At 39.7% G+C, this 144179-nt stretch overlaps 3 protein-coding genes across 4 annotated transcripts; 2 read left to right on the plus strand and 1 right to left on the minus strand.

Annotated features, from left to right (window-relative positions):
- Positions 1-11015: 11015 nt before the first annotated feature.
- On the minus strand, positions 11016-29206 carry CENPQ (centromere protein Q). Of its 2 annotated transcripts, XM_081094905.1 has the most exons (10): positions 29131-29206; positions 28455-28868; positions 25809-25952; positions 24773-24827; positions 23403-23523; positions 22839-22907; positions 19622-19751; positions 13635-13754; positions 13421-13498; positions 11016-11897 (listed from the first exon to the last, which is right to left on the minus strand). In XM_081094905.1, exons 3-10 carry the CDS (start codon positions 25908-25910, stop codon positions 11766-11768), a joined length of 807 nt encoding a protein of 268 aa, XP_080951031.1. In that variant the 5' UTR covers positions 25911-25952; positions 28455-28868; positions 29131-29206; the 3' UTR covers positions 11016-11765. The 2 variants fall into 2 exon arrangements, with proteins under 2 accessions (XP_080951031.1, XP_080951032.1); XM_081094906.1 differs by lacking the exon at positions 29131-29206 and having other exon boundaries at positions 28680-28790.
- Positions 29207-29297: 91 nt separating this feature from the next.
- Positions 29298-68374, plus strand: MMUT (methylmalonyl-CoA mutase). The gene is made up of 13 exons (XM_081094684.1): positions 29298-29453; positions 37384-37808; positions 39063-39430; positions 43699-43856; positions 45896-46067; positions 47928-48176; positions 48915-49026; positions 50120-50235; positions 52872-52987; positions 58060-58191; positions 59545-59692; positions 63179-63346; positions 67833-68374. Exons 2-13 carry the CDS (start codon positions 37424-37426, stop codon positions 67959-67961), a joined length of 2253 nt encoding a protein of 750 aa, XP_080950810.1. The 5' UTR covers positions 29298-29453; positions 37384-37423; the 3' UTR covers positions 67962-68374.
- A 17949-nt stretch (positions 68375-86323) lies between these two features.
- Positions 86324-86828, plus strand: LOC308521692 (bublin coiled-coil protein-like). The gene has a single exon (XM_081094770.1). It carries the CDS (start codon positions 86353-86355, stop codon positions 86611-86613), a length of 261 nt encoding a protein of 86 aa, XP_080950896.1. The 5' UTR covers positions 86324-86352; the 3' UTR covers positions 86614-86828.
- The last annotated feature ends 57351 nt before the right edge of the window (positions 86829-144179 follow it).

Below are 144179 nucleotides of genomic sequence, written 5' to 3' on the forward strand. Positions count from 1 at the left end.
TGTAAATTTACATGTATATGTGTTTCTTTTGATTGAAGTCTTTCTCAAGTAGACTGTGAGATACATGAAGGAAGGGACCAGGTGTGCTTTGGGCTGCACCATCTCCCCAGCACCTACCATGGGGCCCGGCACATAGTAAGGGGCATTCCAAGTAGTTGCTGAATGGCTGATGTGAAGCTCAGGGTAAGACTCTTCACAATGGGGTACAAAGACCCCGAGGGGCTCAGCTATCAGGTGGTTATGAGGAACACTTTGGAGAGGAACAGCTAGATTGCAGATGAAGACTCCTGTGTGAGCAAAGGCTCCTTTCAGTCAGATAAAATTAAGGAACAATAACAACCAGAAAAGCCTATAATGTATACAGCTTCACCCGTTCTGATGCAATTATATTTTCTAGATTTGGGGGCTCCAATCTCCTGCTCTTTTGCCCCAAGAAAACTTTTCCCTCAACATTCCAGTCAGGTCTTGACTAGATTAAAGATATAACATATATTTATATTTTATATTCAACTAGAGGCCCAATGCATGAAATTCGTGCAAGGGGCTTGGCCCTCACAGCCCCAGCTTCGCCTGGAAGGTTATCCGGAAGGTCGTCTGGATGGTCGTTACGCTGTTCGGCCCTTGGGTCTAATTAGCATATTACGCTTTTATTATTATAGATGTAGCAGAACTTTTGCACCTCATCTTCACAGCCAGGCACTCGGAAGGCAAAGAAAGCTCAGGACACTTGGGAACCGGGGTCTTCTGGGATTGTGGTGGATTATTCCTTTGTAACACATTTCCCATGGGGCATCTCTGTGTGGCCATAAGATACTCAGAGTGTTCGATGGTGATTTACTTCAATCCACTGTATAAACCCTGTCATGTTGTGTAAGAGACTGAGCTGCGAAGAGGCATGTTTCTGATGCCTGAGCCGGCTCCAGGTCAGTGAGCGGGCGCGTGAGGTGTTTGCATTCTCTGTCGGAGTCCGAAGAGAACGAAGGGTCAAGGCAGCATTAGATAATAGTCTGGGCCATATTAGAAACTTGGAAAAAAAATCAAGTTTCCAGAGTTCAGGTTGAACAAAGAAAGAAGTGTAGCCACTATCTCCTCACCCTTGTATCTGCTCCCTTTTTCACTCCCTTGTGTCACCTCTAAATAAACTTTAACTTCTTCATTAAACACATGATTTTAATTTGAGGCCTTTCGGGAGAAAATGAAATATAATTATTTCACAGGGAAGTTGATCATGTATCTCTTATTAGGTTTGATGTCTAGAGATCTTTTTATATCCCAATATACAGCACAGTAGCTAGTGCAAAGAGGAGGAATCCTACGCCTCCTCTTTGCCTGGTTTGTTCCTCAAAGGATTGAAACTACTTATAAGCATCAGTAAAATATAAAATAAAATTCAGGCGAAGGGGAAAATAGAGGTACCGAAGTAACATGAATGCCAAGCCGATGTTGCTCAGTGTTTGAGCGTCCACCCATGAACCCAGAGGTCACTGGTTCAGTTCCCAGTCAGGACACATGCCTGGGTTGGGGGATAGAGCCCCATGCAGGAGGCAGCCGACCAATGATGTTTCTCTCTCATCAGTGTTTCTCTCTCTCTATCCTTTTCCCTTCCTCTCTCTCTAAAAATCAATGAAAACATATTCAAGCCCTAGCCAGTTTGGCTCAGTGCATAGAGCATCGGCCTGTGGACTGAAGGGTCCCTGGTTTGATTCCTGTCAGGGGTACATGCCTGGGTTGCGGGCTGACCCCAGTGGGGGATGTGCAGGAAGCAGCCGATCAGTGATCCTTTCTCATCATTGATGTTTCTCTCTCTCTCTCTCCCTCTCCCTTCCTCTCTGAAATCAATAAATATATATTTAAAAAAATATTTTATAAAAAAGTAACATGGAGTCAGTCAAGAGCGAGGTCAGCAGGCAAAGCATATGGAGAACGAGCCCTACACGTAGAGTTGATCCTTTTTACATGCGGATTCCGTGTTTGTAAATTCACCGCTTGCTCATGTATGTGTATCCCTCCACATCAGTACGGACAGTGCTTTTGCAGTCGATTGTGCAGAGCAGTAACACGTTTGAGTCACCTAATAACCCATATGTTCAGCTAAAGTTGAAGAAGGTGGCTTTTTGTTCCAGCTCTCATGCTGTAAAAAAAGTCTTTTATGTGTCTATTGAGTGCCAACGTTTTCTTTTCTTTGCATTTTTTTTTTTTGCTTTTTTTGTTGGTAATTTCACTGTTTAAAATGGCCCCTATCCCCTGACCAGTGTGACTCAGTTGGTTGGAACATCATCCCCATGCACTGAAGGGTCGTGGGCTCAATTGCTGGTCAGGACACATGCCCAGGTTGTGGGTTTGATCTCTGGTCAGGATGCTTTATGGGAGGCCACCAATGTATGTTTCTTTCTCACATCCATGTCTCTCTCTCTCTCTCTCTCTCCGCCCCCACCCACCCTTCCTCTCTCTCTAAAATCAATTTTTAAAAGTGAAAAACATAAAATAAAATGGACCCCAAGTATAGTGCTGAAGTGCTGGTTAGTGTGCCTAAGTGCCGAAAGGCTGTAATGCGTCTTATGGAGAAAACACGTGCGTTAGAGAAGCTTCCTTCAGGCATGAGTGACAAAGCTCCTGGCTGTGAGTTCAATGATAATGAATCAACAGTCTGTATTAAATCACATGCCTTTAAACAGAAACATACATAGAACAAGGTTACCTGTTGATCTGCTGATGTGGACGTTGGGACCAGAGGTTTGTAGGAACCTAATAACTGTCTGTATTTTCCCTAGGAAATTGGTTCAAAATTCACTAAGACAGTATTGTTGCCTTTGACTTTATTGAACTCAAGGACTGTGGAGAATGAAAAATAACTACTTTCAGGAGGTGAGAGCCCATTTCTTTACTCTAAACTTTCTGGCAGCCAATACCAAGAGAAAGAAAGATGGGTAGCTACATGATTCACTTTCCCATAGAGTTATCCTTCTGGTCTTTATCACAGCATTTGCTTGACTGTTCACTTGTGCCATCTCTAAATGAGGTCCAGCTCTCTAGCTCCTAAATATTCAAAACCCTCCTTGATCTGACTTTAATCTGCTTTTCTAGAGTAAGCAGCTATTTCAACTCACAAACAAATGATTCAGGATGACATTAAAATCAGGGACATTTCTCCCAGGGGTTCAGACAGAGAAAAGATACTATAATTAATGAACAACATTAGAAAATATCCTTTCAGTAAACAGTGGTGAACTTCATAAGAATATTTCTTTTATTAAATAAAAAGATAGTTTTTTAAAAATTAAAATAATTTTTTTGTTGTTGTTAAACCTTACCCGAGGATATTTTTTCCATTGATTTTTAGAGAGAGTAGAAGGGGCGCGGGGGGCGGGGGAGAAAGAGAGGGATAAAGATCAATGTGAGAGAAACCTCAACCAGTCGCCTCCCACACTCCCCTCGATTGGGGGCCAGGGATCAAACCTGCAACCCAGGCACATGCCCTGGACCAGGAATTGAACCCCAGACCCTTCTGTGCACGGGCTGATACTCCAACCACTGAGCAACACTGGCCAGGGCTAAAAAGATAGCTTTTAAAGGCCACAAGAACATACAGAAATTCTCATAGGTGCAGAAAAATTTTTTATGCATTGTTGGATTATATCCGAAAGTCATAATGACAACTATTACCTCTGAAAGCTACAAGATCAGGATATCATATCCTCACCACTCAATTATGAAGTCTTCATAATTAATATGGGGCCCAGAATTGGAAGGTAAATGTTTGTAAATCCCTTAGCCAAACTCTTATCAACAGTCACTAAGTGAAGTCTGTGTGAGGAAATTATCATGCTCACATAACTTTTAGAAACTGAAGTTTCTTTGCGGCACCTAAAGTATTTTATTCATATTAACTAGACAATAAAAGCACGGTACTCTCCTGGGACACTTTTAATTCTCACAAATAAATAAAACAGAAGGTCCCTGTGTTTATGGAGTAACACACCATTTGTAATAAAATAGTCATTATTTTTTCAGATGATAGGTTTTTCTATTTAAAAGATTCCTGTCAGATAAGTCAGGAAGATTCCTGTCTTATCTGTTCAGGAAGATTCCTGTCTTACGTGTTTGCAAAAACGTCTATATTTCATAGTGCTTATTTCCCCCATATCAAAATTTAAGAGTAAAAAACCCAAAAATACAAACACCCGGAAAACTTCTTTTCCTCCGAATCTAATTAAATTTATTCTCCCTATCCACTTTTGGATTTCATCTCTCCTCGTTCTGTTTCCCCATTTATTCTTGCATTAAAACCAATGATTTGAAACTTAAATGTAATGAATACATTGAATTAAAATGTATTAATTAAAACCTGGGTTTTCATTAATAAATGCTTACCTGCGGTTGAGCGGCTAGCCTGAAACAGGTTTTTCACTGGGCAAGCAGCAGCTCTTTCTCCCCAAATGGTGAGTTTCTTCCTCAAGCCTCGTTCCTTAAGTAGTCCTTAGTGCACAGAGAAGGGAGAGAAAAGGAAATGTCACACCTGTAGAGAGGGAGGAGTTTCTGTGGTCAGGTGAGATTTACCATGAATACAGCACCAGTGTTTCCCGCCACCTCTTCCTTTCGATCAGATTTAGTCTTACAGTGGAAAGAAAAGCCACTGGGTACTAATTTTGATTTAGATCTGAACATTTTCTAGACACAAAACCTATCTATCCAACAGGCTCTAATGGAAGAGAATCAAAAGAAATGGGACACAGGCAAGTGGGGAACAATAAAATAATGTGGCTATTGACCCCTTACTTTTTTTTTTTATCTATTCTAAAAAAAAAATAAATAATAATTTCGCTGCTCTGAGCTTCCAAGGCTGAAAGAGGGTAATGTCTAAAGAGGATGCTTGTAAAATTGAGTGTATGTTTGAAAATGTTAATTCTTTTACCCTATTCTTTTAAATGAAAAATCACTCACACTTTACTAGCTTCCTCAACAGCTGCAATCTCAGGCACTTATAGAAGCATTTACATGGGAATCGCAGCACACAACACAGTCTCTGAGTCTTGGTTAATCAACAGTACAAATGTCCCCAAGGCATATGGAGACTGCTTCAATTTGAATGTGATCACCTGGGAGGATACTGTTTACAAATGAAGGGGTAGGTGAGGGCATTCTTTACTTGAAGATGCTGGTTTTAAGTAATACACTGGCTAATTGGTGGTTGAAAGTGACTGAAAAACTTGTATTCGATGACAATTACTGGACGTCAAAATAAGTGTTTATGATCCTGATACATTGATAACTTTTTTTAAAAGATGTTATGGAGGGCAACATATATACCTGTGCATGTTCCTAAGGATACTATATAAACCTAGTCTTTTCTAAATATTATTTGAGGAAAATTGATTTTAATATGAACAGAAGTTGTTATTGGTAGAACAGAATCTGCATTAGATATAAAGTACAATACCGGAAAAACCTTAAAGTTAGGGGTCAAGTTAATTATGGACTCAGAGAGATCTATAAAAGTCTTCCCAGATTTAGGCTACATCCTGTTTCCTGGTGCATCCAAACAGAAACTTCTATTCTTTTTTCAAAGTTCTACACTCTCTATAAAACACCGGAACTAATTAAAATAGTTGCCTTTTGCCATTAGGAAAAGTAACCAATAAGGCAAAGCATATTACTTTTCCAGGAAAACGACATTGGTTGAAGATAATTATATTTGAAATATGTCCATTACACTAACCTGAACGTTTAACTCTGGGATTTACAAGGAAAAAATGGGAGGAAAAGGAGGTTACTAATACAAGATAAATTTAAAGAGATTTTCTTTGTCGGAACCGGTTTGGCTCAGTGGATAGAGTGTCGGCCTGCGGACTGAAGGGTCCCGGGTTCGATTCTGGTCAAGGGCATGTACCTGGGTTGCGGGCACATCCCCAGTAGGAGGTGTGCAGGAGGCAGCTGATCGATGTTTCTCTCTCATCGATGTTTCTAACTCTCTATCTCTCTCCCTTCCTCTCTGTAAAAAATCAATAAAAAAATATATTAAAAAAAAGAGATTTTCTTCTATAAACCCAAGTGAACAAATCCATAATACATATTATCATAGAAAAATAGATGGACTTGTACATTGTTCTTAACAGGATTTACATATCAACTTCGGTAGCCCCTTCTATTTGTAGTGTATCAGCAAGTTCCTAAGTCAAAATTACAACTTTTTTTGCTTTCTAGTCCTATCACTTGCTATCTGAGGATCTTATGATAGATCTTAGTTTCCCATGCCTCAGGTTCGTCACCTGCAGGATGGGTATAATAGCAACTGTTATGGGATTTAATCCCCATCATGTTATTAGGATTAAACACTGGCATAAATGTATGTGTACATGTAATGGGCTTAGAATAGTGTCTGGCACATAGCACACATCAGTAAATGTCAGCCATCTTTATGGTTGTTATTATTGTTATATGGTGCTGTTGTCTCATATGAAAACCTACACTAACGCACATTTGTTTCTATTAGTTAAAAAATGAGTACTTTCATTCTATTTATTTATTTATTTTTTTAAAATATATTTATTGATTTCAGAGAGGAAGGGAGAGGGAGATAGAAACACCAATGATGAGAGAGAATCATTGATCGGCTGCCTCCTGCACACCCCCTACTGGGGATCGAGCCTGCAACCGAGGCGTGTGCCCTTGGCCGGAATTGAACCTGGGATCCCTCAGTCTGCAGGCTGACGCTTTATCCACTGAGCCAAGCCGGCTAGGGCTGAGTACTTTCATTTTTAAAAAGCAATCTGGAGTCATTTTACTGAATTTGGGGAACAGTCCTCTTTCTTCTTCCTCTTAGTACAATTTTAATAATTATAATCTATCTTAAATGTGGCTGCTACAGCAATTTCATAGCCTTGGTAACAGCAGAGGTCACTTTAATGAGAGCAAACATCTAAGCCAAGAGAAACTATTTCTATGTTGGTTTAGTAGTGAAGAGTCACCTTCAGTGGCAGCAACTTCTAATAAGAAAAGCTAGTTATGACACACAAAGGGCTCAGTCACTTTCGACATGGTAAAGTCCAAATGGGAAATTTGAATTTCTCTCTGCTTTTGCTTTCCTTCTTTCCTTTCTCTTCCGCAAAGCTAAATATTTCTTGACAATGAATGAAACATGAGAGGATTTAGAAGTCTTATGTTTGGAAACTAAGCCAACCTGCATTCAAATACTAATTTTGACAGGTGCACCTGCATTTATTTTTGGTAAACAGAGAATGCCAGGAAATTCAACCCAACCAAATAGAAGAAAGCAAATCCTTTAATTTTAGGTTCCAGCGCAGGTCAAATTTAAACAAAACCTGTTTGTTAAATATATGCTCCTCTGAGATTTGGGGGAAATGAAAGGGCTCGTATAAAGAATGTTTAATGACTGGCCGTACGCTAAGGTTCTGCAACATATGTGTACAAGCTGCCTCTCCCTAACCCTGTTCACACACACAAATTACACCACTTTACCTTCCTTCCTTCAGCAGCATCAGTGGGGACCCACTTTCCTGTATGATCAGCAACTTTCCCTTTTAGCCTTTTTCAGTCTGATAGGTGGAAATGTTTTATTTTGCATTAAAGGGAACATCTTCCAAATACACATTGGCCATTTATGTATCTTTGAGAATTGACCACTTTCCTACTGGTATTTAATCTATTTGTTACTGACATTCTAAGTTTATGTTTAACTTTATTTGGAATCTATCTATCCTGTATAATAAAAGGCTAATATGCAAATTGCCCAAACAGCGGAAGGACTGGTTGCTATGACACACACTGACCACCAGGGGAGCGCTGCTGTGGGAGCGCCGCTCAGCCAGAAGCTGGGCTCATGGCTGGCGAGCACAGCAGCGGTGGCAGGAGCCTCTCCTGCCTCTGCAGCAGCACTAAGGTCCTCTCAGGGGATATCTGTCTGCCTAAGCCCGAGGGGTCCTGGACTGTGAGAGGGCGCAGGCTGAGGTGAGGGACTTCCCCTCTCCAGTGCATGAATATCGTGCACCAGGCCTCTAGTCCTATCTAATAAAAGAGAAACATGGTAATTAGCCGTACATCCGCTACCCTTCCCATTGGCTAATCAGGGTGATATGCAAATTAACTGCCAGCCAAGATGGTGGCCGGCAGCCAGGCAGCTTGAAACTAACATGAGGCTTGCTTGCTTCAGTGACGGAGGACTCCAATGTTCCCCGCCTGCCTTGCTGGCCTCTGAGCTTGCAGTTTGAAACATTGTTACAAATATAGAAGCTAAACAAAACCCCAGAAACCTGCTTTCAGCCAGCCGGGATCTCAGAGCTGGAGTTGATACAGTGTTTTGATTATAGAGCCCAAACAAACCAGATACCTGCTTTCAGCAGCAGAGGCCTCAGAGCTGGAGCCAGAGCTAAAGCTGGCCCAGAATAAAAAAGAAAAAGAAAAAAAGGAGCAGTTGGGAGCTTCAGTCACCCGCCAGCCTGAAAACAGCCATCAGCCCCTCACCCAGACTGGCCAGGCACTCCAGTGGGGACCCCTACCCTGAAGGGTGTGACCAGCTGCAAACAGCCATCATCCCCTCACCCAGGCTGGCCAGGCACCCCAGTGGGGACCCCCACCCTGATCCAGGACACCCTTCAGGGCAAACCAGCCGGCCCCCACCCGTGCACCAGGCCTCTATCCTATATAGTAAAAGGGTAATATGCCTCTCGGCACTGGGATCAGCGTGACGGGGACAGCGCCCAAACCCCCTGATCGCCCTGCGGCTCTGTGTGTGACAGGGGGCGGGGCCACAACCTCCCTATCTGCCCTGCTCTGTTCGGGACAGGGGAAGGTGCCCCAAACCCCTGATCAGCCCTGCTTTGTGCCTGATGGGGGGAGCTCCCCAACCCCCTGATCGCCCTGCAGCTCTGTGACAGGGTGCGGTGCCCCAACACCCCCTCCCCCCTCCCCCACGGGCCCTGCTCTGTGTGTGACAGGGTAGAGCCATAACCTCCCCATCGGCCCTGCCCTGATTGTGACAGTGGCGGCGCCCCAACCCCCTGATCCGCCCTGCTGTGTGTGTGACAAGGTACGGAGCCCCAACCCCCCTGATGGGCCCTGCTCTGTGGGGGACAGGGGGCAGCACCCCAACCCCGATTGGCCCTGCTCTGTGGGTGACAGGGGGTGGCGCTGCAACCTCCCCATTGACCCTGCCTTGAGTGTGACAGGGGGCGGTGCCCCAACCCCCTAATCGGCCCTACCCTGAGCGTGACTGAAGGTGGCATCGCAACCTCCCAATCCACCCTGCTCTGTGCATGACAGGGGGCAGCGCCCCAACTCCCCAATCAGCCCTGCTCTGAGCCCAACCAGGGACTGCACCTAGGGATTGGGCCTGCCCTCTGCCACCTGAGAGCAGGCCTAAGCCAGCAGGTCGTTATCTCCCGAGGGGTCACAGACCGTGAGAGGGCACAGGCTGGGCTGAGGGACCCCCTTTTCCCCCTTGAGTGCACAAATTTTTGTGCACCGGGCCTCTAGTATATATATAAAAGCCTAAGCAGCAGTTACAACTGGACAACCAGCTGGTAACTATGACGCGTACTGACCACTAAGGGGCAGATGCTCAACGCTGGAGTTGCCCCCTGGTGTTCAGTGCTCTCCCACAGCCAACCTCCTATGGTCCCTCCTCCTCTCCCCTGCTGGCCAGCCCTGATCACCAGCCAGGCCGAGACCCCACAGTACACAAATTTGTGCACTGGGCCTCTAGTTTTGGCATAAAGTAGAAATTTTAACCACTGTTTCTCCATCCCCATCTCTGGTGTGGTTAGTGGTTTTCTCAAGACTATTTATTGAATATCTTTCTGCATTTTACTTGAAATGCTATCTTTATCATATGTTATGTATTTACACTATAAATCCTCCACTTATGTTTTAGAATTTAAAGTTTCTGGCATTGGCACTTACCATCTTCTTGCTAGATAGGTGGGTCATAGTTGGCATGGACTGTGCATTTGAGAACTCAGGTAGGTGTGGAAATTACATAGGAACTACAGCCATTTGAATTATTGGTACCAAGTACAGTTGAATTTTATTTGGGTTTATAATTAAGTTATTCATAGAGAGTACACTAACATGCATCCTTAAAGAAAATATTATGTATGTTTTGAATTGCTTGATACCTGCCAGAACTGTAGATCTCTTAAAATTAGGTCACATACTTTTCAAAGCTCCAAGAGTGTATGACCAGTTTATGCATGAAGAACTCTAAGTACAAGCTCCAGTTGATGTTCAATAATCTGTTAAACAGATGTTCTGAGAGAAACAAGACTTTTTAAGAAAATATGTATTCACTGATTTCAGAGACAGGGAGGGAGAGGGAGAGAAACATTAATGATGAGAGAGAACCATTCATCAGCTGCCTTCTGTACATCCTACACTGGGGATCAAGCCTGCAACCTGGGCATGTGCCCTGACTGGGAATCGAACTGTGACCTCCTGGTTCATAGGTCGATGCTCAATCACTGAACCACACCAGCTGGGTGAGAAACAAGACTTTTAATGTACCTCCTTTCCCAAAAGCTATTATAAACATCGTAATTAATGATAAAAATCAGTGAGTTGGGGCTCTATTAGTCACTCTAAAACCCTGAAGCTGTAAGTCTCCAAGTGAAGTTTTTAAGATATTTTGAAAAATCTTTTAGTTGCTTTGCTTGATGTAGCAGACAGTCCAAAATACACAAAAACACTTGCTTTAAATGCTGCAGTACAGGTTTGTGTTATTGAAGACTTTCTTTCCCTCTGAAATCCATTAATGGCCTTTTGGACCATTGCTTCCTAAAAGATATTGCTTTTGACCCTTTTACTGAGCTGCCCAGGGCTTCCTGTGGCGTGTGGCCTCCCTCACGGCAGTGAGCATTACACCGAGTTTGTTCCTGGTGGTCTCCGCATGGAGGATATTAACGGAATTGTGGCACTTTCTACATTAACTGACAAAGTATTCTAGGTGAGACAGAAAGATAATTAAATTTCAGTTATTTTACTTACAAATAGATTAAAGCAACCCAGACAATAAAAATAAATTTTAATGTTTTACTGATCATTTATTTACATGTATATACATACTATAATCACAATGAGGAAAGAAAATTCACTTTTGTTTGTTTTTTGTTTTAAGGGGGTAAATCTGTTTATGTTTCATTTTAATAATTTTATGAAATGAAAGTATGATTTGATGGTAAGGGAAAATAAGTATGCAACATCTATACACTAAACCAACCAAAGAAATGTCCGTGCTACCTCCAAAGTTAAAGACACATGGAGAATCTTAATTATACCGCAAAGTCTAGAGAGTTATGTAAAAAAGTAAAGGCATTTGGAGATTTCTCAAGTTCCAGATGACCAGGCAGAAAATGTAAGTCATCAGCTAAAGAATAATAATGAAAGCAAACATGTTTTTATGAACTAGGTACTTTAAACACTTTACATATATTAAGTCACAGTATCAAATTTCCTCTGCACTAATCAATAAATGAGCTTTATCTAGCCTCTAAATCAGTGGACTGTGACTGTTCTTATCTTACAGTGTCAGGTAAATAACTGGAACAAAAATGTGAGCTCCTGGACGGGGCAACTGCTAACACCAGTCTTCAGGACTACACTAGATGCTACTGGTAGATCTACAGAGGCTCATTGTAAGCTCCATATTAGGAAACAATAAGCCTTAAAGAAGCCTTAGCCTCTGAAATATCATCAGGTTAACAGTTTTACAACTTATAAACATTATAAATTAATGTGGAATAACTTAGAAACATTCTTCAAGAGGCATCCAGTCTCTTATAGGCTTCTTCGATGAAAGTTAGCATGTTCTTTGTCTGAGACGAATTATGGAGAACATCAAAGTCCTTCAGAAGAGCATTCTGGTTTGGAATTTGTGCCAAAATTTCTTCCTGTGGGTACAATGTGTAATTAGTGTAAAAATGTTTATTGAAATATAACTGACATATAACATATTAGTTTTAGGTGTATAACATAATGTTTCAATATTTATATATATTGTGCAATGAATCTAGTTAACATCCATCACCACAGTTACAATTTTTTATGTGATGAGAACTTCTAAGATTTACTCTTAGCAACTTTCAAAACCACAATACAATATTATTGACTAATTACTATACTGTATGTTACATCCTCGTGACTTATTTATTTTACAAATGGAAGTTTGTACCTTTTGACCACCTTCACGCATATAATTGTTTTTAATCTTATTATGAAAAATATAAATGTACATTATTTAGAGAATGTATAATAAATCTCATGTTCCCATCACTCAACTTCAAAACCCATCAACTCATTCTGTTCTTCTCTCAAATCTATATTATTCTGTTTTTCCTCTGCCCATTTTGCTCCTTACACCTAGGTGAATTGTAAATAGGAAAAGTTCAAAATACTTTTTGAGAAAATATAAAGACTCTCTACCACTATAAACATTTACACTATAATATCTACTAGGGTCCTTTGAAGAAAGACAAGTTAGCAGTGTATAGACTACTACACATAAGGCATAATATGATTTATGAAGAGTTATAGGTCATTGTTAGAAGCATAAGCAAAAGCAATTTACTTCCCTAAATCTATTCTACAGTTATATGACCACACAGATGCGTAAAAATATATGTACAAGGGTATACTCAGCATTATCTGTAATGATAAACGCTGGAAGCTAATTCCAGCAGGTCATAAATGCAAAAAGTTCATCAAAAGGTTGATGGAACTTGGGGCTTATTCAGCAGGGCTGAATATCTACATATTACCGGCTGCTGGAATAGCTAAAAGCATTTCCTCAAACCTGAAAAGTCTGCCTGCTGCCAGACAGCTGAGGGCATTTCCCCAAACCTGAAACTCTACATGTTATTGCCTGCTACTGGGACAGTCGAGGGCAGTTCCCCCCAACCTGACAATGCCTACTGTATAACAAACCTTACCTTTTGATATGTATAGCTGCTTTGCTTTAGGGCAATTTGTGATAATAAAGAGCAAGGGGTCCAGAGATGCAGAGACCTTGGTTACTGAAGCTAGGTCTCCTCTGGCTTCCCAAAATGCCTTCCAAATTTATATTTCTAGTCTCTTTATTAATTCACACGCATCCCCTTCTCCAGATTCCTGAATGCTTCTAGATGCTGGATAACATCCTGGCAGATAAAACTTACTTATTGTCATCAGTACCTCACAACTTATATTATGGTACATCCATACAATGGAATATTATACAGTTATTAAAAAGGACGAGAGACATCTACATAGACTGACAAAGAAAGATGTTCAAACTATAGTGTCAAATAAGAAATAATTGTGTGTATATGTATACCATGAATTCCATTTGTTGTTGTTTTTTAAAGAGACAGGATATATAATGCTTTTAAATATCAAATTAATAACTGGTGATACAGTTAATATAGTAAATTGTTACCTGAAGTGTGGGTGCTTTGAGACTCTTCTGAGAAAGTTCTGGAAGGGAGAGTACACCACTGCTATCTATTTGAAACATCTAAAGTAGAAAAAGAAAGCTATAGGTTCTTTAAAAAGACTAATATCTCTGAACTTATTACACAGAAAAGCTGTCTTGGTAAAATGTAAGCATTAAAAATTACACCGAGTCTAGCAATATATTATTAAACAATTACCTCTTTAACTTTCTCCTCTTCTTCTTCCACCTCACTTGTCAGAATTTGAATTTTGTTCTTTAGGCTCTGGATATCCCCAGTCACTGCCTCTGTGGTCTCTACTATTTTATCTATTTCTTCCTGAGTCAAAAAGAGAAAGTTAATGTTTCAAATTAAATATTTTATTAAATAAACCCCCAAAGATATATACATATCTTTTAAAACCCTTATATATTGCAACACTGCTAAAAGAAATTGGTAAATATATTTATGTTTTTCTTTCAAAAACCAGACTTGCTAGGAACTAATTGCCCACTGTAATATTGCATTATAAAGAAGTTAATTTCCTGAAACAAAAAGATATACCTCACATACAAGAATATTTCCTCAAAAACTTACTGAAGCAGCTAGAATTGGATTCTGGAAGCCCTGTGTAAATCCAGCAGAGCCCAAGGGCTGATGGCCTGTTCATCTATACCCTCACCACACACCCTGGCAATCACTGATCCTTTTATTGTCCCCACAGTTTTGTCTAGTCCAGATGTCATATAGTTGCAATCATATAGTACACAGCCTTCTCAGATTGGCTTATTTCACTTAATAATATACATTTAAGTTTCATCCTTGCCTTTGTGGGCTTGATAGCTACTTTCTTTTTAATACTGATTTTAATATCCGATTGTCTACATGTGCCACCGTTTATTTATCCATTCACCTACTGAAGGACATCTTGTTTTTTTCCAAGTTTTGGGAACCATGAATGCCACTACAAAGATCCGTGGGCAGGCTCCCTCTGAAGGCTCTAGGGAAGATTCCTTTCTTGCCTCTTCCAGCTTCTGAGGCTGCCAGCATTCTTTGTAGCTGCATCACTCCAATTTCTGCATGTTTGTACAAGGCCCTTTCCTTTATGCCTATCCCTTATAAGGACATTTCCATCTCTTCAAGGATACTTGTCACTGGATCTAGGGCCCACCCAAGATAATCCAGGATGATTTCACTTTGAGATCCTAACTTAATTACACCGGGGAAGATTCGCTTTCTAAATAAGGTCATATTCCAGAAGTTAAGATTTAAACGTACTTTTCAGGGCCCACCATTCAACTCATATTGAAGGAAATGAATAACAGCACTGATGGAAGAGTTAATAATAATGACTAGCCCTAACTGGTTTGGCTCAGTGGACAGAGCGTCAGCCTGCGGACTCAAGGGTCCCAGGTTCGATTCCGGTCAAGGGCATGTATCTTGGTTGCAGCTGATCGATGTTTCTCTCTCATCGATGTTTCTAACTCTCTATCCCTCTCCCTTCCTCTCTGTAAAAAATCAATAAAAATTAAAAAAAATAATAACGACTAAATTTTTTCATTATAAATTTTTTAAAATTAATTTTGTTCCATTACTTTGGTTATTTTCTTTGGGTATTCCTACCATACCCATTTTGCAACTTTTGTATTTTCCATTTTCCCCCCCAATACCTTTAAAAAATAATCATTCTTTTTGATTCTTAACATTTTCTCCTTATTTCACCTTCTATGTATTGTAAGTATTATCAGTTGTATTTGTTTGCTTTAGTACTCTAACTTAGTTGGCAAATCCAAAAGGCTTTTTCTTTTATTGCCGCAGTCTTTCTGTAGCTAGGGTTCAGGAATCTGGAGAAGGGCTGTGCATAAATGAATAGAGACTACACAAGAAATATAAATTTGGAAAGCATGGGGGAAAGCCAGATGGAAATTTAGCTCTAGTGACTAAGCTCCCTGAATCTCCGGACCCATGGCTTTTTATTAATACATTTTGCCCTTTAGCAAAGCAGATATACATATCAAAGGTAAAGTTTGGTAAACAGTAAAGGATTATCAGGTTAGGGGAATTGCCCTCAGCTGTTTGGCAGCAGGTAATAATATGCAGATCTTCAGCCCTGCTGAAGATGTCCATCAGCCTTCTGAGAACTTCTCGCATTTATTATGCTAACTACTGTTCTTAGCCTCCAGCATTTTATTTCTAATTCTTTCCTGAATTCTGTAACTTCACTTTTTGGTATAGCAGTTCCTCTAATGTTCAACCTCATTTTGTTATAACGAGGGGGAAAAAAAATTCCCTGCTAGGGCCACCACTGTGTGGAGAATGCACATCCTCCCCATGCTTACGTGGTTTTTTCCCCCAGGTTTTGGAAAGTCACCACCAGCAGTAACTCTAGGCTGAAGCAGGAGAAAGCTTTCTAAGTGATGCACAAGAGAAAATGAATGAATACAAATTCTACAAACTCCTAGTTCAAAGACTCTCTTATGCCAATGAAGAACTCTTATGCCCAAAATGTGAATAGTGACTTATCAAGTAACTGACTTATCAAGCAAACCACAGACCACTGTGATAGATGAAATATACATTTATTCAGTCTTCGTCCTCGGTTCCTGGCACAGAGTTTCTAAAACCTTTGTAACTCCTAAGTGATGGGGGGTGGGGAAGGATGGGATAAGAGCATAGTTAGTTATATTTGATTTTTGTCTTGGTTCCTGGCACAGCTACCAAAAACCTTTGTAATTTTCTGAGTGACTGGGGTGAGAGGAGCGTCTTTTGTTATTCTTAAGTCCTTTCAACCTTACCAGAGTTTATGATAATGCACACACAGAGGATGAAGGCTGGTTGCCAGAACAAGCAATCATGTGATCATGGTTGGAACTTCCAGTCCTACTCCCTGATCTGTGAAGGGGAGCTGGGCTGGAGACTTAATTAACAATCAATATGCTTACGTGATGGAGCTTTTATAAAAACTCCCAACAATGGGGTTCAGAGAGCTTCCAGGTTGGTTATCACATGAAGTAACTGGGAGGCTGATGTGCCTGAAGAGGCATGGAAGCTCGCATCCCTTCCCATATACTGTGCCCTTAGGCATCTCTTCCTTTTGGCTGTTCCTAAATTGAGTCCTTTATAATAAACTAGTAGCCTGGTGCACGAATTCATGCTTATCGAAAGGAAATTAATTAGAAGAGATATTTTAATATCGCTGTTCGCCCTTTCACTATAATAGAAGTGTTAACCAAATTCACGATTGACAATGACAGATGGAAACACACGTGTGCGATTGGTGCAAGAGCTTTATATGCATCATGCATGTGCAAGTCAACTTAGCCTTTTATAGAATAAACTTGCTTAATTAGACCTGCTTTCTGATTTAGCTAAACTTTTTCCAGCCCAATGAAGCACTCCAACTTCTCTTTCAGGTAACTGTCAGCAACACAACAGTACATACCAACACAAAGCAGATTATTATTGTAGATCATGCAGGGAGACCAAAGGATGAAATATTTAACTGCCAGAAAACAGAGATTTAGAAAGCTTAAAAACTTAACCCGACTGAAAAGAAGAAATGGTGGACCTTGAAAATGACTTCAGGTTTTCTCACTGCGCAGAATATGGTCAAACACTGCTGCCGGCTCCGATTGCCCTTGAGGGCTTCTCCACCTCCCCCTGCTCCTGAGGGGTGATCGGTGCAACAACCGCTGCTCGCATTTGCTGCTGGCGCTGGCCCCAATTGCTCTGCGCCGTCAGCGGGTGCCAACAGGGCCGGTGCTGTCAGCATGTGGGAGCGGTGGCGGGAGCGGGGCTGCCGACAGACAGGGGACCGGGGGCTGCGGCAAGAGGGGCCGGGCGGTGGCGTGGAGGATAGGCTGAGACCCATCCGTGTGCCCACCGCAGCCTCACAGCCCACAGTTCCTTTCAAGGTGCACTAATTCGTGCACTGGGCCCCTAGTCCTATATAATAAAAGCGTAATATGCTAAGTGTCCAACTGTTTGGTCAACTGCTCAACCAGTCGCTATGACGTGCACTGACCACCAGGGGGCAGATGCTCCAACAAGTAGGTTAGCTTGCTGCTGGTGTCCCGCTGATCAGGACTGGGCAAGAGGGCCAGACATGCCCTGAAGCCCTTCCACAGTCCCTCCCTAGCTGACCAACCTCCTGCGGTCCCTCCCCACTGGCCAGCCCCCATAAGCCCCAATCAGGACTGGATGAGACGGCCCTGATGGGCCCTGATCCCTGGCCAGGCCAAGGGACCCTACTCGTGCACGAATTCGTGCACTGGGCCTCTAGTATTGTATAATTTAAATTTGCTAAAAGAGTAGAATTTAAATGATATTATCTATACCTCTCCCTAAAGGATATATGAGAAATGGATGTGATAATTAACTAGATGGGAATCCTTTCACACACAATGCATACCTATATAAAATCACCAATGATGCATACTTTAAATCTTAGAATTTGTCTATACGTCAATGAATCTGAAAATAAAAAAAAATAACCCATAATATTGTCATCCAACTGTTAGAACTAGAGCCAGTACTGAAAATAATCCATGAAAAACAGTAACATTGGGAGGAAATTAAACGTAATCTCACCCTATAAAGAAAGCCAGGAAATCACTAAAAACACCACCCTATTAATTTATAATATATGTAGATTTGTTGCTCAGAAACTAATCCTTCCAACATTATCTAAATTATATAAAATAGAATAAATTATTTGTGAATTTTGAAATATTAGAAATCCTTGGCATTCCTTGCATGAACTACTACCACCTTGTACTTACTGAATTACTAACAAAGACCTAAGCACCACATCTACAAACAATGTCAAAATGACTAAGGGATATATGGTCCAATCTGCTCTACTTTTTAGAATTATCCAATAAGTCACTTAAAGTTGCTTCTTTCTCTATATCTATATCTATATTTGATTTGCCTGTACTCTTTAAAAACTTTTTAAATTACAATTGACATGCAATATTATTTATATTAGTTTCATGTGTACAGCATAGTGATTAAACAGTTATATAATTTATGAAGTGATCTCCCAATAATGTGCTTTTCTTTTTTTCTTTTCCTTTTAAATCTATTTTATTGATTTTTTACAGAGAGGAAGGGAGAGAGATAGAGAGTTAGAAACATCGATGAAAGAGAAACATCGATCAGCTGCCTCCTGCACATCTCCTACTGGGGATGTGCCCGCAACCCAGGTACATGCCCTTGACCGGAATCGAACCCGGGACCTTTCAGTCCGCAGGCCAACGCTCTATCCACTGAGCCAAACCGATTTCGGCAAGGTGCTTTTCTTAATTGTTCAAGTATCCACTAAGTACAAGGCTGAAGTTAATGATAACAGCTAATGTTATTTCTTAGTAGCTTCTACAGCATAATGATTAAGAATCATGCTCTGACATTGGACTGGCTAGGTCTGCACTACAATTTTAAGCAGTTTGTCTAAGGTTAAGCCAGAAATGTCAGTATGTCTTTTTCACATTTGTAGCATGAGGATAACAGAGCATAGACCTCTCTAAATCCTTGTGAGGATTAAGGAATATAACTATAAGTGCTTAGAAAAGTGCCTAGAACAAAGAAAGCCCTCATTACATGTTAGTTATAATAACAATGATGATGATAACTGTGTTCCTGACAATGAAGTATAGGATGGAAAAATTAATGTTTTCCAATTCTACAGCATTTAGTGATGAGTTCCTAATAAAAAATACTAAAATAGCCTGGCCAGTGTGGCTTAGTGATTGAGTGTTGATTTATGAATCAGGTGGTCACAGTTCGATTCCCCGTCAGTGCACATGCACGGGTTGTGGACTTGATCCCCAGTGAGGGTTGTGCAGGAGGCAGAGATCAATGATTCTCTCTCATTATTGATGTTTCTATCTCTCTCTCTCTCGCTCTCCTTTCCTCTCTGAAATAAATAAAAATAGTTTTAAAAATCACTCAGATAGTTCAGTTATTAAGTCTGGTAAAAAAAACACAAGACAGTTACTTAATCACTAATATATTAGAAATACTTAACTTTAGAGGCCCCAAGTGTAGGTGAAGTTTTTGGTTAGAGTTAAAAAAAAAAAGAATTTAATGAACAAACCTGGTCCAAGACCTAGTATTTATTGCCAGGAGAATATCATAATAATTTAAAAAGCCTTTTGGTCTCTTCCTCGTCCCCCTAGGTATGGACGCCCTGTTCATTCCCATACCTGCAACGACGCCAGGCCTTCTTCATTGGCTCTGTGACGGGCCCTTTCCATTTTCAGTAGACTTGACATGTTAGTTAAATCTTTCAGTTTTGGGGGAGGGACTTTTAGGGTTTCAAACATTTGTAGCAATCTTAGGGATAGAATAAAAACACAATTATTAGTTTATTTTTTCAGTACCATTAATATTACTTTTGTTTTGTTTTGAAATACTGTTATCGTTTTTATTTGCTGTCTTGCTCCCAAGGGCTTCATCTTTATTAAAAGTTACTCACCTTAGAAATAAGTCTCCCCAAAAGAGCCCTGACAAATCATCATTTAACATTTTATTTTATTAAGATTTACTTCAAATCATGGGGCCACTTAAGCTTCTTCATAAAAGGAAAATTTTCTCTTTTATACATTTAACAATTATATGCATTTTAAAATAAAAATTTCCCGATTTTTAAATATGTTTTCTAGACTATTCTAGCACATAAGTGTATTATTTATTGTGAATTATTGAGTAAGAGATGGAGCACTGCTCTATAAATCTTAACAATGAGCCTGGATTCTAAATCTCAGTTGTTTTTAGAGAATGTGATTAATAAAATGACTTTAAAGAAAACTGAGTCCCATAGACTTTAAGACAAATAAAACACTGAGATTAAAGTGCTTTGTTTTAAAGTACCAGCAACATGAATAGTATTAAATATTAAAGTTAAAAAGTCCTCCAAACTGGTTGAGTAGAGCACCAATAAAAACTGACATTACTACCCTCACTTCTAGCACAGAGCAATACAGCTTTCCAATATTTGATTCTTGTTTCCATAGTAGGAAAATCTGAATTTGGTTGCTTTTACCTAATAGGAGCACTTGGGGTGCTAAAACGTTCTACTACTTAATCTGAACAACAGTGGAACCTAAGACTTATCTTCCTGGGGTCTTATTCAAAATATTAATTTTTATAAAGAAAAAAGTAGGCAGTAAAACCCCCACCAATCATAATTTTCATCAAACTTTTAGAATAAACTTCAGTTTTCCAGAAAACCATCATTAGGGCATCATGTTTAAGCATAAATCTTGTCTGTATAATCTTCCCAAGAGGGTAAGTTTTTGACTTCTTAACTAAAATAAAGTTTCCATTTATAATCAGTTTCTTCTAAAACTTCATTAAGTCAATTTTGTGGAAGGGACATCCACTAGTCCAATGTCCTAAATAGTGGTCAGATTTCCAGAATTCTTTTAAAACTAATTAAACTAAAAATATAACATGAATACATCCTACTTATCAATAATACTTAATCACCATTTACAACATTGTTTCTATATGACAACTTTTCCAAAGCATGTTCCTCTAGAAACTATAGGGTATAACCACTTTATCTGACTAGCAACCCTGTTTGTCTGATCATGTGGGTATGTGTATGATACAGTCTATATCAATCATAAGTCTTGCCACAAAATCAGTCCAAAGACAGGAGTATCATTGAAGCTGGGCCAATCACAGTCTATCTCAGGGGTCCTCAAACTACGGCCCACGGGCCACATGCAAATACAAATATTGTATTTGTTCCCGTTTTTTTTTTTTTTTTTTTTTTTTTTTTTTACTTCAAAATAAGATATGTGCATAGGAATTTGTTCATAGTTTTTTTTTAAACTATAGTCCGGCCCTCCAACGGTCTGAGAGACAGTGAACTGGCCCCCTGTTTAAAAAGTTTGAGGACCCTTGGTCTATCTCCTAGAATTTTGTGACTGGAGCTAAGAGGATAAGTGTTTTCTTTCTCCTCTTTCTTCACAAGGCTAATAAGATACATAGGAAGCTGTCTATGTCTACAATTCTAACCTAGTGGGGATAATCTGTCTAAAAGAATACAGCCAAAATGCAGACAGAGCAGAGATGAGACTAATACATGAAATAAAGAGTCCCTGTGATAAATACTAATTTGGGAGGTGCTAGGTTAAGCAAAATAAAATACATTTACTAACTGCAGGACTTTTAATACGCTAATGGACCAAAACATTATTCACGATATATCACTTTTATTCACAGAGCATCTTTAAGAATAAGTGTTCCAAATATACTTTGAGAAATGCTGCTATAGGAAAATGTATTCAGAGGTCCAATTAAAATAAATTTGGTAAGACTGTAAACACTGCTAAATTAGTAAAAGGGAAAGTATCTTGAGTATTATTACTTTGGGGATTAAAGCAAGTGAGCTGCAAGAGCAAACAAAAAAACAGGCAGTCTTTAAAATATACATCTCCATGGCTGCTACATGATGAAGAGACAGCCTATATATTGAACAATTTAATCTTTTCTGATTACCCAGCGTGACTACGGTGAAGAACAGCTATTATGTACTGTCATATTCTCATTTACAAACCAACCATGATTATTTGTCCTATAGTAAGAAGACCATGAGTAAGCTACATCTTCATTATATATTTTTTATCTTATTAAGTAGCTTTTTTAGGGCACTTCTTCAATATTAGGCTGTTATTCCTATAAGCCATTTACAGGCCTGCTTATAGAAGTCTTTCTTTAATCTCTTCAACCTCTCTCCACCAACTCCCACCCCCATCTACCCTATCCCAACCTTTCTATTCTGCTACTTTACACTTAAAGTAAGCAGAATTTGTGTTCAGTCTTCCAAAGAATCAAGTACTAGGTTACAGACATTTCTGGGTACACCAGTAACTAAGATGCAGAACATTCTTCTATGAAAAGACAACGTTGTGCAAATACTAGAAAAAAGTAATCGCTGAAAATCACTCACAGTGGTGTGACTTTTTAAGAACACATGAAAAGAAACCTCCATTTGTGACTTGCCTCAAGAGGAAGAGCAGTAATACTCTGGAAAATTACATGAAAACAGTGACAGAATAAATAAGAGTGGTGAATTGTGAACTTCAAATTGTTCAAAATGCAGTTGAAGGGAGTTAAAGTTGACAAAATACTGTTCAAATCCCAACACAGAAAAGTGAATTATAGGAGGAGGCACTTTTGTCACCTTCAGACTCTTCCTAATAAATTCTCTTAAAGAATGCAGACTTGCATATAGCAGCAATTTAGGATGGAATGTATGTTCCCAAATTGTTCCTCTTTTTAAAACAACAACAAAAATCCCAAATGAAAAACTTTTCTATTCCACAAATGTCTGTTCTGCAGCAAAGACAGATTAAACTTTTCCTAAATATGTTTTAATCGTTTCCTATTGCATAACTGCTAGTATATTACCTTTTCTTCAGGCAGTTGAGATGATATTGAATTTGTTCATTTTCTCTACTTTTGTTACTCAAAATTGCTCTAGAAAAGAAAAAGAAAAAGGATTGAGTAAATATTAGTTTGCCTCTTTCCTAGCCAGGCAGAATCAATCACTTTTTCTTTTGTATACATTTTAAGTGGAGGGATAATCAAAGTTCTACCACATTACGTTGCTGTGTTTAATTTATATGCCTGACTCTTCTGATGGATTTCAGCTCCTTGAGAGCAGAACCCTTATTTTCTTTGTATTGCCTTTAGCGTGGTAACTTCCAGATAGTGTCAATTTGAACTCAACTTCTTCCTAAAATGTCCACATTGCACGGATCAGGCCACATAGACTTCATTTATATTTCCCTGATGGAATTCTAAGTTTCTGAAAATAATCAAAACTTTCGTGCTTAGGCTAATGCTATTAAAAATATCTTCTGAAAGAGAAAAACATTCCATCACCATAAAATAGAAAATAACATTTAAAAGAATACTATCTATAGAAAACGTAAGTAGAAATAAAGTTAAGTGAAAAAATTTCATGCTCACATGATGACTGTTTCCATCAGAGTTTGCAAATGCTTTCTGCTGCTCTCCGAAAGAGGTTGCCAGGTTTTCCTCCTGCTGGATGCTATCTTTACCTGTTTTAGACTAGTTTGCTCTGTCTGTCCTGGTGAAAGAAGAGACTGGTCAGTAGAAGTTTGTATGATTTTACTTAAAAAGTGATTAGAGTATAAATTTATCTAAAATGCTGAAACCAGTTTGGCTCAGTGGATAGAGCGTCGGCCTGCGGACTCAAGGGTCCCAGGTTTGATTCCAGTCAAGGACATGTACCTGGGTTGCGGGCACATCCCCAGTGGGAGATGTGCAGGAGGCAGCTGATTGATGTTTCTCTCTCATCGATGTTTCTGACTCTCTATCTCTCTCCCTTCCTCTCTGTGAAAAATCAATAAAATATATTTTAAAAAAATACATAAAATAGGTAATGGAATCAAGAGAACCAAATATTATAAAGCTATATAAACTGTTTAATTTCCTCTTTATTGCACAGCCATCACATGCCAGGTGTTAAGTATGAACCTGCTACCTATTGTTATGTTAACTAAAATAATATTAACTGACACTGCAGATACAAAGCCAAGACAATTTAAAATGAATAACCAAGCTACAATTATTAGAATTCAACATAAAAGTATGGTTCTCAGAAATGATCTTAGTTAAAGAGTTCGTTAAGACTTGGGCACTTTTTCTACTAAATGTTGGATGGCAACTGGAACAAAAGAGATTAACCAAACCACAGACAGTGTTTAGTAGATTGTTAACTTTTCTACTGAGAAGGGATAAACAAAGGAGATATACTATTGGCTCACATGAAGATTTACTTTGGAGAAAAGAGATGAAATAATTATAAGAACGCCAAGCATTATAAAAGCAGAAGTACTGTGCGCTCTGGAAGTATAAAAACAGACAACATAACCTGGTCTTGGGTGAGGAGAGGCAGGCAATTCTTCAAGGAAAAGGTGATATTTAATTAAACTAATTTACTCCAAATAAAATCAGGTAGTGGCTCCAAACTAATCTGTGCAGTGGTGGCAGAACAGAAGCATATTTGTCTTGAGAAATCACTAAGTGCTTCTATGTATCACAGATGAGTAATAATTCAAACCGTGGGACACTTTTTCTCTAGTTCCTATCAATTTTATAACCCTACACAGTGTTTTGCTAGCGATGGTAAATAAAATTTCAGTTGACCAAAATAACTGACTAACCAGTGCTACTTATTCTTGCAAAAATGAGAATGCTGCAGTTTGTTACTACCCTTTGCTTTTGCAGAACTCATAAACAAGATACTGATAATTTTTTCATGAATAAACATAGCTTGAGAAAGGCCAGTTCAACAAGATATAGGATAGAAATACCTTTAGAAGACAGATGCTTTGGATGATTTTTATTTTTTTTCACTGTGTTTTTAACCTAGAGGGGAAAACATGTGCACATACACAGAAAGAATTAAACATCAGATAAAAAATTTTTGCTTTGGCAATAGATTTGTCACTTATTTGGAAGAGTATTCATATAACTTTTGGCTAGGTAGAAAGAAGTATATTGCCACTTTTGCAGAAAAAGGGCATGTACTTGTCTCAGGCAAAAAATATAACTAAAGCAACTCCTGGACAATGGTGATAATGTATAATAGAATGTCCTAGGGCCGAAACCAGTTTGGCTCAGTGGATAGAGCGTCGGCCTGCAGACTGAAAGGTCCCAGGTTCGATTCCGGTCAAGGGCATGTACCTTGGTTGCGGGCACATCCCCAGTGGGAGATGTGCAGAAGGCGGCTGATCGATGTTTCTAACTATCTCTCTCCCTTCCTCTCTGTAGAAAATCAATAAAATATATATATATATATAAAAAGAATGTCCTAGGATCTCAAACAATGTTTTAAAGAAATAATTTCTCATTTTGCCAGTGAAATAGTGTTACATACTTAATCTGTACAACAAATAGAGGCACTGCCTAATACAGGGTAAAACGGAAGAAAAAATGTGACTATTTAGTTATTTATTCTTTTAAAAGAGATGGTAAAGTCATGGTAAAAAAAAGCTAATTCACACCGAACTATTTTTTCTCTATCTTAATAAAAATCTCCTCCACCAACTGTCATATTCTCTTATCTTTTAACATATGAATGCCATAGAATTTGTATCCTTTATTCCTAGTCTTCCCATTTAAATACTTTAGCAATGCCCTATGACCCACTCCTCCCCCAAGAATTCTCTGATTAATATCTTCAGAATTGAAGTAAACAATTTTTGTCTGAGAACTTTTACAAATCATGCTGTAACAGCTCCCACATAATATGAATTACTATAATTTTTAGTTTTCATATACTCCTTTACAGAGAAAAGATGATATTTCTAATGAGTTCTGGATGATAAACTAGGTTATTTTCATTACCTCTTTCTCTGATAACTCCACTTCCTTATCATCAATTTTTCTTTTTGGATTTCTTTTTAACTGTTGAGACCTTTTCTTGGAAGCATTTGCTTTGCTAGACATCTTGATCTAAATAGAACAATTCTAACAGTGCTCCGAAAAAATCTGTAAAAATGAAAAGGACAGAAAAATGCCTAAGACTTGCATAATATTTTGTTTAAAAGACTACCTGTTTCTATAAATATTCCAAATTGCCCTTTTAAATATTTTAAACATTTAAATATATTTAAAAACAAATAACATTGGTTCTTATTAGAGTGAGAATATCCAATTTCATTTCATTCCTAGAAATTTCTTCCATTTGCATGGCTTTAAAAAACCATTTTAAAATGTTTTTGCATCTATAACTTTATACTCCTCCATACAATAACATTATCTCCATATTTAAATCCAAGAATATGGGAATATAAACTGCTGAATTGTCTTATTCTGGTCACAGATAACTTTGATATCTATTATCTCACAGGTGTCACTCAGGTCTTTTTCTTTTAAACTTAATGGATTTATCATTCAACTTATGCCCAAAATGGAAGAAGGTAATTTTTAGAATTACACCATGAATCTAACTTGTGCAGATTAATGTGGTAAATTCACTCACAAGGATTTAAGCTATGTAACTGTCTGGATTATGTGCATTTTAACAAGAGCACAGAAGTATACTGATTCCTCTGTCCCTCCCACAAATTAAAAAACAGGCGCAGGAGTGGAGTTAAGAACATCAATGACAAAATTTAGAATAACCCCCTTTCTCCATCTAATGATTTTTAATCACCAAACTCATTTCTGCTAAAAGGAACAGAGGAATAGGATATTTATTCTTGCATTAGGTTATCAGGAGTAGATAGGCAGAAATTAGGTACAGTATACACGGAGATATATAATACACATACATCCATACATAAAGTCTTATAGTGCTTTTAAGTATAGAAATTGAGAGTATTGATTTAGAAACTCTTATAACAATTTGACAATTATGTCTATATTGAATCTGATCATAAAATAATTGGCTTTGTTTTTTTCTTTTCAGACTTCATTTTTCTAGTAATTTATTTTTTCCCCTTAAAAATAGACTGTTTTTGAGCATTTTTAAGTTTACAGCAAAATTGAGCAGAAAGGACAGAGTTCCAATATACCCGTATACCTCCTCCCACCGCTACACTTCCTCACCATCAACATCCCACATCAGAGTGGTACATTTGCTACAATTTATGGACCTACATTGATATATGACACCATGCAGAGTCTGTAGCAAACATGTCAAATGTGCGGCCTGCGTGCAACTCACAAGGAAAATTTACGTGGCCTAGCCAATATAACGACGGTATGTAAGAAACGTTTTAATAAACATTTTGTAACTTAATTTTTACAATATCCTGTTATACATAATTATTAATAACGAACTATGTTTGCTAATGACTGATGACTATAATTGTGTTGCATTCATTTCCCTTACGCGCCTTACCCTCGGGTGCACCATTTCTCTCCACTAATACTAGCAGCAAATATTTTAGCAGCCGATTGCCGCGTCATTAGTGTTGGACTGACTTGCTTGGTGTGCACAACAGGAAATATTTTGCTTTCGGAGAACAAGAAAAATAGGTTTATTTGCATTACCCTTATTAATTTGTGCAGTTAGTCAGTGCCTGGTAAGTTAATGTTCAAGAAAAAATATTAATTTTTATTAAAATGTTCTATTGTTTTATGTTAACGGTTACTCATTTATTTCAGCCCTTTGTATTCAGCATGTCTCTATTGAAAGAAACCTACATTTCTATGAAAATTGAAGCTTTTGTTTTTTGCGACCCACATAAACTTAAACCTTGTTTATTTGGCCCGTGTTAGCCTTTGAGTTTGACTAGCAATTCATTTTTAATTGCATTTTACAAGTGTCAGATGTGACTGATTAAAAATTAAAAAACAAAAATTGGTCCTTTATCAGTTTGAGAAACACCGTTTTCACCGAAACCTACGTGAAGCAATAAGCCACAATGCCAATGTATCAACCTTGGCACTACACTGCACTAACAGTGGGAATGGGCTAATTCTCTGTTGTGGGTGCTGTCCTCTGCACCGAAGGAGGTTTAGCAGCATCCCTGGCTTCCACCCACAGAGTAAGTAGCACCTTCCCCAGCTGTGACGGCCGGAATGATCTCCAGACCTTACCAACTGCCCCTGCAGTGAAATCGCCCGGGCTGGGAACCACTGCAAGAGTGAGAACACATTGCCTAGGCTCCACATCCTGGCTCTGCCACGTAACTAGCTGCAGAGCCCTGGCCGAATAAAGGTGCTCACGTTCCCACTGGTAAGATGGGTTAATAAAAGTACCAACACCAAAGGCTTGTGTAAAGCTAAAATTTTGTGCAGAATACATCAACTGCCTGGAACAATATCTGGGATATAGCTCAAAAAAAAAAATAGAAATTTTAGATCCACAGGAAACACAGCTTAGTGGGTACAGATACAAAAAAACCAACAACCCACAATTATGATTGACAGTTATATACAATGTGACAAATGTTATAAGACAAATGAGTGAATGACTACCTCAAGGTGGTGTGTGAGAGAGAATATACAGTATTCAGATAAAAAAATTAATGTTTGAGTTACATTTTGAAATACTGAGCCAGAAGGAGAATGAGGTCTTGGCGAGAAAGGAGCGAACACCCGATGACAGGCAGCGGGAAGAGACGGGTGCGTTCCGCGACCCTTGCACGTGCCCGGGAGGCCTGGACAGAACGGGAACGGTGGCCGGGGGCCGACTTCATTGTGCGGGAAGAACGCACGCTCTCCGGGGTGGGACACAGGGAGGACCGAGGCTGGCCGGTTCCTTACCAGCTTGCTGACACTCGCGGAAACCAAGGCTCTCAGTCCCGACCTCGGCGAGGGCAGAAGACGTGAGCACCGCGAGTGGCAAAACACAAGCCCAATGTTGACCTCTGGACAGTGACGCCGGCGGCCGCCGACCGCAGGAGCCTCAAGGCCAGACACTAAGCTCCGAGGCTGCGCCGGTCCCGCCACGGCCTGCGGGGAGATGACGGCAGGGGGACGAGGGTGAGGATGGTGCGCGGAAAGGAGGGGCGAACCAGCGTGGCTCCACTCCCTCCTCGCGAGTCAAATAATCCAACCCGTGGCCCGGCCGGGCAGACCGGCTCGCACTCCCCCCCTTCGGAAAAGCCACCTCACGCTTCTCAAATGCAAACCGCGGAGTTTGCCACGAACGGGTGGGTCACAAAACTCCCTCTCGCACCGCACCCACGGGCCAGGCAAGGCTTTCACTACTCACCGACCGCTCCCCTCGAACCACTCAGCGAGGCGGGCTTGCCGCGATTCGCGCCCAAACCGTCAAACCGGGGAAACCCGGAAGTGGCCTGGTAGAGACCGGAAACGCCCCGAGCGAGAAGTAGGCGGCTAGCCACGCCCTGACGTCATCCGGAGCGCGCCCCCGAGTGCGCGAGGTGATTGGCTGGGAGGAGGGCGTTGTCGACCTACGCCCCCCGACTGGCTCGCTGGCGGGGGCCCCGCTGCGTGGACCTCTGGCTGGTGGGGTCGGGGGCGCCCCGCTTCCGCCGCGCTCTCCCGGAGCCCAGGTCCGAGACCGACCGGCCGGTGAGTAGGACCGTGCACCGTGGGGCACGTCAGCCTTTACCGTCCCTCCGTTCTTCTGGCTCCTTCCCCCCCAACCCCCGTCCTCTGAGCCTCTGACCTCTCCACCTCCAACTTCTTCCTGCACGTCCTGCTCGGACGGGATCCCGCTCTCCTCTACCGTATCCTGAGGCTTAGGTTCGCCTCCGTCCGCTCACTCTCAGGGAGGCCCTTGGGAGTTGAGAGGTACTGCGGGGCAGGTGTTTTTCTCGGGTCGGGGGCCGTGTCGCCATGTTCCCTGGCCACCCAAGCACCCCGAGGCTCCTAGGCAGAGGTCACTTGGATGGTTGCAGAAGGGTGCGTTGGCGCCGCATGTTACTGTGAGTGTGAGTGTGAGTGTGTGTGTGTGCGCGTGTGTAAGAGGTGGCGGTACTCCTAGTGACTTTCGGTATGCAGGTAACGGAAAGTCAGATCTAAATTGACGTAAAATTGTAAATTACTAACTTGTTCTCCGTTCTATCTAGAAAGAACATTATATCAGAAGGTCGAAAACGTGGATAGTGTATGTGTGGTTTTAGATCACTTGATGGTTCCCCCCCCCATATGTTATGTTTAATGATTTATTTATGCTAATATTTAATATGCATGTTCTAGGTTGTCATCTCCAATCCAAATTTGCTGAACAGTGGAAGTTGGTTGGTTCTTTTTTTTTTTTCTTCTTTTAAGTATTTTTATTGATTTCAGAGAGGAAAGGAGGAGGAGGAGAGAAACATCAATGAGAGAGAATCGTTTGTCAGCTGCCTCCTGCATGCCCCCTACTGGGGATGGAGCCAGCAACCGTGACCCGCTGGTCCATAGGTCCACGCTCAACCACTGAGCCATTGCTGGCAGGGCAGAGGTGACTAATTATTGAAATATTAATGCGGAGCTACATGTAAAAAGCCAAAACTTGAAGGTTATTTGCTTTGCAAGTTGCTTCTTTGAATGCTTGAAGCTTCTCTTTAAAAAATGTTTTTATTGATTTCAGAGAGGAAGGGAGTGGAGAGAGATAGAAACATCAATGATGAAAGAGAATCATTTATCGGCTGTCTCCTGCACGCCCCCTATTGGAGATCCAGCTGGCAACTTGGCATGTGCCCTAACTGGGAATCCAACCGTGACCTGCTGGTTCATGGGTCCTCACTCAACCACTGAGCAACACGTGCTTGATTCGAAGCCTCTCTTGATGGGTCTGAGAAAATTTCGAAGTCCTGTTGCCATCAGCAGTAGTTGTGTGCTTATCTAAAAACTAGAGGCCTGGTGCATGAAATTCGTGCATGGGAGTGGAGGGATCTCTCAGCCTGGCCTGCACCCTCTTGCAATCTGGGACCCCTCTGGGGATGTCCGACTGCTGGTGTTTAAGCTTGATCCCACAGGGATCCCTGCGGGATCAGGCCTAAACTGGAAGTTGGACATCCCTCTCACAATCCAGGACCACTGGCTCCTAACTGCTCACCTGCCTGCCTGATCACCCCTAACCACTCACCTGCCTGCCTGATGCCCCTAACCACTCTGCCTGCCTGATTGCCCCTAACCACTCTGCCTGCCTGATGCCCCTAACCACTCTGCCTGCCTGATTGCCCCTAACCACTCTGCCTGCCTGCCTGATCACCCTTAACGGCCTGCCTGCCTGCCTGATCGCCCCTGACCGCCTCTGCCTTGACCGCCGCCACTGTGGCTTCATCTGGAATGACGTCTGGAAGGTCGTTCGGCTGGCTGGTCTAATTAGCATATTATGATTTTATTATTATAGATGATATTTATTTCCAGCCTGTACCAATTTGCCATGTGATTTTTAGGAAGTAAGTTTTGTAGGGTTTTTTTTTAATCATTTGTTCAGGTTTAAGAAAGCGCATGATTATTTTGTGTGAAGTGTGATATTTCCTGTCTACAGTCTAGTCTCAAGACAGTTTTCAAATTACTTTTTATATCATTACTAGAGGCCCGATGCACAGATTCATGCATTGGTGGGGTCCCTCAGCCTGGCCTGCGGGGATTGGGCTGAAACCGGCAGTCTGACATCCCCCGTAGTAGTGCGTGAAGCAGCAGGCGGCCTGGGAGGAGCCCGAGCATGGCCAGTGCCACTCCCACTCATTCTGGCCCCACTGCACCTGCCGCTGCTCAGTAGCACTGCCACAGAGGCAGGAGAGGCTTGCACCACTGCAGCTGCTCTTGGCAGCCATGAGCTCGGCGTCTGGCACCCATGGGTCAGCTGAGCAGCGCTCCCACTGTGGGAGAGCACTGACCACCAGGGGGCAGCTCCTGTGTTGAGCATCTTCCCCCTGGTGGTCAGTGCATGTCATAGCTACTGTCTGGTCATCTGGTTGCTTAGGCTTATATATATATAGAATATATATAGATTACACTAATGGTTTAGTTATAACTTAATTATTCTTCTCACCCACTTTTGAAGCTAATACATGTAAGTGTGTGGCTTGTTAGATGGATGACAAAGATCCCGTGGATTTCATAAATTAAAAATCATAATAGCTTTTAAAATGGGTCTGGCCAGTGTGACTCAGTGGTTGAATGTTGCATGGGAACCAGGAGGTCACGTTTTGGTACCAGGTAGAGGCACATGTCGGGTTGGGCCTCCATCCCCAATTGGGGGTGTGCACAAGGCAGCCAATCAATGATTATCTCTCAGCATTGATGTTTCTCTCTCTTCCTCTTCCTTCCTCTCTGAAATCAATAAAAATATATTTAAAAATTTAAAAACTGGGAATTGTTTTTGTTGTATTTCCATTAGATTTTATATATTTTTAGCTAGTTGAACATATTGTATTTACAATTTTTTATCCTGATTCTTTCACTTGATACTTTTTGAGCCTATCTCCTTTTTAAAGAGACTATGTATAACATATTTAAAATTTTGACCTATGTATAATATATTTACACTAGAGACCCAGTGCACAACATTTGTGGACTTAGCCCGGCTTGTGCCCTTTTGCAGTCCAGGAACCCTTGGGGTATGTCCTACTGATGGCTGTAGGGAGTGGACCTAAGCTTCAGTTGGGCATCCTTAGCGCTGCCGCGGAGGCGAGCCACTGTGCTCACCAGCCATCCGCCCAGCTTCTGGCTGAGCGGCATTCCCCCTGTGGGAGCGCAGTGGCCACCAGGGGACAGTCCCTGCATTGAGCATCTGCCCCCTGGTGGTCAGTGTGCATCATAGTGACTGGTTGTTCCACTATTCAGTCAATTTGCATATTACCCTTTTATTATATAGGATGTAAGTGCACATGCAGTAATTGTACAGTTTGACAAATTTCCACAAACTGAATACATCTATATAATCAGCATTCAAGTCAAGACCGCCTCAAAAACTCCTCTCTCGCTCTTTCTGTACTAGCCACTATGAGTAACTATTCTCCTCCCTTCTAACATCAAAGATTAGTTTTGGCGATTTTTTAAATACATTTTTATGGCTACATAAAATTCTATCATTTGTATTTTGCTATAATTATTCATTCCTATGTTGTTGATTATCTTTCTAAATCTTCTTTATTACAAGTAAAGCTAGAGGGAACACATATTTTATGTAGTAACTTTCCTAGAAGTGATGTTCCTCAGTGGAATGGCAGTATCATTTCTGAAACTTCTTGTACATATTTCCAGTTTGTTTTCTGAAGTGGTTAAAGCAACTAATATTCCCATAAGTGGTTTATGTGTTTTGTTTCACAACCCTCTAATAAAAGTTGGGTATTTTTATTTTCTTTTAAGCTTTACTATAGTAAGAAATGATATGGAAACTAGAATTTTAAGCTCACATTACTTCTTTTTTTAAAAAAATATACTTTATTAAATTTTTACAGAGAGGAAGGGAGAGGGATAGAGAGTTAGAAACATTGATGAGAGAGAAACATCGATCAGCTGCCTCCTGCAAACCCCCCACTGGGGATATGTCCACAACCAAGGTACATGCCCTTGACTGGAATTGAACCTGGGACCCTTCAGTCCGCAGGCCGACGCTCTATCCACTGAGCCAAACCGGTCAGGGCTCACATTACTTCTTAACTTACCTATTATAAAACAATATGGCATGATGGATATATTATAAAATTTGCATATCAGAATATTTTAAAATACTAGGTTCTAACAAGTAGCAATTCAGATAAATAGTTTACTGCTTTGTGGAATTTTGATCAAGCTATTTTATTTCTTTACTAGAGGCCCGATGCATGAAGATTCGTGCACTGGGGGGGAAGGTGGTGGTGGAGGAGGGGTCCCTCAGCCCGACCTGCACCCTCTCCAATCTGGGAGCCCTCAGGGGAGCCCTCTCCAATCCGGGAGTTTCTGTCTTTGCAATCATATGAGTGAATTGTCTGAGACTCCCAGCCCAGTTTGGTTTGTTGCTCACAGAATAATAGAGGCATTTTTTTTTCTTTGCTTCATTGGTGGAGATTTCCTGGGAGTTTTAGGATACCTTCCCTTTAATTTTTCCTAGACACTCTGATTTTACTTATGTCTCTCGCCTTTGCTTTCCCTCCATCCCCCACCTCAACAGTAGCTTGCTCCAGGCTCACTTTGCTCTAGATCAGTGGTTCTCAACCTGTGGATTGCGACCCCTTTGGGGTCGAATGACCCTTTCACAGGGGTCGCCTAAGACCATTGGAAAACACATATATAATTACATATTGCTTTTGTGATTAATCACTATGCTTTAATTATATTCAATTTGTAACAATGAAATTGGGGATCACCACAACATGAGGAACTGTATTAAAGGGTCGCGGCATTAGGAAGGTTGAGAACCACTGCTCTAGTGTCTAGGACAGGGGTCCTCAAACTTTTTAAACATGGGGCCAGTTCACTGTCCCTCAGACCGTTGGAGGGCCGGACTGTAGTTTAAAAAAAAAATATATGAACAAATTCCTATGCACACTGCACATATCTTATTTTGAAGTAAAAAAACAAAACGGGAACAAATACAATATTTGTATTTGTATGTGGCCCACGGGCTGTAGGTTGAGGACCCCTGATCTAGGAGATCTGTCTGCCACCAGAACTACGATTCCCAGCATTCCTGGTGCTCCCTGCACTCTGGGCTTCTGCATCCGGTCCTGGGGCTGCCATCAGAAGTATGATTCCTGGTGCTCCCCACGCTCTGGGTTTTCCCCAACCGAGGGAGCCACGTCCCCCCAAGCCTCGGCTCTCCTGCTCTGCTCTCCGTCTGGTGACCAAGGGAGCCACGTACCCCCAAGGGAGCCACGTACCCCCAAGCTGCCGGGTCTCCCACTCTGCTCTGTGTATGCAAATTACCCGCCAACTTTGTTGGGTTAATTTGCATACTCACTCATTGGCTTGTGGGCATGGCTTTGGGCATGGCTTGAGCGTAGCGGAGGGACAGTTAATTTGCATGCCTTTTATTATATAGGATTTCTGTGGACCTAAATTTCTACATAGTGAAATGATGAAATTGGACTTAATGGGAATTAGATACCTAATGTAAGACTCTGTGCTAGTTATAAGGAATATGTAGTTCTAATGTCAGACCAGTGTATAGTATAGACTAGCAGAGAAGAAATGTGTGTGTGTGTGTGTGTGTGTGTGTGTGTATTAGAGGCCCAGTGCATGAAATTTGTGCATGGGGGGTCCCCTCAGCCCAGCCTGCACCCTCTCCAATACGGGACCCCTTGGGGGACATCCCTCTTACAGTCCTGGACTGCTGGTTCCTAATTGCTCACCTGCCTGCCTGCCTGGTCGTCCCTAACTGCCCCCCACTGCTGGCCTGATTGCCCTCACTGCCTCTGCATGCCAGACTGGTTGCTCCTAACTGCCCCTCTCCCAAACTGGCCTGGTCTCCCCCAACTGCCCCCCTGCTGGCCTGGTTGCCCCTAATGGTTCCCCCTGCCAGCCTGGTCCCCCTTCATGGCCTCCCCACAGGCCTGGTTACCCCACACAGCCTGCTGTTCAGTTGTTTGGTCGTCCCTCACTAACCCCCCTGCCGGCCTGGTCGCCCTATGCAGCCTGCTTGTTCAGTCGTTTGGTCGTCCGTCACTAACCCTCCTGCTGGGCTGGTCGTAGACAGCCATCTTGTGAGGGTGTGAGGGTCAATTTGCCTATCACCTCTTTATTTTATAGGATATTCATACAACTATAAACCTTCTTTTGCCAACCCCTATATATAGAGAGATGTATATATGATTTTATAGACATGTATTTTATGTAGATAACAAATGTATCTTACATAAATAAATGCATTTTATAGAAGCATAAAAGATAGTATTCTAATATGTTGTCACATGGGAGATGGTCTGTCTATATAAAAGGCTAATATGCTAAGTGTCCTTCCCTCCGTCTGGGTAATGACATCAAGTAGCAACCCCCGGCTTCCTCTCCCTAGCCTCCTTGCAGTTTCTTCAGCCCAGGAAGACTTTAGCCAGGTGGAAACACTTTATACTGTAACCAAATATCTGTGAAGCGTTTTCCTGGGTCTCATCTCATTTGATCCTCACAGAAGTCCTGGAGTAGACAGGAGACTCAGTGGAATCCTATTTTCTTTTCATTAGCCAGAAAATGGAGATTTAGAAAGCTTAGAACCTTGACCCGACTGAAAAGAAGTAAGAAATGGTGAACCTTGAAAATGACTTCAGGTTTTCTCACTGCGCAGAATATAGTCAAACACTACTGCAGTTAAATATTTTACCCATTGTTCTCCCTTCGTGATCTATAATAATAATCTACTTCATGTTGATATTTACTGATGTGTTGCTGACAATTACCTGAAAGAGAAGTTGGGGTACTTCACTGGGCTGGAAAAAGTTTATCTAAATCAGAAAGCAGGTCTAATTAAGCAAGTCTGTTCTATATCTATAAAAGGCTAAGTTGACTCGTGCATGTGCGATACATACTAGTAAAAAGCTCTCGCTGGTGCCAATCGCACGCATGTATTTTGATCTGTCATTGTCAATTGTGAATTTGGTTGACATTTCTATTATAGAGAAAGGGTGAATAGCGACATCAATATATTTCTTCTAATTAATTTCCTTTCAATGTGCACAAATTCGTGCACTGAACCACTAGTAGATGTATAAATAAGAAAACGGAGTTCTATAGATTACTGAAGAGGCCATTTAGCCCAGCTTGTGGATTCAAGCAGAGGCTGTGAGTATATTAGTTCAATTCAAGGCCTTTGAAATGGGACTGCCTAGATTCAAATGCTGGCTCTTTTGTGCCTCAGTTTCCTTGTCTGTAATAATATTAGTACCTATTTCTTAGTGTTGTGAAAATTAAAATTGGTACTTTATGTATAAAGTTCTTAAAGCAGTGCTGGGCCCATAGAAAGCCCTGTATATTAGAGATGATATCTTAGCTGAATTAGCCAAATAAGAACATTCCAGTCAGGTGGGAGAGCAAGAACAAATCAAAGAACTTTGACATATACAGGGAACTGTGGGTAATCCAGTACCTATAGAATACAGATTGAGGAAAAAGGCAGAGATGAGTCTGAGAGGCAAGCAGGTCATGAAGGCCTTAAATGCCTGTTTGTCTTCCTTACCACTTTTTATCCAGCCGCCAACACAATGCCTGTCATTAAATAAGTGTTAAATGAAAACCTTTTGAATGAAAAGAATCAATGAAGATGCTATATACTATATCCTCTCTACAATGCAGAGCCTTTGAAAAATCTTTAAGAGCAGTGTGACTTCATATTTGCTCCGCTGTCAGTGTGTAGAATAAATTAGAGGGGCCAAGACTGGTTAGTAAAATCAGCTACGAGGCTATTGAGGAAGACGACTAGAACAATAATAGTAGTTGTGAGAAGACGGGCCAGTTATAAACTATCAGATACAGGAAACAGAAAAGAAGAAGAGATAAAATCACACTAATATACCTTCTTCCTTCTCTTTTCTCACTAATAGCTCCCATTTTGCCTTTCTCTTGTAAATAAATATACCCTGTGCTCTTTTTCTAGATCAGTTTTTGATTCTGTTGGGTGTTTTCCATGCTCCATCATGTTGAGGGCTAAGACTCGGCTTGTTTTGCTTTCACCTCATCATCTGAAGCAACTAAAAGAGTCATCAGGCTCCAGACTTATATGGCAGCGACTTCTACATCAAAAACAACCCCTTCACCCAGAATGGGCTGCCCTGGCTAAAAAGCAGCTGAAAGGCAAAAATCCAGAAGACCTAATATGGCACACCCCAGAAGGGATCTCCATAAAGCCCTTATATTCCAGCAGGGATACCAAGGACTCACCTGAAGAACTTCCAGGAGTGAAGCCATTCACACGTGGACCATATCCCACCATGTACACCTTTAGGCCCTGGACCATCCGCCAGTATGCTGGCTTCAGCACTGTGGAAGAGAGCAATAAGTTCTATAAGGACAATATTAAGGGTGAGATTTTAATGAGATATAATATTTATGATCAAACATACACTTTCTCATCTTGGTTTCTTTTTGAGGGGAGGTTGGCTAATCTCTGTAAAGATAATAGTTATTTTATAATTTTGTAGTTTAGATTGTATTCTGAAAACAATGAATGGTTTTCAACTTCCATGGTCAGAGGATAGGTGAGCCAGAATAAAATACTCAGTTCTTTTTTTAAAAAAATATATTTTATTGATTTTTTACAGAGAGGAAGGGAGAGGGCTAGAGAGTCAGAAACATCGATGAGAAACATTGATCAGCTGCCTCCTGCACGCCCCCTACTGGGGATGTGCCTGCAACCAAGGTACATGCCCTTGACTGGAATCGAACCTGGGACCCTTGAGCCCGCAGGCCGATGTTCTATCCACTGAGCCAAACTGGTCAGGGCAAAATACTCAGTTCTTGAAAGCAAAAAACACTTCCATGCACATTGTGTAAAAGAAATTAGGTGAAGTGAAATTCTAAGAAGAAAAGAGACATTGGCTTTGTCTTTGAAAAGTTTTAATAAACATTATTTTAGGGTAGGAATTGGAGGCTAAAAGGGATTAAGTGATGTCTAAAGAAAGTAATAAATAATAATGTGGTATAAATATATTCAGTGCAATCTGGCATTCATTCTCTGAAAATCATATTTACTATTTCTTCTTTCTCATCTGTTATAAAGTCATATTGTTTGAATGCTGGACTTGAGAGTCTATAACTTTGTATTGGCCATAGAGGACTGAACTTATATTTAGTGTAGAATATTTCAGCTTTTCACATGATTTTCATAGTTTCCCAGAATATTTGAATAGCCAAGACATCCTGTAATGACCATATTAAATGAAAAAAAATAAGTGAGCATAGAAATACTAAATACTGTTAACTATGTATAAACAGCCAAATCTTGACATGAATCATCAACATATTTCTATCAAAAATGGTTAGGATACAAAAAATCCACAAATGGACGTAACATAAATGAGGTGTTTTGTTTTGTTTCTTTCATTCTGATAGTGAGGTCTGGAACTCAATTTGTGCATTTTAGCACATGGGAAACAACTGACTGCCTTAGGAAATAAAATATCTACTTAAATTTGTTTTGACATTTACAAACATAAAAATGTTTGTTATAAAAGTGTACTATGATGAGATGAATCAACACTTACTAGTGATAGGAAAATCAGTTAATTTATATGCCACACTCTTTAATCTGACATTATGTTTTCTTTATATATTTAGCTGGCCAACAGGGATTATCAGTTGCCTTTGATCTGGCAACACATCGTGGCTATGATTCAGACAACCCTAGAGTCCGTGGCGATGTTGGAATGGCTGGAGTTGCAATTGACAGTGTGGAAGATACAAAAATTCTTTTTGACGGAATTCCTTTAGAAAAAATGTCAGTTTCCATGACCATGAATGGAGCAGTTATTCCAGTTCTTGCAAATTTTATAGTAACTGGAGAAGAGCAAGGTGTACCTAAAGAGAAACTTACTGGTACGATCCAAAATGATATACTAAAGGAGTTTATGGTCAGAAATACTTATATTTTTCCTCCAGAACCATCCATGAAAATTATTGCTGACATCTTCCAATATACAGCACAGGTATCCTTTGTGTTTATTATAGGTTTTTCTGTAGTTCTGTGAATGTAGGGATTTTTATAAAATACCATAACCTAATTTGAATTCAGTAACTGACTAAGTAACACTTATTGTAGTATAAAGTCAGATGTGGGGTTTTTTGTCTTGTTTAGTTTTTGTGTATGTGTGTTGTTAGTTTCTTTTTCTTTTCTTTTTTTTTTTTTTTTGTCTTTCATGTACTAATGTTATGGTCTGTCATTAGCTGTAGAAATCTGGACACTAGACATTTACTGTATTTTCTTTATTACTAAAATTTTTATAATCAGAGAGGGCCCATAATTTATACTTCTTCATTTCTTCACTTTTGAATAGACACGGGTGTCAGACAGATGGGAATCAAAGTATCAGCTTTATTTCTGCTAAAATTGGATTAGAACAGCAGTTTTCAACCACTCTATCCAGGATACACTGGTGTGCTGCAAGAATTTTTAAAACATGCAATACCTGACTATTTAGTTACAGGCATTGATCTCTTTTACCTTAGATTGTCAAATAAGAAAATGACAACAGCCAGTAGAACAATGGCCATCTGGTGTGAATGAATAAAAAAATGTAGCTATTTTTTTTGTTAGATCAGCAAAATATATATTTTTTGGTGTGCTGCAGTATTTTAGTAGTTCATGTGTGCCATGAGATGAAAAAGATTGGAAATTGCTGGATTAAAAGGTATCATTTATATCTGCAACTACAATGAGTCTCCTAATATTTCACCCCTGAATTAGGTTCATCTTTCTCAATCAGAGTGGTGGGAAAATAAGCCCTTGTAATGTTCTATATTAACAGCAGTACCTCCACAGGAAACCTAGTTTCTTAATTTCCCTTTGGATAATTCATATATTTATTTCCCCCCATCATTCTCACTTTGCTTCTTTTTAAAAAATATATAATTTAAGCATTTTAAAAAATGTTTTTATTGATTTTTAGAGAGAGAGGAAGGGAGAGGGATAGAGAGATAGAAACATCGATGAGAGAAACATCATTGATCAACTGCCTCCTGCACACCTTGTACTGGGGATCGAGCCCAAAACCTGGGCATGTGCCCTGACCGGGAATTGAACTGTGACCTCTTGGTTCCTGGGTCGATGAGCAGCACCAGCCAGGCTCACTTTGTTTCTTGATAGCAGTCCTCTCCTTTTCCTCACCAACCTTAAAGTTAGACCACTGTTTCATAGTAAAGGACAAATCTCACTCCCACCATCAAATCTGTATCTCTTTCACCTCTTAGAATTGCTATTATCTCAGAACTCTTACAAGTATTGCATATTCTCCTCTTTTTTTAAAAAAATATATTTTATTGATTTTTTACAGAGAGGAAGGGAGAGGGAGAGGGATAGAAAGTTAGAAACATCAATGAGAGAGAAACATCGATCAGCTGCCTCCTGCACACTCCCTACTGCGGATGTGCCCGCAACCAAGGTACATGTCCATGACCGGAATCGAACCTGGGACCCTTGAGCCCGCAGGCCAATGCTCTATCCACTGAGCCAAACTGGTTAGGGCATGTTCTCTTTTGAGATTTAGCCTTGACACTTTGCAGTTTTACTTATTTTTATAGATTTCATCTGTCTATGAAAATGATACTGTATAGAATTGTACATTTCTATCACCCTTTTCAATGTCAAGAACACATGCCCAGGAGGATAGCATATGACAAACCCAGATATACAAAAAGTAGTGTCTTAAACTAAATAGGAGGCAGTTCTCTTTCATGTAGAAGTAGTGAGGTGGGGTGTCAGAAACCATCACAGTCATAGGGTTCCAGTTTCCTTTCATCTGGCTTCTCCTCTGTTGTTAGTGTGCCAGCTCAGGGGCCAGGTGTGTTTGTATGAAGAGAGGGACCCGGCTTATCTCATAAAAGGTAAACTTCCAGAAGGAACAAACCAAATTTCTACTTGTATGCCTCAATGGACACACACCAGTAGTGAGGGAAGATTGGAAGTGCAGTTCTGGACATTGGCACTCTGAATTTATAGTTCAGGTATTATAGGAGAGTGGAGAATATAGCAGTGGGTGCTGCCATACTTGTACATTTCACCTTGTAAAAGATCCTAATGTCCTCTACAAGCTCAAAATTGCTTTATATATAGTTCTTCCTAAAAATGATAAAAGTGCCAGTTTCAGATATTAATCAAATAATGTTGTATTAAAGTGCTTGTAAACTGTAAACTTTCGTATTATTCCTTAAAAATTTCTAATCGTGGCAGAGTACACATACCATAAAATTTACCATCTTAATAATTTTTAAGTGTATTGTCAGTGGTATTAAGTACGTTCACATTGTTTTGCAGCCATCACCACCATTCATCTACAGAACTCTTAATCTTGCAAAACTGAAACTCTGCATCTAAGTACTAACTTTCCATTATCCCCTCCTTCCTCACAACGACCATTCTACTTTTTAATCTTTATGAATTTGACTAAGCACCACATATAAAGGGAACCATATAGTATTTATCTTTGTACGACTGGCTCATTTCATTTAGCATAATGTCCTCATGGAGCATCCATGTTGTAGCATGTGTTAGACTATCCTCCCTTTTTAAGGCTGAATAATATTTCAATAGTCCAGTATTTTTATTATTATTAAAGAAATCCTGCTACTAAAAACTCCTCTTGGTAGAGAAGCACATGTTTTTTTCCTTGCTTCTTATTTGTAAATTCCCAGTATACTCAAGTAGTATCTTCCATGGAATTCAAGTCCCTTATTGCTTTTGTGATGGAAAATTTTAAAGAGCTTTTAGTTAGTTATAAATAAAATATTTGCAAAGTAAAATACAGATAATCCACATGATATGCTAGAACAACTAATTTTTTGTTGTTGTTAATTCTTACCCGAGGGTATTTTTTCCATTGATTTTAGAGAGAGTGGAAGGGAGGTGGAGAGACAGAGAGAGAGACACATCGATTGGTTGCCTATCGCACATGACCGAGACCCTTTAGTCCACAGGCTGACGTTCTAACCACTGAGCACCGGCTAGGCCAACTAATTTTTTGTGTGCTTACTGTGCACTGACATAATACTAAGTGGTTTAGATGAATCATTTCATTTAATCCTACAACAACTTCATGAGGAAGGCACAATCATTATCTGTAGTTTATACTTTAGGAAATGCAGGAATAACAAGGTCAAGAAACTTGCCTGCAGTCAGTCTCATGGCTCGTTAAGTGACAGCTAGGATTTGAGCACTCTGATTCCAGAGCCCATGTTCTTAACCACTGTGACTTCCAGTTAGTTATCTTCCTGGTCACTTCGTTTTTATTATTTTTTGTTTGATTAATTTTTGGGAAGGATAATAATTTTTTGGCTCTTGAGAATATGTGTGATATGCATCTTATCTAACATGAAATTTTAGGATAGTGGAAATGCTGTTTTCTTAGTGATTATGGTAGAAAGAATCTGTCTGAGATATGCATAGCATTAAATATCTCAGTAAATTAAACTGAAATCTTTGATTTTTGCCATTGATTTTATCCTGTTTTGTTTCAATATGTAGTACTTGGGGTTGAATAATTTTCCTGTTTGTTTCTATATTGTGTACTTACTCATGTTCAATGACTTCATTCAAGTAAGATAATTAGTAACAAGTAAATAACAATTAAATTTATACATCTTCAGCAGATTAGCCCAAAGTTATGAGGTCTTAGGACCTCTTATGAGGTTAAAGTCATTGGTTTTGAATTAAAGATGTCTTTATTCAGTTCTCAGGGCAAAGGTTACATTCCTGACCTCAGCCAGCTAATTTTGAAGTTTAAATTTTTGGTGTTAAAGGTGATGGTGTTGCCCTAGCCGGTTTGGCTCAGTGGATAGAGCGTCGGCCTGCGGACTCAAGAGTCCCAGGTTTGATTCCGGTCATGGACATGTACCTTGGTTGCGGGCACATCCCCAGTAGGGAGTGTGCAGGAGGCAGCTGATCGATGTTTTTCTCTCATCGATGTTTCTAACTCTCTATCCCTCTCCCTCTCCCTTCCTCTCTGTAAAAAATCAATAAAATATATTAAAAAAAAAATAAAGGTGATGGTGTTAAAGGTTCATTGGATCAGTCATTTAAATTGGCAAGTGAATTAAATGTAACAAAGTTATCATTAAATATTTTCAGTTAATATTATAAGCTAAGTTACTTAGTATATCTGAGTTGAACATCATTTAAAAATAATATTGTCTTATAAAATAGATTTAATAGAACCTTTTAATATTTTTATTCAGTGTTGTGTTTTGATTTTATTTTATGTAGCACATGCCAAAATTTAATTCAATTTCAATCAGTGGATACCATATGCAGGAAGCAGGAGCAGATGCCATCTTGGAACTGGCCTATACTATAGCAGATGGGTTGGAGTACTGTAGAACTGGAATCCAAGCTGGCCTGACAATTGATGAATTTGCACCAAGGTGAGTAAATTAAACTCGGATATTGCCTCAACATTAAGAAAATGCATAGGACTATTTTATGAGTACACACAGCAAAATATATTGGTAAAATGAATTTGTATATGTGTTATACTATATTCTATTGTTTTATCAGAGTATTAATGAGAGAATAAGTCAATACTGTTCATAATTAAAAACAGAATAAAGTTTGACTATACTTCTTGGTAAATAAGAATCTTGTCTCCTGTGATATTCAGAGAATACAATTAAGTGGCACGTTTTGACAAATAATATTAAAATGTGAATATCATGCTTAAGATAGATTTGTTTTTATTTTTTCAATGAAAGTTTAAAGTACAGGAGTCACCTATTACATTTTAGTTTTTCATCTGGTGCACTTATAAATTTGGAATGCCAGTGCTATTGAAAATTTTCTTTCAAACACCTTGTTAATAAAATTGTATGACAACATGAACAGACTTAAAAGAAGTTTATGAAGCATTTAAATATGGAGATCAAAATCAGTCTGATGAGCAATAACATGCTAAGGTTTGCTCTGGGCCAAGCACTAGGAATGTAGCATGTGAAAAATATGGCTTCTGCCCTGAAAGAGTTTACAGACTAGTGAATGCTCATATGAGGGATTGTTGCATACTTATTACGACAGCAGTTCTCAAAGTGTGGTCCAAGGACTCCTGGGAGTCATTAAAACACTTTCCTGGGTTTTAGAGGTCAAAAGGGATTTCATGATTATATTAAGAATTTGCTATTTTCACTTTGATTCTCTCAAGAGTATGCAGTAGTTTTCAAAGACTACCTGATATGTGATGTAACAGGTTAAATGAGAAGCAGATATGTGACTCCAGCTATTTTCCTGGAGCCACACATTAAAGAGATTTGCAAAAATGTAGATCAGTGACTCTTACAATGTTTTGTTTTAGAAAAGTATTATTTTTTAATAAAAATGTTACTTATGTTAATATGTTGGATTTGTTATTTCTAAATGAATTAATATGTAAAATATTGATAGATATTATCCAAATAAACAAATTTTCTTTAGTAATTTTTAAGAGTTAAAGGGAGCCTGAGACCAAAATATTTGAGAACTGCTGTTAAGAACTTCCAGCTAGGTGAAATAAAAAACAAAAACAAACAAACAGACAACTCATAGACAAAGACAACAGTATGGTGATTACCAGAAGAAAAGCGCAGTGGGGAGAGGTAGAAGAGGATATAGGAGGGGTAAATGGTGAGGGCAGTAGACTTGGCTTGGGGTGGTGAACACACAATATAATATATAGATGACGTATTATAGAAATGCACACCTGAACCCCATATAATTTTATTAACCAGTATCACCCCAATACATTCAATAAAAATAAAACAAAAAATAAAAACTAAAACTTCCAAGTGTATATCAAGAATTTTTATTGTGTCTTAGTTTCTTTACTTCAGGTTCACCTTGTTTTATATAGGGGTTCACAACCTTTGTGCTCTTAGACTCAGGCAAGTAACTGAAATGTGTACAGCTCACAATGTAGAAGGGAGTAGTAGGTTGGGAATAATTGGAAAAATATATGCCTAAACCAAGAATATGCCTAGATAGTCATTCTTTTAAAAAAACTTAAATTCCTATTCAAACAATCAAGCTTGTAGTTTTAGTCCCTTTGTAAGTGACCCCTGCCTTTGGATATTCTTAAAAAATATCTGTGTGTGTGTGTGTGTGTGTGTAGGTGTGTGTGTGTGTAGGTGTGTGTGTAGTGAATAATTCTGTAAGGACACAAGAGAACTTTTTTTTCCTAAAAAATCAACAGCACAGTTGTAAAGTGAATTAATTTTTACCTGAAGCAAATAATCACAGCCATTTCTTCTGCATTCATAAAACTGTACTTCTATATGTTAGGTTTAAAGTTACTAAAGTACATATGCTTGATTTTAATATAAATTAAGTTGTGAAATTAAAATCTGACATTGTTTTTAGTGTGTGATACAACTCATATTATTTTCCATTTTATATTGTTAACTATAATCAAATTCTGGACTTAATATTACTATTTTAGGCTGTCTTTCTTCTGGGGAATTGGGATGAACTTCTACATGGAAATAGCAAAAATGAGAGCTGGGAGAAGACTCTGGGCTCACTTAATTGAGAAAATCTTTCAGCCTAAGAACTCTAAATCCCTTCTTCTAAGAGCACATTGTCAGACATCAGGATGGTCACTTACTGAGCAGGTATGCACATAATTTAAAGTGTAGAATTTTAACAAAGCCATATGTTTTCTTGTAAGAAACACGACACAATCAGGAAATAGATTTAAGAACCTATCTGCTAATATTTGAAAATAATTATTAATCTGAAGCATAATTCATACTTAACACATTCATACTTGTTTATTTTTACACATATTAAAATAAATAAAATTGTCTCCCTCTAGTGGTTAACAATATAAAATTATTTAAATCAGCTTACATGTTTTACTTTTATTTATTTATTTTTATTTAAAAAATATTTTTTATTGATTTCAGAGAGAAAGGGAGAGGGAGAGAGAGATAGAAACATCAATTATGAGAATCATTGATCGGTTGCCTCCTGCACACCCACTACTGGGGATCAAGCCCATAACCCGGGCATGTGCCCTTGACTGGAATCAAACCCAGGACCCTTCAGGCTGCAAGCTGACGCCCCATCCACTGAGCCAAACCAGCCAGGGCATATGTTTTACTTTTAAAAGGGAAAAAATGTGGTGAGGAAGAAGTATAAATCATAATTTAATGCTATTGTTTTAAATAATTTTAAGGGTGAAAATTCATAACATAAAACTGTCTAATTAAATTGATTATATATGCCCAAACCGGTTTGGCTCAGTGGATAGATCATCGGCCTGCAGACTGAGGGATCCCAGGTTCGATTCTGGTCAAGGGCATGTACCTTGGTTGCGGGCATATCTCCAGTAGGGAGTGTGCAGGAGGCAGCTGAATTGATGTTTCTCATCAATGTTTCTAACTCTCTATCCCTCTCCCTTCCTCTCTGTAAAAAATCAATAAAATATATTTAAAAAAAATAAATTGATTATATATATTTATTTATTATAGTTGTATGTTTAAGTAAGCGTGCATGCAGATAGAGCATTTAAAAATTATCATCACTTGGGTAATTTAATTTCATTCTATTAAAATTTTTATGGTAGTCTTTTTTATATGCGTTTTTCTTTATAAAGTTTTTTTGATAAATTTTAAAATAATTTATAGCTTTGGAGTTAGATTGTTTTTATATATTTAAAAGTGAATAAAATGAATTTGCTCCATATTAAATATAACTTCATGTCATTATAAATGGAGAAATATAGACTTCAGGATTGGAAGGAACTTTAATAATTGTATTTGTCTTAAACTCATTTTTACAGCTAAGGAAATTAAAGTCCAGAAAGGTTCAGTGACTTGCCCAAATCACAACTAGGAGCACAATAACTCCTTTATTGAGGGCCTGTTTTAGGTACATCTTGTGGCAGATACTCAAGGTATACAAAATAATTAGGAGATAGTGAATTATGAAATGAAGGATGTTATAATCTAAGTAGACAGGTGTACAGTTATGATACACTTACAGAAGAGTAAGGAATACAAAAGTAAAAACAACAAATATTTAATATTTCAGGGATTATAAGAGGCAATATTTTTAGTGTTTACACACTAGACCAGGGGAGGGCAAACTTTTTGACTCAAGGGCCACAGTGGGTTCTTAAACTGGACCGGAAGGCCGGAACAAAAGCATGGATGGAGTGTTTGTGTGAACTAATATAAATTCAAAGTAAACATCATTACATAAAAGGGTACGGTCTTTCTTTTTTTTTAGTTTTATTCATTTCAAATGGGCCGGATCCGGCCCGCGGGCCATAGTTTGCTCACGGCTGGACTAGACACTTTGACTCTTAATTCTAAGTCTGGCTCATTTACTAATCTGTCTAAATTTATTTGATATTCAGAAGCCTAATGTAGATATATCTCTATATCTATATCTATATCTATATATCTATATCTATCTATATCTATATATCTCAACTGTTGCCATTTTTTTCTCATTAACTATTTTAGGATCCTTACAATAACATTATTCGTACCACAGTGGAAGCAATGGCAGCGGTCTTTGGAGGGACTCAATCTTTGCACACAAATTCTTTTGATGAAGCCTTGGGTTTGCCCACTGTGAAAAGTGCTCGAATTGCCAGGAACACACAAATAATCATTCAAGAAGAATCTGGGATTCCCAAAGTAGCTGATCCGTGGGGCGGTTCATATATGATGGAATCTCTCACAAATGATGTGTATGATGCTGCTTTGAAGGTCAGTTTAGTCTCTTTAAACTTTGTTTTCAAGATTTACAGGTTTATACAGATTTATAGATGTTTTGATTTATAAATCAAATCATTTATAGATTTATCTGAAGATTAAAAATGTTTGATGGAAAAGAATTTTAGATTTGACTTTCTAGTATTCGAAACTGAAATGTAATTTAAAAAATATGTGTGTATTTGCCCTAGCCAGTTTGGCTCAGTGGATAGTGTCTGTCTGTGGACTGAAGGGTCCCAGGTTCAGTTCTGGTCAAGAGCACATGCCCAGGTTGCCGGCTTGATTCCCTGTAGGGGGCATGCAGGAGGCAGCCAATCAATGATTCTCATCACTGATGTTTCTATCTCTCCTTCTCCCTTTCTCTCTGAAATTAAAAAAAATATATTAAAGAAAAAGAAAGTGCAATTGACCTTCTTCCTTTCTGCTGTCAGGTACTATTCCACCACCCCTTTTCCACCATTTCATTTATACCTGAGGCTGTGATTGAAGGTTTACGTGGTTCCTGGCAGTGTCAATAAAGATGGAGTTATACCATTACTCTGCTGCTCAAATAAAAAGTAGAATTGGCCCTGGCTGGTTTGGTTCTAATTAATGACTGTGATGTTAATTCTTATAAATCATTAAATTTACCACTGAAATAATTCAATATTAGTAATTATGTAACCTAAATCTGAATATTTTATGAAAATAGTTTTGTATTCTCTTCTCATTTTATTAAACTGTTTTTCTTAGCTCATTAATGAAATTGAAGAAATGGGTGGAATGGCCAAAGCCGTAGCAGAGGGAATACCAAAACTTCGAATTGAAGAATGTGCTGCCCGAAGACAAGCTAGAATTGATTCTGGTAAGATAAGTAGGAGTGTTCGTATGTGAAATCCAGTATTTAACATGAAATATTAATTTCTGTTTGAAGATAACATATGTAGTCAGCAAAACAAAAGTAACAGAAAAATGGAAATGCGGATAAAATGTTTCTCATCTAAATCTATCCATCTATCTGTCTGTCTGTCTTTCTCTGTTTGTATTTTAGTATGTATGGATGCACATGGACAAAGCATATGTATAAAGTATGCAAGTATGAATGGAGGCATGCCCATTGTGTCCATGTACATGTGTGTGGGTGGGTATCTTCAGCATTTGAAAGGTGACATGATTATTCGTCATTGGGCTCTACATTGGAGTTCCATTTATTTATTCAGTCAGTCAACACTTTTTTAGTCTTAAGTCTTTGAGACGCTGTGCTGTGTCTGAGCGTACAACTGTAAATAGGGCAGACATAGTCTGTGCACCCACAGAGTTAACATTTTAGTAAGAGAGAGAAAATTAACAAGTAAACAAGTAAATAAAAAAAGCAATTCTAGATTGTGGTAAATTCTATGAAGGAATTAAGAAGGGATATAACCTGGTGTTGGGGTAGCAGGTTGTCTTTTGCTAGACTAATAATCTGGTAGTTTGAGGCAAAATATATTCTTTATCATGCTAAGGAAGTGTCTTTGTTATTCTAGTTTATCATTTATAGTTTTAAAAATATTTTTTGTTTTCATGCGATTGGCCATAAGAGAATTTAAGAAAATATTAGAAAACCTGTTGGGTGTTAATTCTCTACCTTATAAATCTTAGATGGTTGCTGCTATGACTGTTTCGATTTTGTAAAAGTGTTAGAAGATGGTTTGTCAGAAACTCTGGGAAAGCATATTATTTGGGAGAATAATAAAAAATGGTCCTTTACAGAGTTTCTGATACATACTTGTTTTTTCCCCTCCCACCTTCATCCCATATTGGGTTTTGCTGATTTATATTAAAGTTTTTCATTAAATGTTAAGAAGACTGCTTAATAATATTAAACTTACAAGAGATTTCATGATGATCAGACTATTATTATTAGGCATTTATTTGTGAGTAGACTCTACATATTATTTTCCTCTGGGAAATAACAGGTTCTGAAGTAATTGTTGGAGTAAATAAGTACCAGCTGGAGAAAGAAGAACCTGTGGATGTTATGGCGATTGATAATACTTCAGTGCGTAACAAGCAGATTGAAAAACTTAAGAAGGTAATAATAGCTGTCATGTTTTGAGTGCTTTCTTTGTTCTGGGCACTGGCTAAGCCCTTACATTATCCTGCTAATTCCTTACAACAACCTCATGAGGTGAATATTATTTCCCAATATTTTAAAGATAAGGAAAACTAAAGATAAGGGAGATTGAGAAACTTGGATAACTAATTGAACAGCCAAGACTCAGAAATCCAAGTATTTTGACACCAAAAACTCAGTGCTTTAAATCATGATATCTGCCTCTGAGCTATTAAAAACCACACCATAATAATATTTCCTATCACTTACAGATTATCATTTGCAGATTAGAATAAGGCATAGGTGATTATGTAATTCACAATAAAGTTCAGAATCATATTGGAACCCAGGGCTTCTCACTGTAATTTATTTCTATTAGACCATGGTTCCTGATACTATTATGAATCATTTACCTTCTGTTTTTGTATTTTTAAGTAAAATATATTTGGTAGTGCTTTAGTAAGCTACACTTTATAATGAACTGCATTTATTTTGATTGAAACGAAAGTACTGTCTTTTCTTCTTATTTCTTCTTTCTCACTGAGATATGATCTAAAGTATATGAAATACTAAACTAGATAAAACATATTAATTTTCACTGTTGTAACCAATATATTTCTATTGTGTGAAGCTACCTTGGTCTCTTAATCTCTGACTGTTGTATTTATGTCGAAGGCAGGAAACTTGAAATTCCTTAATGGCTTTTCTCTGTTTACTTTCTCTGTGATTGTTTAAGACAAGAGTGGGGAATGACTGGCCCTCAGGCCGTATAAGACCCCAGAAATCATTTGGTCTGGGCCTGCCAAGGCGTTAGGAGTGAGTTAATTAAATGTTTGACCAAACATAGCAGACTAAATTTTAAGTTGATAATTTTGTATGGCCTGCGGATGATGTTATAAATATCCAAATGGTCCTTGGCAAAAAAAGCGTTCCCCACCCCTGGTTTAAGATATAACTCTTCCCCCCTCTTGGTTCAAATGATCTGTAACAATCTACTTTGTCCAGGTAGATTGACTGCATAATGATAGAGTTAATGATAGATGTTTAATGGTATTTCCTCTTATTTAATCAAGAGATAGTGACTCCTCTCTTACATTTTGTCATTTTAAAAGGCCCTTTTAGGGTGTAGCATTTTATTTCCAGTGATCACAGAAGTCTCAATATATATTATATTTGGGAAACCCCTTTTCTCTCCTAGTATACTTTAGGCATTTATTAATTCTATACCCTCAAGCTCGAAGGATTCCATTTATAATAAATGATGATAGACCTTATTTCGGGCAAGAGAGAGAAATTTAATAATGGAGTTGGTTTTTTCCTTGCCCGTAATATATATTTTCTGGCCCACCTCTGCTAATAGATACCATAGAATTTTAGTGACATAGTGAGCAGTATAGTATTTTAGACTCGTATTTTACAAGTGATGAAAACCTGTAAAATATTGGATTTTAAGTAACTTCGTTTAGACAGGCTGTTGACAGAGCACAGTAGATCTAGGAATAGTTTTTGACCATGCCTTCCATTGCCTTTGTTTATCTCAGTATTTCTCATGGTCTCTGTCTCTCTTTGTCTCCTTGGAATTTTTTAAGATACATTTTTTATTGTTGACATTATTACAAACGTCTCCCATTTCCCCCTCTTTGCCTACCCTCCATCCAGAGCCCACTGTCCCCTCCCTCTGGCCCTCACCACACTGCTATCTGTGCCCATGGGCTAATGGGCCATACCAATATGTTCTTTGGCTATACTCTTCACCTTCTTTCATCCTGTCCACCCCACCCACCTCCCCTCTGACAGCTGTCAGTCTGTTCTATGTATCCAGTGTGTCTGTTTCTCTTTATTGTCAGTTTATTTTGTTCATTAGATTCCACATATAAGTGAGATCATATGGTGTTTGTCTTTCTCTGACTGGCTTATTACTCTTAAATACAAAAGGAAAAACAATATACATACATATTGATATATTGTTAATTAGTTAAGGAAACAAAATGCAAGTAAAATATTATCTAAGTTGTAATCTGCTCATTTTTTTCTTCCTTGTCACTATTCATCTTTAGTGCCTTTGAAATTCCTCATATAAAAGAGCCACTGTTTTCAGTGTCTTGTAGATCTTATCATCCAGTCAGGGGATACAGACAAATACTAAGTAAAAAAAATACTAAGATAATCATGTGATAATACTACAAAGACACTAGAGTAGGCCAAATGCAATGGGATGGCTGGGAGAGCAGTTTTAAAGATATTGAAGATATGAAGACTTATGAACTAGGACATAAATAATAAGAAATAGAAGAGAAGGGGAAAAGCCTAGAAGCATGTCCTACTTGGGATGGTCAGCACTGTTATTACTTCCCTGCTTGTTTCTAACTTATCAGGGTTATACAGAATTTAGCATGATTTAGGAGGTTCTTAAATGTTTATTGAATGAGTAAATGAATAAATTAAAGGAATGTCAGACTTAGCATACATATTATTCTCTTTTTTTACCCCTTTTATTCTTGAGGTTAGGACTATGGAGCAGTTTTCTGTGTGATGTATAACAGGGTCTAATCTCCCAATCTCTGCTTTATTCTCTATTCACTTAACTCCTCCCATTCTTTGACCTTTCCCATAAGGTCAAATCTAGCAGGGATCCTGCTTTGGCGGACCGGTGTCTTGATGCGCTGACTGCGTGTGCTGCCAGCGGAGATGGGAATATTCTGGCTCTTGCAGTGGATGCTGCTCGCGCAAGGTGAGGATATTACCTTTGGAGATTTCCAAACAGTAAAAATCGGCCAGTTAGCTTTTCAGAGTGTACTAAAATAAAAGGTTGATTCCATAAACCATGTGAGCCTAAAAGAAAATATTGGAGAACAAAATAAAGTTAATTCTTTTTTTTCTTAAACGTCTGTACATTTAAAACATTTATATATTTTGAATGCAGAATATTAATACTTGTGTATTTCCCTGGGACTCAGGACATTTGACATTGTAATGAATCCATTTGCAAGTTGAAGTTCGATGTACTTTCACATATAGGGAGACGTTAATACATTGGACAATAAGAAGACTTGCCCTCTGTCCAGAGGTAGACTATATGTCTGACTTCCAGGGCTATTCACTATGTAGATATCTTTGAAAAGACAGTCCAGAATAAGGGCAATCAGTGCCTTGCCTGCTAGGGCATGGAAAAAAGCGAGTGACTCACAGAAACTTTTCTCCCAATGTGTGATAATGTCACTAAATAAATTATTTTTGCTTATATTATTTACTAGAGGCCTGATGCACAAAAGTCACACAAGGGGCTCGGCCCTCGCAGCTACCACAGCTTGCCTTGGCCCTCGCAGCCCCAGCTTTGTCTGGAAGGACGTCTGGAAGGTCATTTGGCTGTCCAGTCTAATTAGCATATTACGCTTTTATTATTATAGATTGCTGAAGATAATGAACTTTTTAAAAACATGTTGTTTTAAGTGCTTAAGGGGTAATAGTGTGTGGGTTGTTTTTTATTTTATTTATTTCCGTTTTAATTTCTTAAAATCCCTTCAATGGGCTTCTAGTACTTTTAAATTAAAACCTAATCTTACCAAGCCCTGCAAGGCCTCACTGAATATGACTCTTGCCTACCTCTCTGACTTTATCCTGCTTCCTTCACAACACTGTGTCCTCAATGTCCCCCTTTCTATTTTTAGAAGACAAAAAAGTTTTTCTACTTCTCAGAGCCTTTGTATGTAGTGTTTCCTTTTTTAAATACTCTTCCCCTTATCTTCTATTTCTTAATACTTATATCCTAGTTCAAAAGTCTTCATATCTTCAATATCTTTAGAATTGTCCCCCATTCCATTTGGCCTACTTTAGTGTCTTTGTAGTACTTATTACCACATTATTATCTTGGTATTTGTTTACTGTGTATTGTCTATATCCCCTGACTGGATGATAAGCTCTATAAGAACAGGTACGTGTTTTTGTTTTTTTTTTTGTCTTACATATCAATGAATTTCTAGCACTTACCAGTGCTTGGCCCAAATTAGGTACTTAGTACATGTTGAATGAATTAATAAACAAATGGATGGGATAAACTAAAAGATTGTCTTCTTGTGAAAATACATTGCTCTCTGCACATTTATGTTGTGGTGAATTATTCAGTAACCATTAGAGGCTTATCTATATATAGTTTTTAGGTCAGTCATTTTTTTGGTTGAAAATGTTGAAAAGAGTTTACTATATATAAAGGCATCTAAAATCACTTTTTCTATTCATCTTTATTGTTGAAAGTATTACAGATGTTCTCCCCTATACGGGTATTTTCCTCATTGATCCCCTTCACCCAGCACCTGCCCCTCCCAGGCCTTCACCACACTATTGTCTGTGTCTATGGACCCAGGGGCTATGCATATCCTATCTAATAAAAGAGAAACATGGTAATTGGCGTATGACCGCTCCCTTCCCATTGGCTAATCAGGGCGATATGCAAATTAACTGCCAGCCAAGATGGCGGCCGGCAGCCAGGCAGCTTGAAACTAACATGAGGCTTGCTTGCTTCAGTGACGGAGGACACCAACGTTCCCTGCCTGCCTTGCCGGCCTCTGAGCTTGCAGTTTAAAAAACATTGTAACAAATATAGAAGCTAAACAAAACCCCAGAAACCAGCTTTCAGAGAGCTGGGATCTCAGAGCTGGAGTTGATACAGAGTTTCGATTACAGAACCGAAACAAACCAGATACCTGTTTGCAGCAGCTGAGGCCTCAGAGCTGGAGCCAAGCCTCAGAGCTAAAGCTGACCCAGAATAAAAAAAGAAAAAAAGGAGCAGTTGGGAGCTTCAGTCCCAGCCTCAGCCCCTCACCCAGACTGGCCAGTGGGGACCCCCACCCTGAAGGGTGTGTGACCAGCTGCAAACAGCCATCATCCCCTCATCTAGGCTGGCCAGGCACCCCAGTGGGGACCCCCACCCTGATCCAGGACACCCTTCAGGGCAAACCAGCCGGCCCCCCGCACGTGCACCAGGCCTCTACCCTATATAGTAAAAGGGTAATATGCCTCCCAGCACCGGGATCAGCGGAGCCGAGAGGCCTCCCGGCACCGGGATCAGCGTGACAGGGGGCAGTGCCCAAACCCCCTGATCGCCCTGTGGCTCTGTGTGTGACAGGGGGCGGGGCCACAACCTCCCTATCCGCCCTGCTCTGTTCCTGACAGGGGAAGGCGCCCCAACCTCCTGATCAGCCCTGCTCTGTGCCTGATACGGGGGAGCTCCCCAACCCCCTGATGGGCCCTGCTCTGTGTGTGACAGGGTGTGGCGCCCCAAACCCCCCACCCCCCACGGGCCCTGCTCTGTGTGTGACAGGGTAGAGCCATAACCTCCCCATCGGCCCTGCCCTGAGTGTGACAGTGGCGGCGCCCCAACCCCCTGATCGGCCCTGCTCTGTGGGTGATAGAGGGCGGCGCCCCAGCCCCCTGATCCGCCCTGCTCTGTGTGTGACAGTGGGCGGTGCCCCAACTCCCCTATCGGCCCTACTCTGTGAGTGACAGGGGGGAGCTCCCCAACCCCCTGATTGGCCCTGCTCTGTGTGTGACGGGGCGGGGCCACAACCTCCCTATCCGCCCTGCTCTGTGCGTGACAGGGTACGGAGCCCCAACCCCCCTGATGGGCCCTGCTCTGTGTGTGACGGGGCAGCGCCCCAACCCCCTGATTGGCCCTGCTCTGTGTGTGACAGGGGTTGGCACCACAACCTCCCCATCGACCCTGCCTTGAGTGTGACAGGGGGCGGTGCCCCAACCCCCAATCGGCCCTACCCTGAGCGTGACCGAGGGTGGCATCGCAACCTCCCAATCCGCCCTGCTCTGTGCATGACAGGGGGCGGCGCCCCAACTCCCCAATTGGCCCTGCTCTGAGCCCGACCAGGGGCTGCACCTAGGGATTGGGCCTGCCCTCTGCCACCCAGGAGCAGGCCTAAGCCAGCAGGTTGTTATCTCCCGAGGGGTCCCAGACTGCGAGAGGGCACAGGCCGGGTTGAGGGACCCCCCTTCCTCCCCGAGTGCACAAATTTTTGTGCACTGGGCCTCTAGTCCTATATAATAAAAGGGTAATATGCAAATAGACTGAACAGCAGAACAGACAAACAACAAATCAAAGTGTAATATGCTAATGAAATGCTAAGGCTCCTCAACCACTCGCTGTAATGTGCACTGACCACCAGGGGGCAGACAGTCAACTGGTCGACCAGTTGCTATGACGTTCACTGACCACCCGGGGACAGATGCTCCGACCGGTAGGTTCGCTTGCTGCTGGGGTCCAGCAAATCAGGGACTGAGCACAATGGTCCGGACATGGCCTGGAGCCCTCCTGCAGTCCCTCCCTAACTTGATTGTGGACTGGTTGTGTCCCTCAACCTGGTCGGTGCCCTCTTGCAATCTGGGGCCCCTCGGGGAATGTCGGAGATCCGGTTTCAGCCCAATTCCTCAGGCCACTCCCTTTGGGAGGGTGCTAGACACAGAGGTCATGGCTGGAGAGTGCTGCTGTGGCAGCGCGAGCCTCTCCCAATGTGGACTGATTGGGTGCAAGCCCATGGCAGGCACAGTGGGGCCAGGATGAGTGGGAGCAGCAGGTAGGAGCTGCAGTCAGCGTTGGACTGCGAGTTTCGGCATATCCCTGCAGGCCACTTAGAGGGACCCCACCCGTGCACGAATTTGTGCACCAGGCCTCTAGTCCTATATAATAAAAGGGTAATATGCAAATCGACTGCACAGTGGAACTACTGGTCGCTATGATGTGCACTGACACCAGGGGGCAGATGCTCAATGCAGAAGCTGCCCCCTGGTGGTCAGAGTGCTCCCACAGTGGGAGCCGCCTCAGTCAGAAGCCCTCAGCCAGGCTCACGGCTGGCAAGTGCAGCAGTGGTTGCGGGAGCCTCTCCCCACTCTGCGGCAGCGCTAAGGTTGTCTGACTGCCAGCTTAGGCCCGATTGCCATGGAGAGAGGCCTAAGCCATTAGTCAGCCATCCCCTAAGGCAGCGTTTCTCAACCTGTGGGTCATGATCCCTTTGGTGGTCAAATGACTCTTTCACAGGGGTTGCCTCAGACCATCCTGCATATCAGATATTTACATTACGATTCATAATAGTAGCAACATTACAGTTATGAAGTAGCAACGAAAATAATTTTATGGTTGAGTCATAACATGAGAAACTGTATTTAAAGGGCCAGAAGGTTGAGAACCACTGCCCTAAGGGCTCCCTGGACTGCGAGAGGGGCAGGCCAGGCTGAGGGGACCCCCTCCCCCCTTGAGTGCACAAATTTCATGCACCAGGCCTCTAGTATGCATATAAATTCCCTGGTTAATCTCTCCGCATCCATCCCCCACCCCAGCCTTCCCTCTGAGATTCGTCAGTCTATTACATGCTTCTATGTCTCTCAAATCACTTTTCATAAGTATTCTGAGGAAGATACTTTCATAATGCAATAAAAAATTCTTATTTACATTTTTGACAGCCTATTTTTTAATTAGGTAATAAAATATGTCTAATATTGATATTAAGATAACTAAATATTTTAAAAATATATGTTTTATTGATTTTTAGAGAGAGGAAAGGAAAGGGATAGAGAGATAGAAACATTGATGAAAGAGAAACATCAATCTGCTGCCTCCTGCATGCCCCCCTAGTGGGGCACGAGCCTGCAACCCGGGCATGTGCCTTGACCTGACTGGGAATCGAACCATGACCTCCTGGTTCATGGGCCAATGCTCAACAACTTAACCACATTGGCCAATCAGTAACTAAATATTTTAATCTCAAAAAATGATGTTAACAGAACTTCCCTGTAATATTTTAGATGTACAGTTGGAGAAATCACAGATGCCATGAAAAAGGTATTTGGTGAACACAAAGCTAATGATCGGATGGTGAGTGGAGCCTATCGTCAAGAATTTGGAGAAAGTAAAGAGATAACATATGCTATCACGAGGTAATGTGTGAGATTTCTTATAGCAGCATGTCATCTTTTCAGTTAACACAGTCCCCATGAGTCTACTGCAGGCTTAATTTTTTCCCATACCCCTTGGAAAATGTGTAAATTGGCTTTCCTGTTAGTCTGTAGTTTTACTAAAACAATATTCTGAACTTTCACCATAGTCCCTGTTAGTAGTTTCTCATTTTAAACAGATGTTTATTTAACTAATGTGATATTGCTTCATATCCTCCAGGTACTTCAATTTCATTCTCCTTACTAAAGTACTAAAATGCTTTCATATTTTCTCAAGTCTATTTACATTAATTGCTCAAAATAATTATAAAATCTTACTTTTCCTATTTGAAAGTACATATTTGGTTGCCATCTCTATGCATTAATTAAAATCAGTCTTCACTGAACTGACAGTAATAACTATCAAACATGACTTGGAAATATAAATTAATATAAAAGGATCATGCTTCTCAAGTATACAAAGTAGCTTCCTGGTGATTGGTTTTTCTCAAACTTTGTAATAAAAGTTCCCACTAAAATTTTTATGTGACTACCTATATACGAGATAAATACCAAAACAGCCAAGGTGAAAGTAATCAAAATGGAATCTTTTTTTCTTTTGTCAGAAATAAATGTAGTGCTTTTTCATATGGGGTTATACATTTATTGATTTAATTAAGCAAGCATTTTTTTAAAATATATTTTATTGATTTTTTACAGAGAGGAAGGGAGAGGAATAGAGAGTTAGAAACATCGATCAGCTGCCTCCTGCACACCCGCCACTGGGGATGTGCCTGCAACCAAGGTACATGCCCTTGACCAGAATCGAACCTGGGACCCTTGAGTCCGCAGGCCGACGCTCAGCCAAACCGGTTAGGGCTAATCAAGTATTTTGATTACATGTCATTGTAAGACATGCTGCAGTCAGCTTGGGGGAGTTCACACTTGTGAAGGGAGGTATGTGGATAGTTCACTACAGCTAGTGAGTGGCATATGTATGTAAATAACTCTGAAAGGCACTTTTTAGTTTACATTTAAATATCTCTAATATATAATATTCAATACTCTGGAGGTGCTTAAGAAGGTGAAAAGTAGCCATTTTCTCATTTTGGTTCACTGTGATGCTGTCAGGAATATGGGCTTACAGGCTATTCCATCTTTTAAACTTTCCTCTAAGGGGGAGATGGTAAACATTCAGGCTTTAATAGAGTTCAGTGTAAAACAGAGATGTTAAAAATATTTGAATAAATAGATTTTTAAGTAAACTTTAAAGATTTACTGCAAATAAATTATAGGTTTTATATCCTACATTTGGAAAACTAATATGTAATTATTGTATTTTAAAATGTTGCTTAGGGTTCATAAATTCATGGAACGTGAAGGTCGCAGACCTCGTCTTCTTGTGGCAAAAATGGGACAAGATGGACATGACAGAGGAGCAAAAGTTATAGCTACAGGATTTGCTGACCTGGGTTTTGATGTGGACATTGGTCCTCTTTTTCAGGTACTGAAAATTGTTGGGGAGAATTTCAAAAAGTATATCATAAATCGCATGTAGAAAAAAGTCATAAAAACATAATGGACCATGATGATATTTTAAAGTTTTAAAAGAACTTGAATTCAACAAATTTCCTAATTTATTTTTGAATGCATGTAATCTAATTAATTAGGACAGAAGCAGGAATGAAATATAACTCATGCTAATGTACTTGTTAATCAGACTTTGTAAAAGTCATTGTCAGTTCTGAACTATAACTTTTATTAGGCTTCTGAAGCTGCGAAGATTACTTTCAAGTATCTTATTGTGCTGCTTATTAAGATGTGACTAATATTTTGTGGGAAGGATAGCCCACATTGGATTGGTGGAAAGTGTTTTTAAAAGGAGATCAAGCATCAGAGTAAGCTCAATTTAAAATTAGATTTTCTCTTTTTTACTCTCCAGTAGTATTTTATTTGATCACCGAATATTAGAACTAGCAGAAAAATAATTTGTTGCAAGTAACTGAAGCTGAAATTTTCTGTAGAATGATGAAGCATTAATCATTCACTCCCCCCAAATCTTTGGTTGAGGAGTAAATTGTAATAACTTTTATATTAAAAGTTTTATGCATTACATATTTACCGATCATCTACCAGGTGTTAGCTTCTGAGTTCTATAAGATACAATTTTTTTTTTTTGTCTTCAGGGATGTTACAAGCTTTTAACAGAGACTTACTTACTACCAATCACAGTACAATAATATCCATGTAATAAACTAGGGATGAGGAACTTGTCCAAGAATCCTAGGAAGTTGCATTTGAGCTATGCTTTTCAAAAGCCTGAGAACAAAGCAGGGAAGAGCATGCTAAGAAGAAGGGTTGGCTTGAGCAGAGGTGCAGAGCTACGGAGCGTGATGCCTCCAGGAGGTTCAGGAAAATTAGAATACAATGCTTGGGATGGTGTGCAGATTATGATGAATGGCCTTGTATGCCATTCTAAGGAGTTTGAACTTTATCCCAAATGTGTTTGGGTAGAGTGACACAATCAAATTTATACTTTAGGAAGGTCACTTTGTACTAAAGTCCCTTACTGAATTGGATTGAGAGGAGCTGTGACTAGATAGGTGCCAGAAGTCCAGCTAAAATGTTTGGTAATCTGAGGGAGGAACAACAAAGGCCTTAACCAAGACAGGATCAGGGTCTTCGCAGAAACGAAGAATCAGCTAGGATTTTGAAGAAAATTTAATAAAGGGGCTATTTACAGATAGGTTGGCAGGCTTAAGAGAACCAGCTGTGGGATATTCAAATGAAGATGACCACATAAGTTGGATATACATGTCTGAAATATAGCAGAGAGGCCTCAATTATAGACTGGACTTTGTGACTCGTCACTATATAAATATTACTTAAAACCATGACATGGATGTAATTTTCCATAAAGAGTTTATATTGCAAGACAAGGAAACTTGAACATTAAAAGGAAATAGAAGAGAAGGAAACAGCAAAGGAATGAAAGGAAATGGGATAAGTAGGGGGATGAAAACTAAGAGAAGAGTTTCAAGGAGAGGGAAGTACTGTTACTACAAATGCAGATACGTCAACTAAACTAAGAGACTAAAAGAGTACTCATTGCATTGTTACCAGTGAAGAAGTAAACCTTCCTTTAGAGGTTTAGCCTTTGTAGAATCTCCCGTAAGAGTTTTCCGTTTTTGAATTTTTGAATATTACTCAAGAGAGTCTAGGAGAAATTGTTATTGTAAAGAGCCCAAATTTCTGGAGATATATCCTTGAACTGTGTTAGTAGGTGAATTTATAAATGGTTTAGAGTCTTATGCATTTAAGGTAGGTTTTATTAAGGATCTCAAATATATTTAATTTTATTATTATTTTTTGAGAATTTTTAAAAGTGTTTATTTGAACCAAACTGATGACATATACTGGGAAGCAAGAGTTCAAATGCTCCTCAAATATATTTTATAAATAAATATATATATTTAGGTTGTTTTCATTCTTTAAGTTGAATACTTTTCTATTTTTAAAATTATCTTCTGCCATTTTACTTTAGTTTTTTGTTTGTTTTAAAGTGATCAAATATTAGAAATATTTCTAATATTTAGTAATTAGTTTTTGGGAAATATTTCTTTCATAAAGTAAAAGTAATTTAAAAAAATTCTCTTTAGCCTTTGGCACCTAAAAGAATTTTCTGAAGAACTGTAAGTTTATTCCCTCTTAAATACCATCTATAAAAATATAATTGGCTTTTTAGTACCATCAACTTTGTTAACAGAATACTGTGTCATTTAAATAAAAACTTATCTGTGGCTAAAGGTAGTTCTTTGATGACTGATTTAGTCAAAATTAGATGTGAGGTTTCAAAATTTTCAGGCTTTGATAATGTAAAATATAGTTTATATAAACATAAAGTATGGAACTGAACTGTTTAGATGAAATTTTATCTTATAAATTTTGGTAGCATGGATGAAATGGATGACAAATCATGCTTAAATTAATTAAATTTCTCACCTTTAAGAAATCAATGGCAAAAGTATGCATCATTTTTAAAGGTTTTAATTTTATGTATTAATATATTTAATTTTATGTGTTAATATATTTCATATTTAAAATTTGATCTATATGCTGCATGACTTACCTAGAGATCTTCTTGAATGTGGCTCCATTACTGAGAGTATAGAATCTCTTGTTACCACACTAAAATTATGAGCCTTAAAATCTTGCCAAACTTAGAAAATTCATAGATTTTGATAATTTTTTTGTACTTATAATTGTGCAGTGGTTTCTGAGGTGGCCTTATCCTTCTCAAATTTCTCAATTTACATTATATCTTAATGAGAAACTCCTAGGCACATTTATATGAATGACTTAAATACATGAAAATTATCAAATCATCAATGTCACAGACTCATTACAGAAAGTGGATATGATCTTGGGTAACTCAGTTAATAATGGAATATGGGAAATATCCTTTATAACTTTTATATTCCAAACTGGTTAAAACTAGAGTTCTTACAACGCTATTTTGGTCCACATATTGTTGTTAATTCAGTGTCTCTGTGGGAGAACCATGTCCTGGAGTTTCCTCGCCTGCTATCTTGCTAACCTCACTCTTTACCATTCTGTTTTAAAATCTAAGATTCACTTTTAACATTGCATTTTGTATTTGGTCTTTTACTTCACATATACTATAACAGGTTGCCTTGTACTGCACTACTTAATAAATGTTGATAAAGAAGACAACAGATACATTCTTAAAAAATGATAATGAAGAGGAAATATGTTTTGGTATAGCTTAAATCTGATAAATTCTAGTGCTAGAAGCAAATACAGCACTGGTGTTATTGCATCCATTGGATGAGTTGGTATTTATGATTTGAGAATGATGAAATAGGAAGTTACATTCACTTCAACATTTTTAATGAGTAAAATCTTAGAATGTTAAGTAGATAACACTTTTGGGAATAAATGAGATTTGTCCCTTTACTTTCTAATTTAGACTCCCCTTGAGGTGGCCCAGCAGGCTGTGGATGCGGATGTGCATGCTGTGGGTGTGAGCACACTTGCTGCTGGTCACAAAACCCTCGTTCCTGAGCTCATCAAACAGCTCAACTCCCTTGGACGGCCAGATATTCTTGTCATGTGTGGAGGGGTGATACCGCCACAGGTATTTTTCATCGCCTATATTTTTCTAGTGCTATGATGGGAATTCTGAGTAAATGATATGTAGCTCTTTAATTTACTGTACACCTTTCCTGAAGATCAATGTGTGGTAGATTTTGAGCCAAATGATTTTCTGGTGATTTTACTAAGTTCTACAAAGTCCAAAAGTGGACAGTGTTGTTTTCTCTTTAAGTTTATATTTAATTCATATGAATAATTTAACAATTTACAAAGCTTCTTTGAGAGAATTATCCTCTTGCAAACTAGTAACCGAAATAGAGATCTACTTTCTTTATATTCAATAAACAGTGATGAGAAGGAACAGGATAAGGTAATAAAAATCTCACAGCTGGAATAGAGAAGAATGATAAACACTGTGCATATAGCAACCAGAGATACAGTGAGCACTCCTCCCCTGGTAGTAAAGTGAGTCCTTAGCCAGTTGGCCGTGTTTGCTTATGTTGTTTTAAAGTAGCTACCTTGTCCATTTCCCCCATGCTCCCATCCCTAAATGCTGCCCTAACTCAGAGCTGTATCAGTTACATGGTCCAATAAAACCCCTTTTTTATTAAAGCTAATTTGATTGGGTATAGTTTTCCTTGAGCCAAAAATATCATATTTCAGATGTAAATGGAATCAGCCTGTCCTGAAAATTATTGGCCAAATGGGGTAGAGGTGGATTCTTGAACAAAAATGTAGATCATCTTAGGAAAGGAGAAATGGACACTAGGTAACAATCAATGATGTCAATTAATTTATTAATGGAGTGGGGGACTCATTCCACATATTACCTTTACCTACCAGTTAAAATAATTAGTAAGGATATAAATTGGGCCCTAATTGGTTTGTCTGAGTGGATAGAGTGTCAGCCCATGGACTGAAGGGTCCCAGGTTCGATTCTGGGCAAGGACATGTATCTGGGTTGCAGGCTTGATCCCCGGCCCTGGTCGAGGCACATGTGGGAGGTAACCAATCAATGTGTCTCTCTCACATTGATGTTTCTCTCTCTTTGTCTCTCCCTCTCCCTTCCACTCTTTAAAAATCAATGGAAAACTACCTTCAGGTGAGGATTAACAACAACAAAAACATAAATTGGGTCTATTTCCAATCCAATTTTTAATTATATCAAGTTCTCTTTTTTTTTTTTTATACTGAGAATGGGAAAAAAATCAAGATAGAAGAACTGTATATGAGATTGCTCTAAGGAAATGATTTGTAGATGCTACAAAGCCCCCACCACTATAGCAGGAATATATCATTGAAATGGGAGCTTGTGTCCCAGGCTATAATTTTTTTTCTCCATTACAACTCAGAATATAAAATAGTGGCTTTAGAGACTACTTACGAAATGAGAGAATACATATGTATGAGGTTATGAGATTGGTAATAACATGGTACTAGCAAACAAACTATATATTTGTATTTTATTCTGACTACCAACACAATACTTAAAGGTAATATAGTCAACACAAAATTGCTTTTGTTAACATACTTGCCTATTTTTTCATAGCTATAGCTTACTATTTGGGAATATAAAGGGCTTTTATTCTTTATTGCTATCTATCACTGGAATACTTCTATCTATAATGCAGTTTTAGAGACTCTAATATCTAAGCTCTTGGGCATGATATTAAAATTTAAGAACCAAAATAATTAGGCAGCATAAAATAATGGAATTGAAATACAAGCTGAAAAATAAAACAAAACCCACAGGCTTGTTAAATGAGTAAGCAGACATTTTCAAGGAATATATTTCACAAGTTGTATTAACTCTGGATATTTGAATCACTTGGAATATCTGTAGGTGTTTCTTGTACTTTTTCCCTCTGAGTTTAAAGACTAAGTATCATTTTCTGTAATGACACACTTGAGTGTTAATATGGGTATCTGTTATAATTACAGCAGTCAGTACCCATGCATTTTTATTATTATTTGTTTGTAGTAAATATATAAAGTGTTGTTATTACCTGATTGAAAGATGCATAGATTTTAAATTAGATATTACTAATATATGGTGGTTAATTAAACAGATTTAGCAACTGCCATTGTGGAGCTTATAGTTTCTGGGGCCTGATTAAATAAATGTGGTTTGTGTAACTACCTTCAGGATCTTCTAACCCCTTTAACAACAGTGGCTTCCAAGTACTCCAGGCAAAATTAGCAGCCTCATGCTGCCCACTTCCATCATGAAGCAGAGAATGTGATATGCCTGGCCCAGCTCAGTGGAAGACACTTTATGATAACTTTTTATTTAGAAATAATTTCAAACTAATAGATAGGGTACAAAATGAAAATAGTACAAAGCACACTGGTGTGCCCTTTACTCAGATTCACTTGTTTCTAACATTTTATCCTCTCATTAAAATACATTTGCAAGGCTTACATTAGGCTTAGATAAGACAAGGACCCTTTCTCCCGTGGCAACATTTCACAGTCCTCTCCTAAGTTGAGTTCTCCATTCCAAATCCATTACTTGGATGTCAGATCAGATGGTACATAGCATTGTTAGAAAAGATAGAAGATGACCTAGCAATTTAACCATCCCCAATGTGGAGATAGTTATTACATGTTCTATCAAGTTTTCTTATGAACTTTTAAATCTATAGCATCTGCCCAAGAGCGATGGCATATTTTCAGCACCTTTATGTGCCATGAACTGAGGATATAAAGATGCTTAGATGTGATCTCTGTCCTTAGAAGTCATAGACTAGGAGTAAACTTCAATGAGATGGGTTAAGTGCTATTGCAGGATTATAGTATTACAAAACTATTTTAAGGAAGTAATAGAGACAGAAAAGAAATAGTTGGGGGATAATTAGCATGACCATATAATTTATCATCCAAATATGATCACTTGATAATAAAAATGGGTGCTGCCATGACCAAAGAGTGATTTAAAAATGGCTCTAGTATCTGACTAGACATGCTTCCAAAGAAAACATACAGATGGCCAACAGGTATGTGAAAGGTGCTCAACATCACTAATCATCAATGAAATGCAAATCAAAACCACAATGAGGTATTACCTCACACCTGTTGAAATGGCTGTTACCAAAAAAACAAAAATAACAAGTGTTGGCATGGATGTAGAGAAAAGGGAACTGTTGAACCCTGTTGGTGGGAATGTATATTGGTGCAGGCACTATAGAAAATACTATGGAGGTTTTTAAAAAAATTAAAAAGAGAACTACCATATGTACTAGTAATTCTACTTCTGGGCATTTATCTGAAGCAAAGGAAAACATGAACCTCCATGAAAATGTGGTCTGTATACACAATGGAATATTCAGCCATACAAAGAATGAAATCTTGCTATTTGTCACAATACTAGAGGGTGTTATGCTCAGTGAAATAAGTCAGACAGAGAAAAACCATACCATATGATCTCACTTACATGTGGAAGAACTGATGATTGCCAGAGACAGAGGGTGGGTGAAAATGGGTGAAGGGAGTCACAAAGTACAAACTTCCATGGAGATGTAATGTATGGCATAGTGACAATAGTTAATACTGCATTGCATATTTGAAGGTTACTAAGAATAAATCTTTTAAAAAAATTCTTACCTGAGGATATGTTTTTCATTGATTCTAGAGAGACAGAAAAGAAGAGGGGGAGAGGTAATGGGAGAGAGAAAGAGAAAGAAAGAAACATCAGTTGGTTGCCTCCCATAAGTGTGCAACTTAACTGGGGATCCAACTCAAAACCTCAGTATTTTCCCCGACTGGGAATCCAACCCGAGACCCTTCGGTGCACAGGATGCTGCTGTAATTAACGAAGCCATACCGGCCATGGCAAGAGAATAAATCTTAAAAGTTCTCAACACACACACACACACACACACACACACACACACACACACACAACTTTGTAACTGTGGTGATGGATGTTAGTTGGACATATTGTGGTGATAATTTTGCAGTATATACAAATATCAAATCATGTTATGTACCTGAAACTAATATAATGTTATATGTCAGTTATACTTCAATCAAAAAAAAAGACTCACAAGAAAAGAAAAAGGTAAGGTTTGTGCTGCAATAGCACAAACCAGAATGCCCTCAAATATATAATTGCCCTAGTGATTGAGGGTCAGGGCTTTAAAGCATATCCTATACTTGATATTATTATAGCAATAAATATTCCAATATTGAAACAGCCTAAAGCCTGGAGGAGTATTTGTGTCATGTGAATATTTTCACTCAAACTTTGACTTTGTTTAAAATAAACTAATGAACAACAGCAGGGTGTTTGGGAAATGGGCAGAATGTGTTTTGTTCTTTTAATGACCTGGAATATAAGGGTGTGCTAGTGGTTTTTAGCAGTCCCAATCAAGGAAGAGTTTTCACCCCCAAATGCCACTAGTGTAATAGTGGAGAAAGTTTGGGGCACTGGGGACAAAGAAAAAAAAAGCAAGTATTGTTCTTTTGTTTCATTTGCTTGAAATTAAAAATATTAATGTTTCTATTAATTAAACAAATTCTTTCAACAGGATTATGAATTCCTGTTTGAAGTTGGTGTTTCCAATGTATTTGGTCCTGGGACACGAATTCCAAAGGCTGCTGTTCAAGTGCTTGATGATATTGAGAAGTGTTTGGAAAAGAAGCAGCAATCTATGTAACATCCTCTTTCTGTTTTAGCTTTTTTCTAAAATATTCTCTCAATGATGATTAAAGAAGAAATTATTCAACACCGTATATATGCTTTCCTGAAAGCTTTACATTAAAATACCTGACTTATAAGAATGTTGCCATAACTATAAGTATGTATGTACAATTTCACTTAAAAAATTATCCTAAAAAACTCTCAATAACGTATGCTCACTGCTTTACCAGAAACTCTAGACAAAGGTGTTCTTTTAAAAAAAATCATGTTTTTTTTAAAAAAAATATTACTTGTAAATCTATTTACTTTCTATTTTAAGAATTAAATTGTACCTTAAAAAATATGACTAGTCCCATTTTCAATTTAACATTATATTGACTTGAACACCAGAAAAGAAAATCCATATGTGAGTAAAAAAATATTATATCTATCTTGTAAAATATAGTGGGTGAGTATTTATGTAGGGAAATTGATTGTGGTTATGGTTCTCAGCCAGATTCTATTGGGATTACCTCAGTAAGAGGATTAAATCAGAAGGTTGTAATGGGAGGGAAACGGCAGAATATTTTTGGTCTGACTACTTTCTTCCTGGGCACGAACATGTGGCCTTGTTATTGCTGGAGTTGGCTCGAGATCTGGGAGAGTGGATAGATATTTATGAATATTCCTAACATGGAAGTGCTTTGGTTGTGAGTATGGCTTCCTCAGAATGACAATGTGGGCTGAGAGTGTAGAAGGGCCATAGTTTATACATCTAGAAAAGTCAGTGATATAATTCAGCCCACGTCTGAATGCCTGAGAATGAAAGGAGCCCATGATGTAAATCCCAGTTAGGCGGGAAAGAGGGGAGAATCCCTCCGTCGTCTTCTTTTGTTTTATCCAGGCCCTTAGCAGATTGGACGACACCTGTCCACAGTGGGACTTGACTAAGTCCACTAATTCAATGTTAAGCTCATCCAGGAACAGCCTAATACACACAACCAGAAAGAATATTTAATCTGGGCACCCCATGGCGTCTAGTTGACATGTAAAATTATCTGTCACAGAGCCCCTGGACAGTAATGCTGCTACTATGGGAATGATATACTTTTTAAAAAAACAATTACCAAATGGCTCAGCAATTCCACTTCTGGGTATATATCCAAAAGAATTGAAAGCAGGGACTCAAACAGATATTTGTACACCTATATTTATAGCAGCATTATTCACAATAGCCCAAGGATTAAAGCAACCCAAGATCCATTGACAGATGAATGGATAAATAAAATGTAGTACATACATACTTACATAAGAATACTATTCAGCCTTAAAAAGCAAGGAAATTCTGATACATACAACAGCACCCTAGATCAGTGGTTCTCAACCTTCTGGCCCTTTATTTATTTTTATTTTATTTTATTTTTTAAAATATATTTTATTGATTTTTTACAGAGAGGAAGGGAGAGAGATAGAGAGGTAGAAACATCGATGAGAGAGAAACATCGATCAGCTGCCTCCTGCACATCTACTGGGGATGTGCCCGCAACCAAGGTACATGCCCTTGACTGGAATCGAACCTGGGACCTTTCAGTCCGCAGACTGATGCTCTATCCACTGAGCGAAACCAATTTCGGCATGGCCCTTTAAATATAGTTCCTCATGTTGTGACCCAACCATAAAATTATTGTCGTTGCTACTTCATAACTGTAATGTTGCTACTGTTATGAATCGTAATGTAAATATCTGATATGCAGGATGGTCTTAGGCGATCCCTGTGAAAGGGTCGTTCAACCACCAAAGGGGTTGTGACCCACAGGTTGAGAACCGCTGCCCTAGATGAACCTTGATGATATTCAAGTGAAATAAGCCAATCACAAAAGGACAAATATATGATTTCAATTATGAGGTACCTAGGACAGTCAAATTTGCAGAGACAGAAAGAATGGTGATTGCCAGGACCTGGGGAGAAGAGGGAATGAGGCATTAGTGTTTAATGGGTATAGAGTTTCAGTTGGGGTAGATGAAACAGTTTCAGAGACGGATGGTGATGATGGTTGCACAAAAATGTGACTGTACGTAAAGCCACAGAACCGTACACTGAAAAATGTTTAATGTCAGTTTTATATTATGTGTATTTTACTACAATAGAAAGTATTTAGGACAGTCTTGACATGGTACATGTTTTATAAATGTTAATTATTGTTGTTATTTAAAAAGAATGAATGGTAAGGCATAACACTAAGAAGGTCACATATAGAGGCTTGTACTGTTAAGGGATTTGGACATTATCCTGTAGATAAAGACAGAATCATATAAGGGTTTTAACCACAGACGTAACCTGATAAGACTTGTGTTTTTAGCACAGTAGCTGTGTGGCAAATGCCTTTTAAAGGGGCAAGATGGAGATAAGAGTTATGAGACTGTTACAATAATGGAAGAGAGAAATTCTACATAATGCACTTGTCTGCTTAGGTACTGCTCAGAGATGGCAAAGGTGGAGAGGCTGTGATCTTATTTTGGAAGATTGCTGTGTGGAATCTGCTGTTTCCTCACCTATTTTGGTTGTTCCTTTGTGGACTTTTGTTCGTTTTTGTTTTCACATTTTTATTGTGGGCCACAGTGGGGGGGACCTCCTCCCTGTCAGTGGAGGTGTTCAGAGTTTTTTCAGCCACTCCAAGCTTGGGCCCTGGGGGTGTAGGGACTGAGTGGGCAGAATTATAGTGAGGCCTTAATGGTGAAAGACACAACATTCTCGAGGAAAGTAGTGAGTCTCCCCATCATGGTCTTGATGGTGGCAGCAGCAGTGGCGACCTATGGACCTTTTTGGATGTGCGGTTATTTGATGACTGGATATACACAGGAATAATGTCAAAAGCAGGAAACATAAAAATTTTGAGATTTGTTTTCAACGATCTTTTTGTCAGAACAGCATGGGAAGCTGTTCGGGCTTTAGAAGTACAGGAATGATATCTTTAGGGGTCTCAGAAGACATCAAAATCCTTTCCCTGAAACTTATTGGAAATTTAAGTGTTATACAGATATTATAATAGCAATATAGGAAGTGGAGGAGAGGTTTAGGAGGCATCCTTTCTGAGTGAAAGCTGCCCGGAAATAAGGGAAAGAGAGTAACCAAGCAAAAGAAAGCAGGATGAATTCTCCTTGCTCTGGTTTCCATCTCAGGGAGGGAGATGCAAGTAAAGGAGAGGAGAGATGGGAGTTGTTAAAGATCTCCAGATCTAGCCACAGACAAAATTATGCCAGATGTTACCACCACCCTCCACAAGTGCCTTTAAGTTCCTATCCACCTCATAGTACTAAAAAAACCTTTTTAAAAAAATAAATAAGGGATTTAATAAAACCATTTGTTAAGGCATAAATGTCTGCTAATGTAGACTATGTTCATTTTCCCAGTAATATTTTATTTTAAATGAAGAAAAATACTTATTGAATTAATGAATATCTAAATATACTTGTGCTATTTGGTAGTAAAAAATGACGACGATGATGATTATGATAAAAGCTAATGTTATTTCTAATAGGTAAATTCTGCCTTGTTTTAAAAGAATTATGGACCATTCTGTAGGCCATTAGACAAAACTTGATTTTTTTAAGTAGCCTACACGTGAGAGAGAAGATTTAAAAATCTATATATAGTTGTTATTAAGGTATTTTCTCATTTGTACTGATCATTATGAAAAATGCTCTGAGCATTTACAAATACTTTTGAAGAAAAATCACTTTGCTTTTCCTGCTTAAACATAATGCTATGGTTTTCTGGTTCTTTCTCATTTTAATTTTTTCTGTTGTACCTGTAGGTGTCTCCCTAAGTCCAGGATTATTCCATATCATTGAAACACTGTTTGAAATGATGTCCATACTAGAGCCTCATAGGTGCTATAAACACTCTCAGAAAAAGCACATCTCTTTAAATAATCTGCTTAGATGCACCTGCTATCATCCTTTGTGATTGTGATCTGTGGTCAGTAACACTCGCTGTTGATCACTGCTCATGAACTGTGCTGCATTTGTGTTAAAATTGTTAGTTGATTAGCAATGAAGCTAGAATATGACCTTGGACATGAGATGATTATTGAATTTTATTCAGTAAATCCATCCATAATTCACACTGACTCATTTTAAGTTACTAATTCTTCATGGCCTATTTCCTCCCTCTGCATTCAAGCCTCTTATTGTTATAGTGACCTTCTCTTCCATTTACCATGAATTCGGGCACCATAAAAGTAATTTACACCCAACAGGATACACATATTCCCCCAAAGTCCTTTAAAAAAGAGAAATGCAGAATTTAATACCTTCTTTCAGGATTATTCCAATAATTTGATTCTGAGATCACGGACAAAATATTAATTTAGATAAATGCCATGAGATCATGGGATATATATTTTTATTGGTTGAATATCATTTGTTAAATTCTAATATGCTACACTTTTTGAAAAATAAAAACATACAAGATTTTATTGTTTTAGAGGGCTTCACATGGGCAATAAGCATTACATATGCCTTATAGCAAAGGGACATTTTCCTGTTCAATTCTTTCTGTGAATGGAAAGCCTAGACCAGAGCTTTCTTAGGGGTAGAGAGTAGAGTAACAGTGATGACATTTGATGTTTTTCTAGACCGTCTTTACTAGACTTCAGTCTGTCTTAATGTCTCCTTAAATGGTGTCCTTCTCATTAGACCACATGATCATCAGACCAAAGTTAATGACAATTTTCTGTCAGTATAAATGCTTGTCTAGACATTACATTTTAAAGGACACCAGGCAGATGGTCCTTCTGTCCCCTAACACATTCTTTGGTTTAAGGCATCAATACCTGTAACAATATTCTTTAACATTGCAAATATATCTGCTAAAAGCCTAGTGTTAAATCAGACATTTCAATTTATTCTAAGAGCATCAACTGAGAGGGCCGTTGCTAATCGTGCACAGGCTGTGCACTGCCCAGCTCCCGGAGTGCCATCTCCTCTGTGGTCACGCACCATCCTAGCTCTGCTTGCTCTGTGTTGCAATTTCCCATCTTAGGAGAGTGTAATGATAGAACCCACATAAAACGTTAATTTTAAGGATTAAATGAAATCATGTATGTGACCTGCTTTGAACTATGCAACATGCAGTGGAAGGCCAATAAATGTTTTCTATAGTATTTATTATTATTATGGTAGATGCTAGCCTCACTACTAGCCCTTGGAAATAAAAATAATATTTGCATGTGACATGATTCTTCTCAAGGAGCTGGTAGCCAGTTTGCATGAACTAAGATTAACTCATGGAAGACTGACTGCATGTGTAGACACCTCCACATAGTGCTGTGAGACACAAGGAGTTGCTAATTTCTCCCCTGGGAGAAATGAAAGCTACAAGGAGGCGACAACATCTGGAGTCTAAAACAATGGGAGAGTTTAAGTGGGCAGAGGTATGAGTATACATAACAGAGGTCTGAGGAAACAGAGAATCCGGGAAATGGGAGCAGTTGCTGAAGTTGAAGCATGAAATTCATGATAAGGTTAAGATGCAGGATGCACATTTTATCATTTATTAGCATCTTATTGTGAATTCTTTCTAAAAAATCTATTTCCTCTAGGTAGCTTGCTGATTTCAAGTAGAAGATACTTGTATATTATTGAAGTAGAAAAATAATTCTGTATTATCTCCTTTTTAAAATTTTGAGTTATAAGACTTTATTTCTTCTCACATGCTTCCTGTAACTAAGGCCTTTGTGATAGATAATAGTTTTCTCAAATATTTCTCAAGTAATGGCTGATGGCCCTCTAGCTGTGCAACCCTTTATGACTGCTTATCAAAAATGCAGATTAGCTCAGAATACACCTCTTTCAATCCATTTTGTGAACCCCACACTCAAACCTAGGGCCATTGTACTAACTATGTTTGGTCACATAGGAATCTCTTAACTGGATCACTGGCAAATCATTCCATTGTTGGGGGAAAAACAAAATTTTTAGATATATGCCTTACATATACAGTAAGACCTCACTTAACATTGTCAAAAAGTTCTTGGAAACTGACATTAAGCCAAACGATGCATGATGAAACCAATTTTAGCACAGGTTAATTGATATAAACAAGAGTTAAGTTCCTACGGCATATTTCTGGTCATTAAACCATCACCAAACTTCTAAATGAAGACCCCAAATGCTTCTAATATTAAACATTAAAATAAATTTGAGGTATACATACATTTAAGAAAGTTTAATAAAAACAAGATTATTTTCCAACCTGCTATTTCAGTGCAGGGTCGTTGGTGGCAGAGCCCATCCTGGCAGCTCAGGGTGCAAGACTGGACATAGGAGGTCCTTTCATTGCAGGGTAAGTCACATACTCACTGAGACTGGGGCAATTAGTCTCACACGCACATCTTTGGAAGGTGGGAGGAAGTCAGACTACCTGGAGAAAAGACATGTGCAAGCTCTACATGGACAGTGGCTATAGTTGGGAATCAATTTCCTCCCCTTCATCAGCATTACAATGAAACAACATTGAATGGAAGGATGTTATTTGAGGATCTACTGCCCTTGAATTGGCAGCATCATTCATATAAAATGGTTCAGAGATGGTGTCTGCAATAAGCCAAAAAATTAAGCCCAGCTCTGTTCACTGCCTTTTCAGGTGAGAAAGTTCAATCACTTGTTATTTTGGCTTACCCAAACCAAGAGACATTTCTCCCCCAAAATGAGGCTTTTTGATTAGAGGATTAGATGATTTAGTATGATCATCAAGCAAAGAGCCTAGAGTGAAAGGGAATTTTTGTTTGTTTCAAGATTCAAAGTTACCTTTCTGTTCTCCAAAATGCCAGTCCTTTTTATAAGAAGACATTTGAGATAATTCTAGACTTACATTTCCTAAGAATCCAGCTAAGGGTTCTGTAAACATCTAATTGTTATCCAACCCGTGGATATGAATCCCTCTTCAGTGGAGCAAAAATGGTTCTGTGAAATATCTTTCCTCCACCGTTTTTTTTAAAAATTTTGTTTTATTGCTTAAAATATTACAAAGAGTATTATATATGTCTCCTTTCTTTTCCCTCCCCTTGACCTTCCACTGGCCTCCTGTACCGCCCCCCCCCCCCAGTGTCTTGTGTCCATTGGTTATGCTTATATTTTCCTTCATTGTTTTTATGAGGATGTAACTAATCAGAATATCATGATTTATGTGATAAAAAATAGCATTTTATTCAGTCAAATTTTCTGACTCATCAAAGTCTCTATTCAGTTGGACAATTAATTGGTAGACCAAAAGGAGAAATCCATTAGTATGATTTCAAAGATGTTTCAAAATATACTTTCCTGAATGCTTAGCTGTGCTGGCAATTCCTTTAACAGTAGATAGCATATTTAATTCCAGGGAGAACTGAGAGTAAAATGTAAATAACTGGCAATCCTTACTCGTCCTTTTTACACACTCAAACATTTTGATCTGGGAGAGATTATAAAGGAGCGAAGGGTGTGAATAATAGAATTAGAGGAGGATCAGAGAAAAAGGGAAGATTAAGGCACAGAAAAACGTGGTGTATTGTTTTCCCCTGAGCAATGTGAAATTGGCAGCAAAGTTTTTAAAAGTCACTTGTGTACAGCTTATGCTTCCACTCGCCCAAGCTGGCTCAACAACAAGGAGAGCCCAACCTCTGCATCATGGGACACTTGCTGAAGAGGACGTCCACAGGAACGCTGCTCTCCATGGGAAACCACGAGTGGGAGGAAGTAGTGTGCTAAGGACTGCTGCACATACACCTCCTCTGTATAGACATATTTCCACTGTCAAATTCTTCATTTCCCTTAAATAATTAGTATTTTAACGTGTGCATGTGTGTGTGTCTGCACATGTACATGCAGAGCTAAAAGAAAACGGTTTTTACTTTATATCTTTGCTGAAGTAAATGGTAGTGATGATAGGCAAGTGATGTGGAAGTAACCTAATTATGGGTACTGATGGATGTAAAGCTTTCTGTTTCCATGATTCTGATTCCAATTTGGAAACACATTTTCTTTCCTGCTTTCTGTCCACTTGATCAAGCTCCGCTCTAGGGTTTTATGTTGCATCCAGGACATAGCATCTCATCTCAGTTCCTGTGAACCATACTGAGCCGTGCAAAGAGCAGGGACGTGCACATGAGACTGATCCAAGTTCCAGTTCCAAGTTCTAGTTCTGTCTTGGCCTCTTACCAGATGTTGGATTCCGGGCAAGTTACCTATTTGTCCTGCTGAGCCTCAGATTTATTTCTTCTTTTAAAAAAATATTTTTTTTATTGATTTCAGAGAGGAAGGGAGAGGGAGAAATAGAAACATTAATGATGAGAGTAAATCATTGATTGACTGCCTCCTACACGTTCCCCACTGGGGATTAAGCTCGCAACCCGGGTGTGTGCCCAGATGGGAACTGACCTCCTGGTTCATAGGTCAATGCTCAACCACTGAGCTACACTGGCTGGGCCTCAGATTTCTTAATACTTTAATATTCTCCTTGAATATATTTTATTAGAATGTGTGTGTCAGAGGAAACACTGAAGAATATTAGTTTTACTTCCCTGAGGGAGAGAGAAAAAAATAGTGTGGTTATCCAGTGAGACAGTGAATACAATTTTTCACTCAGTTAAGATAAAAAAAAAAGATTGTTAACTACTAAGATATCAGAGGACACTATACATAAGGTGTGATATTTATTTAGCTTTTTCCGAGGTGTGGACTTGTGATATATAGAAATCCACAGCAGCCTATCCAAAGTAAGTTTTGCAAATGGATTTGATTTGAGTCACCTTGTCAGTTTAAAAACAATATCATAAATATAAATGACAAAGTCCCAAGGAAAGGCAACAGACATCCCCTTTGCTGGCTTTCACAAAACCTAATTTCCCATGCAATCTCCAGTGCATTAAAAAAATGAAATGTAACATCAGCATTGAAGGGTGTCCCCAGCTGGCCTTTTATTAGCTACTGAGGAGGCTGCTTCTATTCTCCATCAACTGCACACATTGCAACAACAGTTTCCACCTTTATATGCAACAGGCTCTCAGCTGCATGGGATACTAAAGGACACCTGGAGGACTGTTCCTTGAAATATCTGCTGAAATGCCGTGTGCATGGTGTACTTCGCGTGACCATAAATCTGGGTTTGCGCGTTTACCTGAAGGTCAGACAATGTTGGTTTGAAACCTACCTCGGGAATTTCGCAGGTGAAATCTGGAATTGCCTCGGGAGCTTCGCAGGTGAAATCCGGAATTGGCCCCGTGCATAGAGGGCAGGGAGAGATGGAAGAAGTGGGCCAGTTCAGGTTGGTAGGTGGCAGTTGTAATAAGCAAGGAAACTTGCTTTTCTTGGGCAGCCAACAGGACAGTTACATCTTCACACCTGCCCACTAGGATCTTAAGCTTTTATATAGTGTAACTGGGCTCAGTCACTATACCGTTCAGTGGTCTCAACAACGTCTTACTCCCTGAAGGCTGAGCCCTTAAAACAGCTCCAGCTGCGGAACATTAGGCAGAACATATATTCCAAGGACAGGAGAGGTGAAGGAGAACCTCCCAATGCCTGCGTCCGGTTCCAGGGTCAACTGGTGGTCATGTCCTCTCGATGACCTCCTGCAACAGAGGGATAGTCCCGAAGATACCAGGAATTGACTGGAACACAGTGAAGGAGGCCCAGGACTAACCTCAAAATACAGGAAAATCTAGTTGCTTATTCAGGGAGCTGTGGACTGGATGCTACAGCGACAGATGGAGCCGAGGAGCTGAAATGGACGAGCACAGCTCCCTCACGTCCAGCTTTACTGGACACAAGGTAGGCGACATTTCCCGTAGCTGACCCTCTTCCCTCCCCTTTTCTGAAAGCTGCACAGGCAAGTTGTGGTGAGCAGCGCTTAAGCCCTCAGCCGCCTGTATTAAGCTGACCGTGTGGAGTAGGACAAGTACTCGGGAGTCTGCTCTGCTCTGGGGCCAGAACTCACCTGCATCTTTTGTTTATCCTGGGACATTCTCTGTTATTTCTCTCCCATCTCCCTCTAGGCTTCCAGTTCAGGCTGTCCTACCTGTTTTCAGATCAGCAGCTCCTGGACATGGCTCTTCTGGGTCAGTCCTGCCACGTCACCACTCTGTACAGATACAAAACCTTTCAAGTCACACAGGTGACAGACACACCATATAAAATGCATATATACATAACTATATATATAACAACATGGAAATGTTTATTAAAAATGTGAAAAACCCTTCTTCACCCCAGCCTCCAGATTTATTCACTATAAAATATCACGTGTATAATTGACCTATGTTTTTACATTGTTTTTATATAAATGGGCAATTCCATATGTTTTTATAGAAATGGAGAATTCTATATGTTTTTATATGAATGGGACAATTCTTTGAATTGCCTTTTATAAACATTTAATGTGTTGTGTCAGTATGTATGGATGTACCCCACTCTTTTTGATTCTCCATGGCATTTCAGAACTATGGCTCTAAGACAACCCTTCTATTGATGAACATGTGGGTTGCTTCAGTGTGTGCACCTATCTTCTTGTTTATTCCAAATGGGCTCCCAGGATTGGAATTGTTGGTCCAATGCTATTTAGCATTAATACTCATTGTTCTATTAAATAGCAGAAGCTTCCTCTCAGCACTTAAAATGTGATGCTATGGTCATTCACCTCAGTCATAAAAGAGTGAGTGAGGAGGCCTGCTCCAGGTGAGCAGTAACCAGGTGGTATTCTTGGAGCTTTCCCGCAGGTGGCTTCATCTGTGTCCACCTCTCCAAAGACGGGTGGACTGTCTACTGCCCAGAACTTTGAAGTACAAGAGAAACCTCACTCAGGAGGCCCCCAAAACCAGTGCAAGTAAAACGTGATTATTCGTTAATGTTACCTGGGGTTGGAAACAAAATGGGATTATTTTGGAAATGCATTTTGGTTGGCTATTTGCCTTTTGGAGTTCCGCCACTTTCACTTCCTGCCTCATTGAGAAAATCAGTAAAGCATCAAGACTAACAAAAATAAGAGAGTCTAGTGTCCCTGACATTTGGTCAAGAATTTCCCAAACACCAAGATGATTTACTCATGGTATTGGAGCTTGTTCTGGAGTTTATATTTCTTAGGAAAGATCCGAGCTCTAAAATCCGAGGCATCGTTCAGAGCGTAAATGCAAGGGGACGGGCTCACAGTTTCACTAGATTGACAGAATCCTGAGGGTCCAACTCCCTGGTGTCAGCTCACAGGGGCCGTAGCGTCAGGCATACTTAAATGCCCCATTCCTGTTTGGTTGCCCCTTTTGTATGTCTTGTTTCATGGAATTGCTCCCTGGCCAAAGGTCATTTAATTTCAAGAAAACTATTAACTGATGATTATGATGACACACGCAAGATGTCATTATCCACCCTCTCTCCTCCATCAATTCCTACCTAGCCAAACACTCTACTTGTTCTGTTAGCTCCCCCGTTCTATTCTTCCATACACTCCAGTTTCTATTATTATATCTCTGCTAATAATATATATATATATCTCCACCTGTGGTACACATTTTCTTGGTCATTACTTTTTCTTCAAAGTTAAGTGATGCTCCAGGGCATCTCCGGCCCATCTCGCTCAGTCCTGATTGGCCCTACCCCAGCAGCAAGCTAACCTACCAGCTGGAGCGTCTGCCCCCTGGTGGTCAGTGCATGTCATAGAGACTGGTCGACCAGTTAACTGTCTGCCCAGTGGTGGTCAGTGCACATCATAGCGAGCAGTTGAGCAGCTTTAGCATATCATTAGCATATTACGCTTTGATTAGTTGAATGGATGACCAGATGACCGGACACTTAGCATATTAGGCTTTTATTATATAGGATTAGAGCATTTACTAATTGGTATTATGTGACTCCTCTTAGAAGGTAAAGACTAAGTATAATTTACATTGATTTTCTCCACAGTCTAAACAGAAAATTAGTAGGTGCCCAATAAGTAGTGTGGAATTAAAATTCTCAGTTGATTTTGCATTCATGGCCCCTATCTTAGAATTTACCCATTTATTGGCTGCTCATTTTTTCTTGTTTGCTAATTTCCTCTTTTTCTAGACCATGAGTTAAATTTTTGGTAGTGATCTGGCTATGTAGTGCCTGGTTTCCCTCCAACTGTTTCTGGTCTTAAAGTCTCCATGACAGTTCTAACTGATGCCCATGATTTCTAGGTTTGTATACTACTAGACTTACAAAGTTGAAGAAGGCTTAATTGGTACAACATTACTAGTCTTTTTCCATACTGAGGTTCGCTTTCCTCATTAAAAATATGGAATGATTTAATCTATTCTGCAAGGTAATGTGAAGATTAAGTGAAGTAATTCATTAGAAAGTACTTTGTGAACTGTCAGTTGCCATACAAAATGGTGTTATTAATAGTAAATTAATAGTCACAACAGCTCTTTGTGAATTTACCTTTATGCAACAGATTATGCAACAAAAACTCTTTGCCATATCTCTGGCAGCTAGGACTTGGGCAGTGAGCCCATTTCTGGCCCAGGAGACTTGAATGGAAGGAAGCAGGCTCTATTGTTTCTGGGAAATATTTAACTTCCTGATTTAAAAAAAGTGCATGAAAATAAAATAAAATCCCCTGTTCTCTGCCTTGCGGTGGTTGCTGGGAGCTATGAAGGCAATTTTGCCACCCAAAGGAGAAAAGCCAAAAATGAGAGCTAGTGATCTAAGGTGGCAGAGTGGGAACACCGATCTCTGGTTCCATTGCTGCGTGACTCCAGAAATCATGGGACCGCCTCACCTCTAGAGCTTTGGTTATGGGGGAAAATAACTGTTCCAGTTTTAGTTGCATATGATATGTTCCTTGAACCCAGTGAATTCTAACTAATACAGGCTGGGGCAAAAGTAGGTTTACAGTTGTGAGTATGTGAAACAGAGTTTATTCTTGTACTGTTATTTATTAATTCTGGTATTGTTTTCCATACAAATAACTGTAAACCAACATTTGCCCCACCCTGCATATACTTCTATTGTATCTTTTCACAGGGTCAAACCAAGTTTAGGTTCTTAAAATACTTTCTGTTTGATTACAATTATATCTATCTTCATCACATATTTTTTTAAATGGGTACTCATGTTCCTAGACTCCTTGAAAAAGCAAAGAAATTGCACTCAAGGAAAACAAAGAGAAGCTAGACTTAACTTGAAAGCAGACATGCTGTAGAAAAATACAAAGATTCTGTGACAGCCTCTTGCTTAAACGCCTCACCTCTAGTAGCTTCATTGTGTTAACTGCTCAGTTCTTCTCTACTTCTTTCTTCTCCACTTTCTCATTCCTGGAGTCAGTGTATCAAATTTATGTAATTTCATGAGTTATATAATAATTTTAATTCAGAAAGACTTACTACACATATGCTCAGAAACACTCAAAATAGAGTATATTATCAAAAGCCTTTGGCCTAAAAGAATCCATCTACAATTTTTTATCAGGCTACACAACCATAATATAAATTGCAGCAAATACATTTTACCAGTTGAATAAGCTTCATTGTTAAAACTTTACTTTCTGATTCTATCCTAGCCAGCAATTAACTCTCAGCATGAAGAGATAATGTTGCTTCAATGGTTGATAAATGCCCTTATCGGTGATTGTACTGGACTGGGTGCATTGCTGGCAGGAGACCTAGCTGGTCATTAGTGGCTACAATTTTATGACTGATGAGCTTTATGACCGTAGTGTGGTGATTGTCCACACGAGCTACCCCAAGTGAAGGCTGTTTTCAACCATCGCAGGAGACCTCTGGATCCTCCTTTCAGATGTTAGAACAGAGCCTCTAACATTGAAAGTTCCCCAAAATGACAGGTGGAATTTCCGATGTCCAAGGGCCCAGCTTTCCTTCTCCCATATTAATAATGCCGCCAAATTCAGCAGTGTTATCGTCTAGTGTGGAGACTCAAAATTATTAAAGTGAGTCATACCGTTCAATTAGGCAGAAGGAAGACACAGGTGTGAGTAGAAGGGTATGAAACCAGGGAACACAGATGATAACATTCAAATTCGTGATGAAACCCAGCCTGCAAAAACTGCCTTAATCAAAAGAGAAATTGCCAGTGCCCAGGGTTGGGTGGGGAGGAGCTTTAAAGAGTGCCCACCCATTACAGCGGGAAGGCCGGGGAGGGTTGGGGGATTGGGGAGCGGGTGGTAAGAGATCAACCGAAGGACTTGTATGCATGCATATAAGCATAACCAATGGACATAAGACCCTGGTGGGTAGGGGAGGCCAGGGGATAGTCAAGGGTGGGAAAAAAGGAGACATATGTAATACTCTTTGTAATAGTTTAAGCAATAAAACAATTAAAAAAATAAAATAAAAATAAGGGAAATATGACAATAAGAAAAAAAAAGAGTACCCACCCATTGTGAACTTGGATTTGGATAATGGTCAGACTGACATAAATGGGATTAAGGATGGTTGGCAGTGGGTCCCAAGCGTGTTAGCCTCTTAGGCACCTGTGGTCATTTCAATTCATCTTGGAACAGTGAACAGTGAAGAGAACAGGTTGATAGCTGCCTTAGTGCTACGTGTGCGCCAGTTGGAAGAGTTGTAATACCAGAAATGGCCAGTAGAGAGCAGCATTTCAGAAGATATGGCAGTACTCCTTGGATATTTGGGAACTAGGGTGGGAGCAGGTGCAAGTGGGCAAAAGGGGCATGAATGGGGATGGAAAAGACTTTGCTTTGGGTGATGGCATACGATGCAGTGTGCAGAGAATGTTTTGCTGAGTTGTATACTTTTTTTTTTTAAATTAAATCTTTATTGTTCAGATTATTACATTTGTTCCTCTTTTTCCCCCCCATAACTCCCCTCCTCCCAGTTCCCGCCCCACCATCCGCCCTCACTCCCCACCCACTGTCCTCATCCATAGGTGCACGATTTTTGTCCAGTCTCTTCCCGCATCTCCCACACCCCTTTCCCCCCCAAGAATAGTCAGTCCATTCCCTTTCTATGTCCCTGATTCTATTATAATCACCAGTTCATTTTGTTCATCGGATTATTTATTCACTTGATTCTTAGATTCACTTGTTGATAGATGCATATTTGTTGTTCATAATTTGTATCTTTACCTTTTTCTTCCTCTTCCTCTTCTTAAAGGATACCTTTCAGCATTTCATATAATCCTGGTTTGGTGGTGATGAACTCCTTTAGCTTTTCCTTATCTGTGAAGCTCTTTATCTGACCTTCAATTCTGATTGATAGCTTTGCTGGATAAAGTAATCTTGGTTGTAGGTGGCTCTCAGTCCTGTCCCCAGGGGCTCTGCCTCTCTGAGTCCCAGCACCCGCTGCAAAGCTCGGAGAGAAAGCTTCACTCGCTCTGACCTAAGCCAGACAGTCCCGCTTCTCCCGTTTGAGTCTGGGTCCCTAAAGACTCGCCTGAATCTGGAGCTCAGAGTCTGCGACTCCCTCCCGATTGAAAACGCCAACCGCGCCCTCCGCCGCCAGCCCGCTCCGCGCACTCCGCACCTCAGGATTTGACTTCAGCACTGTGCCTCCTCTGAGTGTCCGTATGCGTTTCTCTTTCCTCCTAGTTGTAGGACTTCCACTCAGCCAGCGTTCCAGTGGTTTTGGGTGATGTCCGTTCTGTCTTTTAGTTTCACTTTTGAAGTAGTTGTTCAAAGCAGCAAACTCCGGCGTTAACCTAGGCTACATTTTACACTTGTTAAATTTATTCTTATTTTATTTTTATGACGCTATTGTAAATGCTTTGTTTTCTTAATTTCATTGTTCATTGCTAGTGTATAGAAATGCAGTTGGTTTTGTATATTAATCTTTTGTACCTTGCAATTCTGCTGAATGCATTTATTAGATTTTTCTATATGCAAGATCTTGTTATCTGAAAATGGAGAAAGTTTTACTTGTTCTTTTCTAATCTGGTTTATTTCTGTTCCATTTTCTTGCCTAATTGCCCTGACTGGAACCTCTAATACAATGTTAAACAGAAGTGACAAGAGTGGACATATTCATCTTTTTCCTGAGCTTAGGAGAAAAGAGTTAAGTCTTGCACCATGAAGTACGATATTAGTTTAGTTTTTCCATATATGCCATTGATCAGCTTGAGAAAATTTCCTTCTATTCTATTGGATTTTGTGGTTTGGGGTCTTTATTCTATTGCTATGGTATATTACATTGATTTTCAGATGCTAGTGTAAGTGGTCATGGTTTACAATTCTTTTTATATTTTGTGGATTCTGTTTGCTAGTATTTTATTGAGGTCTTAATTTTCTCTTTAATTCTTGGGTATTAGTCTCTCAAGGTTTAAAGGCTCAAATTCTTAATTGGGATATCAATTGGCTGATACCATGTGTGACAGCCATGCCCAGCTGCCAGAAGTCTTGGGAAGACAATCTTTTTTTTTTTTATGTTGTAAGAGATGGAACCCCACTTGTACTTTGAGATATCCCTCAAAGAGAAAAATGTTTGCATACTAGATATTAAAAATGGCAGTGTTCATTATAGCATTCTATACAGATATCCACATTTCGGAAGGCATTATTTTGAGTTATATATTTGTATTCATAGTTATAAGCATGCAGTCTAACACCATGAAAGGGCAGGTTTATTTTATATCATAAGGGGGATGAGTGATATCCTGCTTTGCATTTTCACTTTGATTTGTAGCCTCTTTGGTGCCTCTGGGCTCACGATGTCGGCATGGGGAGAGGTTTACTGCCTCAAGTGCAGATGCCAATGGCAGTATGTGGGGTGATTGTTGGTAAAATGAATATATTTCAAGTACTAAAGAGCCGTTCTCTCTACTTTAATTCTCAAAACCATTGCTGGCTTCTGGGTGAACACAGTAACACACTCAAGAGTGTCAGTGGTCCCCTCTTATCCCCATTCAGTTCCCATGTTTCCGTATTAATTCTCCCTCTTCACAGCATCCTTCCACTCGCAGCACACATACCCCAGTGGGCTGGCAAAGCAAGTGTGCAGACTCACCAGCGGGCATGGAGGATGAGTCAGAGCGGGGAAGCGCCAAGCCCGAGCACAGCCAGAAACCCCCCATTGAGTTGCTTAATGAATGCTTGTGAATTGTTTATCATAAGCTCCAAGCTCCCGGAGCACTAGGAAAAGAGCAGGACATTCACACTGTGCTGACCAGGATTCGCTTTTGAGTTTAGGTCACAAATCCACCAGCCCTGGCACCGAGGAGCTCTCCTCTGTTACCCTTCAGTTTAACTCTACCGAGGGCAAGGCATCACTGATAATTGGACACATTCATCTTTTGGTGACAGCATGATGCTACTTACCATCCAGCCCATCTCCTCGAGTGCTATTCAGAGTGAGTGAGCTCATTCTCTGATTACGGAGGCATTCGAGATAAACATGCTCTTACATTTTAAATTAAATCTTGCATTTTTCTCCCCCTTGGAAATGAACTTAAAATGATCAGATGATTGTTCATGTGACAGAGGAAATGCTTCTGAGCCTTGCTGCAGGGACATCAGGCAAGGATTTCATCATCAAGATGGAACAGGGGACAGGGGGTCATGACTGAGCCAGGAAGCTGCCTGGGCAGCTGAGAGATGTTGATCAAGACACTTACCCTCTGGGGACAAACGGGGCCGGTGGGGTGTGGAGGGGGGTTGGGGGGTGGTGGTGGGGGTTATGGGCATCATTGCATTCTGAAGTGAAGAAGAGGAGAGGGAGGAGAGAGACTGAAAACCCTTTAAGCATCATTGACAGTTTTTTTTTTTTTTTTTTGCAAACAGAGCACGTTGACTTTGAGGCCAGGAGGAGCCTATTTATGGAAGAGATTTGAAAAAAATGAAAGATGGTCTCTGAACTCTGTGAAGCCCCATTAGTTTATCAGTAATGATTCTAATACGCCATCCCGAGCCATTTAGTAGGTTTCAGGCATAGCTTGTCAGCAATGCTCTGTCAAAGTACTTATATGGTTGGTTTTAAGTTTGCCATCTTGCTATGTAGCATCTACCACATAGGGTTTTCTTGGTGTGTGTGTGTGTGTGTGTGTGTGTGTGTGTGTGTGTGTGAAAGAGAGAGAGAGAGAGAGAGAGAGAGAGAGAGAGAGAGAGAGAGAGAGGCTACATAGGAAAAATCACAGAACTTTTCCACTTTAGAGCTCTAAGTCTAGCTAAGAAAATAATGCATGCACATAAATAACTTTAATATAAGGCACACAGTGACACATTCCTTGAAAAGAATGTTTCAGAAAGGAAAAAAAATTCTTATTATTATATCTATTAATTTTAAAACTACATTTAATAAATATTTATTGAGCCATATTATATGCCAGGCACTGTGCTATGCACATGTAAAAAAAAAATAGGTATAGTCTATTTCTTCATGGAGCTGACAGTCCAGATCGGGGACAGAAAGTAAATGCATCAGACCGTTGCTGAGCGTCTCGTGGCCTCTGCGGCGCCCGAGCCCGCGATGTCGGGCCCCAATATGGGAATGCCGGTGGTACCGAGCAGGGAAGACGAGGATGACAGCTTTGGGGAAGCAGAATACGCGGCCATCAACTCCATGTTGGACCAGATCAACTCCTGCCTGGACCACCTGGAAGAGCAGAACGACCACCTCCAGGCCCGCCTCCAGGAGCTGCTGGAGTCCAACCGGCAGACGCGCCTGGAGCTCCAGCAGCAGCTGGGGGAGGACCCCGACCACGAAGACAACTACGATGCCAGCACTTAGGCTCCAGGAGCCTCCAGGCAGCCCTCACCCTGCCTCCAGGGCCAGGCTCCAGCCTGGGCACTCACCACCTGATTAGATGCCTTCTCAAGGGCTGGCCTACAGGTCCCCTGGCGGCTCTGCCTGCCTGAGCCGCTCTTCAGATTCTCCCCTCGGCGTGTATGGGCCACCTCCCACCACCCAGCCTTCCCTCCTGGCGTCAGGTGTGGGCCTGCAACCCCCCCCCACCCCCCACCTTGCCTGCCTGTCCCACTCCTGGGCACGCTCCGCTCTGCCCAGGCCTTGAATGTCCACATTAAACGTGTCTGCAGTAACAAAAAAAAACACACAAAAACCGTTGCTGCATACACAGTTACAATGCATGTGTCAACCCCAGCTAAAGAAAACAGACAGCTATTAATAGAGTAATAGGGTGGCCTTATTTAGGCTGGGATGTTGTGACAGGCCTCTGTCAATTGACATGTAAGTGAAAATCCAAGGTTGAGGAGGAGTTAGCTGTATGAAGACCAGAAGACAGAGGTGACAGAACTTGTTAAATCTTAGAGTAGAGGAGAAAAATATAGAACCAGGCAAAACTCACATTGGAAATTTGAAATCTGGTCAGTGGAGCAGAAAAATCGAGGAGATTTGAACAAGATGAAGTAGGGACCAGCAAGGACAGGGAGGACACAGGGGAGGCATGTATGAATGGGGTGAAGAGCATATAAAGGGATGTTGTGGAGAGTGATAACAGAAAAGGAAGAGCTTTCCCCTTCACGAGTATAACAACTGAAGTGAAAGCACAGAGTGACCATGAGCCTAAAAATGGAGATTATGCTCTTATGAGGATTTCATGCAGGCTTATGTTATTAAAGTGGGTAAAGTACCTACTAAGTGTCTTGGTGGATAGCAGCTGCTCAACTAACCTTAGCTCTGTTTCTCCCTCCTCATTTTCCTCACACCCTTTCACACTCCCTTGCTCTCTTTTCATTTCTGGAGAAAGGAAGAGGGACTAAATGGCTTAGTGGGCACTAAAGGTTATTGGACTCCTAGAGAGAAGAAGGTACACAAAAATGGAAGCAGGAGATCCCGAAAGACAAGTTGATCATCTGACCATGGCCTTGGGAGTATGTGCAGTGGTTCCAACTAGAGGGTGGAACTTAACTCTGGTTCCTGTGAGCTGTGGGATTATGTATCAACTAAGCCTCGTCTGCAAATAGAGATGAGTATCTATATCAATACAGCGACTATGAGAGCAGATATGAAAAGCTGATATAAGTGGTACCTAACACAGTACCCAGCACCCCGTATGATAGCTGTTTACAGCGTTGCCAGGAATTGATTCTCCCTAATGGATACCATGCTTCTTGTGTGTGAGCTTGGCGTGCCCTTCCTTCATGAATCCTTCTCAATGGATCTCAGGAAACTCTCATTCTAGCCTTATGGCTTCTCAGGGGCAGTAGTCCCAGCAAGTAAATTTGGAGGAAGAGAGAGAAAGGAAGAAGGAATAAAGAGACAGATAGAGAAGGTTATTTCAGAGAAATTGCTTAACATCTGTTTCAAAATTGCAGGTGTTTTATTTAAATGTATCTTTTAAATAAAAATTTTAAACTTTAGAACAGTTTTAGATTTATAGACACATTGAGATGATAATGCAAAGCTTTCCCATATTTTTGCTATTATTAACACCTTACCTTCTATGGCACATTTGCTATAATTGATGAACCCAAATGGATACACAATTATTAACTAAAATCCATATTTGATTCATATTTCATTCGTTCTTACTGAATGCCTTGTTTCTTTTCTGGGATTCCATCCAGGATACCACATCCCATTCGTTATCAGGGTTCCTTAGGTTCCTCTTGACTGTGACAGTTACTTGGACTTTCCTTATTATTTTTTTTTTATATGCTTGACACATTTGAAGCTTACACTTCAGGTATTTTGAAGAATGTCCCTCATTTGGGATTAGTCCGATGTTTTTCTCATGATTGCACTGGGGTTCTATGTTTTTGAGAGGAACACTACAGAAGTAAAGTACCATTTTTATCACATCATCTTAAGAGTAATATTATACGCCCTGGTCAGTGTGGCTCATTTGGTTGAATGTCATGCTGTGCACCAAAAGGTCACGCATTTGAATCCCAGTCAGGGCACATGCCCAGGTTGTAATGTGATATATGGATCCAGCAGTTTGAGAGACTTCAGATTTTAACAACAATGCTACCCTTTCATCCCTATTATGAATGGGATATCCCTCATCAATGTTTTCTGTTCATGAGAAAAATATTCAGATCTAAATATAAAATGAATGAGATATAAACAAGTAGTAAACTCTCCAATTAACAGAAAGTGTTACAAAGAGTGATCCTTTTACAAAACTCACCAAATGAAGTGTTTGTTTTATTTCCAGCAATTAAAAAATATTATGATCCGAGAGTAATAGTCAGTTTGAAGAAAATCAATGCTAATTAAACAAGAACAGACTGTTCCTCCTAACGGTACCCTTGAGGAAGGAAAACCTGACATTCATTCCTCTTTGTCACAAGACGTACTGACAGGGTGTCAAGACTTAATTCAGGAGAAGACTACACAGGTGTTCTGCGCGTTCACAGAGACCCAGTGATGCAGGGCAGGTATTTGTATTGAATGTAGTGAGTACATTCCCTAGAGAAGGTGCATATCCAGACCTTCCAGATAAAGGTATGTACGTTAGTGGTAAGAAGTCAGTGCTCTTTAGAACTGTTAACATTTTTTCACGCCAGCCTAGTATTTTGTTCTGTAAAGAATGAACAACAACAACAAAAAGATAAGCAATACAGAGGCAAACCAAAGTTGTCTTTGGCATCAGGTCAGTGCTTTTTATTTGTGTCACCTCTTCTGTCTTTTAAGATCTCATCTTCTCACTGCTCCCCTGGGCCGTTACCTTTGAAGACGTCTCTTTCCTATATCGTCAGCCTTTCCCCCTCCTTTGGCTTGTTTCACTTGGCCTGTGTTCATGCTTTTGCTAACGCTGTCGTCACCCAATAGTTCTCCCTTCTTACACAGACTCCTCCAAGTCTTACTCACCCTCTGTCGCCAGTTCTCCCTCACCCCTCACGTGCACCACAACCATGACACTGCTTCAGAGTTCCCCACTGTACTTTTTCTGTTTTGCCCTTCTTCATGTCACCCCTTCTGCCTGGCATGTCCTTCCCTACTCTGCTTTGCTCAGCCCCCACCCTTTTGCCTGGTTAACACCTACATATCTTGATTTCAGCTCAAGTGGCTATCCAGGAAGTCCTTCCATTTCCACAATGGCCTGAGTTAGGGGTCAATTCCCAGTGCACCTATAACACCTGTGTGTCTCCTTCAGTGTATCTACCTTCAATATACCTATTTGTGGGTATAAAACTTATCTATTTATGGGTCTACTCCATAAATGATAAGTTCCTTGTGGTCAGAGCTATTTATTCATTTTTTGTGTTTATGTACAGAGTGATTGGAATGTCAATTTAATCCTTTTTTTACTTTCTCCCAAAAGATTTCTCAGGAGACAAGTGCTTCTATCTCATTTTGGCAGAAGTTTTTGAATTTGATAACTGATAAATTCTGTCAGACGCATTTATTTTGTGCTAGTTGTAGGGTTAAAGGCTTTAAGGATCTAGATAAGAAATGAGCGAGTAGGTTAAAAATAAAATAGGTGAAAAGAATACTAGCTTTATAGATTTATATTATGAAAATCCAAGATATTTATTTTACTCTGAAATGCTGAAACATACTAACAGTCATCAAATAATGATATTTCTCTTTATTAAACACTGTGGGTGGTATTACTAATATTAGTGCCCATGTGACTCATGATATAGGAAAAAGATCAAGTTCCATTCTTTTTTTTAAATATATTTTTTATTGATTAAGATATTTACATATGTTTCCTTATTCCCACATTATCCCCACCCCCCGCTCATGCCCTCACCCCCCCCGTTGTCCGTGTCCATTGGTTAGGCCTATATGCTTGCATGTAAGTCCTTTGGTTGATCTCTCCCCCTTACCCCCACCCTCCCCTACCTTCCCTCCAAGGCCCGACAGGCCAATCAATGCCTCTCTGTCTCTGGATCAGTCCTTGTTCATCAGTGTATGTTGATCATTCATTTTTTTTTTTTTTCAATCCTCACCCGAGGATATTTTTCCATTAATTTTTAGAGAGAGTGGAAGAGGAAGAGGAAGAGGAAGACAGAGAGCAATACCAATGTGAGAAAAACACATCAATTGGTTGCCTCCTGCATGCACCCCGACCCGGGATCTGTTCGGGGAGGAGCCCGCAACTGAGGTACATGCCCTTGACCAGAATCAAACCTGGGACCCTTCGGTCCACAGGCCGACACTTTATCCACTGAGCCAAACTGGCTAGGGCCAAGTTCCATTCTTTGAATGGAACAGTTTTCTTTAGCTATATGCCTGAGGAATATTCAAATATTCAAAGAATGAAAAGCTGGATCCTCTTACTTTTCATTCCAACTTTCATACCTTAGACTTAATTCAAAGTTGGGGCAAAGACGACTGTGTACTTAGACCAGCCATTTTCAACCAGTGAGCCACAAGAATTTTTGAAACAAGCAATATCTGACTATTTAGTCAGGGACACTGACCTATTTTCCCTTAGAATATCAAATAAAAAAATGACACCAGCCAGCACAATAGCTGTGGAGTGTATATAAATAAAAACTATCCCTATTTTTTTTTTTTTTATCAGATTGGCAAAAGGTATATTTTTTGGTGTACCACAGAATTTTGGTCATTAATTTATGTGTGCCATGAGATGAAAAAGGCTGAAAATCGCTGACTTAGACAATAGGTAGCTCTAAATTGCATTATTTGTTAGATTGTGCTAATTCATATTCACATTCATGAATTACTTGGTAGCTGGTTTTAACCAACTTATTCTAAATACAAGTCCCAGAGGAGAAATCAACTTCTTCATCTACATTTTGGATAATGTAGTATATTTCTTAGTATACCCAGCATTTACCTATGGGTATATCTTCTTTAATTAAAGCTGTCATAATTGTCAAGCATAATGCCCCAGAGGTATTACTAATGGCATGCCTTTTAATTATTAAAAAAATTCCATGAGACCTGTGGGCTGCATTTACATCCAGGGTGTTTGTTGATGCAGTGCAACAAGGGCCTCTCGAGTGATTCATTAGTTCTTTCTCTCTGCTGAATCTCCTCTCACTGCTGTTTTATTCATGTGCCACTGGGTGCATGGCTGCCAGGTAAAAGAGGGTGTCAAAGGAAAGAAACAAGGTTCTGTCCCTAAAAATCACCTGGGCCTTTATTAGAAAATTTGGAGACGGGTCCTAATGAAATATTATAGAAAACACAGTTGGATGGACCCAGATAGAAATATCTAAAGAAATGTCTACCCCCAGGACAGAAATATCTCCTACAACTTTCTCAAGCACTAGTTACTCAGCTCTCACCTAGATACCAGTACATCAGTGAGGGAGAATGTATTTGCTTGTGGCATGCATATTTTCTATACATTTAAAAAGTAATTGCTCATTATAGATTTCATTTTATATTCTATTCATTTGATTTACACTATAGCTATAAACTTTTCCCAAGTCTACACGGCTTACTCTTTTCCTTCCTCTCTTCCATTTGACTTCAAGTTTTAACACCAACATTAGTTTGGTGTGAGACATGTGCTCCTGGATCTTAGCACTAGTATAGTGGTTCTCAACCTCTGGCCTTTTAAATACAGTTCCTCATGTTGTGATCCAACCATAAGATTATTTTCATTGCTACTTCATAACTGTAATGTTGCTACTGTTATGAATCGTAATGTAAATATCTGATATGCAGGATGGTCTTAGGAGACCCCTGTGAAAGGGTCGTTCGACCGCCAAAGGGGTTGCGACTCACAGGCTGAGAACCGCTGTACTAGCACTTCTTAACTGAAGGTCATTGGCTGTGTTACCTGTTACTTAATATGTCTAAGCTTCAGTTTCTCATCTGTAATATTGGGGGTGATAATGACTACAGAGCTGTTATAATAATTAAGTTTGGTAAGTACATATACATTAAATATATTTTTCTTTCTTTCTTTCTTTCTTTCTTTCTTTCTTTCTTTCTTTCTTTCTTTCTTCCCTTCTCTCTCTCTTTTTTTTTTTTTTTGGTATTGGGTATCCAGAAATACAAGATCCTGTTCCTGATCTCACATTGCTCTGTTTACTGAAGAAGTGAGATGACAAACATTGACTAGTTTAATGGTAAGTGTGCTATGGAGGATACACAGAGAAAGCCTCTCTGTACATGTAGAGGGTCATCAGACCATCCTTAATCATCAAAAAGAGGCAAGAGAAAACCACATTCCACTCTAAGCACTGTTGGCATCTTGTTGGATTTACTTCCAGATATTTTTCCTATGTGTGCTATATTTATATATGTATGTTATATCTGTGTTTATATATCAAATATATATATAAATATAAAGAGGTAATATGCAGATTAGCCAGGACGCCATAACAGTCACGATGGCTCAGGAGGAGGCTGCGTGCGCAGGTGGGCAGGAGGGGACTGCTGCACGGTGAGGCAAGCCATGGATGGCGCAGGCCCACAGAGAGCAGAGAGCAGGGCCTCCCTGCTGGGGCACGCCAGCAGTCCTGCTTCTGTGTGTGAGCTGCAGAGGAAACACCTTTTCTGACTGCTCATTGGCTACGCTCCCGGTATGCCACTCGCAGTGTTCTTGGTAACTTGCATAATAAGAATCCAAGAAGGTGATCTAGGGTTTCCCCCCTCACTCCTGGAGGAAAAAACGAAGGTCTGCTGCTGGAGGGGCTAAGAAATGTCATATTCTGTCATAGCCGGTTTGGCTCAGTAGAGAGAGCCTTGGCCTGCTGACCGCAAGGTCTGGGTTTGATTCTGATTAAGGGCATATACCTAGGTTGCAGGCTCCTCCCTGGCTGGGGCCTAGGTCAGGGCTCATGCAGGAGGCAACCAATCCAAGTGTCCCTCTCACATTGATGTTTCTCTCTGTCTTCCCCTCTCTCTTCCATGCTCTCTAAAAATCAACGGAAAAATATCCTCAGGTGAGGATAAAAGAAAGAAAGAAAGAAAGAAATGTCATATCCTATGAAAGAGACATCTTGAAAATGCCTGAAGAAAGTTGTCATTTTTTCCTGGTGAAGGGACTGGAGTCCATGTTGATGAAAACACCTTGGTGGCTATGGTGGCCGGCAGTGGCAGCAGCAGCAGGGTGATGGGGGTGGCACTTTTCCCTGATCAGCCCAATTGCCTCCGTCAGTAGGACATCTCCTGAGGGCTCCGGATTGGAGAGGGTGCAGGTTGGGTTGAGGGACCCTCACCCCTTGCACGAATTTCGTGCACTGGGCCTCTAGTTTATAAATAAAGGGGCTTCTGTGACATACTGCATTTTGTAACCTGCTCTTTCCCTTCGCGATGGACCATGAAGTGCTTCCCAGAGCCACAGCCTTTTGGGTGTTTAAACACCCTGCATTTTGATCATCCCCAACATGAGTGTTTCTGTTTTCTTTTTCAAGACATCCAGGGGGAATTTGCTGTTCTCTCTGCAGAGGTAATTCTTGCCAGGATTTGGCTGTGGAACACTGTGGCAGCAGCGTACCATCCGGTTTTGTTCCCAGAACTCTAAATGTTACTTGTAACTTCTGCTGTGTCACTGGCTGGAAAATAACTAAATATAGGCCAAGGTTGTTCTTTATCCTCCCACTTCCCCCAACTCTCTAATACTAAAGCACTTAGAACACAGTAAAAAGGACATGTGACCTCTTTGATCTACCTTTTACAAAAGTCTCATTAACTAATTCCCCTGGGTTATATTCTAAACTAATTCAGACAGAAACAGGCCTGAAGTTTTCTTTTTCATAGTCCACAAAAAGGGTTTTTACAGAGACAATTAATAACAAATACATGCCCAGAGAGGAATAATTTAGATTCTTGTAAAAAATTATTTTCCGGTCTTTTGGATATAGTGTTCAGTTGCCAACATCATTCATATACATATAGTTTGGGCACTTTCAGCCATTCTGATTCCCATTTAGAAGAGCTGGAGAGAGGGTGTGCAGTCAGAGGGCTTTGATGGAGCGGCATATTCTCAACGCTGCTGCTTTTCTAGATGCTTCAGGGATGGCTTCTCTTTGAAGGTCAAAGCAGATGGATTCCATGGGAACAAGGGATTAGGTTCTCCTTTAGGGCTCTTTTCTCCTTGTTGTTCAGCTAACATTCTGCTAAACATAATACAATAGCAAGATCTGAGATGCTATGTTTATTCATAAGACTCAGGATGAATAAAAAAGGTTCAGTTATGTAAGATGGATAAATTCTAGAGATCTGCTATGCAACATAGTGCCTGCAGCCAATAGTACTGTATTGGTTAGGTGGGAGATTTCATATTAAGTGTTCTTACTACAATGAAAAAAAGAGGAAGGAAGGAAGGAAGGAAGGAAGGAAGGAAGGAAGGAAGGAAGGAAGGAAGGGAAAGAAGGAGGGAAGGAGCAAGGGAAGGGGGAAAGTGGGATTTAGGGATAATTCCCTTTCTGGCTTTGATTAACAGGGGTACTTCAGACACTAAATTTGAGGAGCTTGTCTTCTAATCTTTTATTTTTCCAATTGTTTTACAGAGCTGTTCAAGTAATTGACAAACTGTTGCTTCAAATTGCCCCTCTTTCCTTAAGTAACCTTATTGTCAGGTCACATATTGGCAAATGCAACCATTCTTTCTGTCTCTCTAGCAGGGGGAGATGAAAGAGGATCTTCCCTTCTCTATTTCCATCTCTCTCCCTCCAGGATTCTCTTTGCTTGCCATTAGTAATGAAGGATCCTTCCAGGCCTGCCTGCATTTGGATTAGGAGCCTCTTTGAAAGCCAGGATCTGATCCTTTGATATTTTTTCTTTTGTTTGTTTCTCTGACTGCTTTTTGCTTGGGATAAGGGGGGCTGTGGTTCAATATATTTTGGTTGAAAATGCGGATTGGCAGACCGAACTTTTCAATGTTAAAGAGAATATTCTGTTGTACAGTACACAACTCTAAAGGCCTTTGAAGACCAGAAATAGAAAACAAGGAAAGTTACTGAAGTCTCTTTGACTCCCACACAGGTAAAGCAAATGAATAAAATATAAGATATACAATAAGAAACTGTTTAAAATATGTATAGGAAACATGCAAATCATGAGCAAGTACGTTCTCCCTCGCTGATGTATCCAGGTGAGAGCTGAGAAACTAGCACTTGAGAAAGTTGTAGGAGAGATTTCTGTCCTGGGGGAAGATGCTCTTAGGTGATATAGACGCTCTCCAATTTGGTTCCCCTACAGCAGTGGTTGGCAAACTCATTAGTCAACAGAGCCAAATATCAACAGTACCACGATTGAAATTTCTTTTGAGAGCCAAATTTTTTAAACTTAAACTATCTAGGTAGGTACATTGTTATTAACTTAATTAGGGTACTCCTAAACTGGCCTTTGCTAAAAATGTCCTCAATCTGATTGAGGTACGTTCGCTGAGGTCGACTCCTTCCAATTCTCCCATCCACACTCGTCTTGTATACTTGTTTCAGGTAGACGAGCGTGGATGGGAGAGTTGGAAGGGGTCGACCTCAGTGAATGTACCTCCCCTGCACTGCGTCTCCCGCGGCCCTGCCTGTGCCACGTCTCCCGTCGCCCCACCGACTAACACCCCCCACTTCTAACGTCACTTCTTCAAAATAGACTCGCCCAGGCTGAAAATCGACTTCTGCACATGGGCCACAAAGTTTCAATCACATTGTACGTGCGCGCCCACACGTGGTATTTTGTGGAAGAGCCACACTCAAGGGGCCAAAGAGCTGCATGTGGCTCGTGAGCCGAGGTTTGCCGACCACTGCCCTACACCATTTCTTTAGGGCCAGTCTCCTGATTTTTCAGTGAAGGCTCAGGTGATTTTTAGGGACAGAACCTTGTTTCTTTCCTTTGCCGCCCTCTTTTACCTGGCAGCCATGCACCCAGTGGCACGTGAATAAAACAGCAGTGAGAGGAGATCCAGCAGCGTGGAAGAACTAATGAGTCACTAGAGCGGCCCTTATTGCACTGCTTCAACAAACACCCTGGATGCAAATACAGCCCACAGGTTCCATGGAATAGTTTTTAATAGTTAGAAGTCATGCCATTAGTAATACCTCTGGGGCATTATGCTTGACATTTATGATAGCTTTAATTAAAGAAGAAGGAAATTTCTCAATCTGATAAAAAAAAAATCTACAAATAACCTACAGCTAATGTTATGCTCTATGTAGAAATATTGAAATAATTCTCCCTAGGGTCAGGAATAAGATAAGGATGTCTACTTCTACCGCTTTTATTCAGTACTCTGTTGGAGGTCTTAATTCAGTAGGATGAGAGAGAGAGAGAGAGAGGAGAAGAGAGAGAGATATTAAATACATTATAATTGGCCGAAACCGGTTTGGCTCAGTGGATAGAGCGTCGGCCTGGGGACTGAAGGGTCCCAGGTTCGATTCTGGTCAAGGGCATGTACCTGGGTTGCGGGCACTTCCCCGGTGGGAGATGTGCAGGAGGCAGCTGATTGATGTTTCTCTCTCATCGATGTTTCTAACTTTCTATCTCTCTCCCTTCTACTCTGTGAAAAATCAGTAAAATATATTTTAAAAAAATAAATACATTATAATTGGAAATTAAAGTCCCAGGAGGATTTTTACTAGAAATCTTCCAGTTGATTGTAAAAATTATCATAAGCAGCACAGGACATAGAATATTCAAAATAATTTTGGGGAGAAAAACTCTTGAAGGACTCATATTTCTGCATTTCAAGATTTAATATAATGTTACAGTATTCAATGGAGTGTGATTTTAGCAAAACAATTTTATAAATCAATGGTATTAACAAAATCATCTGTCTTGTCCATTTATATATATAAAAGGCTAAGTGACCAGCTGACTGGCTGACTGGCTGGCTGGCCAGTAGGTATGATGTGCACTGACCACCAGGGGGCAGATGTTCAACACAGGAGCTGCTGAGCGACAGCAGCTTTGCAGAGTGCCCTCTCGCACTCCTGGACTGCTCGAGGGATGTCAGACTGTGGGTTTCGGCCCAATCCCCACAGTCCAGGCCGAGTCACCCCGTCTGCCGGAGGGACTCCGCTCACTCCACATACGCCCTTTTAGCCCTGGTGCCACCCCAGGTGAGGCCGGCCGGCCGGGGAGGGACTGCAGGAAGTTGGTTCCAGGGTGTGTCTGGCTAATCTTGCCCAGTCCCGCTCCACCAGCCACCTTCTAATTAATTTTCTTTCAATGTGCATGAATCCGTGAACCGGGCCTCTAGTACATTAATAAAACAGGATGGAGAATTCAGGAATAGGCCTATACGTAGAGGCTCAATTAACTGTTGACAGAAGTGGAAAGGCAATTCAATGGAGAAAGAATAACTCTTTACTCCAGCGATTCTCAACCTGTGGGTAGCGACCCCTTTGGGGGTCGAACGACCCTTTCACAAGGGTCACCTAAGACCATCGGAAAGCACATATATAATTACATATTGTTTTTGTGATTAATCACTATGCTTTAATTATGTTCAATTTGTAACAATGAAAATACATCCTGCATATCAGATATTTACATTACGATTCATAACAGTAGCAAAATTACAGTTAGGAAGTAGCAACGAAAATAATTTTATGGTTGGGGGTCAATACAACATGAGGAGCTGTATTAAAGGAACTGCATTAGGAAGGTTGAGAACCACTGCTTTACACAAATGGCGCTGGACCAATTGGATATCCATATGTAAAAACAAAACACAGCAAGCAAAAATGAAAACTCAATCCATATCTCACAATATATAAAAAGTTTACCCCAACTAGATCATAGAGCTAAATGTAAAATCCCAAACTAGCAAACTTGTGGAAGAAAGCCCACACAAAAGAGTGGTGGCCATACATTAAGGAAAGATTTGTCATCCCAAACACCAAAAGTCTGAACCACAAAAGAAAAAATAATTAAGTTTGATCTCTAGCACCTTGTTGAATAAAACTGATGGAAATAGACATCCTTGTCTTATCTCTGATTCTAGGGAGAATTATTTCAATATTTCTACATTTAGTATGGCATTAGGTTTTTTGATGACTTTTTTTTTTTTTTTGTCAGACTGAGGAATCCCCTGTTTCTAGTTATTTGAAAAAAATTTTTTTTCCATCATGAATGGACTTTGAATATAATCAAAAGCCTTTCCCCCCCCACATCTATTAAGACAGAGGTAGTGGTCTTATCCTTTGTACTATTAATGTGGTGATTTACATAGATTGATTTTCAAATGTTAAACCAATTTTCCCATCTTGGGATTGGCCCTATTTTGTCATTATTGAAATAAATATTGCTGGAATTTGCTACTAATATTTTGTTATGAGGAATATCCCTGTTCATTTCCTTTTTTTTGTATTACCCATTGTAAATGTTATCAGGATTATTCTGGTTTCACAAAATAAGTTTGGAAGCATTTTTTCTCCCTATTTTCTTTTTAAAAATATATATTTTATTGATTTCAGAGAGGGAGAGAGAGATAGAAACATCAATGATGAGAGAAGAATCATTGATTGGCTGCCTTCTGCACGCCCCACAGCGGGGATCAAGCCGGCAACCTGGGCTTGTTCCCTGACTGGGAATTGAACCTCAACCTCCTGGTTCACAGGTTGACTGCTCAACTACTGAGCTACGCCGGCCAGGCTCACCTCTATTTTCTGCAAGCACTTGCTTAAGATTGAAATTATTTTTTCCTAAATGTTTGATAGAATTCACCAGTGAAGCATCTGGGCTGGAAGTATTTCTGTGGAAAAGTTTTTATTTACATATTCAATTTCTTTAACAGATATAGGATTGCTAGAATTTTTCTATTTTTTCTTGTATAAATTTAGTTAATTTGGGTCTTTTAATAAATAAATGTTATTGGTAATTTGTTAAATTTGGCATACATTTTAAATAATAATTCCTTGTTATTTTTAGCTTTCTAGGATATATATATATATATATATATATATATATATATATTTCCTGTTTTGTTAGTAATATTGATAAATTGTGCTCTCTTATTTCTCATTTCAAGCCAGAGGGGATATAACTTTTATTATCTTTAAAAAAAATATTTTTATTGATTTTAGAGAGGAAGGGAGAGGGAGAGAGTGATAGAAACATCAATGATGAGAATCACTGAACAGCTGCCTCCTGCACACCCTCTGTGGGGATTGAGCCTGCAACCTGGGCATGTGCCTTTGATCAGAATCAAACCCAGGACCCTTGAGTCTGCAGGTCAATGCTCTATCCACTGAGTCAAACTAGCCAGGGCTTTAGCATAATTTCTAAAACTATTCTTTTGTAAATGCACATCTAGATTGCTTTTAAGTTTTTTCTACTTTGAAAAACATAGCTAAATGCATTCTTGTACATAAAAATTTTTGTAAGTATTTAGAAAAATAAATTCTTGGATTTGGAATTATAAAATCCATGGTACAAATTTAAAAAATGTTGATAGTTATTAATAACCAACCTGCATTTATCTCCAAAAAGGCTTCCCCTTAGCTAAAATGTAGAAAGATGATTTTTTTCTGCACACTTGCCAAAACTAGGTATCATTAATCTTTAAGGGCTTGACAAAGCATTCCTAAAATGTGAAGTATCTTCTGCCCAAAGTTAATTGCTCTGAGTCCAGTAGGTAGTATCAGGATATAAGTTTGGATCAGGATATAAGACAATAGGAAGTGGTAGGTATTGTGTCAAAATGGAGAAGGTGTGACCAGCATAAAGGCATTCAAATCAAAACACTCTGATAGCCAAATGAAACAGGTCTGAGTTGGAGCCCACCAGTTTGAGCTCACCAATGAAAAAGATCTCCAGCAGGAAAAGATATTTGGCCCCAGTGTTCTTCGTTCTCCAAACCATTCCAATTGGCTCTCTATCTCATACCTCATATCCAGAAGGTAGGCCTGGTCTCTGAATACACTGCTGGACCTACAAATATGAAAATCCCTTGTTAAAAATTGCGATGGTGGAATTTCACTCACTGACACCTTAGGATGTGGTGAATTTTTTCATGCTCCTGAAGGCCAGCTATGCACTAGAGTCGGTCAATATAATAGAAGAAAATAAGAATATATGTCAAGGAATTATATTTTAATTAAGTTTCACACACAATAATGAAACAAACTCTTTGATAAGACTTACTATATGCTCTGTATAAGATCCAACACATTAACTATGAAAAGGAATTAATTATCATTTCAGTATAACTCTCCAAAAATGAATTAAAAAAAGAATTCTAATCTTTTTTTGTTTTTGCAGAAATGTAATTTGATAAGTTTCAAATGATAGTCCTTATGAATTGATTGAAATCATAACGCTAAAAATTAGAACAGTTTTTGAAGATCAAATTAGAAAGAAAATATTTTCAATTCACAAATGTTTTCTCAGCCTGGAAGAGTTCCTCTCTGCTGTTCCCAAATCTAATCTAAACATGCCTGAAGGCCATGAGTGTGAAGAACATTGTACCCCAATGCTTTTCATGTCAAGGACCCTTGAAAATTTCCTTAGCTAGAGGAAGCAAGGGATGAATTTAATTTTCTCCAACTAAGCATATATCTACTTTAATGAGCTCTCCAGGCCTCTCTTAGAATGAAAACATTCCATGTTTGCCTAGATAACTGCATAATAACAAGAATTTTTACATTACCTTTCATGATTGAAATGCATTTCCACCCAGGTGAAGTTGTGAAATCAGCAAAGTTAATGAGAGCTACCTGGTGGGGCAGTGTGGCCTTCAGAGCTAGCAGGTCTGTGTTTCAAGTTTATCTGGGGCATTTGCCAGTGATTGCTGGCAATTAATTAAAACTGGTTTGTTGTTTGCATTAGAGGGGAGAGAGTGTGTATAGGGACCCAACACTGAGACAGCACATAACTCAGTAAATACTATGATATAGAAAAGCAATGAAAAAAAAACACCTTTTCTTCCTGTTGTCTCTGCTCTTTGGGTAATCACAGTTGGGTGGTTGGTCTGACTCCCTACACAGCTGCCCCTCACTCCTTTGTTTCCTGTGTAGCCTGTTGAAAGTATGGACATCTCAGAGAGAACTGAACTTCTGCTAAAGATTCATGAAGACGGCATTCACAGTCACCTCATGCCCCATACTTGCAATTCAATATTTACCTCATTTGACCAATTTCTTCTCTCACTATTCATATTGTTTGATACCAATCATTACTATCATCCCCCACAAGTTTTGAATAACTCTTAACCTCTCTTTCTTTCTTATCCTCTCCAACCAATTAAAAAGCAGCTCTTGACTTGATGCACAGTCAGGTGATTATGTCCACATTGAACTGAACTTATCTGTTTGACAGGCACATGCTGCTCAAAATGCATGGCAGTATTCCAGTATAAAATGGAAATGATGTAATGGGGTTGGATCTCAGCAAATCCAGAAGGTAGAGAAGTAAAAGCAGGTGATTCAGACTCACATTGTACTACTCTCTACGGCTTTGTCATCTCTCCCTCCACCTATATTTGTGGACAAGTAGCAACTAGTGTTCATATGTATCTGCATAGTCTGAGAGCAGGGTTAGTCCTGAAAGTAATGAAAGAAATCCTTTAAATAGGTAGCACTTTGGGTTGTGCCTTTCATCATTTATTTCAGAAGAGAACCTGAGGTACAAACTACAGTGATTCAAGGGCAGACATTCATAGGTTGGTCACTGGTCAAGGACATGGAAAGAAGTTTGGAAAATTGACAACAGGGATGTTTGATGAGAGATATAGTGTAGGTTCAGAGTGTGATGAGATCTATATCTCATAGAAGTGGTGATGAGAAGGGTCTCCTTCAGGCCAAGACACTCATTCTTCTACCTACTGGGAGCATTGGCTGCTGATGGATCCCAGCTACTCCCTTCTCTCAGCCATAACCTAGTTCATGGGAACTGACTCACCCAAGGACAGTTCCCCTCTCCAGGGGCAGCCCCCATCCGGTGACTAGTGGATGTAGTGGTAAAGCCTCACCCTTTACTTCAATTCAGGGAAACTTGGAAGGTCTCCAAATACAGAATTCCCCGTGGAATTGGCTGAGGCCTCTGCTTAAACTGTACAGTTACTTCCTTTAGAATGATCAAAGCAAAGACCCCACCGATAAAATGACTGTTAAATATTTCCTAAGAGGTTCATTATTTGTATTAATTATTTCATTCAAGTTAATAAATAGCAAGTATATTTGGTAATTTGATGGATTATGGATAGGAGCCTCAGAAATTGGGCAAGTCTGATCTAATGGTTCAAAAGAAATGTGCGTATCTATAAATGATTAGCTTTGCCCTTATGAATTTTAACAGTTTGTAAGCATCCATTTTGCAAAGTTGGAAAAATAGAAAAGTGAAGTTTTAAACAACACTTAAAGAGAGTTATTGCAAGTGCAATAGGAATCATTGACTGCAAACTGCCCGAGAAATAGAGATAATAACAAACCCATCTGAAATTCAAGCATCTTGCCCTTTAGCTATCATTGCCTATGAGCAACATGCCAGGACTTCTGAGAAACATTTGTGTTATGAATGTTAGGACAGACTCAGAGCTTCTGAGATCCTGATGGTAGTCACATGAAAAAAAATAACATAGTTGAAGAAGAATTTTAAGAAAAAAGATGGAAGAGAGTTTAAGCCATGACCATTGAAGATGCTCCATCAGAATGTAGGTTCTTTTCTTTGGCTCTGCAACAAATGCACCTTAGGCTGGGAAGGCATTTTCATCTCACATGAACTTATCCTACTTTACTTATTGGATTATTGATTCTACAACATTCTGCACAAAAATCAGAGGAGAAGCCCATTTCAGAAGGTCATGATTTTCTTATGTAGGGAGTGTTCTTCCACCAATATGACTGAAGACACATGATAAACACCCATACGAGTTCGCTGCATATTTTTTTTTAGTAGTTACACTGAGGATAGTTATCAACAGGGGTTGCTTGGCATGATGTAACAAAACCTAACGACAATGGTTTAGCCAAAAAGGATATTTTTTGCATAATAGAAGAATTATTGACTCAAGTGGTCTTAGTCTGAGGTAGCAGCTCCATGAGAACTTTGATAGACAGTTTAGCAGTAGACAATTACAATGTTGATAGTCATTTTAAAAGAAAGTCATTAGAGTTGTTGTTTTGCTGTTGTTAAGTTGTGTTTAAAGTCTATCTTCCTAGAGCTTTATGTTTCATCATCCTTGGCATGTGGCTCTCATACTTGTGGATTAATGATTGCTGCTTCAGCTCTAGACCACGTTCCAGGTATAAAAAAAGAGAAAGGAACAGGAAATAGGAAAATTGCTTATTCCAGTAATACAAAGCATTTCTAGAAACCCCTAGGAAAATATGGCTTATATCTCATTGACCAGAAATGTGTCAGCTGGCCATCATTGCTACAAGGGAGACTGAAAAAGGCTGATTTTAGTGGGCAGATTGCCCTATATACAATGTCTGTGAGAACAAAGAAAGGGGAGAATGGATAATAGGTAGGCGAACAGTAGTTCTAACAAAATGGGTTTTCACTGCTGTTTTACCTTTCTTCCTCAAACTATGCCTACCATCGCTGGATTTTGTTGATGTATACCATTGTCTACTTAAACACTAAAAAGTTAGCACTATATTTCTCTAGAGTAATTCTTTGCATTTAAATGAAATTAGAGTGTGCATACAAATCTCTCTGGGTATTCATTTTTATGAGAGGAGCCAAGTTTAGTGACAAGGTTGCCAAATTATGTCCTTTAATAGTACTGCCAAATGTGTAATAATATTTCACTACTAAAATATTATTGTATTTAGCATGATTCCTAATTAACTAACTTTGAAAACTCACCTTTTGACCAATGCCTTGTAAATGAAAATTTTCTTGGACCAGAGAAATCATTTTTTGCCATATATGTCTATTTAAAAAAATAGATGAAATGTATTTTTTTGTACCGCATAATATTCAGATTGGTAAGGGCAATTTTAATTCCCTTATAGTTCAATCACAAAAGTGATATATTTGGCTTCATTAGCAATAGAATGACTTGCATTTTTGTGTGTGACTTAATTCCTTGCTGAATTTCACTGGCATGCTCTTCCTGGAGAAAAGCTCTGAAGGGCAAACTTCTCAGATTGATCAATTTCATTAAAAAAGATTACCCTGGAAAGAAGACAACTTGAAAAGAAGTTCAATATACATTTGCTGTTATCATCAGCTCCTCCTGTCACAGATGGAAATGTAACAAAAAGTCAATTGGGAGCTTTTTTTCATGGCATTTCAAATCCAAAAATGAGAGTGTCGATTTCTTATTTACCAAAAATTTAAAAATCTAGAGGCAAAAGATTGTTGCAACTGAAATAATATAATTTAAAATTGGTTTGTTATTATCAATTTAGTGGAAACATTTTGTTTGTGTCCTGATGGACATTTTAGCAGTAGAAGATTACAATGTTGAGAGCCATTTTTAAAGTAAGTCATTAGAATTGTTGGTGTTTTGCTGTTGTTAAGTAAAGTTGTATTTAAAAGTACAGAGGAGTAGTAGACATAAAATGCAGCAGGAGATAAAGAAAGGCAGAAGGAAAAAGACATCTTAGGTGAAGTTTGATTTACTTTGTGCTTAATAAGCAATCTAAATTCACAGCTTTCCCCCCCAAAGTCATTTCTCGGTATTGAATAGCAGTGTATTTAACGGAGTGGAAAGACTGATACTTGGGGATAGCCTTTTTTTACACTGGAAAATTTTTCCAAAAGTAATGACTTAGAAAATAAAAGGGAACAGAGAATTACATAAAATTAACCACTTAGCTACTCTCTCCCTCAACAGCTATTTAACATTTGTGGTTTTTACTTAAGGACATCAAAGTGACTTGTCTATTAAGACTTTAAACTGGAGGTACATGCTGAGGACATTTTTGCTTTTTGATTCATTGTTTGCAGCAGAGTTATATATATAGGTATATGAAAATCCATTTTTAATACCTACATTTTGTAGTTGGAAATTGTTTTAAAAAACAAAAAAGTATAAAGCTGTTATTTATTCTGCAGTTATTAATACCCTTTGCTAGCTGGTAAACTGATTTGCTATACATTGCTTCTATATTTGTATTTGCAGCAGTGAGCTCTATACTTACACAAAAGAAAATAAGTGATTGAAATAGCTGTTGGGATAATTAACACACACACACACACACACACACACAGAGTAACAGATGCTGGGCAAGTTCATGGTCTCCTACTGAGAGCACCTGTAACTATTTGGAGCAGGAGTTTCCTCTCATGTTGCTCAGCAGGCCCAGGCTGGGGGGTGCTTCTGGCCGTGATGCCTTGAGAAGCAGCCTCCATCAGTGATGATGGGAGTTGAAGGACAAACACCCTGGCTTTCTTGGGTGGGATCATCCTGAGGTGAGTCTACCTCTTCTCAGAAGCCCCTAAGAGAATCGAAGCCCTTTGATCAGATCCCTTCACTTCCGGTTTCCCTTTCCCTCTCCCCACTAGTGCTTCTTCAGATCACCTCCCAGATAAACTCCTTACCCTCCAATTCTGGTCACAGGGTCTTCTCCATTAAAGCATATTATCCCGTTTGATTTCAATTACTTGACTTTTATAGGAAAAACTATTGTGAATTTTTAAACTTATTTCTGACTGCCCTGCTTATTATTATTTTTTACTGGAATTATAATTTTTTTTGCTTTGGTGTTAGATTCCCAGTTTTTAAGTGTGATATTTGTTTATATATTATCTACTCAGTGAAAAAAATTGAGAGCTTGGGTAAATGCCAATGAAGAAGCCAAAAAAGGTGAAATAATCTTCATTATTTTCTGTGTTGTTTTTTAAAATCAAATCTAAGAATATTACTAGCAATATCTATAAAAAAGTAAAATGACACTATGAAATAAATTGCTGTGATTATTTTCATGTAAGAGGTATAAACAGTCCCACCTAATGGTTTATTGCTCAATTTTCTACCATGAAAAACAGATACTTATAATAAGATTTTTTCTTCACAAAACTGAATATTTTATAAAGCTTGTGATCAGTGCTTCCCTCATTCATTTACTACCTAAATTAATAATCCTAAATTCTTTTTATATCCTATCACTCCATAATTGTGAATCTTCTGCCTTCTGGCTACCCAGCAACCCCCAAAGAAACCTCTTTCCTCTGTAGATGCTTCATAAATATTCACTGAATAAATATTCCCTGATTGTGGGAGCTTTCTGATCTTCCATTGTAGCAGGGTTGGAATCTGGAAACCAGAAGCTGGGACAGAGGCTGCCTGATTGTGGCAGGAAAGGGGACTCCTCACGGGGCTTGTTCTGTGGTATTTTCTTGGAAGGAATTTTTGAAAATGTACCACAGAGAGTTTTTCTAGTTCTCACAAAAATTATGCAAACACCCAATTGCTTGTATTAAACTTCTTGCTGTTTAAAATGCCCCGAGTATTTTCTGTTAGAGTAAACCAATATAGAATCAGGTACCAGAGGACATTATAAGTAACAGACTTCAAGGTTGGTAATTAGGAATTTATTAAGTGACCTGGTTGGATTTGAAGGCAGTGAAGAGCAGGATACTTTTAGAGAGTGACATCAATTTCTTTAAAATATTAAGGACAGACCAAGTGGTGGTTGCCATGGCATATTATGATGGGTATGAGTTATATAAGAACTATGGAGTGAGATTGTTTCTGCAAACTCTGCTATAGAGAAAACGAATCAGGGCTTTAAATTCTACACTCAGGGCTATATGTGATGGAGGGAGATTTGACTTTGGGTAGTAAACACACAATGCAATATAGAGATGATGTATTATAGAATTGTACACTTGAGACCTATATAATTTTATTAACCAATGTACCTCAACAAATTTAATTAAAAAAAGAGAACCAAAGATTTTCTATGAAGACACTAAAAAATTTTTTTCTTACTAGAGGTCTGGTACACGAAATTTGTGCACTTGGGGCAGGGGGACGGGGGGGGGGGGTTCCTCAGCCTGGCCTGCACCCTCTTGCAGTCCAGGACCCCTCGGGGGATGTCTGCCTGATCGGGCCTAAGCTGGCAGTCAGATATTCCTCTCACAGTCTGGGGCTCTCGCAGTCTGGGGCTCTTGCAGTCCGGGACCCCTCGCTTGCCAGCCGTGAGCCCGGCTTCTGGCTGAGTGGTGCTCCCACTGTGGGAGCACACTGACCACCAGGGGGAAGCTCCTGCATTGAGTGTCTGCCTCCTGGTGGTCAGTGCTTGTCATAGTGACCAGTCATTTTGCCTTTTGGTCGATTTGCATATTAGGGTTTTATTATATAGGATGGCCATGAAGTTTCTGTAAGTAATTTCCAGGTGCAGAATATGATTTTGTCATTTCTTAAATTGAAACATTAATTTTATTGTCTCAACATATCTGTTGTGGAAGTTAGGGTTTATTGGAAGGGTGGGACATTGAGATATGGAAGGAGTACTTTAGAGGATATATATATATATATATATATTTCAAATCCAAAATTTCACAGAACTTTCCACATCAGGAGAAACTGTCCTCTTACATTTGTCCGAGGACCTGGTCTACATTGCTTGAAAACCCTTCGTTAAACTCACATGAGCTTGTTATGTGGCAGCGAGATGCCAATTCCCCTTGCCTTCTCCTATAACTAGAGTCAGAATGCTTGTTGGTTAGCAAACTGTCCCAGAGGGCAAGGACAGGTGGAAGAGAGAGGCAGGGCATTCCGGACTGGTAGGTGGCAGTTTTAATAAGCAAGGGAACTTTCATATGAGGCTTGTCTTGGTGGCAGCAAGATGAGTAGATCTCCTCACCTGCCCACCAGAATCTTGAAAGTTTATACAGAGGCCTTAACTAGATTCAGTCACATATACCATCCAGATGGTTTCAGGACATATTGCTCCTTCAAGTCTGCATCCTTGAAAATGGCTCAGCCATGGGAAAGGTGAGCAGAATATACGTTACAAGCACCAAGGAGGAGGTGAGGAGCCTCTGATTGCCTGGGTGCAGCTGGGGCTGGAGGTGCCAGCTGGTTCCAATGTCCTCTCAATGACCTCCTCCAACAAGTGCCCGGTGGTGAACAGGTCAATTATAAATTCAAACCTTAGAAGAAAGGTTTGCCCATGAAAAGATTTGTAAGATTTTAAAGAAGTTATGTAGCAAAAGAGACTGAGAGAACCGGACCCAGGAGAGGGGAGCATGGTTTTAGAAGAGGCTCTGCTACAGCTTGAGCAGCTGAGAGAAGTGTGGTTTGTTAACTGGAGCTGGACTAAGGGGAGCCTATACTGAAAGAAGTTTGAGATGCCAGAAATTCCTATAGCAAAGAAGAGGAAGGAATTCAAATGTTTAGGAAGAAAAGGCCCAGGAGACTTTCCATTTTACATAAATAACAAGGACTACCTCGATGAGGAGGACAGCACCTTCCTTGAAGAATTCTGAGTGGCTGTCTTGGGCTTGGACGGAGATGCTGCCACTAAAATGAATAACCTGATTTAAATTTTTTTTCCTAATGTCTCCTACTTGTAAACAAGTTTGTTTTCTCTCGATGCATTTCTTCTGCTGCAGTCAATATTGCAATCAGTGCTTGATCTGGCAACATCAACACATACTGTAATCTTTGAGCACATCTATAGTGTTTGCGTGATAAATACAATGCTTAGTGACCTCATCCAATAACAAAGCCCTTCACTGTGCCTTAGAAGTACAAAGTCCACTATTCTTTTCTTGTTTTTGCATGATGGGCATGCAGTGGTAATTGAAAATATAAAGCCCCCACATGGTGATAAATATGGCATTTGAAGAGTTGCCAAGTTATAACTCTGTTACTGTGACTGGTGCGCTGAGCAGCAGTGAAAGTAATGAGTACCACATATGGTCTCTGTTGCACACGCTCGCCATTGCTGTTAAAACACAATGGCAACCATAGACTTTGCATAAATAATGAGCATGGCTGTGTTCCCATAAAACTTTATTTGTGGACATTGGCATTTGAATTTTATGTCATTTTTGTTTAGTGATTCTTTGTCAAGCATGCAAAACTGTACTCCAAATACATGAAAGTATGCAAATAAAGTAATGAAAACCCAGAGCCTGACCAGCAGGTAATTGAAAAGAATTACAGAATGTGTGACTACATATTAAAGATATGGAGTCCACCCAGTGGGAGATGTGCAGGAGGCAGCTGATCGATGTTTCTCTCTCATCAATGTTTCTAACTATCTCTCTCCCTTCCTCCCTGTAAAAAATCAATAAAATATATTAAAAAAAATAAAGATATGGAGTCCAATTCAGTTAATTTATTAGACAATAAATTGAGGCTCTGAAGGGTTAAATGATTAATTAGTACAAGTCATGCAAGACAGTGAGTGACAGTAGAGGATAGACATTTTGATTTCAAATTTCCTGTGTGGTACATTCCCGAGGTACAACATGGACTTTATATGCACAGCAATGAAGACACATTCTTTTTTGTTTTATAATTTTCCATACCTTTTCCCCCTAAAAAATAGGCATAAAATTGTCTAAATACAATATACATTTTTTATTTTTATTTATTTTTTATTTTTTTATTTTTTTCATTTTTGAAATGTTTTATTTAACTCATTATGTCCATACCATTTAAATATGTAATTTCCATAAAATTATAATCAGATATTTTAAATCCAGTGTATATTTTATACATACACACCTTAATTTGGACTAGCTACATTTCAAGTTCTGTGGTTAGTGGCTTCTGTATTGAACAAAATAGCAGAGTCTGTGCTCTTTTTTTTTTTTTTTTTATGGTTATTGCAAAAACAGCATTGTTGCTCTTTTTTTCTTTTTTTTTAAATTAAATCTTTATTGTTCAGATTATTACATTTGTTCCTCTTTTTCCCCCCCCATAACTCCCCTCCTCCCAGTTCCCGCCCCACCCTCTGCCCTCACTCCCCACCCACTGTCCTCCTCCATAGGTGCACGATTTTTGTCCAGTCTCTTCCCGCATCTCCCACACCCCTTTCCCCCCCAAGAATAGTCAGTCCATTCCCTTTCTATGTCCCTGATTCTATTATAATCACCAGTTCATTCTGTTCATCAGATTATTTATTCACTTGATTCTTAGATTCACTTGTTGATAGATGCATATTTGTTGTTCATAATTTGTATCTTTACCTTTTTCTTCTTCTTCCTCTTCTTAAAGGATACCTTTCAGCATTTCATACAATGCTGGTTTGGTGGTGATGAACTCCTTTAGCTTTTCCTTATCTGTGAAGCTCTTTATCTGACCTTCAATTCTGAATGAGAGCTTTGCTGGATAAAGTAATCTTGGTTGTAGGTTCTTGGTATTCATCACTTTGAATATTTCTTGCCATTCCCTTCTGGCCTGCAAAGTTTCTGTTGAGAAATCAGCTGACAGTCGTATGGGTATTCCCTTGTAGGTAACTGAGTTTCTTTCTCTTGCTGTTTTTAAGATTCTCTCTTTGTCTTTTGCTCTTGGCATTTTAATTATGATGTGTCTTGGTGTGGTCCTCTTTGGATTCCTTTTGTTTGGAGTTCTCCACGCTTCTTGGACCTGTAAGTCCATTTCTTTCACCAGGTGGGGGAAGTTTTCTGTCATTATTTCTTCAAATAGGTTTTCAATATCTTGCTCTCTCTCATCTTCTGGCACCCCTATAATTCTGATGTTGGTACGCTTGAAGCTGTCCCAGATGCTCCTTACACTATCCTCGCATTTTTGGATTCTTTTTTCATTTTGCTTTTCCGGTTGGGTGTTTTTTGCTTCCTCACATTTCAAATCATTGACTTGATTCTTGCGCTCCTCTGGTCTGCTGTCGGGAGTCTGTATAATATTCGTTATTTCAGTCCGTGTATGCTTAATTTCTAGTTGGTTCCCCAATATAACATCGAGGGTCTCATTAGTTTTCTTGTAGATCTCATTAAGTTTATCGGCAGCTTCTAAACAGTTCTTGAGAGACCTTAAAAGTGTGGTTCTGAACTCTATATCTTCCATTGACAATTTTGTCCTGTTTCTTTGTCTCCGCATTTTGTTATGCTTCCTTGGTGCACCCCCTAGTGGTCTTTGTGCGCAGTCTTATAGTTAAACCTTGATTGTTGTAGCTAATACCAGGGAGGGTTTGACCTCCAGTCCAAGTGGCTATGAGAATCAGCTGTGTCTGCAGTGAGAGAACTTCTGTCCTCTAGGGAGGTGCTAATCTAGCCCTTGCCTGAGGCTATCCGGCAAATGGCTCTGTGCAGGGCTTGGGCGGGGCGGGTCGCACAGGATCAACAGGGTGGGCCTGAGAGAGCAGTTATGGTGGCTCTCAGTCCTGTCCCCAGGGGCTCTGCCTCTCTGCGTCCCAGCACCCGCTGCAAACCTCGGAGAGAAAGCTGCACTCGCTCTGACCGAAGCCAGACAGTTCCACTTCTCCCGTTTGAGTCTGGGTCCCTAAAGACTCACCTGTATCTGGAGCTCAGAGTCTGCTCCCGATTGAAAACGCCAACCGCGCCCTCTGCCGCCAGCCCGCTCCGGGCACTCCGCACCTCAGAATTTGACTTCAGCACTGCGCCTCCTCTGAGTGTCTGTATGCATTTCTCTTTCCTCCTAGTTGTAAGACTTCCACTCAGCCAGTGTTCCTGTGGTTCTGGGTGATGTCCGTTCCGTTTTTTAGTTTCACTTTTTTTTTTTTTAAAATATATTTTATTGATTTTTTACAGAGAGGAAGGGAGAGAGATAGAGTTAGAAACATCGATGAGAGAGAAACATCGATCAGCTGCCTCCTGCACATCTCCTACTGGGGATGTGCCCGCAACCCAGGTATATGCCCTTGACCGGAATCGAACCTGGGACCTTTCAGTCCGCAGGCCGACGCTCTATCCACTGAGCCAAACCGGTTTCGGCTAGTTTCACTTTTGAAGTAGTTGTTCAAGGCAGCAAACTCCGGTGTTAACCTATGCCGCCATCTTGGTTCTCCCTATTTTTATTTTTTACAAATTTGTTTTTATTATTATTTTTAAAATATATTTTTATTGATTTCAGTGAGAAAGGGAGAGGAAGAGAGAGATAGAAACATCAAAGTGAGAAATAATCATTGATCGGCTGCCTCCTGCACATCCCTTACTGGGGATTGAGCCCACAACCCAGGCATGTGCCCTTGACTGGAATCATACATGGTACCCTTCAGTCCACAGGCAGATGCTCTACCACTGAGCCAAACTGGCTAGGGCTAAAACACAATATACATTTTATATAGTAACTAGAGGCCCAGTGCACGAATTCGTGCACAGATGGGGTCCCTTTACCTGGCTGGCGATCAGGGCTGATCAGGGCCATCTTGCCCAGTCTGGGGGGAGGGACTGTGGGAGTTTGGTCAGCGAGGGGGAAAGGACCATGGGAGGTTGGCTGGCCACTGGAGGTTGGCTGTGGGAGCACACTAACCATCAGGGGGCAACTCCTGCGTGGAGCTCTACCCCCTGGTGGTCAGTGCACATCCTGGCTACTGGCCAGTCGACTTGTCATTCAGTCAACTGGCTGTAATGGATGCTTAGGCTTTTATATATATAGATAATAAAAAAACACCAATGTACCTACTATTAAGTCTAAACAAGGCAAGTGCTAATAGCTACATACTTGAGTTTTTAAACTTAAATGTCATACTTTTACCATTCAGTTTTCTGTGATGTTTACTGTAACTACCCTTTTCTAAACAGAGATTCCCTTTCTCAGGCTAAGGAAGTTCCCTTCATTCCTTAGTTCCCTAAGAGGTTCTCTGGTACTTGTCTTTTCACTCTTCTGGCCTGGAGCTGGGGTTTCCTTATCCTGCTCTGCTGCCCTCCTCCCGTGGCTGTGCCTGTCTCGGGTCAAGTGATGGAGGACAGAGAAAAGAGGCTCGCTTAGCCCTACCCTCTTCCCATCCTCACTGCCCTGACTGGAGAGAAAGCTCCCTCTTCTCACAGTGGAGGCACCTCTGGGCCCTGGCTGTACCAGTGGTGCCCTTGTTTCCAGCAAGAAATAAGTGGGATGGCCCTGGGAGTTGGGGCGAGAGAACAAAGTAAAAAAGGGAGACCCCCACCCCAAGTTTCTCTGTGTGTTAGGAGACTCCTTTTCCATTCCTTAAGAAAGAACCTGAGGATTTCTGGTGCTCTCTCTATTATTCCCAGCTATCTGAACTATTATATTTTGAGCTGCCTTGAGTCCAGATTGGGTGATACCTTGAGACAAAAAAGAAACTCATCATTAATTTAGTGGTATTTCAAATTCTGGTACCCTCCCTCCCCGCCCCCCACAATCTACCAGCTATCATTTACTCTTCAGAATCTATGCATTCTGTCCATTCAGTGGGTGAGACAGGGCGTAGTGTGCCTGCTCCTTACCCAGAACTGGAACTGGCAAGTTGAACTTATCTTTTCAGATTCACCCAGAGTGAAGGTCTAGCTCTTCTATTTACCCTTTTCTTTTGGGGGCCAGTGTTTAGCTAGTGGACCTTGTGAAGGTATTGCCCCTCCCTTTAGGGATCCTTCTCTTATGCGGAGGCGTTCACCTTGATCTTCCACCCTACACACCCTTTAGGCTTTATCTCCTGCCCCCGTCCTCAAGCCCAGGGAAGAAGCTGCTTCAATGTTCTGCATAGCTCTCTGGATTCCACTTTTCCTTCCTGCTGCTTCCCTTTGAGAATATTCATTACTTCAGTGTGAACTCAGCGATGCATTGAAAAAAGGTTTTTCAATATTTTGTATAGTATTATTGTTCTCCATATGGAGGGTTTTTAAAATACCTAGAGCCACCCCAGTAGCTTGCTATTGAAGTTTTGATTGATTTTTCTTTAAATAAAACTGATGGGTGGTTTTCATATGATGTGAACACTATTTCAGGGAATAGTAACCTCTAGTTATAGTGTCTTAATAAGTTCAGGTCTCATCAGCTCTTTCCTCATATCGAATATGCTATTTCTTTTTATTTATCTAGCTGGCATATTTTTGCTGGGATATTTTGTAAAGATTTATGACAAAGAGAAGTCACACTGATGTATGAATCCATGATTTGAATCTATGTATCTATGAGAAAGTTCATGAATCAGAGGGGATTTTGAGAGAAAATTCACTCTAAAATTGGGCCTATGATTGTGGCATAGGACAAAAGAGATGGCTTCCAGATTTTCAAGTTATGGGTTGATTGGTTGAAGGATCGGAGGTGGGAAAAGCTGGTTATTTTCTATTATGCCTAGAGGGTGGAAGTACATTTCTGTTCCCTAATAAAAGCCAGTGATGCTCAGTGTGATTTACAAGAAGAGTATTCCAGGAAGGGTGAAATACTTAAAGACAGCATTTTCAGGACATGTCCATCATTGCAGAATGGCTCCCTGGGGCAAAGTTTCTTTCAAAGGCTTATGAGCCTGATAATTCTTCAGTAAGAGGATTCTACTGGACAGGGGGTTAGGTATCTCTGGAAAGCCCAGAGGGGCAGGTGCTGAATAAGATGTAATTTTAGGGTTTTAAATTAGGTTTGACGAAGCCTGTAGGGTAATTGAGTCCAGTATTCTCCGAACACTGCAAAGTTAATGTTTGTGACTTTGCCTTCTTATTGAATTTATTGGGGTGACTCTGGTTAACAAAATTATACAGGTTTCAGGTGCCCAATCCTACAACACATCAGCTGTACACTGTATTGTGTGTTCACCACCCCAAGTCAAGTCTCCTTCCATCACCATTTAACTCCCTTATGGCCTTCCCCCACTCCCGCAATCACCACAGGTTTCGGTATCCATGAGTTTTTTCTTTTTTGCTCAACCCCTTCACCTCCCAGTTGCCTCCTCTCCCCCAACAACTGTCAGCCTGATTTCTATCTATGAGCCTGTCTCTATTTTGCATATTAGTTTATTTTGTTCATTAAATTCCACATATGAGTGAAAGCATATGTGGAATCTATGTCTTTCCCTGATTGACTTATTTCACTTAGCATAATGCTCTCTAGGTCTATCTACGCTGTCACAAAGGGTAAATGTTCCTTTTCTTTATGGTTGATTAGTATTCCATTGTGTAAATGTATCACAGCTTTTGTATCCATTCATCTACTGATGGGCACTTGGGCTGCTTCCAGATCTTCGCCTACTGTAAATAATGCTGTAATGAATATAAGGGTGCATATATTCATTTGAATTAGTTTTTCAGGTTTCTTTGGATAAATTCCCAAAAGTGGAATTGTGGGTCATAAAGCAGTTCCATTTTTAATTTTTTTGAGGTAACTACATACTACTTTCCATAGTGGCTGCACCAACGTGCATTCCTACCAACAACACACAAGGATTCCCTTTTCTCCACATCCTCGTCAACACTTGTTTGTTGATTTATTGATAACAACCATTCTGACAAATGTGAGGTGACATCTCATTGTGGTTTTAATTTGCATTTCTCTGATGATTAGTGACATTGAGCATCATTTCATATTTCTATTGGCCATCTGTATGTCCTCTTTGGAGAAGTGTCTATTCAGGTCTTTTGCCCGTTTTTAATTGGATTGCTTGTTTTTTTGGTGTTGAATTTGATCAGTTCTTTGTAAATTTTGGGTATTACCTTCTTATCAGATATATCATTTGTGAATATGTTCTCCCTTTCAGTGGGTTGTCTTTTCATTTTGTTGGTGGTTCCCTTTGCTGTGCAAAAACATCTAATGTTTGTGGCTTTAAAAAAAAATCTTTGTAGCCCTAGCCAGTTTGGCTCAGTGGATAGAGCATCGGCCTGCAGACTGAAGGGTCCCGGGTTTGACTCCAGCCAAGGGCATATGCCCAAGTTGTGGGCTAGATCCCCAGTAGGGGGCATTCAGAAGGCAGCCAACCAATGATTCTCTCTTATCATTGATGTTTCTATCTCCCTCTCCCTCTCCCATCCTCTCTGAAAACAATAAAGTAATATATTTAAAAAAAAAATCTGTGTAGAGATTAGGCTATCTTTGGTGCAGAATCCTAGCTAATAAAGAGGTAATATGCCACAAGATGGCCAGCAAGGGAGGGAGGGCAGTTGAGGGTGATCAGGCCTGCAGGGGAAGACAGTTGGGGGGGGACTCAGGCCTGCAGGGAAGGGCAGTTGGGGGGACCAGTCCTGAAGGGGAGGGCAGTTAGGGGCAACCAGGCCTGCAGGGGAGGGCATTAGGGGTGACCAGGCTGGCAAGGGAGGGCAGTTAGGGATGACCAGACCAGCAGGGGAGGGCAGTTGGGGGCAATCAGGCTGTCAGGGGAACAGTTAGGCATCGATCAGGCTGGCAGGGGAGTGGTTAGGGGGTGATCAGGCTGGTAGACAGAAGCAGTTAGGAGCAATCAGGCAGGTAGGCAGGTAGGCAGGTGAGCAGTTGGGTGCCAGCAGTCCTGGATTGTGAGAGGGATGTCTGACTGCCCTAAACAGGCAGTCAGACATCCCTCAAGGGGTCCCAGATTGGAGAGGGTGCAGGCTGGGCTGAGGGACACTATATATATAGTCTATATATATAAAAGCCTAAGTGACCGTTATGACCTAACAACCAGAATGACCACTTGACCAGTCACTATGACGTGCACTGACCACCAGGGGGAATATGCTCAGTGCAGGAGCTGCCCCTCGGTACTCAGTGTGCTTCTACAGCCAACCTCCCACAGCACCTCCCCCAGGTTTCCCCCCCTCCCCCAGGTTTCTCCCCTTCCCCCATCAGCCTCGATCAGGAATCTGGCTGGCTAACCTCCCAGGGTCCCTCTCCCTGGTCAGCTGGCCCCCCAATAGGTCTTGATTGCCAGCCAGGCCGAGGGAACCCACCCATGCACAAATTCGTGCACTGGGCCTCTAGTGTCATTATAACAGTAGATGCATGGCTGGAGAGAAATTGAAGTTTAAAGGTGTGTTGTTGTCCAATAGGTAGTTCAGAGTTATTGCAGTAATCCTTCCAGCTTGCGTTTTCTATATGGAGGACTTGGAATCCCTTGGTACATTAAGCTTCCTAAGTAACATGTTTGATCCTGATGGCTGCCAACTCTCCACTTTTCCTGTGCTTAGAGGTGAAACTTATCTGAGTTGTTGAAAGTATAAATCAATGGCCAATCTGCTGTCTGTACAAAGAAATAATATGGATATGGGGCAAAGTAAGTGTGTTTAGGTCTAAAGTAATGATCAGGCCTATGCTGGACATGTCACAGAGTCAATTTGTTTGATCTCGAGATGCAGCCAGCCTTAAGCTTGGATGGATTTTGGCTGTGCATTTTAGAATGAATTCTGTGAATTGCCATGAAACAGTGCTTCCATGATTGTGAGTATAGCGGCTCATTGGTTTGTTTGGCTTCCCATAACCTGTAGCAATAAACATGCACCAAGTCAGTGAATGATGAAAACCCCCCTCTAGGTTTCCTCATTAGTCAAACTGGGATTCAAACATTGTACAAAGCATCCGAACTTCATCTGACTCAATCATTATTTTTTTCTTCCCAAATCTTTCAACTTTTCTAAGCTTCTCTCCCATAGGCTCCTCCTAAAACAAGTTATCCACAGAATGGCTACTCACTTGCTATCTCTTCTGGAAGATATAGGGAGTTCAAACTTTTCTACCATTACTGTTTCTGTAACCCACGCGGCATCGTGTCTCATGGTATTGTAAATTCTGTTGTTTCAAATGATGCTCAATTAATATGTTATGACAGTTGTGACAAATGCTTCATAAAATGATGTCTGGTATCTGCTTAGTGTCCAGGTCTCAAGTTTATGAATTAAAACACAGTTTTAACTGACATCTGTCCTTACCAAACATTTCCTATTTCATTTCTCATATCTACTCTCTAGCTAGAGGTTCATAAAAAAAGGGCTGTGGACCCAGATTTTACAGTAATTTGACAGAGGGTATGCACATAAAAATTGACAATGAAAATGCTTGCTTTTTTTTTTTTTAGTTTTAAAAAAATCTTATACTTACTCTTTAGTTAGAGGCTCACAGCAGGAGTTATGTACCCCGTATTACCCTTTACTGCTTTTCCATCTGAATTTAATCTAAAGAGAAAAGTTGAAGGGGGACATACACAAAGTTGTGAAGGAAGGTGTGGCAGACAGATTTTAAGATGACTTCCCCCATTACCTTTGGTATGTATGCCCTTCTATACCTAGGTGTATTGTTAACCAATTAAAAAAATACAATAAAGTATGGTTTCACTTCAGTGTCATGAACCAAACAATTTTATACTATTATAAGGTGTGAAATCTAGCCTGGGGATTTTAATGAAAAATTAGATTTGGAAAACTTGTTGAATTTGCTTTTGAATTAGAATTCATTTTGTTTGCATTTTATTGCAGATTAATTTTGAACTAATTTAAGATTAAATAAATGAGACCAATCTTGAAATGAAGTAACTTTACCATAAGAAATAGCTATTTGTAAGTGTGAAATGAGAAACAAAATGGTAATTTTACCTGACATGTCACTAAGAGATTAGCTAAGAAAAAATATAAAGAATGCCTTGCAAGGAAAATTTTAATTTATATTAAAGCAAAAATTGAGAACACATGTTAATTTAACCAGGCAAGCTTGTAGCTTGGATTCCCTAACTAAAGAGAAGTAACCAAAACGTTTGGAAGTTGAAGGTAGGATTTGTCATTATGATTCATCTTCAATTTTGCCCAAACTATTTTGTCTTCTAATTGTTGTAGCATTTAGACTTCTTTACAAGTGGTGTATTATTTATTCATAGACTTCATTAGAAAGCCATTAAGATTTAATGAAGTTTTCTCTTTGCTAATTTTATATAAGTTCTTTTCACAATATATGAATATAAGCGTTTAATGCTATAAAATTCTGAGTAACTTCTCTGTTTCTCATACATTTTGAAATGTTGTTTTCATTTTTATTCAGTTGAAATATTTTATAATTTCCCTAAACACTCAACTTGGGACCATAGTTTATTTAGAAGTTTTTAACTTCCAAATATATAAGAATGCTCCTGATACTTTTCTATAATTTTTGTTGTTTAATTTTGAGATGGCTAGAGGACATAATTTGTTTGATTTTAGTTATTTTATCTTTGTTGAGGTTTGTTTTATGACAAACCCTAGTAGCTTATCTTAGATAATATTCCATGTATACTTCAAAAGAATATTGAATTCTGCTCTTGTTTGCTCTAAGGATTACATTATATGTTCTGAACTATGTTAAAATGACAGAGGACAGGATTTTAAAGCAGAACCCATAATGTACAATATAAAAACCATGAGCAGTTGGAAACTGGAAAATATGGTTATGGGGTAATGTCACAGAACTGACTTTATGCTGATAAGATTATTATGTTTCATCACATGTTATAAGAGTAGAGAAGCATTGGTAGTATGGTTTGGTACTATTAGCTCACGTTTTATGATTTATATTTCAAAACAAACTGTAAACTCTTTGAGTGAAGGGACTATGTGGCTTAGGCAGTGGTTCTCAACCTTCCTAACGCTGCGACCCTTTAATACAGTTCCTCATGTTGTGGTGACCCCCAATTTCATTGTTACAAATTGAACATAATTAAAGCATAGTGATTACTCACAAAAACAATATGTGATTATATATGTGTTTTCCGATGGTCTTAGGCGACCCCTGTGAAAGGGTTGTTCGACCCCCAAAGGGGTCGCGACCCACAAGTTGAGAACCCCTGGCTTAGAGCATAGTGGGATTTACACACAGCAGGCACTCAACAGATTCATAGAGATTACTTAGGACTGAATTTGTTTTTCTTGGATTTTTTTTCTAATTCAGTAGGAGATTGAGATTCTCTCACTGCTTAAGTGTATTCCTACTAATACATGCTAAGAGGAGTTAAAATCTGAGTGCCTCTAGATGTATACCTGAAATAGTTTCCTACGAAGGAGTAAACACCACTTTACTAATTCTATCCATGAGGATTTGTGATGTGATTGCAGCAAACCTGACTCAACACTGAAGAAAGTGACCGCACCTATGGTAGACTATGAAGGCTCTAAATGGCTCCCTGTCTCCCCCTCAACCTGTGTACGTAGAAATGCTCATTATTTATGCTTGGATTCCTCCAGGAAACATGTGCCTCATTTGGCAGAAGGTGTAATTTTTCTGTAATCAAAGTCAGAACATGAGAGAGAAGAAAATTAAACTGTTAATCTCTCAGTGACATCAAGAGTACATTGTTTTTCTCATTTACAAAATGTGGGTTAGGTGATCCATAAGGTTCTTTGTAATTCTAATTCTAACTTTATGGTGCTAGAAGACAATGCAGGGCTTGCCCATTTGCAATTTGCTCTCAGAAAGCTTTTAAGTTAGAGAAAGTGTCCTGGAAATATAGGACTTGGTAGGGCACTAAAATGAGAGGAAGTAGGTAAGTGATGGGCAGCATGAAGGCACTAGGGCAGGGGTGGGCAACCCCTGTCACGCGTGCCAAACATGGCACGCCAGTAACTTTTGCTGGCACAAGAAATCCTCTCTTATAATCTTCCATTTACAATTTTTTTCTTAATATCGACTTTTTTATTTTTCAGATAAATTCAGTGTAGGTGCATCTTAGATTAATAAATAATTTTACATAACAAGTTATCTTAAAGACCATAGACATGGATTGACGAGAGAGGGGAAGAGCAATTTCTATGCCTTTGCCTTAACTCTCCCTGCCTTCCTAGATCTGACCAGTGTTTTGGTTTCATCCACATATGCTTGTGAATCTTTGTTCTCAGTGATGAATTTTGTTAAGCCTCATAATAGGAGTAGCCTGACGGATGAAAGTAGTAGCCTGTGCATATCTCTGAAGGTCACGAAATATAAACCTGATGTAAAATCTCTGTCATCAGTGATGCAGCAGCAAAAGTCCCACTGATAATATCAAACGGAGTCATAAAGTTTTCTGTCAGACTATCAGTGTACATGTATACATTAAAAAATAAATGTATTTTTCATCATCATATACTGTGTTTTTGTCGCTCTAATTAATTTGATTATTTCTTCATGGTTCTTCACATATGTACACCTTAAGAGATATCAAGTAGGCATAACATGTTCTCAAAAAATTAGGGTTGGCACGCAGAAGAATTTTGAGTCAGAGATTTTGCTGGTTTTGGCACGCATTCACAAAAAGGTTGCCCATCCCTGCACTGGGGGTTCAAGGAATTGTATGTGTACAAAACTGGGTACTAAATACAAGGACAAGGGAGCATTCAAAACAAACACTAAATTTCACATATGACGAGGAAGATGAACTGGATTCTCTATATCTTAGCTTCTACATGTAGTAATAAATAATAATCACTTAAATACACCATATATTTGAAAACAACAATTATATTAATGCCAAGTATAAATTCTAACTATGAAAGTATTCTAAAAGAAGCTAACGGAATATATTTCCAAGCAAAAAGATGACAGCTGTTCTATACAGAGATAAATACCTATTTAACATTACTCAGCCTTCTGGAAGAAATTTGGGCTTATTTCCAAGAGGTCTAAGTAGATTCCCAATTTCATTTTCCTAAATTTGATAAATTATGCAAGCATTTCCTGGAATCTATCTTGGTCATTAGTTTTTTTTTCCTAAAGTTTTTCAGAACAGACACTTGCTTTATATAGATCCTTGTGTATTTATCATTAGGTATAGCAATTTACCAGCTCATTTATCATTTCATGGCAATCTGCTGTGGTTCTTCCTTTATCAACTCAAGCTAAAATCATCCATTTTTATTGAGGCAAGGACACTTATACATTCTATAATCTTACCAATAGCGAAATTTCTCTCTTTGGAGATGTAGGTTACTACCTTGTCATACAACCAAATGGCCTCCTAGTAAGACAGGTAACTTGTTATATTGATCATAAGAGTTACCCATATTCTGGGTCTGGGAATTTTGATTATATTTTACAGTTTTTAGCTAGCTGTTACAGAACTTTCAAGGTTGAGTAGATAGGGATTGTCTATTTAATGTACCAGCTATGAGGAACTTGGGAAATATTGCTTAATGAAATGCCTTAATGAAAAACTCCTTTATAGTATCTGTATATTTTTGGGAAACATCACAAGTGATAAAGATTACTTTTAGTGGTTTAGTGACTTCCTAGGCATTAATCAAAAGTTAAAAGATCTACACTGTGGGCCTTCAAAATGGTAATAAATGTGTTTTACTACAAAGTCTATTAAATAGCTTTGATAAGGCTTATTAAAACAATTCTGGGAAATGGAAACTTAATTAGCTGCCTGACTCAATTTAAAAGCAATTTTCAAGTATCATCCTCCAAAACATTAACTTCACACAGTTTCAGCTGGAGTTCAAGATTTAGCTGAGGCACATTTATGACAATTATCCCCTAATAAATATACGGAATCACTGTTCATAGATGCTGTCCACTGCTGGTATCTGCACCTTGCCGTAGTTGCTTCATCCCCAAGATCAGAGCTGACCTGAGGATGGTGTGTGAGTCTGCTAGTATGAAGAGATGTAGCTTTCTGCAATGGGAGGGCTCTCACAGAGGGCTCAGCCTGGGCAAGGGCCAGTGCTTCCTCCCTGATCAATATTTTCTGCAGTTCCATGCTGGGGAGACCTGGAGCTGGTGTTGAAATTGGGTCCTGAGGAAGGAATAAGGCAGGTTTCCTAGTCCAGGCTTGGGTAATAAGTTGTTGGGGAATGATGAGCAATGGTGTGGAAGAGGTAAATGGGGATGAGATCATAAAGCCCTTTGAATCCATGCTAAGGAGTGTGAAGTCGCAACCAGCATGGTAGGGTTTAGGATCTGAAGAAGGGGCCACACACAAATGAGACACTAGACAAGAAATATGAATTTAGAAATTATAGGGGGCCAGGCGGAAAACCTTTCTCTAGCAGAGAGGCTTCACTGGGGCCCAGGCCCTGTTAGCTTTTATTCAATTTTAGAATACACATATTGCCCTTAGTTAGGCAGGCAATCTGGTAGCAGACAGACTATCTTAAAGGTCAGTAAATAGTAAAGATTTACTTTGAGACTAATAGGTCAGGAAATTGCTTGAGCCACCATTGTCTCAACAGAACAATCGGTGCATAGCTTTTAGCCCTTGCCAAAGCTTAAGGTCCATCAGCCTTCCAAGTTCCCTGTTGCACTTTCATGATAGTGTAGACAATGGATAGCTTCCAGCAAAGGAGTTTGGGGAAGCACATATCTTAGTATAAGGAGCTTGAGGTCTTTTAAAAAAACAAACAAACAAACACTCCTGAACATAGAAATACTGCTATATAACAAAATTGGATGATTTTGAAAAGTACCATTGGTAGTGAGGAAATTTCTTTCTTACTCCTGATGTTTCCTCCAGAAGAAGCTGAACTGGTGAAGCTACATTTCTCTTCCCAGCTCTTCACCACTGACTTTGCTCCAGTTGAAAGAGGTGGCTGATCTCTGGCCAATTTTCAAAGTTAAACTAGGATTGAGTACCCCTACCTTTTCATGCGGGAAGTCTGAACCTGCATCTGATCTCTTTGTGAAAAGGCCATTTCGTTCTCACATGAAGCTCTCTATTTTGATGTAGTCTCTATGCATTATTACAGTGATCTTTTGGTCTCCACCAGGTTCTCTTTCTCTTATTTCTAAATTTGCTCAGAATTTGGAAAGAGAACAAATATTTTTGGGGCCTCCAGGGAGATGCCAGCAACAACACGGATTAAAATTTGTGAGGTTGTTTGTGTGCCGGGCCCCCAGACTGTTCTTTTTCTTTCTTTTTTTAAAATATATTTCATTGATTTTTTTACAGAGAGGAAGAGAGAGGGATAGAGAGTTAGAAACATCGATGAGAGAGAAACATCAATCAGCTGCCTCCTGCACACTCCCCACTGGGGATGTGCTAGCAACCAATGTACATGCCCTTGACCGGAATTGAACCCAGGACCCTTGAGTCCGCTGGCCGATGCTCTATCCACTGAGCCAAACCGGTTAGGGCCCCCAGACTGTTCTTGTTACTGACATCACGATACAGGCCCTCTTCATACTTCGAATGTGCTCAATGCTCCTGTCCTAGTGTAATTGTAATTTCATAATTTTTATATTAATAAGAATAAAATACCCATGACAATTAGAGAAGAATTACAGAATTTTAAGGCATAGATGCATAGGTTTTAAAGAAATGTGCTCTTGTATAGAATTTTCTGTAACCCATGATTCTACAAAAGCCGAGTCATACACAGTTTATATAGAAAACAAACATGTTGACCTTAGTTGACCTTTCCAAGGGCCATATCATCTATGAGGAATTTAAGAAATATTTTTATTTATAAATAATTATTTTTTATAAATAAATATTTTTTATAAATAAATATTTTTAAAAGTAAATATTTTAATAAATATTTTATTTATAAATAAATACATTTATAAATAATATTTATTCTATGTAAGTTGCTTTCTTGGAACAAAGGGGTATTATTATTATTTTTTTTGCTGAGAGATGGAATAGTCTGTGCATATTTTTTTTCCTGGCTTAAAATTATTATTTTTTCTATTTGAGAGATCCATTAATTTTCTTTCCAAGTTCAACAAGTAGCAAGCCCCGGTTGTGGCCATATACGTGTTCCTATCTGCTTGTCTTCATCTGAACAAGTGCAGGCTGGGAAAGGACATATGGAAACAATAGATGCTGTGAAGAAGGCTCTTTAATCAGCGGCTCTCCAAGTGTGAGCATCCTAACAGCAGCAGCAGAATTGCCTGGAAAATCGTTAGAAATGCAAATTTTTGGGCTCCCACCCCAGATCTACTGAAGCAGAAACTGTGATGAGGCTCAGTCATCTTGAGGTTTAGCAAGCCCTCCGGGTGGTTCTGATACTCGCTAACATTTGTGAAGCCCCAGAGGAAACAGCTCTCCGCTGAGATCACCAGTAGGGAGCATCCAGCTCATCTGGGAACAGCCATTGGCTTCCCGCCCTGTCTGCTTCTCTACAGGTTGTGATTGCAGGTAGAGGGCACACAGCCCATTTCTGAGATGAGCAATTGTGAAACCGTTGGTTGTGAGGAATCACCTGCTCTGAATTTCAACAAGATTCCACAGTTATTTTCTGAGTAGCTATTAATTGCCAGGAAATGTGCTAGGCTCAGGGAATACAGGAGTGAACAAAAAGGAAAGTGTCTCTGCCCTCCTGGATTATACAGTTTAAAGAAAAGAATGGCTAAGAAGTAGGCAGACATGCTCTGGCTGATTTGGCTCAGGGGATAGAGCCTCGGCCTGTGGACTGAAGGGCCCCGGGTTATGCCCTGGTTGTGGGCTCAATCCCCAGTAGGGGGCGTTCAGGAAGCAGCCAATCAATGATTCTCATCATTGATGTATCGCTCTCTCTCCCTCTTTCTTCCTCTCTGAAACCAATAAAAATGTATTTAGGCAAACAAACACAGAAATGGTTGCAGATCGTGTGATGAGGTTCAGGAGAGGAAGAGCAGAGTGTAGATCTACTTACAGAGTGTGGTGAGGAGCCAGGCGCCTGCTGTTAGAAGCTTTTCGCGTGTTTCAAGTTCCTGAGATACAAAGGAGTTTCCTAAAACTAATGGAAAACAATGTGAGTACAATGTGAGGAGCTTAGTGAGGATGGGCATGAGATGAGGTTGAATCTGTAGGCAGGGCTAAGTCATTCTACTCCAAAAGGGTTAGTCTAGGTACCTCCCACTGCCTGATTCTTACGAATCTCAAACATATTCTTTTCTCTTCTAATAAGAATCCACTTGCCCAGCTTGACTGTAAGGCTAAAAATACTGGTCTTTGTCTATGTTTACCTATGTGGCTCAGTACCTTGGACACTGATCTTAGCTTTGCCTTCAAGACTTTTGTTTTTCAGATATTAGTGTATAATACCATTCTCTCCCAATCTATTTATTTTTTAGAACTTTTTATTACAATTAGGCCCAAAATCATTTCATTGGCTATTTATTGCTGCATAAAAATTATGCCACATTCTGGCCAGTGTGGCTCAGTGGTTGAGCATAGAGCTATGAACCAGGCGGTCACGGTTCAATTCCCAATCAGGGGACATGCCCAGGTTTGGGATTAATCCCCAGTATGAGGCGTGCAGGAGGCAGCCAATCAATGATTCCCTCTCATCATTGATGTTTTTATCTCTCTCTCCCTCTCCCTCTCCCTTCCTCTTTGAAATCAATAAAAAATATATTAAAAAACAAGAAAAAATTACGCCATAACATAAGTTTAAAACAACAAATATTTATTATCTCACAGTTTCCGCAGCACAAGAATATAGGAATGGCTGTTGGGTAGTTTCCGGCTTGGGTCTCTGATGAGGTTCCAGTCAGCTGCAGTCCAGGGCTGTAGCCATCTGAAGGCTTGACTGGTCTTGGAGGATCTACTTTTAAGGTCCCTTACATGATTGTTTGCAAAAAGTCTCAGTTCTTCACAACATAGGTCTCTCCATGGGCTCCTCATGACATGACATGACATATGGCTTCTCCAGAAGCAAATGATCCAAGAGATAGAAGAACCAAGATAGAAGCTGTGAATATATATATATATATATATATATATATATATATATATCAATTATTGATTTTTTACAAAGAGGAAGGGAGAGGGATAGAGAGTTAGAAACATCGATGAGAGAGAAACATCCATCAGCTGCTCCTGCACAACCCGTATTGGGGATGTGCCCGCAACCAAGGTACATGCCCTTGACCGGAATCGAACCTGGGACCTTTCAGTCCGCAGGCCGACGCTCTATCCACTGAGCCAAACCGGTTAGGGCTGTGATATCTTTTATAACCTGATTTTAGAAGTGACATACCATCACTTCTACCATATTCTATTGATCACACAGAACAACACTGGTACAATGTGAGCAGGGATTATACAAGGATATGAATACCAGGAGGCAGGGCTCACTGAGGGCCCTTCTGGAAAAGGCCGTCACATGGATTTCAGGTTAATATTACTAGCTCTTCCACTTACTATTCATATGTATGTGTGCCTATAGGTATGCCCTGAAAGAGATCCTTTTTAAATCTGTTTCTCATCTATGATTTCTAACTAAGGATTTACTTCCCCGAAAATTTTGCCTGCCAATCTGTCCTTTCTTTGACTGTTTTGTTTTTGGCTTAAGACAATTATGCTGTGGCAGCAGTGGCAGCCACTGAGTATGGGAACAGTCCAGGAGCAATACTGAGAAACACAAAAAGCATTTGAAGCTTAAAATGAGTGAGGGAAGATCACATATATTTCTAAATATTAGCCATGAATCTCCAATAAAGCCATTGTCCTAGACTGAATTTCAGCCTTGGAGTTTTCTCTTGTAAAATTTCCAAATAGTTTTAAAAATATTCTCCATTAACTTAAATGTTTTTCAGGACACAAGATTTGCTGAGTCAAGATCTCTTTTGAAAATAGCCCTCATAGTTATGAAACAACAGAAATAAAAGCAATTCTTGAATCACGCCTCCTTTAATGAGGCCCGTGAGACTTTAACAGTCAAATGAAGGAGCCATTAAACTCTTAATTATAATCACTTAGTTTCATGAAAACTTGAGATAATAAACTTGTGGTGTATTTTTAATGGGAAAAATAACATATGGATAGAAATTAGAGTATACTCTATACCTTGCTGATATTTTCTTGTTAATTATATTTATCACACTGTAGTCTTATTGCTACAACATATGTATGAACTAAATTTATTCAATTAACTTGTAAATATTTTAGGTATTACTTTATTCAGCAAAGCAATGTAAAAATTCTGGTAGAGTTTAAATGGGTGGATTTAGGAGATAAGAGCATTTCTGTAATTATAATTATTCATGAAGTTTGAAAGTGGTACATGAATGAAGATTAGTCTGGTTGAAGTAAAATAATTTGGTTTTTATTTATGGCCATTTCATACTAACTAATTTTTAATGCTGCAACAGACAATGAAGTTTAAAATGTAAAATTAAATTTGGTGCCATTAGGGTAGTAAATATTGAGGTGAAGAAAATAATAGTGTGTGTGGGGAAAAAACCCTGACTTTTTGGTTTATTTCTCTTAAGAAATTTAAAATCTAGTATTAGCATTATCTATGCACATTTTTATTTTCTTTAGTAAAATTAGAACTCTCTGGCAAGGACTGAGTTTTGTTTATATTTTATCCATACTACTGAAAATAATATATAGAACACATTAAATGCTTCATAAAATAATGATGAATAAGAGAAACTCTCTATGACCCTGGGTCAAGATAAACTGAGGAACAGCCTATAAATAATAAATACTGAATTGAAATAAATACTATTGATATTAGAAAGTGAGGTAAATGTGTTTTTAACACAAAGGGTGGTAAAAATGTGTTTCAGATAAAATGTGAGGGATCTTCCATTCAGTCTCAGAAGAAAATAAGATGTGGCCACAATTAGAACTATGTTTCTGTCTATAGAAGTTAACTGAGTGTGTTTGAAAAGTGGGTAGGACCAAGTAAAAATATTCTGCTAGCTTCTCCTAAGCTCTGCATAGAGTTGTTCTAGTGATATTAAACATACCCAACCCTTTATTTATTTACTTACTTATTTATTTATAAATATATTTTCATTGATTTCAGAGAGAAAGGGTCAGGGAGAGAGAGATAGAAACATCAATGATGAGAGAGAATCATTGATTGGATGCCTCCTGCATGCCCCCCCCCACTGGGGATCAAGCCTGCAACCCGGGCATGTGCCCTCAACTAGAATCAAACCTGTGACCCTTTAGAGTGCAGGCTGATACTCTATCCACTGAGCCAAACTGGCTAGGGCCATACCCAACCCTTTATATTGAGAAGTCATCTAGGTGCTCCTGTAATGTGTAAAAGAAAGGTAAAAATAAATGTATCTAATAAATTTTCAATAATGTTTTCCAAAATAGCTAAGATACTTTTCACTTTCACAGCTACAATACACAGGTTGACTGGAATTTTATAAGGTAACGCTAATAATTCATTTCTAGTAATCATGCACTTTAAAGTCTAGGTCAGGGATGGGTGGGCAACCCTTGGCACGCATGCCAAACATGGCGCCAGTAACTTTTGCTGGCACGTGAAACCCTCTCTTATAATCTTCCATTTACAATTTTTTTCTTAATATCGACTTTTTTATTTTTCAGATAAATTCAGTGTAGGTGAATCCTAGATAAATAAATAATTTTAAATAACATGTATACATTAAAAAATAAATGCATTTTTCATCATCATATACTGTGTTTTTGTCACTCGAATTAATTTGATTATTTCTTCAAGGTTCTTCACAGACATACACCTTAAGAGATATCAAGTAGGCATAACATATTCTCAAAAAATTAGGGTTGGCACGCAGAAGAATTTTGAGTCAGAGATTTTGCTGGTTTTGGCATGCACTCACAAAAAGGTTGCCCACCCCTGGTCTAGGTGTTAGTACACAGTGTTGAGGATGACAAAGTGACAGTAGGAACCCCATAGGAGATGTGAAATGCAATGGTAAGATGCAATTACATGAACATCAAGTCCTAACTCATCTATTTAATGGTTGTATGACCTTAGAGGTCATTTTTGCCTTTTTTGCTAAGTGTCTTCATTTGCATGATGGAGATTTTATCGGTTGCTTTGAAGACCTAGGAATAAGGCTTTTGAGTATATGAAAGGTCAACAAATGTTAAATAGGAGGAGAAAAGGGCACTCTGGAGATATGGTCTATGAGGAGAAATCCCTGATCCCTCTGGTGGTGGGGAAGAGATGGGAGAGAGCAGAGAGGCAGAGAGAGATGTCACAGAATCGAAATACGTTTAAACACGTTTTATAACAATCAATGGATAATATATTCAAGCTATTTTTCAATGAGCTAAAATGTAATTGTCTTTAAGTTATTGTCTCAGAAATGTCAGTTTAGGCTCATTTCTCCAAGGAGCAAGTGAAGCAGTATGTTGTAAAATTACCTAGTGAATATGATTTTTATGTTAAATTTTACCTGTAACCACCATTTCCCACCTGTTTGAATTAATCTTAGATTATTTCCCTCACTTTTAACCTGACGGTACTCTCAATTACCAATTTTGCTTTTCACTCTTTTCCTCAATTCACTAGGCTTGTGTTCAATTCACTTTCTGTAGGTGCTTTGTTTGGGCCCACGAAGTGGTGTTGCTGGTTAAGGAGAAGCAATCTCTGTGACAACCCATCTGGTAAGTTTCTGTTGACATTTCTTTAAACTCTGATTCTTTCCATCACGGTGTCTAGTCTGCTGGTGAGCACATCAAGGTGTTCTTCGTTTCTGCTGCAGTACTTTTGATCTGAAGTACAGTGGGGCCTTGACTTACGAGTTTAATTCGTTCCGTGACGGAGCTCATAACTCAAATTACTCGTATGTCAAATCACTGTGACGTTCGCTGCGCCAACTAGCGGTGGGGTATCTGAAGCTGGCTCGTAACCTGAATTTTTTTGAGCTTGCAACTCAAAGCAAAAAATCGGCCGAGAAACGGCTCGTATCTCAAAAAAATTCATTAGTTAGGACACTCGTAAGTCAAGGCCCCACTGTATTTCAATTCTTTCATAGACTTTTTATCTCTTTGTTTATAATATCCATCTGCTCTTAGATGTTGTTTACTTTTCCCATTTTTCCTTAACATATGAATCGTAGTGAATGTAAAGTCTCTCCCTGGTAATTCTAAAACCTGTGTCATATCCAAGTTTGGTTCTGACTTTTTCTTTTTCTGATTCTGTGCTTTTTCTTGCCTTTTAGCTTTCCTCCATCTACATTGATTTCAATCCCTGTTCCCAGGGGATAATGGTTTGTTGCAAACGATTTCATCTCATTTTGAAATAGAAGGCCCCCAAATCATATTATTTAAACCAACACCTTTCCAAAAATTGTTCTCAGTATTGCCTATTTTGCAGCAATAAAGCTGTGGATATGTAACAAAATTAATGTATCATGTAATAAATTTCTTTAGGTTGAATAAAACATGGGTTCCAATCAAATGAGAACATTTATCTTTTTAAAGAAAAATTATTTAGGATGGCATCATAGAATTTTCCTAAATGATTATCAGCTACAACTTCCTAATTTTATAAATGAGAGTTTTGAGGCCTAAAATAATGCTTTTTTTTTTTTTTTCATTTACTTATTTTTCTACCAACGTTTGGGCACTGATTTTTGTGCTGAAAGCAGCACCAGTTGCTGAGGTTATGGAAACAGCAAGATAAGATTCCTACCCTTGAGTGAAAACCTTAGCTGAGGTAGGGATAGGAACAGTAAATAAGCCCAGAGCAACATAGGCATTAAGATATAAATATGTATGGAACTATATATGAGCATTTTGGAAATAGTAACTGACTAGAGGATTCTGAGAGAGTTTCACAGACTATTTTAAGTCAGTCTTTATGACTAAACGTTCATTTTGGAAAGGAGAGGTGAAAGGGCATTTTACATGGAGAATGGCATGTGAAGGGTCCCCGGTGTGAAACAGCACGGGGTTTCCAGGGTTGAGTGCATGATAAGTTAATGGTGGAATGTCCAGTTGGTGTGAGATCGGAAAGTCAAGGCTCTTACTGCCAGAGGCCTGATGCACTTGCATAGGAATTTGGACTTACTTGTGCTGGCAGGAGACAGCTATTAAAGTGTTTATGTAGATGAGGTTTGATTGGGGACAGGGTGGCCAAAGAGGGGTTCAGGGGCTTGCATATCATTCCACAGAGAGTAGACTTAAAATCGTGATTGAAACCCAATATTCTTATCCTTGTAACAATTGACTATGATATGAAGAGTATAATAATGATAATAATATTTATTATACATTTAGTGTATGTTTAGCTCCAAGTGCTTTAATTTGTCTTAATCATCACCATCAGGCTGTGGAACAGAGAAGAGCTCTGTTCAGAATGATTCACTGATTTAAGTAGAAAGGGGTGCTTTTGAAAGAACCATTATGCTTTGGTCTTTGACCCAACCCTGCAGATTTGCCTGCAGTTCCCATCTAGTGAGTAAAAAGATTTGTACCTTTATCACTTCAAGGAACTGAGAGACCTTTTTGTGAGCTTGTAACAAAATCCATTACACTATCAAGACTCCTCAGCTAGAACAAAGTAGATGGCAAGGGAAGAAAAACGGCCGATGGACGGAGTAAAGACCTTAAAGAAATAACATGAATGCCTCGGATAAGGTATTGCATAGAACAAAGCCATGTCAATGTCAGCCCACATCACGTTGGTGCCATCACAGAGCAACAGTGTGGAGGTATAGGGGTGCCGGGGAGGATGTCAGCTTACATGGCAACAGTGGAAGAGATTGCATGAACCATCGTGAGACTGCAGGGGTAGGAGGGCTTTTGCAGGGTGAGGTTATAAAAACTTTGCTTCTAGTGATTTCTCTAGTAAGTGACCAAAATCTGAAACTACTATTAATAAGATCCATGTAATTTTGGTTTTATTCTGTAAGGTTGCAGTGGAAATTAGAAAGACATAAGAAGGTTGAGTTTGGTTAGGTGAAAAAATTACAAATGATACTCAGAAAACAGGAAGCAGTATGAGACCATTAGTCAAACCCTATGAATATGACTTTCTTTCATGGAGGGTCTGTATTTCATTTATTGTTAAACGTGTTCATTGAAATCTCAGGATGAGAAATCACTTAGATTTATAAATCATTTTTAGCAAAGTCAATGATTAAGGCTGGGGGTATTAACAAAGCCTTCTGTTACAAATAGTTTGATGTGTAAGATGGTATCCTCTTATATTTCTTCCATGAATATAAGTGGCTAATTATTTCAACAAAGGCTTGAATTCTAAAGAATTTGTTTAGATCATATATTGCATTGCAGTTAAATGCCCAGGTGATCAAAGTAATTTATTCTGTCTTCCTGGCATATTACATTGACAGACGAATTATGACTTTTGGTAGAATGCTCATCTGTTTGATGTTACGTTGTCTAATGTGTGCATTTAAAAGTGACCCCGTGCACTCACATTATGGATACTGCCCGGAGATAGATAAAAATGCTGCCTCTTTAGACAGAAGAAGGATGGTATCCCTGAATGCTCCCAGTCTTTCTCTGGTTCCTCCTGTTTTTCTGGACTAGAAGCGGTCAGTGCACTCAATTCTGGTCTCAGCATTTTCCTGTTGGCAAGTTATAGTCAGAGTCAACCTGCCTACATTTCCCAAAGCTGCTTTGATGATCCTGACCTCCCAAAGGAACAGAAACAAGCAGCTGTAGGGTTTTGAGAATTTTACACAATGAACCGATCAGCTTTTTTATTGATAGAGCTACTATTTAGCTAGTGAGCAAGCCTGTGAGGAATTTTCCTGTTAGAACTTCAGGGGTATTACACTGAATGGCTGTCAGGGCCAGCCTGACAGGGTTGAGCCGGGCTGAGGCTGGGAGGTAGGAATTGAGAAAAGAAAGAAAGACAGGAAAGTGGGGTCGGGAGGACCCCAGTTCTCTCGATGAAATAAAGCGAGTTTATTAGCTATACAATCCTATTTATACACAACACACTGAATCGGAGGTCTGCCAAGAGGAATGTATTCTTTGTTCCTCTTAATCTCTAAGGGAGAGACACAGCAGAAGGACAAGTTCTCAGTACAGCATATCTCAGTAAATAGTTACAGACTTCTTGGTAAGCTATGAAAGGCTGTTCTCATTCTACAAATGTTACTCCCATTCTACTGATAATCGCCATCCACACAAGTCTGGGAAAACTGTGTGGGTAAGGGTCCCAGCCTTGCTAGCCCCTGCAGGTGCAAGGACCTTGCCAGCTTACATCTGGCCCCCAACAAATGGCAAAAATAAGTCAGCTTGGAAAAACAGCCTTAATATATAACTTTATGGCCAGATTAAATATCTGCCTTATAAATAGTCAAAAGGAGGTAAGACAGTGGGGAGAGGAAGATTAGAGAAAGAATGAGGGATGCAGCAAAGGGAGACAGAGGGCAAGTTTAAATCAAGTTGATTTATGGGAGGCATGGATTTCAATCCACAGATGATAAGGGTCCTGACAGCAAACTAGAGATACATTATTTTTCCAAAACTAATGGCATTGAGGATTTTCCTCTGAGAAAGAGAAGTGACAACATAAAGGGTAAAAAATGGAGGGAATTGCCCAAAAGCTTTGGTGCACGCAATTGTATTTCAAAGATACACATCTTTTAGAGATGAAATGAGAGTACTGTAAACATTAGGAGACTGTTTTACTATTTTATCTTTTAGTTGAACAGACTTGAAATAAAAGAAGCTAGGAAGCATCACATTTTTGAAGCGTGAATGAAAAGTAATCAAGAGGATATAAATTAGTATGCAGCTGACACGTGCTTATTCAGGAAAGGATAATAATTTCTGATTTATTCAAGCTCCTCTGTGAGGAAAACCGCTGCTTTTCAACATAGACTTGTTTGTATGTTGGAAGACTGACTGCCCGCTTCTGTTTATTAGGGGTGCATGATTGCTTCTGCATTTGTCTGAGAATCACGTTTGAAATTTATTGGTGATGGATCCTTCAGATCCCCAGCAGGAAACAGATGGCACGCTCAGAAGGGTTTACTTACAAATGATTTAATGAAAAGCTGTGTGCGACCGTGTGCTCAGGGTGATGGGGACCAGCAGGGATCATAAGGTAGGCAGACACTCCCAGTAGCAGAGGCTCTTTATAATCCTCTGCAGGAAGGAGCTAGAGCTGCAGCAGACATTTCCAGAATTAAGCTGGGAGTGGGATGATGGAAGGGACTCAGTGGAGACTGTAACCCTCTTCTTCCAACCCTTGGATCTCCTTTCAGAGATTCCCATTGATTAAACCCAAGGGGAATTCAGAGACAAGAGAGCCCCTGTAATATACCATAGTCTATAGAGGTTTCAGCCTCTGAAATAAGGCACGTTGAAAGAGGATTCATTTGGTACATATAATAATTAATTAAATTGGGAAATCATCCTATATAACAAAAGCCTAATATACAAATTGTCCCCTTGATCGGGAGTTTGACTGGGAGTTCAACCAGGGGCACGGGCCGGCTGGACAACGGCCCATGGCTCCTCCCACCGGCGGCCCCTCCCTGGCTGGCGGTGGTGGCAGGTAGCCTGGGGAAGGGAGACCCAGCCGGCAGCCGGCAGCCCCTAGAGACTCTGCCCATGTACGAATTTCATGCACTAGGCCTCTAGTTTATTTGATCAACATACATTAATCCAGATGGATTTCTTTAGTTGCAGCTGAAAAAAATAGTTAAGCCTGGGAGAATAGACTTAGAAGTAATAAGTATTTGTCCTTACACTCAGCCTCATACTCAGAGTTCTACCTAAAACTTTTCCTTTTTTCTTTCTACCTATATATATTGGATGAGTCTGTCCACTCCCATAGTTTAAATTTCCATCATTGCACTTTATAAAAGGTGGTCACTTTATAAAGCTATAATTGGCATAAATGCATTCTATTATATTTGGGTGTGATGTTATATATACAAGAGTGGGCAAAAGCAGATTTATAGTTATAATTACATAAAAGTTCATTCTTGTATTATTCTTTATTAATTATTGTATTATTTATTTGTATTACAAGTGTAAACCTACTTTTCCCACCCCTGTCTATATATTGATGTCAATTAGTTCAAGTTTTTAAAATTTTTGTAGTTTAATTATTTGATATTATTATTGACTACAGGCCCGGTGCATGAGATTCACTCACATAGTAGGTCCGATAGGGGAGTTGGGGCGCCGCCACTGTCACACTCTGGGCAGGGCTGATGGGGAGGATATGGCTCTACCCTATCACACACAGAGCAGGGCCCATGGGGGGTGGGGTTGGGGCGCCACCCTCTATCACCCACAGAGCAGGGCCGATCAGGGGCTTAGGGCGCTGCACCCTGTCACACACAGAGCCGCAGGGCGATCAGGGGGTTTGGGCGCTGCCCCCTGTCACGCTGATCCCGGTGCCGGGAGGCCTCGCGGCTCTGCTGATCCCGGTGCTGGGAGGCATATTACCCTTTTACTATATAGAATAGAGGCCTGGTGCTGGTTTGCCCTGAAGGGTGTCCTGGATCAGGGTGGGGGTCCCCACTGGGGTGCCTGGCCAGCCTGGATGAGGGGATGATGGCTGATTGCAGCTGGTCACACCTCCTTCAGGGTGGGGGTGCCCACTGGGGTGCCTGGCCAGTCTGGGTGAGGGGCTGAGGGCTGTTTTCAGGCTGGTGGGTGACTGAAGCTCCCAACCGGTCCTTTTTTCTTTCTTTTTTAAAATTCTGGGCCAGCTTTAGCTCTGGCTCCAGCTCTGAGGCTTCTGCTGCTGAAAGCAGGTATCTGGTTTGTTTAGGTTCTATAATTGAAACACTGTATCAACTCCAGCTCTGAGATCCTGGCCGGCTGAAAGCTGGTTTCTGGGGTTTTGTTTAGCTTCTATATTTGTTACAATGTTTCAAACTGCAAGCTCAGAGGCCGGCAAGGCAGGCGGGGAATGTTGCAGTCCTCCATCACTGAAGCAAGCAAGCCTCATGTTCAGTTTAAGCTGCCTGGCTGCCGGCCGCCATCTTGGCTGGCAGTTAATTTGCATATCGCCCTGATTAGCCAATGGGAAGGGTAGCGGTCGTACACTAATTACCATGTTTCTCTTTTATTAGATAGGACTAGGGGCCCGCTGCACGAAATTCGTTTACCTGGCATGGGGGGTGTCCCTCAGCCAAGCCTGCCCCCTCTCACATACTGGGATCCCTCAGGGGATGTCCTAATGACGGCTTAGGCCCGCTCCCTGCTCCCCTTGTGGAATATAATGAACATCATAAACTGATGAACAAAAATAATTACAGAGACAAAGAAGCATCGAACTGACTGTCAAACTACAGTGGGAAGGCAGGAGAGAATTGGGGGGGGGGCACAGTAAGAGATCAACTAAGGACTTGTATGCATGCATATAAGGATAACCAATGGACACAGACACTAGGGGGGTTGGGGTGAGGGCATGTGCCAGAGGGTAGGGGAGGCCTGGGGGAGGTGAGGGAAAAAGGAGACATATGTACTACTATTTGTAGTACTTTAAACAATAAAAAAGAATATGACAAATATTAAGGGAAGTCATGTCCAAGATTACTTTATGTTATATAAACCATTTTGTTAGCAGACTTGCTCTACAGACACTCTTTGACTGCTTGATAAAATTAAATTCCCCTTGTTGGAGAAACCCATGTGCCAAGAAACAGTGGGAGGATTCTGGGAGCTATACATGGTCTGTTTCCAACAACCAGCAAGAATGCAAAGCCTTCAGAGCAAAGAAGTGAAAATTTCCAGACACTCAAATAAGCTTTGAAGCAGATCCTTTCCCAGTTGAGCCTCAGATGAGACTTACACCTTGTATATGGTCTTGTGAAATCTTGCACACAAGAACCCAGCTAAACTATATCTGCATTCCTGGCTCAGAAAAATGTGAGATGCTAAACATGTGGTAATTTTATTTGGTTCTTTTCAAATATGTTTGGTCAATTTTTTAAAAATTATTTAAAGTATTTTCCCCCCCTATTAACTCCCCCACCGGCCACTCCCACCCTGGTCAATTTTTATAGTTATATATATTTACAATCTCTTAATCATATTTACAATTCTATTTTTTGTTTCTTTAAGTACATCTGATAATTTATTTTATACTAGAGGCCCAATGCATGACATTTGTGCAAGAGTAGGCCTTCCTTCCCCCAGCTTCTGGCACAGGCTTCCCTCTGGCACCCAGGATCCAGGCTTCCCTTGCAGCCCTGGCTTCGTCTGGAAGGACGGAAGGACATCTGGTCTAATTAGTATATTATGCTTTTACTAGAGGCCCGGTGCATAAAATTCGTGCACGGGGGGGGGGGCGCGGGGGACAGGGAGACCGTTGTCCCTCAGCCCAGCCTGCCCCTGTCCAATCTGGGACCCCTCGAGGGATGTCCGACTGCTGGTTTACTTCCCTCCCCTGCCGGCCTGGTCCTCCCCCCCACAACTGTCCTCCCCTGCCAGCCTGGTCACCCCTAACTACCCTCCCCTGAAGCCTGATTGCCCACAACTGCCCTCCCCTGCCGGCCATCTTGTGACTGTGGGTACTGCCATCTTTGAGGGCGTGGCAGGCAATTAGCATATTCCCTCCTTATTCGCTGTGGGTGCTGCCATCTTTGCAGCCTGCTGCTTAGTCGTTTGGTCAATCCTCACTAACCCCCCTGCTGGCCTGGTCGCCCCACACAGCCTGTTCAGTCATCCATTCGGTTGTGATGGTCGCTTAGGTTTTTATATATATAGATTAGTATAGATTCCTAGAGTAGTAATCTGAATAACTGAAATTAGGTGGATCTGCTTGGTTTTGCTGTCTATGATTGTGAAAAGTTCTTTTTCAAGATACCATGCTTGCTTTTTTGTTTTTCTTGGGTTCTTGGAATTTTTTCAGTGGAATTTTTTTGAAGAAGACATTGGACATTTGACATTTTCTTTGTTATGAGCCTACAGCTACTTCCCATTCAACCAACTGAGCCACACTGGCCAGGGCTTACTAGTTCATTGCCATTTAAACAGAAGGTTCAGTTGTTTGTTTTCTAACTCTCTAAATTCCATACTCATTATTGCATTTTTAAAATATATTTTTCTATTGATTCAGAGAGGAAGAAAGAGGGAGCAAGAAATAAAAACATCAATGATGAGAGAGAATCATTGATCTGCTGCCTCCTGCATGCCCCACACTGAGGATTGAACCAGCAACCTGGGCATGTGCCCTGACCGAGAATCAAACTGTAACCTCCTGGTTCATAGGTTGACGCTCAACCACTGAGCCATACTGCAGTCCTGCCCCATGTGGGCTGTGTACACCCTTCTGTTGTACTTGAGTCTTGATTGCTGTTGACACATCAATGGGAGGGATCTACCCGCTCTGTGTGGGCTGTGTACACCTTCCTGTAGTAATTGAGTCATTTTTTCTTTATTTATCTTTATTGTTGAAAGTATTACAGATGCATCTCCTCCCCTCCCCCCGTCATTGACTGCTTCTAGCTCACCCCTGCCCCCACCCCAGGCCTTCGTCACACTATTGTCTGTGTCCATGTGTTAGGCATATGTGAATATAAGTTCTTTGGTTAATGTAGTTGAGTCTTGATTGCTGTTGGCACATCAATGGAAGGGACTTTCCCCCAGGCCAATTGTCTGCAAGGACTGACTGTGACCACCCACCACCATGGAGGATCAGCTGTGTAAGAGCCCACCCCATGAAGCAAGACTTACTTCAGTGGGGCTCTGGTGCTCACTGCGTCCACCCCTTGAGTGTGTCTCTTGTAGAAATGGTTGGGTGGTGCTTTGAGGTGGTCTGAAGCTGCCTACCAGGTGTGCTGGCTGTAGGGCCTCTCTGGAGGTACAGGCCAAGGTTAGTCACCATCTGTGTTCTGCCCAGGCCACCTGATATGAGCTACCAAGTTATCTGTAGATGGCGGTTATTTGTGTTGGGCTTGGAGGGGCCCAGCAGATGCCAAGCTGTGAACCAAGGCCAGCTGCTACAGGTGCCAGGCCTGGAGCCATGGAGCACGCCGAGGCCATATGCTGCTTATTTGAGAGGTTTTAGGAAAGTCTGAACTATGAGCCAAGATAGGCCATTCCTATGAAAAAGCCACTGGAAACAGCTTGTGTGCGCCCACAAGTTGGTGGGGGTGGGGTCTCAGGGAATCACCATGGCGGGGTGAACAATGATAGCCCAGTTGATAGAGACTCAGATATGGCAGCCATCTGCCAGCTCTGTGGGGAAAGGGCTCGGAAAAGGAGCAATGGTCTCTGCCAGCAATTATTTCTGGGAGAAAGCTGGTCCCCGAGCTATAGTTCTGATGCCAGACAATTTACTTCTTTCCAGTATGTCCTGCTGCCTTCCCAGCTGCTGCCACAGGACTGGGATTCAGAGGGAGGGAGTCAGAGTAAATCCAGAGGTGGGTCCTTTTTAAAAAAATGATTCAAAAACATTTTTATTGATTTCTGAGAGGAAGGGAGAAGGACAAAGAGATAGAAACATCAATGATGAGAGAGAATCATTGATCAGCTGCCTTTTGCATGTCCCCTACTGGGGATCAAGCCTGCAACCTGGGCATGTTCCCTGACTGTGAATTGAACTGTGACCTCCTGGTTCATATGTCAACCCTCAACCACTGAGCCACACTGGACAGGCATACATGGGTCCTTTAAGAGGAACTACCTGGGATTCCAGGAGCTCTCTGTCTCACTCAGCCACAATCATCACTGGTTTTTACAGCCAGAAGTTATGAGGACTTCTCTTCCCAGCATTGTTGGCACCCTGGGCTGGGGAACCTGTTATGGGGCTTGGACCCCTCAGTTCTCAGTGGGGACCTCTGCAGCCAAGATATTCCTCTCAATTTTTATCTGACACTTGTGGGTGTGGGAGCCAATTCATGTCTCTGCACCTCCTATCAGTCCCTATGTGGCATTTTCTTTATACCCCTAGTTGTAGGACTTCCATTCAGCTAGATTTCAGGTGGTTGTGGGTGATGGTTGGTCTGTAGTTTAGTTGTATTTTTCATGTGGTTGTGGGAGGATGCGAGTACTGCCTTTACCTACACTGCCATCTTGACTGGAAGCCTCAGCAACCCTCTGAGGTAAATGCCCTATCACTTTAATTTAACATCTGAAGGAACTAAGGCACAGAAAGGTTAATTCCAAGGTCTTAAAGGTAAGAGTTTCTGGAACCAGCATGTAAACCCAGAGACTTCTCTTCTTGTATCTGTGTTTTTAACTGCATATCTGCCTCTGAATGATATGAAAAACAGGTACTACAACTTATAAAAAGGCAGGAGTCACAACAAATCATGGAATGTATAGTTATATCTGTGTGTTGGAGGTGGGATTCGAGACATCACTATGAGATGATGTCTAAATGATTGCTTTCCTAAAATCTGAAGTTTTAGACATCTTCTGACAAGGGAACCATTTTAATGATATCCTGAAGTTTTAAATTCTATAATTCTATATATTTTTTTCCTTCAGAGTAGGAAGCAATTTCCCCTTTGTCATTCACATGCCAAAGATATAATGTAAATTTTTTCTTACTGGAATATCTCATGCATCTGGTTGCTCATATGATGCTCTGAGCATATTAAGTATTCCCTTTTGCAGCATACAAAATGCAGTAAATTTTATTGCTTCCATTTTTAGACCAACAAAAATAAAGCACAGCCAGGCATAGAGAGTTATACATTACTGATGGTGATGGATAATTAATGTATCTTAGTGTGTCTAAATGTTTAATGTATGACACATCAATTGCACACCACAAATACTTTTTTCTTAATTTTTTTCTCAGAGGGACTTAATAAAAATTGGAGCACATCTTAAAACAATGTTTGCTAGCCTTCAGTTCTTTGTTGAGGATAATAATTGAAAGCACCTGGAATGCTGGCTTTCTGGCAAACATGAAAATTATAGCATTTAATTTATTTTTTCCAATTTATGTTTCTATTGTAGTAAACATACTAATAGACTAATAATATATTTGATACCATTCAATACTAATGTAAGAGCATTTACTCGTTCATCACAATTGTTATGGTAGCGTTGTTTCTATTTCTTTAATCTTTCCTGCCAAAATCTCATTACGTGTAAATAATATTTTAATCACCTATATTATGTGCAGTTGGGAGGGAAAACATTTGGCTGGGAGTAAAACATAAGCCTAAACTCTTATCAGGTTTACAAACTACCTCCATCTTTAACCAGCTTTTATTTCTTACTTAAAAGGTGGAAGTATCCCACCAACTTCTCTCTTAAATTTTTCTTTACTCTCCACTGCCAAATACACACCAAAACTGACTAAGACTAGTATGAACTCTCCGTATTTGTTAACCTTATATGAGCTCTTCCTATCAGAACTTTGTGGTAAGTCTCCAGGTTTGGGCTCTTCTCCTAACTTACTTTACACATTAACTCCTGAATTTTCATTTATGCTGTTTTTATGGAAGCAGCTTTGAATAGAAGGGCGAAGAGCCAGAAGAAGGAAATTGAGAGGTGAGAGGAGGAAAGGTATTAAGATTAACCTGATTTTCTACATTCAATATCTCTTGCCCAGGTTGAACCTCTCATTTGTGTAGCCACCTCTTACAGCAATTCTTGCTTGTATCACCTAATGATCTCTTTGTATGTCCAATGAGATTATGAACTCAGCGGTAGGACGTCCGGTCTATCCAGTCTAATTAGCATATTACCTTTTTATTAGTATAGATATTTGGACTTTTATCCCTGGAATATAACATGCCCTGTGTAATTTGCTCTGTTGCTTCTCAAATGATCTAAGATTTAGATTTCATCCAAATTCAGCTGTTAGAATCCCTACCCAAATTTAGTGTGAAGAATCACCTAGATGAAGAGATAACTTAATATTACACCTCCTTTCCAGATCTAATTGAGCTTTTCTAGAGACAGAGAAAATAAGAGTCAAGCAGTTGTCTGTGTAATTTTATTAGGTCATCACTCTTGGCTTATTTCTGTGTTGCTGTGATAAAAAATTGATAAAATGTAAGCATTTCAAAGTGGCTGTATTATACTCATTTAAATCAAACATGGTGTTTAAAGTTCTTCTTTTGAAAAATTATATAAATATAATAATGTTAAAGATAAAAAAAAACAACAGGAGGGAGGAAATGATGAGATTTCTACTTTTCCCTCTTTGATATATTGCTGGTTTATAATCCATTATTATTATTCATAGAATGCATTAAAAATACATCCATGCTTGAGTATTCAGACTTTTGTTTTTACAGATGACACTGAATCTCAAAATAGCTCATTAATTGTTACTACAAATAAAACAAAGGGCATTATCACTTTTAGTCTGACAGAATTTGTCATTAATTCAGCATTAATTTCCTGAGGTTGAAAACTTGAAAAATTGTAATGTATGTAAAAAAGAAGTTAGATAAGTGGAAGAAAATAAATTATTAAAGTTTTATTTAAAAAACATGAAGTTTAGTCCTGCCCAATGTGGCTCAGTTGGTTGAGCATTGTGCCATGCACCAGGAAGTAGTGGGTTTGATGCTGGTTAGGACACATGCCCACGTTTTGGGCTCAATCCCCAGGGGGCGGCATGCAGGAGGCAGCCGATCCATGTTTCTCTCTCTCGCTTTTTCTTCCTATCTCTCTAAAATCAATAAGAAGTTTAAAGGACCTGTAAATTGTCTGATTTTTCTACAATGAAAGGCTAATGTTTCTTATTTTACATCCGGGAATATTTGCTCATGCATTGTCACATTTAAATCTCGTAATAATCCTATGAGGTAGACACATTATTAACTATTAGAGGCCTGGTGCACGAAATTTGTGCACAGGTAGGGTCCCTAGGTCTTGCTGGCAATCAGGGTTGATCTGCGGGGCGACCAGTGGGGCAATTGGGGGGCCCCTAATGGCACCCACCTTGGCTGGCCTGGTGCCACCGCTCACCGGCCCTGCCCCTCACCGCTGCCACAGGTCACCTGCCTCTGCAGGGCAACTGGCGGGGTGACTGGGGGGGCCCACTTGCACCCACTTTGGCTGGCCTGGGCCTGCAGCTGGGGGAAGCTCCTGTGTTGAGCATTTGCCCCATGGAGATCAGTGCACATCATAGAGACTGATCATTCTGTCATTCGGTCAATTTGCATTTTAGACTTTTATTATATAGGATACGTATAAATGAGGAAATTGTAACTCAGAGAAGTAAAACAATGCGACCAATGT

Source organism: Myotis nattereri (assembly GCF_964212035.1).
Source record: "Myotis nattereri genome assembly, chromosome: 6".
NCBI lineage: Eukaryota > Metazoa > Chordata > Mammalia > Chiroptera > Vespertilionidae > Myotis > Myotis nattereri.

What these genes read in the sequence shown, in the direction of transcription:
- CENPQ (XM_081094905.1), bottom strand. Translation starts at nt 25,910, where the DNA reads ATGTCTAGCAAAGCAAATGCTTCCAAGAAAAGGTCTCAACAGTTAAAA. An exon ending in TGGAGTTATCAGAGAAAGAG is followed by an intron (nt 24,828 to 25,808) that starts GTAATGAAAATA and finishes TTTCCCCTCTAG; the next exon opens with GTTAAAAACACAGTGAAAAA. An exon ending in CTCAACTGCCTGAAGAAAAG is followed by an intron (nt 19,752 to 22,838) that starts GTAATATACTAG and finishes TCTATCCCTAAG; the next exon opens with ATTGCTACAAATGTTTGAAA.
- MMUT (XM_081094684.1), top strand. Translation starts at nt 37,424, where the DNA reads ATGTTGAGGGCTAAGACTCGGCTTGTTTTGCTTTCACCTCATCATCTG. An exon ending in ATTGATGAATTTGCACCAAG is followed by an intron (nt 43,857 to 45,895) that starts GTGAGTAAATTA and finishes TTACTATTTTAG; the next exon opens with GCTGTCTTTCTTCTGGGGAA. An exon ending in GATGGTCACTTACTGAGCAG is followed by an intron (nt 46,068 to 47,927) that starts GTATGCACATAA and finishes TAACTATTTTAG; the next exon opens with GATCCTTACAATAACATTAT.
- LOC308521692 (XM_081094770.1), top strand. Translation starts at nt 86,353, where the DNA reads ATGTCGGGCCCCAATATGGGAATGCCGGTGGTACCGAGCAGGGAAGAC.